Source organism: Scophthalmus maximus, chromosome 21 (assembly GCF_022379125.1).
Source record: "Scophthalmus maximus strain ysfricsl-2021 chromosome 21, ASM2237912v1, whole genome shotgun sequence".
Taxonomy (NCBI): Eukaryota; Metazoa; Chordata; class Actinopteri; order Pleuronectiformes; family Scophthalmidae; genus Scophthalmus; species Scophthalmus maximus.
The window spans coordinates 7577489-7721667 of record NC_061535.1 but is presented as its reverse complement, the minus strand read 5'-3'; the positions used below and the strand labels follow the sequence as shown (position 1 = coordinate 7721667).

At 44.1% G+C, this 144179-nt stretch overlaps 2 protein-coding genes across 14 annotated transcripts; both read left to right on the top strand.

The window, feature by feature from the left end:
• Positions 1-34720: 34720 nt before the first annotated feature.
• On the top strand, positions 34721-37164 carry prmt6 (protein arginine methyltransferase 6). Its single transcript, XM_035619389.2, has 2 exons — positions 34721-34784; positions 34963-37164. The coding sequence occupies exon 2, from the start codon at positions 35031-35033 to the stop codon at positions 36087-36089; it is 1059 nt and encodes a 352-aa protein (XP_035475282.1). The 5' UTR covers positions 34721-34784; positions 34963-35030; the 3' UTR covers positions 36090-37164.
• Positions 37165-44723: 7559 nt separating this feature from the next.
• ntng1a (netrin g1a) lies at positions 44724-128637 on the top strand. Of its 13 annotated transcripts, XM_035619127.2 has the most exons (10): positions 44724-45147; positions 53268-53935; positions 84788-85431; positions 104183-104355; positions 112680-112706; positions 116301-116345; positions 117370-117429; positions 119000-119167; positions 121342-121476; positions 126875-128637. In XM_035619127.2, exons 2-10 carry the CDS (start codon positions 53687-53689, stop codon positions 127144-127146), a joined length of 1773 nt encoding a protein of 590 aa, XP_035475020.2. In that variant the 5' UTR covers positions 44724-45147; positions 53268-53686; the 3' UTR covers positions 127147-128637. The 13 variants fall into 13 exon arrangements, with proteins under 13 accessions (XP_035475020.2, XP_035475006.2, XP_035475010.2 ...); XM_035619117.2 differs by lacking the exon at positions 119000-119167 and having other exon boundaries at positions 44728-45147; positions 117373-117429; XM_035619116.2 differs by lacking the exon at positions 119000-119167 and having other exon boundaries at positions 44728-45147.
• Positions 128638-144179: the final 15542 nt, after the last annotated feature.

Sequence of the window (144179 nt, the reverse complement as noted above, 5' to 3'; positions counted from 1 at the left end):
CAGAGCTCAGCGGCGGGCTGTCCACTGTGTCAGATGAGATCTGTCGATATCTCTCATCAAACAGGAACTGATCAAAGGCCTGCCTGTGCCCATGCAGGCAGAAGGATTAAGCCACATCATGCACAGCCTCCTTGACCAAAAAAAAAAAAGCCTCTCCACACGAATAAAGAGATTAAGTCAACAGTGAAATCAAATTCAAGGGGCCTCGGCTTCACGCTCTACACCTGAAAAGGTCTGTGTATGAGTGTGATGCATTTGAAAGCTTTGTTGCACTTTAATCACGACATGCTGATGTTTCCTCAAATTAATGACTTCACCCGATACATTTGATTTGTTTTTATGTTATTTTCATTGTCTTGATGCTGATGTTGCCTGCACATTTTTCAATTGGAAACACATTTCCTACACAGTAAGCACAGAATAATATGCATTCATTGCCAACAATATTCCTCAGGAATATTCATTCGTGAATTGTTCTCACTCGAACTCAACCACCACCAAAAAAGCTGTGGGTTTACACATATTTACACACTGTTGAATTGACCTTCAAATATCTAAAACAAAACACAAAATGACTATAAATTAGATGCTGATTTGCTTCTTCATATCTAGAAAGGAATTGAACTGTGTGACTCTCTGAGGACCAATCAGAACATTATCATTAGCGGGACAATTGGCGGCGGGACTTAGTGTGGCTTTGATCTGAGGACTGGGCTTTGCTTCTTCTGATCCACTCCTCACAAAGCGTTTACAGGCTTCGAATTGCCAATCGTGTTCCGGCAAAAAAAAAGTTGCCCCCTAATGCTGTAACATTAGCTACTGTAGGTTGCTCCATGTGAGGGCTTCAAGAGACCAACCCAGTGTACTGACCCTGCACCTGGCAGTAGGACTGTTTTCTGCAACATCAAAATAGCGACCGTGAAGTTTGACACGCCTCCATGGAAAAGGCATCTTAAGAAAACCTTCCTGGTGTCCTCACCACAAAATTCAGCCTTGCGAAGTTTGCAAAGAATCATCGAGACAAGACCGATACATAACGGAAACAGGCCCTGTGGACAGATAAAGTCAAAATAGAACTTTTTTTTTGTCTACAATGATCAAAGGTATGTTAGGTAAAAACTGCGTGCAGAAGTTCATGAAAAGAAAGGTGGATTGGTCTTGTGTTGCAGCCAGGGACACAGGGAACATTTCACTGGTAGAGGAAAGGACGAATTAATTAGATAACAGCAATTCAGAATACCTGGGAGCCAACATCACACCCAAAAAATAAATCTGATTGGGATGAAAAGAGAAGGGCACCTACAACAGGATAGTGGTTCTGAACACACCTGAAAATCCAAGGGGACAACTCACAAGAATCACAAGAGATTCCAGCCGAAGGTTTTGCCTTGGCTCTCACTTTCCCCTGTCCCAAAAAATCGGTTATCTGTTGACCGACCTCAAACGAGCAGAGCAGGCACGGCGGCCGAAGAATCTCTGAGAAGAGAAGAGCCTTTTTAGAAAATACCCCAAACAACAACTGAAGGACTCTTAGCTGCTAAAAGGAGTGTTTACAAGCTGTGATACTTGCCCGAGGGGGTGATAAGTACTAACCAATGCAGGGTGCCCCACCTTTAGATTCAGCCCTTTTCCTTCTTGGAACTGTGAAAGATAGTAACTTTTTGCCTTTTGGAAATCAGGTTATCTTTTGCTTTATTTGATTATTCATAGGAACTGAAATTGTCAGCCTGTATTCAGATTCCTCTCTGGTATCTCTTACAGCGGCACTTTACCATTTTTTCCCCCTGATTTTATCTTTTTCACTCATCTTTCTATTTTGGCTTCGCCATGCAATTACAGCGGCCATTAATGTCTCCATTCGCTCCCCTGCCCCCGATAAAATGCCCCAGATCAGTGTCAGATGGGGAGGAGGACTGAAATAGTGTCTGTGAGACATGCATGTAATACACCTGCCTCGAAGGATGATCCAATATTTATTTACAAATGTTGGAACACAGGGGACATAATAATGCTTCTTCTGCAGTTACACACAGGCCAAGGTTTGCTCCAGGAGAACTGTTTTATAAGAATTAGTTTGTTTTTATGTTTTCATTGTGGCAGATCAGTGCATTATTAGAGCATTCAGACGGTTAAAATATCTAACAGACTGGTACACATTTTTGATGAAGGTACAAGTAAACATCTTTTATTCTAGCTTTCATTGGCATCAACACGCACAAATTCAAGTGAAGCTAAAAGGCCCTTTTGTACCTTTATTCTTTGTAATGCAAGATATTGTCTTGAAATCCCTTTTCTCTCAGCATCATCATAAATCATTTTGGTGACCTCGAAAGGCACCTTGGCATAAAGAATCTGTACATGAAGGGGTTCTTACTAGAGGTGAGGTGTTTGCACGATATTGCCATGATATAAAACTGAGTGATCATCCTGTTGTGATGTGTGGGCAACGCCTCACCGGCAGGCAGTTGCCAAAAGAAGTGGAGTCTGTGATCGTGATGCATGACACCAACACTCGACACAGGATATAAAAAGGACTCTCTGTGTGTCAAACTTGCACCAGTAGTCACCGTCTGGGGTTATGATCCTTTCAGACCACATAGGAGACTGGTGTGTCCTCGGCTGAGAGGATTTTACAAATGCTGTCACAAAAAAGTGTGATATAGTTCTTTCATGTCATGCCAAAGAAAGAGGAGCATGAAAGTGAAATTCTAAAGAGCAGACACCTTAAAGAGCCATAAATAACTTTTCTTTTCAAACACAGAAGGAATATTAAATAGTGAAAAAACACGCTCACGCAATACGCTGTCCAGAGAAGCCTGCGTGCATTGAGACAGCAGGCCTGCATGAATACCAAATGAATGATCTTACAGTGCGAGGAAAAACCCCACAGGGAGAGGAAATATCAACCTCTGAATCCACAGGATTAGACATTATTAAACATAAAGACGACTGCAGCCTGACATAAAGACAGCACGAACCTGCTTTACATGCCCACACTGAGCATGCAAGCTCTGTAAGCGACACACCGGCTTGCTGTTATATACACACGTCATTTTAGTGAAAAATGATGAAGCATGTGAAACACGGCAACCGCTGAGATTTAATTGTATGAAGAGGAACATGTTCCCCTCCGCTCATGACTGCTGCGGATGAGGTCATCAACTAGAATCCGGCAGTATAAAGTTCATTGGGCTGTCGTGAGACTCTTTTTGAATGAAAAAGGCTCATCGTGTAAGTCCAACCTACCTGAAGGGCGGCTGACACTAATGAGCAGTCATTCATCACCATAATAAAAGCAGCAGGAAGATTATTCCTGTGAGTCTCGGTGCCGCTGCTGAGTGACTGGTCATCAGCATGAGGTATGGTCGTCGCTCAGGTGGTGTTTGGGCTGCATTGCGTTCTCGTGTCTATACATCAGTCTCTTGGTGCTTTGACCCGGTCTTTCATTTCAGGATGGTTGATTACTGATTCTATTTTTAGACAAGAAGACCACCTCTTCACACTAATGTGTATATATACAGGTGTAATAACATCATTTGTAGTCAGTATATAACTATCATGGAGATAACTAATGGAATATTGAACATAACTGCTAAATGTGGATGCTGTTTGTATATGTGTTCAGCGCACGTCTGTTTAATCTATATTCAAACTGCGTCTCTTTACACCCCCACAAGATATTCTTGTAAAATCCCAAATTTGACCAAATGAAAAGGTTAAGCTTCTCTCTGCCACAGCTCACCTCTGAAACAAGTGGAAATATTATCGCAGAAAATACAAATAAACAGATATTTATAATTCATGACAGGAGTTTTTCAAAGACGGCGTGTTCAAACATGTGCATCCTCGCTCTCGCAAACTCAACATACAAAAAGACTCCGTGGAGTTTCTGCTGCCTCTGAACACTTGCTCAGAGGGGCCAAACGCTTCCTCCTCAAAGTCACTCCTCTCTCCACTTCTGTCAAGGAAACCCAGCGGGATCCTGGGAAAGCTTGATGGCGGCGCCCTCAGGTAAGGCTCAGTCTGCCGCCTGGCTTTTACAGTGAGAAGCAGAGCGTTCAGAGCTTCTGGCCATTGCTTTTCTTGCCGTTTCATGGTGATGCCATTTTGTTTTAAGTTCTTTGTTTTGGATAAACAAAAGGACTAGATGGAAATGAGGGTTCAGATAAATAGTGGAGCCTAGCTGCTGTGCCTCAGGGAGTGTTTTCAAACACAAACCCATTGAAATAAATGTCATTTTCACTTCCTTTATTGGCAAACAAACCGCTCCCTGATGGGCCCATTAGAGCATGTCTTTTCTCATGTAAGGTTGAACTGAATATTTTTTCCCCCTGTTTTGCTGTTGATTAATATAAAACCTCATTGTTGTTAATACCTTTTTATTTTGTTGTCTCTGCTGTCTCCCTTTTGAAGTTCAAAACCCCTCCTGTGAAGTGGGAATTCTTGTCTTGTTCGTTTTCTGTAATAAATCCAGTTGGGAGGAGAGAAAAAAAAAACTTTTTTTTTTCTTAATCAATCTGCTTGCTGATCTTTTTGTGCCGGGGCCAGTGAATCCAATCAGAATGCAACCCTTAAGCCCTCAGATTTCACCAACAAAAGTTGATGGTCTCCCAGCTTGTAAGCTGCCTATCAGATAATAAGGGTGGACTTGGATACCAGCCGTGTGTGCCACACTGACGGTGGTCCTGGCGTTTTCACCCGACGTCCGCCGTGTCTTTGCCGGCCCTGTCTCACTGTTCTCTCTAGGGAAATCTCACTAGAGCAGCTGTCCTTATCAGCGTGCCAGCTCCCTGCTCACTGCATGCCTGGGCCGCATTCTCCATGACAGCAGCACTGAGGTAGCCGTAATCTGCCAAGACTTCAACAAAATTAAACTGCCACCCAGGCGGACGGGAGAGGCAATGGGGAAAGATTTCCTGCTCACCGTGATATGGCAACGGAGGCCACAGACATTAATATGGCTTTGCATCTGCGACAAATAAGCGCTGCTTAGCACCCAAATCTGGAGCCCTTAGTGCTTCTACTGCTGCTATAAAGGGTCAGTTCACCGAAAAATAGAATATGACCCCTTTTTTCCACACGACTGTTATCTGTCCACCCAGACATCTATGATTGGCATTGTCCCCTCAGTAGAATGAAGCTGTGCAAAGTGCAGCGTGCTCTGTTGTGCTCACGAGTAAAACTCAATTTAATACAAGAACTGTGTTCTTGAAAACAGTTTTGCTGAGGACTTGCATGAAGCACATTAAGACATATTGGTAAAATGTTGAAATTAGTTTTACAGATTCCTGAGTTGCTTGAACAATTTAAGTCATCAAGAAGCTGCTAGTACACATTTCTTTGATAGCTATTTAAACCATGAAGGCTACTTGATATTATGTTAGCTAATGATAATCTAATAAGTTCCTATGCATCTGTGAATCTAAACGCAGAGCACTGTCTCATTTCATTATAATCAATATTCAGTCATTTTTTGTTTGTTGGTGCATAGTAGCAGTATTGGCAGTGTGAAATGCATTGCAAACTACTTCTGTGAATGTGCTGTTGAATATATGCGATGATATTTTACAGCAACAAAGCATGACACCGTTTTACCATCACTGATAGTACATTGATAATATATAATATTCATTGCCATATGTGAGAGATAATTTACCAAGTCTGGAACCTTGCGAAGTAATTAACCCAACAATGCACATTGGTTATTGAACGACATTGTTTTTATCGGCCCATGTTTTTTAAAAGTAGGCAATGGGAAATGATTATGAGAAGCAACCGGGATGAGGTGGTGGTGTAGCTGTAAACACCACTAGACTAGTTGAATGTAATGTTTCCATATTCAGAAGACTGATTCAATAGTGGCAGTGAATGCAGAGCCATGAAGTGCTGTGGAATATATCCATGTTGTGGCAGGCTACGTGGTTCGTCATTGCTGAAGAGCTGGTGCCATTTTCAAGCTTTTTTCCGAAGCATTTTGTTCCGCTCTTATGCTGTTGTTAAGCCTCCTCACCATGTCGTCAAAGCCATAAGTGGTTCAGCGTAAAATATAGTCAGTTACTGCATATGAAACAGAATGCAGCACAGCTCAATGAGGGCTAAAACAAGCAGAGGGAAGAGAGGCGTGAGGATTAGATAAAGTCTGGCACATACTGAGATGATAATAAGCAAAGCAAGAAAGTGAGGCGAAAGAGAGAAAGACGGGGAGAAACACAAACAGAGAGGGGGTGGTTATAAAATGATTAAGGGGCATGCTATGGAGAATTCCATGATTTTGAAAAACACAAACAGGTCTGTCAGATGGCTCTGCCTCACCATCTGTTCTCTGCTGCAAAAATGTACAGCGGGGGAAAGATTTCTAATACTTCACTCTTTTTAAGATCTCAACATAAATAGTTTTTTTGATGCAGCATTACTGAAATAACTTTGGCCTTAAACATTTAAGTCATGTGTACACATCTTGGCAACATGTGCATGCATATTTAGTGAATGTAAATGTGTGGGCGTGCAAATGTTGGATTTGGTTCCTTAAAGTATCAACAAAATGCCATATATACATTTTTATTTTGATTCTCATATTTGAGTTTATCATCATGGAGTGTCTTAGTCTAACTCAGGCTAACAGGAGCAACGGGCTTCAGTCCCTCTTGATTCTTTAGGTGTCTGGAAGGGGAGTGAGCTATCGCCATCTTTCCAAAAGATATTCCCTCATCTGTCTTTTTGATGATGATGGTGTAGAACTCTCCCATAGGGGTTCAACTGGGGTTTTTTGAGGGGAGACTTTGTGAGATCATAAAGTCTAAAATCAGCCGCTTACAATACGGCTGCTTTTGCCTCTTTCTTAAGATGTAAATTATCAGAACCTCTTCCAAATCCGGCATGTTTGATGCATTTAGGCCTGTATTGTTCTCCTTGTGTACGTCACACGTGTACTCGTCCATTCGTGGAGAATATGGTGAATTGATCTGACCACCCTTGTGCTTGTAGTTTTTTACACTACTGAACTCTGAACGAGCATTCATCCTTGTAATGAGAGGTTAATGTATGCAGCCCTACTAACATATCCCACTGTACACGATTGTCTGTTGTTGCTGCTGACACAGTCTGATCACGTCCTGCACTGACACCCTCAGTCACCTGAGGAAGAGTCGCTCTTTTGTTTTTGAGCATCACGTTCATCAGCTGTGCGCTGTTGACTGCAGCCTCCGACCCTGTTCACTGAAATCTTTCCCACAGATTTAAATGCAGATGTCACTGACCCCATTCAAACACCAGCCAGCTGAGCATCCTTGCTGCCATCTGTGCCCCAACAATGAAGCCTCATTCAAAATCACTTTGATCTCTTCCTCCATCGTGATACAAAATCATAATCAACTGGGTCTGCCCACTTTTTTTTTATACATGCCACAGAGCATAAGGGGATGTAAACTGTTGCTGAACTGTGCATCTGTGTGGAAGCGTCTGCAATTGTCTTGCTGCTCCACCCACTAATTCAGGTTTTTCCTTCAGTCTGTCACCCGTCTGTACTGCATATTGTATTGATTTTGTAAAAGGTGACTGTCGCCATACATGATAACAACACCTCCGAATGAGGAGTTAACCATGCACATGCCGCAAATACTCCATTGGTATTTTTGCTTCATGAAGCCTCTGGCCCCTACGTGTCCGGAGCCTGTGAGTCTGGACACAGACTGAGGGCCAAAGTGCTCTTGACTCACTAATGCAGCAGCAGCACACACACACACATACACACACATATGCAGATACACACAAACGCTTAAAAAAAAGGGACATTTCTTTTGCAAAGTGCACTTGGCTTTATCACATATACTGTTTATAGAGCAAGGGAGAAACCTGATATCGCCTCACAGTATTATTCAAAACTATTGATTTTTAACTTTTCATAAGAGCAAGGTGCATTATTGTAATGTGATGCCTGCTCATCTCTGTGCTATGATGAATGGTCGTGGATAGCTCCTCAATCATTGGAGCTTTTATTCTTGTATGTGCAAGGCCTCGAAGGTAATTATCCGAAAATATGTTTATTTAAAACTCTGCATGTAGCATTTTAACATGAATGACTTATTACCACAGGTATTGTGATCCATAAGTTTCCAAAAATGGATCATGAATCAGACTCATTACTCATTGTTTGACACTAGGTCAGCTTAAAACACAAAACTGGGGAAGAGGATTCAGAGGGGCTGATGAAGAATATCATATTTTTGGTAAAGTGAAAGTCCTGGTGCACTTTTTTGTAGTACAAGTAGTGAAAATTAGCTTGTTTTATATTTGTATCGTCCGCATTCACGAGGATGCACACGTGTGAGCGTGAGGGTTGACTTAGGGACACATGAATAAATGATTAGGATTTGGACAGGAAATGTTAACAGATATGCTGCAGGCCTGCTGCAAGCTCAACAGACACACATATTTGACTTTTTATTGTTTGGAAACAAAGCTAGGACCCTTGCACCAAGGCAGGAATCTGATGAGCTGAAGCAAAATGGGATCTGTTGTGTCATCAGTTGTCCTCAACATATTTTCTAGAAAAAACTAACATCATGCTCAGTCATTAGCATCTGCACAATCAGACTATGAATGTTAAAGGAACATGCTCCTACTCAGCAGTATTAGTTGATAAGAAAGAAGTTACAATGGCTGATGTAAACATAGAAGGGGAATAACTGTCCCCATCATATTACATGGGCTGTTCCGATGCTGTTTTACCTTCATAGTCCTCCCGGATGATTACACCGGCAGCACAGTGGGAGATGAAATAAAGCTGTACGGCTGGCTATATAGCCAGCATCAGATGACTTAATCAGGCCATAAAGAAGGCCTCACTTACAGATGTGTGTTGCCCCTGTGCTCCGCATTTCATCAGCCCCAGGGAAGGGTGAAATATGCTTCCTCTGAAGGTAATGTGCCCTATCTCTGTCCAAGCGGTGACAAATTTATCGCCCCCTTGACTATTTACAATCCATCCGAGCCGTGATGATCTGGCTTGTGTTATTTAAGCTGCAGAGGTACTGCCATGTTGATAATGCTGCTGTTGTGAGGTGCCAACAAAGGGGCTCAGCAAAAAAAGGGAAAAGTAAAAATACACATGCGTTGGTTTCATGTGTGAGGTTTTGCGTTCCCAACCTGAGCCACCTTAGCTAGTTTACTGTGAACTGATTAAAGAAAACCAAAAGCGACATTCTTTTAAGACCTGAATTCAAAGAAGTACTGCGGCTTGGATCCTAAAACCAAATGTAGTCAGTCTACCTTACATATCAAAGCAGTCATGGTGGGATAATCTCATGTTTCTACCACATTGTCATGGTCGTCAAGAGCCAATTTCTGACGAAGCAACGTGGCACAGGCGTTACTGTGAAAAATCAAGTCACGTAGAAGTCTTTCTTACCGAGTTGTACGCCTTGCAGTATACAAGTCTGCTACAGTTGGTTGAATATAAAGCTGATCATTTTATACACCCCTCTCTGGTATCCACAGTATCTTCTTGGATCTGCAAAAATGAATGATGAATAGAAATGGCTTCACATGCTATCTGTGTGACTACCATGATTAAACAGAGTAGGTTTCCAGACAGCAATGGGATCTGGGTGATATTTATCCCTGAGATAATGAGCTACTTAAATTTAATGAGGCTAATTAGGCCCATTCCAAACTACTATTCAAAACATTATTAACATATTGATTTACCAGTGCACTAAAGTATACATACTTAATCAATAAAATCTAGTTTGCACTTGCTAAATTATGAATGATCTGTGAATAGCCACCAGGATTCTCCTATAATTAAACACTTTGCAAGTGTTCAACCTGCTTGATTTTCAATGTGGGACATGTTCTCTCATTTGACTCAGGATTTGACACAGAATCTCCAATTGGCAAGATCGGCTCCACATAATGAAAACCGGAGGCAACCTAACGGTGAGATTCAACACGTGCACACAGTCCTTCATAAGCACACCCACACAACAAATCCTTTGCAAACCATTAGCACCTTAGCTCTTGTGCAGACTCATCAGTAAGTGTGCGCCGTAGGGCTGAGCCGCTCCAGTTTGCATGTTAACTCGACCCAGCCTTCCGGACAGAGCATGAAAAGCAGCTGCAGGTCGCTGACGGAGCCTGAACGGCTATTTGAGCAATTCTACTGTACATTTAACATGGACACACTGACGTGAGATGGCATAATCACAACACCCCCCTCCCCACACACACACACACACACACACATTCACATGAAGCCATATTCATGTCGTGCCATTTTTAAAGTCATGAATATTTACTTAATTACTTGATAAAAATCCATAACTGTCCATTTAGTAGCTGTTGAGAGATTTGAGTCACCAGCCCCAGCGCCTTGCTAGTGGCTGAAAACCATTAAATTGGAACAAATGTGCAAATATGACTTCAAATGAATGTTTTTCATGCTAATGCCTGACATACACTCTGTGACATTGAGAGAGAACAAAGGCGATGCAGAGTGAGGTCTGACAACAACATGAACGGGGTGACGCCTGCAGCCACTTTAGGAAAACAAGTTGACTTCTTACCGACAGCTCTGATTTTTATCATTGACCCCCTGATCTCCCAATGTGGCCAGCTTCAAGTATCTGCTTTTGGAGAGTGAAGGGGTCAGGGCCTGTACCAGATCCAGCAAATGCGATTTGTTTAATCAGGTGAAAAAATCAGGTACTTTACATGAGCGACTAGAAGAAGAGACTGAAGTCTCGATTAAAGACACCACACACCGAACTTGATCAGGTGGATGAGAACTGTAGACTACAGGGACTGTTTAACTTTCCCTAGATGGCTCTTTACTGGACATCTGCCATGGGGTCAAACTGCTGTGGTTAAGTCACGAGAACACCACTGCTAGTCAACAGCAAATTTGTCAAGCTGGCAGGCGAGTAGTGTGATGCAGGACCTGCGAAGGGATTGGGAAAGAAGATTTGACTAAAATGACAATATATTAACTTACCATCCAGTGAAAAATGAACTTCCATTGCCGTCCATTTCTACAAATTTTTGCCAAGAGAACCACAAGGAGGGACTGTTCTCAAGTGAATAGAAAATAAATATTATAAATATACAAATGCTAGTGCTTTGGATAGTATCTGCCGCTTTATGTGAGCACCTGTTTTTTTTTACTTTCCTTTGAGGGAAGCCCCACAGCCTTTCACAGTGTGTCCCATTAATCTGATGAGCACACCTTCCAACATCTACCCTTCAGGGCCTTGGGGACTGAGCCCACTCAGAGTTGGGATAATTGTATTGTTCCTTTGTCATTATTATCATTATCGGGCCAGCTTAAGAATTAGTTAGGATTAGCTTTCCATTCAAATTCTTTACCCAGATAATGGCAGCAGTGAAGCCACGTAGCCATCATGTTCAGAGTTTTAAAGGTCCAAAAATGGCAGGGCTTAGATAATGTAACAAATTTGTAAAAGCTATAGCTCAACTAAAATCTCAATGAGAATATAAGAATATTCAAATGAGGGATTCATAGCATTTTGCCACACGGAATCGCTGAGTAGTTAGTTTAGTGTAATGAATTCATCTGTTGATTCAGCGCAGTTTTTTTTAAAGAGAAAACATGACAATAATTGAAACTAATCCACTGAAGGGTTATAAAACTTTGACTACTGTATCTCTGCTCTGTGTTTAGCTTTGTAGGCATAGATATCTACTATATTGGATGCATAAACGGTAGAAACCCGGTGTTTGCAGTTGGCCGTGTCTGTGGGTGGGAAACCAGTGCGATAGGTTGCCCTGCACAGTGGAGTTAGAACAAGGGGCAGAGAGTGAGCCCCTCACTGGGCACACTCCGCCAATGACGGCCCTCACTGTCAGGTGAATAAGAGCAGCTCTCAACACCTCACATGATGGAGGTCTACCCCGTCCCCATGCCAAGAGTAGAGTTAGCAGAGGCAACGACTTTGCAGTGCAAAGGGGGAAAGTCAGGTAAAAAACACTCCACTCCACCAGGCTGAGTGACAGTCACGTTCTCTCTTCCTCCACTAACCCGGGGCAAACATGATACACACAAGGATAGCTAACATGTTCCACTGCGCACACACGCCCATCAAACTGGCACAAGAAATAAAATAAATAAATTTAAAAATCAATGATTGGACCTCAGTAGAATCCACCAGTGCTTTAACAGCCCCTGTTGGTTTTCTCAGCCTCTCTCAATGTGGATTCCCAACATCCTTCGCCTCATCTCTGTCAATACGATTCCCTTCCACTTGTCCTGCTCGCCAACTTCTCTCAGCAGTGGCTCGGAAATTATGATTGCTTGTTGTACTGTGACTTTCCCAGCCGCTGCCTCTCAGTCACCTACACACTTTACGTCCTCTGTTGTAGCTCCAGGTCCCTTGCCTCCTTCATTCTCTCCATCTGCACCCTCCCCGCCACACTCACAGTTCTCGGCTTCCTCCTGCTCTTCCTCTCCACCCTCCACTCACTTCAGTGCCTTTGTGATCAGAGTGACAGGCTTTACAATATGTCACTGCAGATCTACCTCACCTTTAATATTTCAATAAAATGCCAATGCAGGGTGAGGTAGGACCCTGGGGATTGACTGGTGTAAGCCTGCCCCCTCTTTCTTTCCTTCTCTGGGTTTCATTCTCCCTCATCTACCCTTTTCATTCAAGACAAAGGGCTAAGCAAACAGCCAGAACCAGTAATTATCGTAGACAATGCAGAGGAGAGATGGAGCCATGTTCAATCATAACTGAGGACAAAAAGTCGTAGAGCTTATACCATAGTGTTGTTGAGAATGCTAATAAAGTGTTAGAAAATTAAAAAAAATATATCTATTTCTTTAGAAAATTAAAAAGCTCCAGGTGTGTGTGTGTGTGTGTGTGTGTGTGTGTGAGGGGAGAGAAATACAGACAGAGAGGGGGGGGCAGAATATATGAGCGAGACAATGCTCCAATCTCCAATATTAGAGCATTGGCCTGGGGGATAATGGTTAGCACTGAATTCTTAATCCAGAAGACAAGAGGCATGGATTAATCATCGAGGAAATCTATTTTAGCGACAGGTCAAGTATGTTTGATAGGCATTATCAGGGGGCAGAATGTTAATACGCAAGGCTACAGACGCCACCCACGGGATCACTTCAGCAGACGAATGCATCCAATGGGCTTTAACAGTTGTGGGGTTAACAAAAGTATCACAGTGTTGACTTGGAATTACAGAACACCCCTCGTGGTAAATATCATTGAAGCCCTAGCCCATTGAAAATTACACAATCATTTGAATGTATAATCTTAGATAATGACGGTTACTCTTTAAGAGTCAGGTTGAAATTTGCAATCATGACATACACATCACTGATCATGTACATAAATATACTGATCCCAGTTACACTGGTTTTCACTGTAAGGGAAACAACCCTTTTTTACAGAGTATTTCAGTTTGAGTGGAATAGCTTCATGTGTTCAAGCTGTAAAAAGCATCCAAACCAAAACTTGGTGAGCAGAGCTCCAGATGAGACAAGGTCAAGGTCAACAAAGTTCAACAAAAATATTGCCAGAAAAAGACATTTTCCAAGATATATCCGCAAATAATAGGGCAAGACAGACAATCTGAAGTTGATACTGATCATATTATATGTGACATCAAGCAGAGTTCAAAAAATTTATTTTTCAAAGTATCTCTGCTACCTGTACGACTATACACATGGCCAACAGCTTATATAGATCGAAAATAGTGTTGTCATTATGATTTCAGAAAATGAAACACTATAATGTAGTACTGCATTACATTTTGCAACCTATATATTAAGAGTTAACAATTATTCGTCATCACATCGTATAAATGACATCATTATGAAATTGGATTATTACGATATTGTCTGATTGGGGTAAATGCAGCACATGCATCGCCCCTCAATGCTTTTCATTTATGAGGAGTTTAAGTTTTTCTCTAACGTCAGCCAAACCAACAGTGTTGAGGCCTCCCTGCTCTAGACATGCAGTGAGTCCAGGGTCTGTGGCTAACTCTGGAGGAGAAAGGCGATACCCCTGTCGCCTCCCCTTCGCTTCATTCAGAAGTGCGCTCGATCAATCCTTTGGCTCTGTGTGGACTGGGACTGGTGTTCCAAGGCGTCACTGTGCTCGTTTGTATAGACTATCGCCCTTCTCCCACCACTGCAATCACACTTCTGAGACCTTTCAAAGGAGAACTATCTAAGTTAAGAGACTCACTGTTTCAGGACAACGATATGTCACCGCTTTCTGGTTAGTTGTTCTCTGTAGCTGCTTGAAGCTGGTCCTTTTAAATCCACTGTCACTCGCAGCATTATTGTTGTCCCTGTTCCACTGTGTGTGACCTCAATGACAAGATAAGCAGCAGCTAGATCACCTGCCACAGCCAGTCAATTGTTCAGTGATCAACATCGCAATGACATCTTTATGCATTATGCATAAATATTAGCAGCGCCCAGCACTATCTGCCCAGTCCATTCCTTTCCACTCCTCCCCGGCCCCTTTTTTGCATATTCATTGACGGTGTAATCTCCTTGGCGTGTACCCAAGGGAGTCAGGGGGATAACCTGAAGAGTTCATCTGTGCCCGTATTTATCTGGGCCGCGGCATGGGGGTGGGTGTTGGGGTGCAAGGTGGGCGAGCCAGGGCTCAACAGGGTGTGTGCATACATGATTTATGCAGCTTATACAGAGAAGGGGGGGTGGACACGACCTTCCTAGGAGTTGGAGCCGAAGGCCTCTCTCTCTCTCTCCATGTTAGATTACTGCCGGCATGATGATACTGTACGATGAAAGTCACGTTACAAAGTGTAAGGTGGGAGACATATTGCTTTGAAGATTCTATCAGGGTTTCTCTTTTATGGCTGCAGTCTCGTGTTTTATGTCCACACCTGAAAGTGATTCTGCAACTTTTCTTTTTTTTCACGTGCAAAACATTTTGCTGCCATTCGTTGCTGATTGACAGAACAATGATTCAACCCCTTTGCCAGTTTATGAAAGGTTTATGCTTTCGCTCTTCTTCACTTCAAACGAAATGAGACTTTCTGCATTGAGAGGAGCGACATCATGAATTCAGACTGAATATTAAAGCTAGAAGGAAGTCTCTTCGTCTTTACAGTAGAGTGGGCCACTGCTGGAGCACTGAGCATTAATTTTTGAAAAAAAGAACTGAATAGATTGATCACATAGTTCAAAAATCATAAGGCGCAGAGCATTTTGTAAAAGAACAGAGCAGTAATTAAATGTCTCCAACATTTTCATGAGAACTCACCTAACCACATCCTTTAAACTACACAAGAGATCGTAATGGGGCCGCTAATGCCTGTTTTTTTTTTTACGGAGTGAACATGTTTACAGCTGCTCCCTTTGCCCTTTGGTTCACTTTGACAATTCAACCCAAAATCAATTGTGCATTTGACCGCGATGAGTTTTTAACCCTCGTCAAAACAAGGGCACGCGCAGTAAATGTTGCATTCAGCCGTGAGTTCAAAGTGCCGTGATTGCAAACAGGACCTTGCATTGATTTGTTTCCAGTTGTGTGTGACATCCAGGCCACGGCAAACCATGTGAAACCTGTCACATAAGCTTTGGATTGATGCATCTGAGCCGTTTGTTTTCAGTGTGTTCGTTTGTGCGTCAGAGGAGGGGGGGACTCCTTGTTTTACTATCTCCTGCTGCTCCATTCAGATCAGCTGCTCATTCATCACATTATGTCCCTTTACTTAATGTTGCATTTGCTTGAATCTCATTAAACATATTGAAACCAAAAGGCGATTTGACATAAACGTGGATGACGGCTTGTAAGTGCGGATTAAAACCCACCTTCTTGTTACATTTTGCGGAGAAATGTGGGAGAGAGAAAAAAAAGAATCAATTCACCTGTTTTTATTGAGGCTGAAGCAATCAACCGTTGCTGATAAAACACGTTGGATATGCTGCATTGCATGTAGTTGTTTATGTGGCAGTTCTGTCACAGCTGTCAAATACGGGCCATGTAAAACCTCGACAAAATGAAAACCCAGCCAGCATGTTTCCTCAGACGAGATTGCGATGGCAGAAGGTGCAGGGCGACATGTTTATCCTTAGTTTATGGGTGAAATGTGAGTCTGTGCGTATTCATTCACTTACAGTATCCTCCTGAGGAGCTGCTGCTGTAAGAAGTGAAACACAGCACACGGACCGTGTTTAGTTTAGGAAGACGACTTGCATTAGATATTCTCATTGTATGTTTTCATTACCTTTAACTATGTTTTAGTAAAATCATACACAACACATAGGCTTGTCTGTGTGAATATGTTAACATTGTGTACTGATATGATATGGATCATAAAAAATCAGTTTGTCATTTATCTTAACCAGGTTACTCATCTCCATCTGCAAAGCAGTGTCTCCCTCTCTGACTTCTTTATCTGCTGGAATTCAGGTGGGGTCATTATCCACTATTTGTGTCCTGATCATATTTTATTATCCATTTATGAAGTTTTCACACTTTTAAAACTAGAATCACAACTGAAAACTTGAACTAGTGAAGCAATGTAGATATTTGAGCTGAATAGCTCTGCATGAGTTATAACCTTCTGTAGTGTCTTCCGCATAAAAAAACTACCGCAGTGATGAAGAACCAGGAGCCTTGTAGAGGTGTGGTCTACCTGTAACGCGTCCCTGAAAGATACGCAAAGCGACTCACATTGCGCACATATGTTGTCATTTCATTATTATTCAGTGAGCTGGTGCTGCTGTTATTCCTGGAGGAAACATCCAGCTTTATAGCCGGTACCAAGGCTATATTTATCACAAGTGCCTGGAGTGGCCCCAGTCCTTGGTTTTAGTTTAACTTCAGGGAGTAAATTACTCTGACTTTCATCATTATAGCTCACGGTGACCTGAGTCCTGCACACACACACACACGTATGGTATCCTGGTTGGGATTTTTTGAAAAGGTTTAATCATATATATCAAAACATAAGTTGCCTGTATTTCATGTCACTGGTTCTAGAAATACATGGTTTTGATCACAAAGCCAGGGAGGGTCCCCCCCCCGAATAGTGTCACAGTCGTATGTAGAGTGCCTGCAGACGGACGTTCACGAGTAGACCGGGTGTCTGAAATTAATTTCAAATCAAAATGACAAATGACAAAAAAGGATGTTTGGACCAGTACAAGGTTAGAGCTGAGGGGTAAGGGCATGGAAATAAATACCCTTCCAAGAACTCCTCTGTGCCTCACGTCCCCCACTGCTGCTGCCTTGTTTAAGATGGAGATTCCTAACAGGGGAATTTAATGTGATGCCAAGTCATGTTTCTGAGATCCTCCTACCATCTCAAATGGCTTCTCATCCCTGCTTATATACCCCCGTCTCTCTGTTACCACCTGCCCATGTCCACAAACCACGTCAGTCTAATAAGACATGCATAAACATCCCGCTATTATTCAGGAGCATGAGTCTGACTGTGTGTAAGCATGTTCCTGATTCATATTCACAGTCACACTCGCAGCCCGCTGGCTTTTTCTATAATTTCGGTCAAACGGGTTGGCAGCGTGGACCCGCGGTAAGGGAGGCCACGGCTCTGATCTGTGCAGCAGCGAGTGTTTCTGCCTGTTGACTGTTCACGGCAGGTCACTGTGTTTGGAAGTGAATGTAAATATTAGAGGTTTCTTCGTCCTAATGTTACATGCCTGAGTAGAAACACATTAACGTCAACAATCAAAGAGTCATTGCTGATGTCTGTGGGGATCATGGACACGGGGGCCCCTAAAGAATCACAACAATAATCCGCTGCATAATGTATCAGTCACCTGTGTTTACATGCGTGCTCAGAGCACTTCGTATTCATAAACGTTCATAACAAAGGGCGAACATAGAAAATTAGATGAGAAACAGCAGCAACAACGAGCAAAGGCTAAAATTGACAAGTTCTGCTCATTTTTCAAATATAAAATCTATCTTCCGCTGGCCCTTCGGGGAGAACTGTGATCATAAGCCAAAACTTAGACTCAGTCTCATGGCTGGATTTCCCAGGCCCAGCTGGACCCATTTCACAATCGCAGCTTTAGGTTCCTCGGACACTCGTTTGACATGTTCCCTGTTGGAGGCAGTTTGGCACCTAATATTTAAGCCTGTCCATTTTAAAGCAACATTAGTGCTTTTCTAAATCCTCTCCCAATGGAATCAGCAGTCTAACGATATTTTGATTATTTGCAGTTATTCAATTTGCATTGTGAAATCTGCGACATGGCAGACAAAGGAAGAGAAAAATTGTCTATGGCAGAGGGAGTTCAGGATGCCAGTCAGTGCAAGTGGGGGAGGGGGGGTGCACTTAGGCGTGTCATGCCAATGAAATATATTTGCTCAGTAGAGAATAATTACAGTCTCGTTGAGGCGTAAGTGCTTCGGATGAGGAAATAAAAGCACATAATTAATAATAATAATAATAATAATTAATACGTAATTATGCAGCTTGTGAAGATGGATACTCTCAACCTGCTGCTCGCGTCACAAGTTCCACATTTTAGAAGTGTGAGCGTCAGAGGAGCGTCTGGCCTACCCGGCTCGAGTAGCCATGTGACCTGAACCAGCTGGATGTGACTCTAACTTTTTGCCTGCGATCGACCGTAGCACTCCCTAAGGCTAATGAGGACATGCATATCCATTTTTTTTTACATAAAGGTCTCCGGTTTCTCCCTGGTAGTTGCAACAGTAAACCATCACATACACACAACTATGCTTCTATTTATTTCACAAGCACCAATCATGAAATGAACTCATCTTCTCCAATATCCCATCATCAATTGAGAAATATTCAAACACTAAACCCACTTTTTTTCACTGCTGGTTCCAACAGAAATCCATCCCCAGAACAGCTGAGTGAATAGGGAACAGGAGCATAAAGAAATGTGAAAGGTCATAGATGTATGCAGGCGAGAGGGGATTATCCATATAGAGCCACTATCCTTAGGCAATATTAAATCACCTGATGTTCTGTAGCCAGTGGTTGGAGCCGCTCACAGCGCCACGGGCGGCTCATAATGGTGTGAGCTCGCTGGCTGAAACCTCCAGTCTGACGGTGCTTTAATAAGCTGCAGGCTGACGCTTAGACTGAGGCAGAGGAACTCCAGCACTCTCCCCGCTCTCTCTGTGATGAGCAAGTGTGCGGCATAGTTATGAAAAGGGCTGCAGGAGCATCATGGCTGATGTGGAATTTTAAAGTTTTTTAAATTAGATGTCAAGATTCATGGCAGTGACAGCTGAGTTTGGAGATGGAGCCGGTGTTCTGCGGTGTGTAGTGTTCAGTAGTTACACATAACACTTGTGAGATACGTGTGAAAAAATCTAGTTCATCTGAATGAAGTAGTGCCTCACCATTTTACATTGGTGTTGACACACAGTGATAATAGCCTAAAGAAAAAGCAATCTCATGATGGGGAGTAAATACAAGTAAATCTACATTCGAGTCATCTGAGAGTATCAAAGAGGTTTTTGGTGCTTGATGCAGGAGAACCATCGGAGTTGTTGTGTCTAACATTAAGAGAAATGGAACAAATAAAAAAGTATTCACATAATTGTATGATCAGGAACAGGGAGTGTGGATCCTGCAGGAGATGACCTGGCTGTGTGCCTCACACGAGCAGGACCTGTTTAGTAACCTCTCCTGAAGAGAGCAGAGCAGCGGAGGTTCATCAACAACTGCTTTTATTCATCATCAGACTTTTATAGCCTATTTCCATTCAGGATTGTGCAAGAGCTTATTACTGAGGCTCTTACCAAAGGCCACCCCTCCGAGCGCTGGAGTGAATCTAGTGCTGCCACATCAAATTTTTAAATATGCTGGTAAGCAGTCTGATATTCTGGGTCTCCAGGCGAGGGGCGTCGTGAGACTTCCTGTCCTGTCTTGCACAGTGACCTAATGGTCCGCAGAACTGTAACTGGAGAACACATATTGTTTCTAGTCCGTCTTTCCTCACCTCTGTGTCTAAAAATGTGCATCTATGCAAACCTTCTGAAAATTGCAACCCTCCCTCCCTGATGAATGGCTGTTGCAACTGTTACCAGTGTAGCTGAGAAATAAATGCCCCCTCCCCCCAAGATTTTTCCTATCAGCTGTCCCGAGTATTGACTGAGCTCAAATCCATGTAAAAGAATGCCACTGCCTGTCCCCGATTAGAGCCCTATCACCTTGTGTTTCCATTGCAGGGCAAAAAAGGTGTAATACACCCAGCTGTCACTCACAGGTTACATCCTGCTCAGAGAAGATGGAGCTGGTAGTTTGAACGCAGAGAGATAAGCTCACAGTAATAATGCAGGTGTGGCCCCTCCGGTGACAGGCATTAATAAAAGTGTGGTAAAACCTAAAGTAATGTTTCATGATCTAAGTGGACTGTTTTTTCTAACAGCTACAGACACAGTAAAACACATCAAGCCTCTGTACTGCCACATTCCAAGCCTGTGTATCTAATTCCAGGAAAGAAAACTTCAAGGCACTGCAAGCACCAAAAAAATGAGAGAAAGGGGATTGATTTCTGTGGTGAAAGCCTGTGTGAAACCTGGGGGACCTATTGCTGCGTATTACAACAATGAAGACATCAAATGTTTTGACTTAATGTTGTCTTCCAGCTTGGTTGTAGTTCAAGTTAGACTCCCTGGCCGTCAGCAGTGGCTTCCACCCAATAATAAGTGGTTTGCCAGCACAACCAGGCTGGTTGTGGATAACGGTAATTAGTTTGGCCAATAGAGTAAGTGAAACGTTTCAAACACCCTGCTGGAGCATCGAATACAAAATGCATTTTACCCCTCTAGTTTGCACAAATCATGCAGAAACATCTGGTCCAGAAAATGATCCACAAAGGCCAGAGACTGTCAAAACAAGCGGCCAGTAAGCTGAGACACACCACCTAATCAGATTTTGACACATAAGACTAAGAAGCCGTTCCTTGCGGAGGATAAGCCGACTGTAAGAATAAAGGTGTATCAGTGAAACAAATGAATTAAACACATTCGGAGGTGGCTCAGCATTCAGAGTGAAATCTGCCAGACATGAGCCTCCCACTGCTTTTCAAATACAAAGATAAAGAATTGCTCGCTTGCCATGCAGGTCGTTGGCACAGACTGGTCCTTTGTTAAAGAGACTCCACCCGTGGGAAGTGCACTATGTACGGCCCGCAGGAGTCTGCCTGTGTGCAGAGGAGTTGGAACAAAGAACCGTGAGATGACTCCATCCTTTGTTATTAACTCTGTTTTGGGAGAAACTGAAGGGAAAAAAAGTCCTACTTTGGGGGATTTAATTTTACATTTTGTGGGTGGTTGTGTGCTCACTATTCTTCTACTTCATCTTAGGCACCTTAATAAATGAAACCATCACAAAAAAGTGTTACCATCTTTAATAGCTGTGTTCAGTGCATGATGTGCTCTGTCGTTGTTGTGAGTGGATTGACTGTGTGTGACACAGTTTCACGCTGAAATCAAACATTATGCCAGTTTGTACCTTCTCTTAAAGACACAAACAGAGAGCAGCAGTGAACAACACATGCACTAACAAATAGGCGACTATAAATCTTGAACTTATAACCATTAAGATTTTCATTAAATCAAGCACCATTTTTGATACAATTTACAGTTGATATTTATTGTTGTGAATGCCATTGTTAGTGGCAAAGTCTGCCACTATATAGCACCAAATCACAACATACATGATCTAAGGGGGGATTTCAGGAGTAAATACTTACAATATTATAGAGAGAAACATTGAGCCAACGCTCTCTTTACACCGCATTACATCTGTGTGTACTGTAGATACAACATTTCCTACCGCTGCCAGTTCACATTAAGAGCGTGCAGCTGACAAAACACAGGTGGCAGACACAGGAAATTCAGTTTATTTGTCACTGATGTTAGCATTAACCGTTGGCCGTTCATCATCTGCAAGGCAAGACAACAGCAGGAAGTCATGATACAAGAAGAGCAGCCAACAGTGACTGTCGGATGGAGAGTTACAAGGGCAGGCTGTGCTGCACTGTAAACACATTACACCTGAATGTAACTTCTGCACCACGGCTAAACACACAAGAATTTCTTCCTGTTGTGACACGTGTGAGGTGCATGACATGAGAATATCAGGAAGCAGCTGTTTTAAAAAACAACCACTTTGAAACCATCCGTCATCGGACACTTAAGATCACGTCAGTGTCTTCGACGGTTTGTCTGTTACATCTCAGTTTGATATCAGAGTCCAACTGCACGATGAATTACATGTTTTCAAGGAGCTTGAAGTTCCATGACTTCACTTTTTTATTGGCTAACAGATGCCTCTGCCCTGTTTTTGTCATTTCTGATAAGAAAGTGCTGGAAATGCACGTTTCACATATGTTACTGTGTAGCCATATTTTAATTTGAGCGAGCACACACTGGTCCAAACCTCGGATCCCAACATTTACTTTACTGTAGATCTTGAAAGAAATCAGGAACGGCCCTTTAATTTAAGCCATAATGTTATTTCAATTTCCAGAGGTCTCCCAAACCCATCAGGTTGTTTCAGTGGGTCAAGTATTTGAGTATATAGTTTCCAAAGCTATTTGACTTCACCTGCTCCTGCATAGTGACCCTCAGTGGCTCTTCACAGGTCGCTTCTCATCTCGTCTGAGTTCCGGGAACATAAACCAGGCCGCTACACTTGCTCTGTTTGCTGCGGCTGCTGAGGCAAAGGGACAGGAAATCATTGCCGTCAAAACACATCTGGCAAAGGTCAGTCAAATCAGGGAAATTAAATTAGTCACCTTGAAGAAAAGCAGAGGGCCAGTAACAGATGTCGGGGAGAAGACAGGAGGAGGAGACAAGCGATGAACATGATGGAATGGATTTTGTTTGTGGTTGAGCGTGTGTGTGTGTTAAGGTGTGTAATTGGGTCATTCCCATTTCCTTATCTACATGACAATAAAAAAGGATTAAACTGATTAAATGCAGCTGTTCGGTTACATTTTGGAAGACGATAAAAAGAAAATTCAGCCCATCTCCTCTTTTGTTGCACTGAGCACTGCACACATTTCTACAGCGTATTTATTAGAGTTAAATGCTCTCATCCAGCCAACGCTTCGTACCATCTCTCTGCGCTGGCTCCAAAGAAACAGGGACGCAAACCAAGCCTGTGGAGCTGAAGGCTGAAAAACTTTAGCGAGGGGATATCTTTTAGTAGCTGTTGCAATTTAATTTTCCAGACAGCAGTGGGAAATCTCATCCCACAGAAAGGTCTTGTTCATGCTATCAGAGGAAAAATATGAGGAAAGGCTGAAAAGGTCGCGACTGGCAAATTTGTTCCTATTGTGGGAAACACAGAGGAGCTGCCAGTTCTTTTCAGAGAGGGGATCCATTAGACGTGCAATTCATTTGGTTGTTAGCAAGGTCTCATTATGTCAGATACACAAAGGCCACGGCTTTATTCATAGAGTCATCAAGCAGTCTTGCACTTGTCACACACTGTGGGAGGTCGGGAATTACGCACAACTGGTGAAGCAATGTTGTGTGGTGATGTACACAGTGAGCATTATGTTGAAGTTTTGTCTACTAAAGAGCCCGGTTCATTTTGTTATTGGTGAAAGAGGAAACATATGATGCAGTCCATGTGTTCCACTGTTAAATGTATCACAATCAAAGTTATGGCTCAGAAAAAGTGTGTGTCTGTGTGTAACAGGCAACGTCACAAATTGTATATAAAGATGGAAGACATGACAGCTCCCCAAAATATCGCCCCCCTGGGGGCTGTCTTCAGTATTGGTCATGAACACCGCCCCCTCTTTGTAAGCAGATGAGACGTGGATCAAATTTTAAATGTACATGTCAAATAATGACGTGATTGCTCAGGTGCTTGTATCAGCAGGACCTCGATACCCCAGCTCGGCACCCGTGTCAAGGATATTATGTACATTGGGAGGAAGTGGAGAGGCGTTGTCTATATTTAAAAACAGTCATGGGCAAAACACATTAAGTGTAATGCATGACAAACAAATGACATATAGTCTGATAGCTTTTCTGTTATTTACTGCTAGATCATTTTTTTCTATTTAGAATGATTTATTTTAACTTGATCGAATAATAATAATAATAGTATGCATATTAGTTCAAAAATGTAAACAAGTTTTAATGTTTTGATGGTTTAAATATGAAATTAGAAGACATTCTAACCCTAACATTGTATTTTCACCTGTCCATTAGCAGCACTTATGAATCACACAAGCCTTTCTTATGTGCTACACCTTAAACTGTAAACAAGGCAACAATAAGCTGCAGTTGATGAAGCTATATTGATTTGATATGGAAATCAAATGGTTGTAAAATAATGCGGTATGTGGATCTGATATTTATCATTTATGGGCGGAATGTGTCCCTCAGTTTTCATCACTGACACAAGAGGACAGTACGATAGCATCATTTGCCAGCTCAGTGTTGCAGATTAAATTCCATTTAATTATTTCACATGAGAGACTACATTTTATTTGGGGTTTTGAACAAATCTGCTGCATCAGAGAGAAGACAGAAGTTTTTCTTATTCAAATGAGTGATTTCTTGACAAAACAGGCCAAAGCTCGAGGTTGCTTAATCATCACTATGTATTTACAAACAGTTGCGGTGCTGGATTTGATGGTGTTTTTTATGCATGCTGGTGCTGACAGCTGCATATGACCCGGAGTATGAAATTAAATCGCTCTGTGGCAATTTTACACAAGTATTTAAACATTTAAAGGTTGTAAGAGCAGCGGTTTGTGTTTCATATGAAGCAACATCACGCTCGCTGATTATGAGCATCACTGCTTAATTTGAAGAGGATTATCAAAAACTCCAACCATCACCTGGTGCTCCAGATTGAATCTTTTTAGAAAAAATATGAGCCAATTTTAGCCTTTGACGGAAGCACATGACAACAGTTATGTAAAGTGAAGCAGCAACTATTTTATCCCATAATGCAATGGACCTTTGCTTTGACAAACCTCTGAAACTACACCTAATAGCTCTAACCCTAACCCACACACTGAGCCACACTGAACTAAAACAGCAGAGCTGTAAGTTGGCTTAATACAGTTGTTCTAGCAATTATATTACGAAGCCATTTTAACTATTGTTTACATAAAAAATATTGATCATTGCAGCTTTAAATGATTAAAGTTTTTGCCAGAAACATCAAGAGAGTCAGAGTCAAAGTCCCTGACATGAGCCACATTCTCAGACAACAAAATATCACATCACAAACAGGTCCGACTCCCCTCGTCCTGTTCACCACCTACAGCTACAATATTTCTGAGAAAGAAAATGCCAGCATGAGTTCACATTGATTTATGCAAAAACAAAGGGTCACAGAGAGTGTGCCGAAGCCCCGTTGTCTGTAATTTACCTCCATGTTATGCCAATGTAATGCCCGAAAAGAAGGGATGCTTCAGGAGGGAGCCATTCCCTGTGCAGTTAGAAAAAGCTCCATCCAACTGAGTGTTTTCTTATTATGCTTGAAAGAACAGAGAAAAAGAGAGGAGTGAAGCCCGGACAATTATTTACAGCTTATTAGCCAGATGCAGTGGGGCATTACTTAGCTCCATGCTGCGCGGCCTGCCACCCGGACTGCATCCGGGGACCACGCAGCAGAATCCTGTCATCTTCAGCACATTGTATGTATTTGCACTTTCTTCCAGGCAATGTGGCCAACTCTTAACCGACTCTCCAGGGACAGAGAATGACCAACTTTAACTAAATGTCCTGTGCAGTGGCCCAGAGTAGCCATTTAGAAATGCAGTGTAATGTTCCCTCCAGGCCAGGCTGCCTCGCCAATTAGAGGTCAGAATGGAGGTATTTCCGCGGAGCAGCGCTCCAGATAGACAGTGTCATTGTTTGGGCATGAACTCGAAGCAAAATGAAGAGTCATGGCTCACTGGATCTCCAAGTGCAACTTTTAAAAAGCTCCAAGTTAAGTAAGAAGCAGCTACTGCCCATCCAAAGTGTTTTTAGAGACAAGTTAAACTCTAAGGGAAGGGATGTTTACATTCCATTTAACATATAGCTTTAAAGTGAACAGACGGCTGCTATGAGGTTACTTTGTTTGTGAATGTGTTGTGGGTCAGACAGTTGCCCTTTGTTTTCTCTGCCCGAGGACACTGTATTTGCCCAGGGCCCACACAGTCGCCATGACGGGTCCAGATAAAGACATTAAAACCTGCTAAGGCAAAACAGTACATTTCCCTTTTGGTCAAACTAAATGTAAAATCTGCCTAAATAATTTGTGGACTGATTACATTTGCAAGAATGCGGAAAGTAGTTGTGTCAAATTTAAGTTAAGGTGAGTTAATATTTCAAATCATACTGTCTCACAACATGGAACGCCCCCCTTCTCAATAAGAATTGGGTTCTTATTGAGAAGTGGTTCCTTTTTAAAGCTTTAAAAGCTGAACCATCTCAGGCAAAACACTACAGGTGAAAAATTTAAAACTTTATTAAGATGTTTTAATTTAAAAATGTATTTATTTTAATTAGTAGATATCAACATGGAACACCCCCCGTTGATTACCTACAAGTTTTCTGAAAACATTTGAATATGCAAACAAGGCATTGTCTAATTGAACATGGACTGATTTGCCTGAATTTCCACAATCTTTTCATCACTCAGAAAATACTGTCAACGGCTATTAAAAAAGTTCATACTCATTTTGTTTTTAGGAATAAAATGTTTTATGAATCAGTCAGTGAGTGATATGTGAACAAGACCTTCAAAATTTGGAAATGAATACAACTAGAGAGTTTGGTGTATGTAAATCATATTGAGATAAAAACACATTTTGAGAAAACACTGTGACTTTCATAATTTTTCTTGCAATAAACTTCTCCATCAGCATTTTTTTCCAACAAGATTTTTAAGATTTCATTAAAAAAAAATTGAATCATTAAAACCCATTTCAAAATATAGTTCTTGAATCCATACCCACGTTCCTGTCCCACCTCAGCTTCATCTGGTCGTTAAGCTGATGCCAAAACGTCAGTTTTCTGGCTCTAAAAGGGAAGGGAAGTTTTCCAAGCTTTAAAATGCACAATGGATGATTTCGTTGACAGGATCCCGTGTTGCAATCAAATCGAGGAAAAGCCCAAGCAGCTCAAATGTAGTCAGCGCAGCAACGGAGAGAATGGATGATCTCTGGACAGTTCTCTGTTGACAGCAGTGGATCAAATAGTCGCAATCCCTCTGTGCTTAATTTCTAAAGTGAAGATGGTCAATGAGAATAAATGAGGTTGGATTAAACTTAGAAATAGTTTAAGAGTATGTTTAAAATAACGTGCATGATGCAGGAGTGATTTGTGCAGAGGGCACGTTCACGCACACTGAATTATTCATCACTCTTATGCTAAAGGGACCCGATGCAATAGTAGAACGAAATCCCCCCCTGCTCTATACGTTCAGGCTCCACCACCACCACCTCCTATTCATCATATCTGATTCATGTGGCTGACTGTGGCATGAAATCCTTTTCTTTTTCCTTTTTCTCCTTGTCCACATAAGTGCTTTAATTTCACAATTGCATTTCGGCTGGAGGAGGTTGTGAACAGATCAATGTGTGCAATTAGACACACAGAGCCTCACAATTAGCAGTTGTGCTAATGTGCTCGCATGGATTTTCTGATTTGGTCGGGGAAAAGCAATACTCTACAGCTAAATCTCCTGCCACCTGTCCTCAGTCAGTGTCTCCAGCTCTGCAGTGGTAAACCTCATTAGATTATTTCTACAAAAGGATTCAAGTTGAATGTGTAATGTATTTTTTGTTCTTTTTCTCTGCTTTGTAAACTGTATACAACACCAGTTGGTATACTGAAATTAACATAAAAAAATGTTGACAGATAATACCATCGGAATGCACACAGCGTACTCTGTTAGTCTCTTCTCAGACAAAAACCACGGCTTAGTTGTATCGTCTCTGCGGGACGTCACAAATCCAAACGGTCAACAGATTTTCATATGAGAAGGGACAATTGCATCAGACTTAGATTTAGGTCTGATATAGTAGATTTTTATCTCAACGCCTTTACACATCTTGAGGGGAGACTGTTAACAAGAATCTCTTGTACTAGTTTCAGTGTCCGCCACAATTTTACAGCACTTCTATAATGGACTCTTTAATTATTACTGCATCCCTATTATCATTGGTTTCAATATATGATATAACCATATGGCTGTAAGGCGCATGCAGGTGTTCCCTTTTGGGGTTTTTTTGTCTTTGGAGTATTATGGGACACTAGGCGTCTCTGTTTAAACTGATTTTCACTCCCCATTAACTGAGCAGTGGAGACAAGTTTGAAACAAGGACAAAAGCGAACATCCACTCCAACGCACTTTCCTCTCCGCTCTCGGTGCTCTACACAACTCCTCAGGGAAATGTCTGGCTCTTTAGCGGCTGGCTAGTCTCTAACTGTGTGTGCAGACCCGTTGCATTTAGACATGACACTGGGAACCAAAAAGTAGCTGGCTACATAAACAGAATGGTGACCTGAAATACAGGACGGCCATTTTCTAGAGGGTTGTCTCTACACAGCTGTTTTCAAGCATGAACTCTGGAAAAAAAACACATTTACCGTGTTTTTGCCATTTAAATATGACAAACGTAGCGGGACATTGTCCGAGTCAGACATTCTGTGGCGTCTGGGTCTGCCCACTCGCTTGCTCGGAATTTCTCCAGGGGGCTGGCCGGAAATTTTCGGACAATGTCCGGAGCCACATTTGCGAATATTTGCATTCTCACATAAAGCAACTCCGGAGAAGCTCAGGGAAATGTCCTGACTTCAGTGCATTTCTGAAGGCAGCTTAAGTGTGAAATATTTCATCTTTTTACACTCAATCAATTCATCCATTCTTAATATGAAAAAAACAAACATATTAACGATGCCATTGAGGTTTCAAGTTTTATTCAAGATAAATGAAGCTGACTGCCTAATACCTGTATTGGTGACCCGATCCTTTGGTGTCTATACGAGTCTCCGTCTGTGTCTGGGTCTCAGTTCAAATAGACTCTCCGCTGACACGCATTCACTAAGACCACAGGTTTTCTCTTCGCCTGTCTCGCCTTCTGTGGAAGATGCACAGTACTTTAACAGAAAGTGAATACAGCCTTCTGTCCCTCTGAAAGAGCATTGATTTTTACTTTGCAGCACCCAAGGTCAGCGCAGAGAACAAGCCGGGAGGATCTTATCACCTCAGAAGTGCAGGCCTCCCTCTCAGTCTATTTACTGAAGGGAAAATAACACAAATGAAGTGGAGAACACAGGCGTCTGACTTATTGTGACCTTGCATAATGACAGATTGACACATAACTGAATGTTGCAAAGTGTTTTGAATTTAAAAGAAAGTTGGATGGTGTGTTACATTGTATCACCTCTTTCCACGCCTTCTGCTGTAAGCAATGCATGTCATTGTTTTCACATTGCTCCATGCATACGTGCCGATAATAAGCGTTCATTTGGCTGTGTGATATCATACTTATGCTGAAAAAGGCAACACACACAGACACGTACACAAAAAAAGGAATGGGCCTAATTACGGCAGGTGACAACTCTTCCAAATGAATAGCTTCCCAGTGAATGGCTTGAACTTGGCCCAAAGTACATGAGCAGAATTAGAACTGGCAGCAGAACACAGGAGGCAACGTTGCATCAAAGAAGGAAAGAAGAGGATGAAAATTGTCCATAACACACACATTACTCATTACTTATTGTGTAGTTGTCATGGAAATTCCCCTGACAGGTATACAGTACCACTATGTGGTATGAATCACACTTAGGAGACCAGTTGCTTTCCTTCGTGTCTTTGGGAGTAAAACTAGCACATGAATAATTGAATAACACGCTTGTGATGGATTTCCAGTCCAACTGTTTTGTTTGCGGGCTGCACGGTGGTGTAGCGGTTAGCGCTGTCGCCTCACACCGAGAAGGTTCTGGGTTCGCATCCCGGTTGGAACCACCCAGGGCCTTTCTGTGTGGAATGTGCATGTTCTCCCCGTATGTGCGTGGGTTCTCTCCGGTTTCTCCAACAGCCCAAAGACATGCAGATAGGGGTTTACTGGAGACTTTAAATTGACCATAGGTGTGAATGTGAGCGTGAGCGGTTGTCTGTCTCTGTATGTGGCCCTGCGATACGTTGTCCAGGGTGAACCCCGCCTCTCGCCCAATGTCAGCTGGGATTGGCTCCAGGCTAGCTGTTTCCCCCTGTTTCCAGTCAATATGCTAAGCTATGCTAACTATCTTCTGGTTGAAGCTTCCTGTTTAGCATAGAGATGTAAATGCGTTGTCAGTCCTCTCATCTGACTCCTGCCAGGAGAGCGAATAATTAGATTTCCTTAAATGTCAAACTATTTCTCTAACGGGCTTAATGTGTCTCACAGACCATTTTACATTATCTTGATCGATAAATGTACATATATTTTATTAATTGGTCATTGTGGGCTGTAGAATATGGAAAACATAATCTTTAAGTGGCATAATTACGGCGGACTCTGGGATTTTTATTTCTGGGATCCCGATAGGACTAATACACTCCTCATTTATGTACTCATTGAATCAAACCTGTATTAACAAACAGAAAATATTTTCATTTTACAAATTGCACAGTCGGTTTGTCGGGGAGTCTGCAAAGAACCCCCCCTGTCGCCGCCATAACGGCTGCCATATGCAGGTTGTACTTAGTAATTAAAAACCTAATTGCAGTGTAATGTAAATGGTACTGGGGGAGTGAGGCTGCAGGGAAAAGGATGTAATTAATGAATTGATCACCAGGTCGCTGGATTGACAGGCCGTGATCCTGTGTGGCGATTGGTTGGAGTGAGTGAGAGGAGATGTGAGTGTTTGTATGTGTGTGGGGAGGGGGGTTAAGGACCCGGCCAGCAAGAGGAATGAAAATGCCAAGGGCAGGAACTCTAACTGTAGCCATTGTTATAACCCCCCCCCCCAATACTTTCTGGCACACACTGCGCCCGTGTAGGGAGATGTGAAAGCATGAAACAAGATGACACACTCTCGGAAAGAAAAGGCAAATCCACATGGATCCGTGTGTGAAAACTTTTGGATGAGATGAATCGAGTTTGTGACGGAACGGATGAATAAAGAGGTGAAGGAGAGATGGACAGTGTGTCATGACATTCACAGACATGGCCTCCTTCTCTGGGAGAGAGATATCAAAGAAGGCGGCTATTGATCCCCGGGACCGATCAATATGAAGCCAGTGCACCTTAGCATTTGTTGCTGCAGACTGCCTGCCTCCCAAATGGGTGATCATGACACCGGAACTCCAACACTGAAGGCAGTGTGTGCACATACACACATGTATAGTCTTTGCGGTATATGTGCATCAGGCCTCTGTGGGCTGAAGTGTCTTGAAGGGGCCTCTGCATCATGTTACATATTCAAGCTATACACACACACACACATATATATATATATATATATATATATATGCGTGGTTGGGTTGTTTTGTGTGCGTGTGCGTTGCTGCAGCTGACGGGTCCAGTAGTACTGACAGGATGCAGGCTGTTCCCATGAGGCCGTGCATGCTGACAGCAGCTGGCCAAGAAGAACAACAGCTGCTGATGGTCTTCCAGTACAAAGAGCCCACACAGTGTCCCTCCTTCATCTCTCTTTAGATATCTCTTCACGTCCTCGCTTATTGTTTATTTCACTTTGTTTGTATTACAACCTCCCAATTACTCACTCTCTCTCTCGCGCACGCTATATCTCTTCTCTACACTCATGATACTCTCACACAGTTCTGTGATTCAGTCCCCACACACAACCTTTGGAGTTTTAGAGAGGGGAAGGGGAGGAACGAGAGAGCTGGTTATCGATTTTTACACGACACCACTCATTGTCCAAAGTGAAAGGGCTTCCACCCGTCCTGCCATGCTTGACCAACCCTCAAGCTTTCTCAAGCATGTTCCAGCCACAAACAGGACACACACACACACACACACACACACACACACACACACACACACACACACACACAGGCGCCCTCTGCCCTGCCTTGGACCTGATAATCAGTTGTATGTGTGTCTATGATTTAGATGTGCAAACATGCACTGGACAAGTTTAATTAAAGAGGATGAGCTTTGTATATCTGTGCAAATATGTGGCATTTTTTTCAAATCCTGCATTCATCTCAGAGTGAGGAAATATGCTGAATGGAATGAACTTACAGGCAGTGTTTGTGACTCCGTGGTTATGTAATTTGTGTGTGTGTGGGGGGGGGGGGGCGCAGTAGTGAATATTGAATGATTCCTCACCTTATGATTTATGTCCACTCTCAAGTTTTTGTGCCCACACAGGAAGCAGTGTGCCCTTTACGATATGTAGTAGATGTATTGTAGACAGGAGACGGACAGTAGGAGTGTGGACATCAAGAAGCCCTGCATGCAGTCTTCACTGTAATCATAATGTTTAACTAACCCTAACTATACCTCAACCATTTTTTTTACCATGATGCAATCTTTCCCTGAACTTAAACATACTCTATTTGCCATGTGCAGATATGTTTTTTTTCTTTTTCTTTTTTTTTTTAAGCTGTCACTGAAAGTAATCCCGGGGTTCATACAGTTGTTTACCCCCCTCGTTTGTTCCAGGGAGGCACAGCAAAACATTGATCATAGCTGAATAATTGTACTGTACTTAATTGTTGTTGTACATCGTCAATAGTGTTAATCTGTACTATTTATTTTGTACTTGCCACAAGAAAGGATGAAGTGATTGTTTCATGTATCATATCCAATTTTAGCATTTGATTAACATTTAAGCTAATAGATCCTCTACTCCAACTGTCCTTCCTGGATCGTGTTTCATTTTCTCTCCGGTACCTGAAATAAACAAAAAGACACCCCTCTACAACCTTGTGTGAGTTAAATTTTTCAGTTTAGAGTTTGGAATTTAGACGTCTTGATCTTGTACCAGTTATGACCCAAACTGAAATAACTGAAGTAACAGACACACTGCGGTTTACTCACGCTACGGATAGAGTTAAATGGTGCGAGCTGGAAGTTATTGGCTGTGTCTGGCCCTGGCGTCAGTTCTTCTTTAAGCTTGAGAGGAGGAGAGGACAACATGGCAAGCAGCTGCTTGTCTTGCCGTCTGCCAGCCACAACGCCTGCAAAGAATCACAATTTCGAATCCCACTGTCTGCGTTTCGACAGTCACGTTCTTTTATCCTATTGTAGATTTCTATTCCTCCTTCACACCGTGTCCAACTTTGCTTGCGACCAAATGCCTGTGGGTGGCCAGCTTTGATATTTGGCTGGATCACACTGCATCTTTAGACAATGTTTGGTTTCATTGTGTTTCTGGTTCAACATAAACAAAACACATCCAAAAGGGAAAAACTGCAGCTTTAAATACAACGTCGGTGTTTACTACAAAGATAAGATATGGCTCATTTTCCCTTGATGGTTGCTGTTTCCATTACTCGAGCTCATGCTGAATTATTTCCCTGCTTTGTTCCTTGTATAGTTGGAAAAGACAGACTTATCAGAGGCACACATTTTCCCAGGAGTAGCGGTGCTTTAAAGGCGGCATCAGATACAAATTTAGAAGAAGCATGTGAATGTGCTCGCATGCACAAACACCCACCAATCTACATACACACCCAATATGTCCTTCTTATTTTACAGTGCTATTATAACACTGGGTTGTCTTCTTGTTTTTAAGGGAAGCACTGAAAACAGCAAACTACCCCTCCATCTTGTTATGTCTCTTCTGAAACCACTGCTTTCTTCTCTCTCTTGTTTTTTTGTCCATCTCCTGCTCATTTGTCCAGTATCTACTGCCAAAGATCTCAGAAACGGAGTGGAGAGGGTCCCACAGGACTGCCTACAAGAGAGGGGGAGCCAAGCCTCAAGCAGCTGTGTTCTTCCCACCGTAAGTTTGGGGACGCTATCAGGTGAACGCTGTGTAGAGGTGCTATTAGATTATTAGATCCTGTGTTAATTATAGAGAGTGAAATTCTCCTGATGATCTATTGCTCTCACAGGTGTACTTGAAATAGAAAAAATCCTGCAAAGGCTGTACGATAAGAAGATGCTGCGCCGATAAACTGTTAATGTTGGTTTCTGTGACGTTAATGATGCATAGTGCTATGAACATGAAATCTGTGTGCACATTTCCAAGCCCAACTGGATGTGGCTGGTTGCAACTAAAACATCTTCTCTTTTAAGCATCTGATGAAGAAGTTCAGGTGACTCCAGCTTTCTGCACAGAGCAGTAATATGTCAGCCATTACAAACAACAAGGTATGTAAGGTCTGCTTTATGACTCCTTCTTGTAGGTGAAATGGTTATGGCAAGAAATTGCCAGAATATATATATATATATATATATATATATATATATATATATATATATATATATATATATATATATATATATATATATATATATATATATACCAGAATGGTACAGTAGAACCAAATATTATTTAAACAAACAATCTAAGGTCTATTACAACCATGTCATCCCAGCCAATTGGTCCAGATAGTTCTTGCCGGAACGAGCTACCCAATGCTGTCGGCGCTGCGGCGTCCATCTTCCTCTTCAAAAACCTCATCTGTTCTGAGACATCTCCTCCAAACACTTCCAACAACCTCACATGCCCGACAATAATAATAATTATAATAATAATAATAATGCTGTCCATTTCTTTGTGTGATCTTGTGTGCTTTGTCTTATTAAACAGACGGAGCTCTTAATTCATACTTCAAACGCTGCTACTGTACTGAAGCCGCAGTGTTGCCCCTCAGTTGTAAGTGTCTTCTGAAGAGTCTGATAGATGAGAAAATGCAATTGAATTAGTAGAAGCTCATATTTACTACCTTCCGCTTGACGTTGAACGCGGCACTCCAGCCGCTGCGTCACTTCCCCCTTGGCCGAGGGGAGTTGTAGTTCTTTCAAACGCGTGTCTCACGGATTATTTGTCTCAGGGAACTACAAGTACCAGACTCTGAGAGCAGAAGTAGCGCGACTTCACAGTACATGTGTTAGCGGGTCCATGGAGAAGATGTCTCATGTTGTGAAGAAGAGAAAATTAGACAAAAGCCGTCAGGAGAGACTGTATTTCGACAGCTACACCGATGTGACGATCCACGAGGACATGATCGCGGACTACGTCCGCACCAACACGTACCGCACGGCGATCATGCGGAACAGCGAGCTGATCCGGGGCAAAGTCGTGCTGGACGTCGGCGCAGGAACCGGCGTTTTGAGCATCTTCTGTGCACAGGCCGGCGCCAAGAAAGTGTACGCCGTCGAGGCCTGCTCCATCGCCGAGGAGGCGGTGAGGATCGTCCGACACAACAACCTGCAGGACCGCGTGGAGGTGATCCGCGGCACCGTGGAGACGGTGGACCTGCCGGAGCCGGTGGAGGTGATCGTGAGCGAGTGGATGGGCTACGCGCTCCTGCACGAGTCCATGCTCAACTCGGTGGTGTACGCGCGCGACAAGTGGCTGAAGCCGGGCGGCCTCATCCTGCCGAGCAAAGCCGAGCTCTACATCGCGCCGGTGTGCGACCCGGTGGTGGAGGACCGCCTGCACTTCTGGTACACCGTCAAGGAGCAGTACGGCGTCGACATGTCCTGCATGTCCGACTTCGCCCGCAGATGCATCATGAACTCGGACATCACGGTGAACTTCGTGTCGATCGAGGACGTGCTCTCGCACCCGGCCCGCTTCGCCGAGCTCGACCTGTACACGGTGACCGCCGAGGAGCTGCGCTCGGTGAAGGGCCAGTTCCGCTGCGAGTCGTTCGGCTCGTCGGCGGCGAGCGGCCTGTGCGTCTACTTCACGGTGACCTTCTCGTGCCCGGACAAGCCGCTCGTGCTCTCCACGTCGCCGTTCAAGGCGGAGACGCACTGGAAGCAGGCGGTGCTGTACTTCGACGCCCCGGTGAGGGTGGTGCAGGACACGGCGGTGGCGGGGGAGGTGTCCATGTACCCGTCGGAGGACAGCGCCCGGCACGTCTGCATCCGCGTGGACTACACCATAGGCGAGCAGAAGGGACAGACCAAGACTTTCTCCATCCCCGACTGGAGCGGCGAGGCGCAGTCGTAACGCGTCACGCCGCAGTGACGGTCGACCAGTGTTGCTGTCATGTGTTAAACTGTTCGAACTCACCAGGTCTCAGTCAGATGTATGAAGGGACTGTAGCCCAGAGTGTATTTTCCGTTAGTCGACCCACAAACACATGCAAGCAGCCACTGTGAACTGCAGCATATGTTTTAATTCTGCCCAATAAATCATTTGACACCTAAACCAAGGAAACATTCTTGACACCTGTTCTATGCATTTTGTACTAACCTCGCCCAGAGAGATGTGCTGGAGCTGAACGTGTCAGCCCATTGTCATGTGAGCAACCCCAGCGGTCGCATTGGGGCGAAGAAGGCGTTTTTTGTATTAGTGTCACAGTGGAAACATCATTTGAAAACCGTATTAAAGTGTCACATTTCAGAATAAAAACCCGCCATGAACGTCAGATGAGTGCAATGGGCGTAGGTGGGTGCAGAGCGCCGGGCAGGTTTACCTACAAAAGCCGTTGAATAAATTCCACGCCACGCTGCAGACATCTGACATTCTGATAAATTCATTCATGCATGCATACCGTGTGGAATCTGATCAAAACGCTGCATTCAGATGAGGATTAGAACAATATATTGACTTGGACCAGCTGCAGTCAGGCAGCAGGACGCGTCGCACGGGAGGTGCTCGACTTTGGCTGCTGTTCACTTTCCTTTTTTAATTGGGAACCAAATTGGCTCATTGTTTTGGTTCAGAACTAGTAGCCACGCTCATCTGCTGACAGAAACCACTGACTAAATAAAAACATACAGTTCCTGCCCTGCTCTGTCCCATTTTAATGGGTAGCAACGATCAATGGGTTTTTTCTTCTTTTTTAAAATAAAAGTTCACATTTTTTATTGGCCACAGTTAATAATTATTTACTGTTAATTTATTGGCCAACTTCATACCTCAGAGTCAATGCACAGTCAGTGGGTTAGCGTGTCTTTGTTGCAGTATATTTGTTTTTCTACAGAAAGTGACACCTGCGTGTGTGAAAGAAATCGTTTGTTTGCCAACTGTGTTCATCACTGAGCAAATGGGAACTTGACTAATAAATAGTTTGATTGTTGCACGTCTCACGGGTCTTGACTTTTTAAGGCAACGACAATCTCTGAATTTTCTCACTTGCGACAGGAGCCCGCAGGTTTAAACAGTCATATATGAATATAAATGTTATTCTTCTCAAGTGTTTAATACTAGCATCATAAAATGGTAATTGTACCGTTAGAAAAGATTCAAAAACTATTCATGATAATAAAAATGAATTATGTTAATTAACATTTTGCATCTTCTACTGACCTGCCTAGTGTTCATAACACTAGATTTAATACCAATAATGAACACTTTCCCAAAAGACCATTTTTGTAGATACACAAAATAGGGTGTCGATGTTTTTTGTGACAATACTCTCAGATCATCCCCAAAGACATTGTGTTGATTTAACCTTTTTTTTACCATACAGTAAGTAGACAACGCGGACTGTGCCGTCTGTTGCACTGACCTCAAACCATACGCTGTGGGTCAGCGTTAAAACATAAAGCATCTTTTTACAGTGTCATTAGAAAGCAGTTAATCAATGGATGCTGAAATATGGTCGTCATTTGTTTCAGTGTCGTCAGTACAAATGTGAACCCGCTCTCTGATGGACACATTCAAAATGAATCATAAGCTGTAGTGTTCATCAGTGGGGGGCGGGCCACCGTCAGTCGGATTTCTAAAGAGTGAATAATGGCCGAGTCACATTTTGATATGCAATTGTGTAACTTTGCTGTGTTCATTGTCAGGGGGGACAAAGGTAAATACAAGCTTCTACTAATTACATTACATTTGCATTGACTCATTTGTCAGACGTTTTTATCCAAAGCGACTAACAATTGAGGGACAACGGTAAAGTATCGGTAAAGTAGAAGAGCTTAATAACTGCATGAGATCAGGTAACCTAGTGCACAGAAAGTGTTAGTTTGGCATGGTTGTTGGAGGGAACATGGCCGACAAAATAAACCAAAGTATGTTAGTTATGATGATGATAAAAAGAGGAACGGCCGGTAAAATCATTGTTTAAATCAAATTAAGGCCCCTGGACATGTCTAAAATTTAAATATGGCCTTAAAGTGTGGTTTTCTGGACCCAGAATTTTTTTATGCAATTAACGTTGACGAGATGACATTGAAACTAAATTTAGGAAGACAGTTTCTAGGAAAATGTAGCCCTTTGCCACGTCTGGCTCCAGTGTCTGTGTTTGATATTTCATACACGTGTGCTAATTCGACACGGTGGACGATGTAAATCCTCCGATCAAACGTCAAATGTGCTATATCGTGTTGACGCATGTTTGAAATCAGGAGGGAGTCGTTGGCTGATCTACATAATGTACTGTAAGCCATGGCCATGCTCTCACTTACTCTGTCAGAATGTCTGACCATGTTCAGGTCATTGACCAACGTCAGACCTCATGGCCTTGTTGCCAAAGGGGAATACGAGGCGATACCTCTCACCGTCTTGTTGTCACTTACTTATTGTCACTTTTGTATCAGATATATTTTTTTTAAACCTACTGTATTAAGTCCTCACGCTTTTCACTCAAAATAAATCCTGCACTCGCAGCCACAGTGGCTGCATCTCTTCACCTCCTGCAGGTGCCTGAGAGTAAAAGGCCCCGCAGGCAGAGCAAAGGACGATGCCTCCAGAGTGGAAATGTTAAATGCAGCGCAGGCGGCCTCTTTTAAACTCAGAATCACACTCTTGCATGCGTGGCCACTCTCGGCTGCTAAATGTTAAACTAATTGTGATCCATTCCTGCCTGGAAGGATTTAGAAACCATTAGAAACAAGTGTTGAAACTTGAAATGGGATTATTTGTCCTGTATTGCACAGCAATTTAGCAGCCAGTCAATAGACAATGTGCTTAATCTAACTGATTTTCAAGACTCATCGTCCAGTGGGGGACGGCTGAACGAGACAGAGAGACAGCACAGTCCGCCGGGACTCTGTGAACTGGTGACACAACATGTGCAATTGTTTTCAACTTAACAATGCAGCTGCTTTCAGACATGCACTGAAATCTGGACATTTTTGGAACTTTTCTGGAGGGGCTGCCTGTGAGAGCGCAAATGTCCGCTAATGTTGCTGCAGACATTTTTTCGGAGCTTTTCCTGCCAGAGTCCATGTGAGAATACAGCAGGACAACTCAGGAAGATTCTACCCCGGCGGGACCCCTCGTCTGAATGTTCAGGAAATGTTCCTGCTGTTGCAAACGCGTCAGACTCAGACAATCCCCTGCTGCATTTGTCCTATGTGAATGGCAAATTACAGAAAGCACCCAATTTCCTGGACATTTCCCGGAGTTCATGTCTTAAATCAGCTTAACAGAGACATTGGTATGAGGTCAAATAAAGAAGTACTGTTTTGCTAATTTGTAAATGTTTTCAATTCAGCTCCTTTAAGATCTCTGGGTTTCAGAGAAGATGTCTAGTTTCTACCACACTGTATTATATGAAAGACTAGAATATTGATTCAAGGCCATTTTACACAAAGCATCCCATTATACAAAGTTCCTCACTGGCTTTTACAAATTAACTGCGAATATAAAAATATGATTTTTACCAATCAGCTGCCTGCAATACAACTTTGTAGACTCGTATCATGAACTGAACTGTATCCAGGCCTCTGCTGGGACATGTTGGCTGGGATGCTGAGAACCTCACATCATGTATGAAGTCCGTTTTTGTGGGGTGTTTCATCCAACTATGTATAACATCAGACAAAAGCATCATTTTTTTCTTACACAAACAGCAAAAAAAAAAAAAGGTTCTGTCAGACTGCTTTATGATGTCTGACATCCAGACCAAAATCCCTCCAGTCCTGTCTCCCAGCTTTTATTGGACCAGAGTGGTCACATGGGAGGGACTTCCAGAACATCACTGGATACAGAAGTGAAAATGTAAAGGACGACAGGACGTGCAGTTGTGTGGGTTTTCATGTGACAGTGGGAGTGAGGTAGTTGTCAGCCTATAAAGATGGGAACTCATCGTCCAGCTGCTCACATCTCTGTAGACCACATCTGTCGCGTTCAGCTTAAAATGTGTGTGTTTGATCAGAACTCTGTTTAAAAAATAAATCCTAAAAATACATAGTATTTTACCATATCAAAAGATATGTAAACCAGGAAACACTGTATTAATCATTCGGCACCTCATTGTCAACTGAGTACGATGAAATAGTGTCACCTGTGACAATCATTATGAATCATGTATTCTAATCAGTGGTGGAAGCCCATTTGAATCCCTGCAATAATTTGTTCCTGTTGCTGTTATTTGTGATCAGGTTAACTTTCATATGTCCCTGGGTCATACAGTATGAATGCTAAATGTCCGTCATCACGTAAAAAACTGGAAAAATCATTGAATGTGTTGCCGCAGAGCTGAAACCGGACTTGACTGTATCTAATCACGGCCGCTCATTCATCCTTCTATGCTAATGACACCAGGAATAAGCCAATAGGATTCAATTCCCACCGTTGGTTACAGTAACCGATATTTCTGTCAGCATATCCTGCGAGGACAAATTAGGAACACTGTATTGACAAAAGCTAATTTGTGGACCAACCCCCCAGAGATGTGGACTTCATTTCTCTGGGGCTCAGCAGGACGGACCATTTGTCATCATTATCACTGGCAACAGGAACTGACCCTTGTGCCCAGTGCAAAAACACCAAAATAACTCCATGTCCCAGTGTTTTGCTCAACAGTAACAAAACTACACTTATTCAAATGAGAAACTGTATTTATTTTAGCCCCGAGCTGCAAATCTCAGCCGAGAGAGCCACTGCCTACCACGGATGCGTCCAGCTGAAAGCGCTGAGGTGTGACTTCGTGGACAGACACGCACGGTACAACAAGGGCAGATCTGGATGCCGCCTGTTAGGAGAGTAAATCCCAAATCACTCGCAGGACCACGTAAATCTGACCAGGACGGCCACGATTCACAATCAGCCGAGGCAGACGGCTCTCAGCTTGTGACCGAAGTATAAATCCACCCAAGTGCGTGGCCACATCCACCCCGCTAATCCCTTTTCAATCATGCACTTTTTGGATTATTCTCCCATGTAATTCTTCTCAGGTATTGTTTCATAACTTAATATGATATTTCAATTTGGGCGAGTTGGGTTATGGGTTCAGGACACCGTGCGGGATTGGATAAGCAGCAGAGGTCTGCATGCGGCGGATTCGAGCGCACGTTAGCGCCAGGCTGAGAGAAGCGCGATAAGACCTTGGGACAGAAAGTCCAAATGGAGCAGATGCATGGAGGTGGTGAGATTGATCTGATTCCGTCCCTCCGAGGCATCCCATAATCCAATGTGAACTCTGTATTTGTCCGCACTTCTTTCTTTCCAAGTGCCTCGACTCCCAGGGGAAGTTCGGAGCCTCTGGGTCGTCAGACACGCAGCATGGAAGAAGTACAGATAGCAAGTCTGACGCCGCCATCTTGATTCACCTTGTCCAAATAGCGCCAGTTCCACCACTTTTTTGACAAGGTGAAGTCTGTAAAGAGGAAAGGAAAGTCCCTAAATATACAAAAGATATTGTGAAATATGAAGATTCACACTTTTTAATGCAATAACTTGGTCTTTTTAGTTTTACTCATCACCTTCAAATCTTGTACCAGCTGATGTACTTGTAAACATCAGTTTATAAAACACTACATTTTTTTTTAAATTAAATTGCCCAGCAGTTACATCATAATATTGACCTGTACAGTATCAAAGTGTAATATTTATCTTTCAGTTGCAATTGCAAACCACGTATAGACTTTTCGCCACAGTGCATTGTGGGGCTTTATTTGCTTTACCAAAGCATGGTTAATGAGATTGTTAAGGTAAGGTGGATGGTTAGGGTATGAGTGACATGGCAGAGCATCAGCACGATGAATTTAGAGAATATAAGCAAATTCATTTAAATACACAACTGCGGTCTTTAACACGACCACATACATGGTGATACGCTGCTCGAACAAACGACATATCTGGTTGCTTTTTGTTGGAGGACTGTCTCGCTTCCCTTAGCGGCTGCAGTCTACCATCTTCTAATGACTACTTCCTGCACGATAATGCTCCATGTCACGAAACCAAAGGCGTCTCAAGCTCATTTCATGAACATGACACGGAGTTCGGCGGACTTCAGTGGCCTCGCCAGTCACCAGATCTGAATCCAGTAAAAAGCCTTTGGGATGTGGTGTGAACAGGAGACTGGCGGCATGGAAGTGCAGCTGGCACGTCTGCAGAAATGATGCGATGAAATCACGAATCTCAAAAGTTTCCAGCATCTGGTGGAATCAATGCCACAACGAACTGACGGCATTTGTAGGAAGTCCCTAATAAAGTGCTCACTGAGTGCACAGTAGTTCCCTCCACTCCATCTAACAAACACACACCTTCGGATGAACACATTACCCCTCCATTGAACGGGCATAAAAATCCAATATCTCTGTGCCTGGCGTCTCCAGACATTGATGTGCAGAATTCAATTTTCCACAAACCATCATAATGTGACACGAAGGAAGAAGAAGAGGAAAAAAAAAGGGAAACTCAACGACACACAAGGGTGGAGGTGAGATATCGGAACATGGGGCCACGTGATTATTGGTCTCCCAAGTAAAGAGCCCTGTATTGAACCCACAGATGGATTTGAAGCCACATGGTCCGTGTGTGTGTGTGTGTGTGTGTGTGTGTGTGTGTGTGTGTGTGTGTGTGTGTGTGTGTGTGTGTGTGTGTGTGTGTGTCCAACACGTCCTCATTTTCTCCCCCCTCACTGACCTCTTGGATTCACTCCTGCCTCATGTTGATGTACACAAGGCGTCTGTTGGTGTCGAAGCGCTTCAGTCTTTTATCTGCGCCTGTTTTCATTTACAGAGTCACTGTGCAAACGCAGTCTGCCCGAGCTTTCAGCGTTCTGTTTTATGCCTTGCAGAAAAGACAGAAAGGGCCTTAACAGTGTGCAGATGAGCTTCAGAAATGTACCCCGCGTGAACATGTTATACGGTGTCATTGCAGTGAGTCAATAAGTGGGAATTAATTGTGCTCTTTGGTAGCTTTCCACTGTGCGCTCCACTTTCTTGCCGCTGAGTGAATTAGAAAAAGAGGTCCATGTCAGCGAAGTCGCCCCTGGGCTCACAGAGAGGAGAGAAAGGGGAGAGGCAGCTGCATTAAGAGCCGTCGACATCGTGTCCTCATCCTCCCCTGCACTGTGTCACAAATAAACTTAACGTAACAAATGATCCGTCCCATGAAGCAAAATGTTTATTTACAGTGCTCTCCACTACACTCCATTTACAAAATAAATCTGAAAATGAATTCATGACCACTCAAACAAAAGGCACATGTTCACAGCAACAAAGCCTCACCTGGTTCTTTCCTCCTCAGGAAGCAGCAACAACAAAAAAAAAACTGCTGAATATATAGAGTGTTCAATTAACACCTCCACTCTTTCAGCACATACCGGTATTTTACTGAGGGATGAAACTTACAGTGACTGTAACACCAGGAATATAAATTATCATTTAGCTCCTTCACCAAGCATATTACATTTCTAAATCACTGTCTGAAAGGTAAAGCATCTCAACAGTTTTTACTAACAAACAATAAACTACCACACTCAGCATTTTGTCTACAAAGAAACCCCCAGCAGTTGGTTTAACCCACGATGTCAGCGATGACATCACCAACACCACAAAAACCGGGAAATTCCGGGCGGCCCTCTCTCAAACAATAGACCCGCATGGTGGCTCTGAACAAAGGAACAAACAATTGTAAGTATGGACATAGAAACAAACAATGAAACCATTTCAAAACCTGCAACTTAATAAATATAACGGACAGTAACTTATGGCTGTGTTTGCTTTGATGGGAACTGTAGCATAATGCTAACACAAACAAACCAGGGATAGTGAGTGAAGCAATGCTACCTTAGCAATGCTAAATTATAGCAAAATGAACACGTGGGCAAATAATATGATGATGTGCAAGATGACTCGGAGAAAGGATTTAACTGACTGATAACAGTGACTCAACTCGGCTGCTCACTTTCCATCTTTGACTGCTATAGGAGTGGGAACAAATATAGCAACAAATACTATTTCACTGATCAAATCATTAGATGCAAAGCCTCTTTGCTGCATGTTTCAGTTGGATTTCTCCACCGATTCGCCTGCTTGGAGCCTCCCATTGTGGACATCCAGACATCTGAGGATGTTCCAGTTCAACTAGACATCACACATTTCTTTGTGTAACTAAGTGCTACGCGCAGCAGGGTTTAACGTCCAAATATTTATGTCAAATCATTTGCCATACTCTCAAATGATGACATCATGATCAAGGGGAATCAGTGTCTACCCTCAGTGTTTTTGAAACCTCCTGCCGTTTTTCACTGATTCCCAACCAACGGCTGCAGCCACTGATCAGACTTGCGTGAGATCTGAGAGATAATTCTACTGTGAAACGTGCGAGCTGAAGGGAAAAAGAAGCTGCCCAGCCCTTTGACTATGGATGAATTAGAGCAGCTGTGTGTGTGTGTGTGTGTGTGTGTGTGCGCGCGCGTGTGTGTGTGCGCGCGCCGTGCGTGTGCGCAGGCTCCGGCTGAGAAATAAACTTGGGGTGAAAGTCAGCTGTCGGAGGCTCTGTGCCTCGGAGTGTGTGAGAGCAGGGAGGTTGGACACTGTGCGTCTCTGAGGCTCTTTTTCAATGAGCCACTTTGGAGCTTTTATTTTCTTCATCGTTCGATCGAATCGTGTTTAACCCTCACCGGTCAAAAACGTTACATTTGGCTCTGAGGGATTTTAGTTGTTTTTTTTCCCGTCGTCTCCACTTGTGTCCGTGGCGCGGGTATATACCGGGAGCCCTCCTCCATTCCCCGGGAGCGGTGGCGACGAGCGGGTCGCTTCTGGACGTGCGAGTCGTCTCCCTTTTCCCAAGATGTCCCGTTTCAAAGCGGATCTATTTGGCTGCTGCGGGCTGCACGACGGCCGCTCCTCGGCGTTGGCATGAAGCACTGGAGACGAAGGTGAGACGCGCTCCTCTGCACATTTCCTCTCATTCCGCCGGTCTGCAAGTGGCTGCGTCGGGGCGCGCAAACTTTTGAAGCTCTGCTGCGACGCGCGCCGAGCGGGTGGTAAAACTGTGCGTCGTGGTTAGACAAAGTGAGCCGACTGTTCTGAGAACAGGCAGGCGTTTCCTAATGTTGATGGGGGTTTTTTTCTTCTTCTTTTGAGGTGATCTTTTTTCTTCTTTTATTCAGAATTCAAGCTCACATTTCCCATGCGCATGGACGTGACACGAGCGAGACGTTTGGTGCGATCACCTGAACCACTGGCACGTAGCGCCCCATGTTGCGTCACACATTCTCTGACTAAAGTGCCTTTTGTACCATTTTATGCAAAACTCACCTGTAAAGAAAAATGAAGGGCAGGTGGTCCAAAGCATTTACACCGCGAGTCTTTTGAGATGAATAATTTATATGTGCAGATACATAAAAAAAACACTCGATTCCTTGTCTGTCAATAACACGGAGCACGGCGCGTCCTTGTCACCTATTCACTGTTATCTTTCTCATTTTCTAAGAGCCGACCTTTTTCTTTCTTCCTCTCTGACGATCTCAGAGACTGTTACAAGGATGGCACGGGTCTGGCTGATGGTCTGGCTGATGGTGCGGGGGTGGCCGGGGCCTCTGGGCCTGGAGACGCCGCTGCTGCAGCACTCGCTCGTTTATAGAGGCTCGTCAACGTGCTGCGGGGTTGACCTGTGCGCCAAGTGCCACGACCTGACTCCTCCACGACCCCCCCCCCCCCCCCTTCCACTGCTTGTGGGAATCAATTAAGGCGTGAGAAGGTGGCGTGGCCTCGTCTCCAAGTCTCGTGAAACATCTTCGAGCCTTTTATTGGGAAATTAAATGCAGGCCTATCGGTGAAGATAAATAAAGGAGATCATTTGTTTCCCTATCGCCAGTCTCTGTCTCACCCTGAGACTTTGGATGTGGAATTGTAACAATTTCAAGACCCCCCCCCCCCCTTCCCTGTGGACATTCCATAATTGCTCAGTTAACCACGGTCAATTTAAAGCTTCATATTTTAGAATGGCACGTGCACTTTACGCACTGAGGAAACGCGTCCCCCTATTAATATTATTAGTTTATCTAAAAGAGGATGTTCACCTTCCCTTCAATTGCGCCGCTATGTTGAGTTTAATTTAGTTTTATGGGGTAGATGTACGAATTTTGAGAGCCAGCAACTGAATTTCGTTCTGATTCGTTCTACCCATCTATCTAATAAGCAATAACCGGAATGAACACTTAACACTCTTCTTCACGTGTTAAGATGTTTTTGTCATAATCGTCAAGAGTCATATATTTTCCTCCTTTTGTTTGACCCGGAGGCAACCACCCATTTGAAACTGTTAACCCTCACAATATTTGTGAACAAATATAACGCGACTCGGTTCAACTCCAGCAACAACAACAAAAAGGGGTTCAACTCCAGGCGATTGTCCTCCCTCCCTCCGGAGCTGCTGACGGGTCCCGAAAGAGGACGGTGTGCGTGTAGTTGTGAATCTGTGTGGGTGGGGTGGTGGAGACGGGCTGCAAGGGTGGGGGGGAGAAACCATAGGTGTGCCTGTGTGGGGTGGGGGGGGAAACGAACGAGCTGAGTGTGCGTCTCATCTAATAGAGCCTCGGAGCGCAAATTCCTCCCCGTCATCTCCATCTGTGCGGTCGGTGCTGCGCCGTGCCCGTGGAGCCGGGAGAAGACGCGTTGGTGCGAGTGGATGTGCTCAGCAGCTGAGGCTAAACTGGTGCGAGTCCTGTCCCTGGTGAGTGACTGGAAACAAATCACAGGAGAGAGAGAGAGAGAGGGGGGGGGGGGGGGGACGAGGCTCCGCGCACGCAGGAGTCTTTGGGGACGGAGGGATTCAATAGACGGGGCGAAAAGAGGAGGGACGCACGGCAGCAGCAGGTCAAAGTTTGTTTTGCAGTAGTGGGTGTTTTCTTTGCTGTGGACGGCAACCGTGCCTTTTAGAGCGGCGCCGTGATGGAATGACACTTTTGGAGAGAGGACGATGGACACTTTGGCACCGGAGCTCCCGCTCAGAGAATCCTCCCGTCCGCAGCAGGCGCGGTGCTGACTGAGCCCTCGGGGCGGCCATCAGTCATTTGTTCTTCAAGTGGCAGGGATATCCTCAGCCCGATCGTCCCCCCCCCCCCCCCCCCCCCCCCCACCCTCCACCCTCCACCCTTCGGTCGCCGGGCCACAGCGAGAGATGGTGCGCACAGCGATTCCTCCCCAGACACCGACGCGCGCACTCGTCACCTCGCCGGCGAGCAGCGCGTCTTGAAGGAGAGCCTCGTCCTGCGTCCACGCTCAGTCCGCCGCTGGGAACTTGTTGAGCGGCGTCCGGGAGCAGAGGGACGCGGCATTCAGGTGATGTAAGTTTGACCCCCTTTTCCCTGCCAAGTTGACTTTTTGCGTGTTGAAGCGTGGACCGCCGGGCTCCGGCCTGGCTTCGCAGTGGACAGACACAGCACTGACAACTTTCCACATTTTCTGAAACAAGAAGAAGAAGACCTTGTCAGAATTGAGACGCGACGCGACCTTGGACGCGTCCATAACTTAACACCCATTTCCCCAGGTCATTCTTTTCGAGGCGCCCCCTTGTGGAACATTTACCTAATATTAGCCTACCTAAATAATGACATTTGACCCACCGTTAATACGTCATGATATGATCAGCCTATGACAGGGACAGTGACAGTTGTTTCACAGCCTCCTGTGAGTCAGACTCTCTTTGCACAGCAGTCGATGGCTGCACCTGCTCTTACCTTGTGATATAATTAATTACAGTTATAATCTGGAAGACACACGCATGATTTCACCTTGGCCTTGTATTGGATAATAACCCAGCAATTATCCTTTTAACGATTTGCTCATATTAACCGCTCTCGTTAAACTCGCCTGCCCCTGGGTTCAGGGGGAATGCGGGGGGCTGAATGGATGAACATACTGTGCATTTGAAGTAGTATTTAGAAAATTGCTACCACAGCTCTTCCTTTCCCAGGACCGACTGCAGATGACTGACTGATCATGTTAGATGGAACACTGCAACCCGCAGTGTCAGTCAATAGTAGTTAGTGCATGTTTGCTTACTGTGATTGCAGCCTGATTTAATTTGTTTTACTCCTCTGGTGGAAGGGTGGCAGCTGTCATATGTCTCCCTTTGTGCGGTTGAAGCAGCTGTGGCTTTAAACGTGGCGGCTCCGACCTCTTCACAGCCTGAGAGAGGGCTACAGTACCTGGCTGAGCACATTCTTCGGGGCTAAAGTGGACATTTTGAGTCGGGCACACGTGTCACCGTGGTTGCAGAATGATGCTCGAGCAGCCTTTTAGGAAAAGTGTCTTTAATAATGCATAAGGTGCTCCCGTGGCGCAAAGAGAGCATGCTCGGTGGCGAGGAGAGGCGGAGGAAGGAAGGGAGGGAGGGTGGCGGAGGCGAGGTCTCGTCTCACTGTCTCATTGGGTGCCCTCTGCGTCGCTGTGTATGTGGCGCTGGAGTAATTGACGCCCGAGGGTGTTCAGCTCGACTCGGGGCAGCGTCGCCACAGTCACCCTGTCAAAAGTGCTGCTCACGCACACACACACACACACACACACACACACACACACACACACACACACACACACACGTGTTTACATGTGGCAGCTTCAGCAGCTCAGGGGGATGGGGATGGGGGGGGTGCGTTGAGTCAGAGTGATAGAGGACCGTGGCAGATGCAGCTGGTGGAGGCAGGTCGAGCACGTCTTGAGCACTCAGGGACACGCTCGCCCTCAGTGGCCTGACCTGTGTGGATGTGAGGCTGCGGACGTGCCCTGGCAAAGGGATGACTACCCCGGCAGGGCTCAAGCATGGCTTCTCTTTTTGATCTATATGACCAAATCTGAATTTTTACTCTAATTTCCAGGATAGAAAAGCCTCAACAGGACAAGAAACAAAAACTCCCGAACTAATGAAAGTCTTTTGAGGGTTTTAAACTTGTTACGGTTTGAGTTTTTCACAGATCACTGATTACTTATCACGTCGCAGGTGGAAAACAAACCACAAAACAAGCCCAGTTGTGGATATTAAAAGGCCTGACACGGGCAAACCATTTGTCTCGCGTCAGAGCAGAGCCAAAGCTTTGATTCCCTCTGAATCTGCCCACCCATCCCCAACGCAGTCGGTTAACCAGCTGTCAGCGCTCCGCACATTCACTACCTGTCATCATTATTAAAAGATCATAAGCCTGCCGATTCAAGGTGGCGACATTTTAAGGAGTGGGAAAGAGCTCTAAGTGATGGGCCGACTCGGAGGCGAGCCCCGGGGATGCATTATAGGCATGCTCGCTCCTCTACAGGAAAAGCTGCCTGTCATGTTTGCAGGACCATGCTCCTCTCTCCATATGTTTATTCATGAGGACAGCGGCCCGATTGGCAGGTTGTTAACAGGCAAGATTAGGGATCATGGGAAGGCAGGCAGAGAAATCTGGTGAATGGAGCACAGAGAGTAGGCAGGAGGCTTATATATATATATATATATATATTTTTTAATTTTTTGAAGCCCGGCCAGATGCTATCTTTATCCATCTTTCATCTGCTTCTGACGGTCTGCGCCCCCTGTCTTTCTGCCCCACTCTCTCCTGCGCTCTTGTTTCTCTTTTAGTAAGGCACTAGTGGGGAATATGAAGTAGGTAGAGTCAGAAAAGATGAAAGTAGGTAGAGACAGGACAGAAGCGGGGTCAGAAACTGCCCTGGAAAGTGCATTAAATGCGTGAAATTAAAAATGAAAAGGGGTAAAAACCCCTGAGATATCAGTGAAAACCGTGTAATTGTGCCACCTTACACTTGGCTGAGCACATCCTTTAAAGCTCAAATGAACTTTTTATTATAATTTTTTTTCATAATTTCAGGTAGTTTTTAATTTGGTGAACCTCTATATAGTCAAAAAGTCAGGTGTGAAAATACTGCCCCCTGTGGGCCGGCCACATTGGATGATTCTTGAGAGATTATGGCTTGAAAATCTGACCGGTGGGAAAAAAAACCTAAAATAAAAATTTGCTCCTTTTGATCAAATAAAAACATCAAAGTGCAGCCTGGAGCCGTGGAAACCGTTGGCAGCACACAGCCAGCAGCAGGCGAAAGTGCTGATCCCCCACAAACCTCTGGTCCAAAAAAAAAAAATAGGAAAGAGAAGAAAAGCAAAATAAAACAATCAATAGGTGCAAGAATTGAAAAGAGGAACGGTGGGAGAAGAATAGGTTGCTGACAGAGGAAGGGAAGCAATTCTAAATTAAGATGTGTTCACCTGCAGAAGTCTTGGAGCTAAATCGAGGAAAAAGAGGAAGAGCAGGGTGTAAAATGAAGTTTGTGTTTATTTGTTCTTTGGATGATATGCATGATTTACAAGTGGCTCCCTCAATAGTAAAGAGCTGCCCCTGGGACACGCGTGTAACATTTCCCCCATGGTTTGGAGAAACACTCAGTCACGCTCGAGTGGCCCTGGGGATGAAATGGAAGTGGACACCAGGGGCTGTTTCTCAGGCTCAGGCCCAGGCAGAGACCGGCGAGAGGTTGGGTGTAATGGGTGGCGGTCTGGTCGGTGGGTGGGTGACCTCACCTGGCAAACAAACCCTCGCAGGCTTTGTGAAAGATTCATGTGTCTGAACATAAAATGGACCTTGCGAGTTGCGGCACCGGCAGGTTGGTACCTGCAGTCCTCCGTCATTTCAGGCAGGATGTGAGTGTCCAGAACTGTATATGGTTTAATGGAATAATAGAATGAGGGTCCATATTAAAATAGTAGCCTTGAAGCTGCAAATTGCTATTTACTTCCCCCCCCCCCCCCCGTCCTAACATTCAAACAGTATTTGGATTAATATCTGTCATTTTTATTCAAAAATGTATTTTGCTTATTGTTAGTGAAGTGAACCTTACGGGACGTTTCCATCAGGTGAAAATATAATAAGAAAAACACCAATATTAAAAACTACAATAACTTATTAGAATCTTTTTGTTTTCTGGCCGCCACCGTCCCTCCCATCCAGCGACCTCCCGCTGTTCCTGTAAGTGTTCATCGCTCTGCCTACGACGCAGTGTGTGTATTCCTGTACACGGCAGAATTTCAGACTTCCTGTGAGCACGCCTCCTCTGATGTCCTCAAACCTTGATCGATGGTTGGAGGAAGCGACCTGCCCTGAAATAAACCCCCCTTTTCTCACTTAAAATGCACATCCACACGTCTCCCATCTGCTCCGCTTTTCCTCTCCCTCACCCCGACTCCAAGGGGCGACGGAGGGTTATAAGCAGGGAGTAATGAGAGGAAGGGGCCGCTGTGTCCAGGGTGGTGAAGTGATAATGACCCCACTTTTGTGATCTCTGTTGCTTGTTATCGAAGCCTCGCCTGTGCTTGTTGTCTCATTACCCATGACTCAAGTCTCTCTTTATCCAGAGGTTGCATGTCAAGCAGGCACGCACGCACGCACACACACACACACACGCCGACACTTTCCGGCCATCCCTTACACTCTTCCTTAACACGGTAATATTATGTCTCTTAATGGGAACAGGGAGCTCAGTGCCAAGAGTTCCTCTGGATAATTGGCTGCTTCCTCACCTGCTGACATCTCCCCCATTGACATTCTTACATTTTACATTTAAGGTGCTTCATCCCCCCCCACCTCATCTTTCTTCCTCCGTCCTCTGACTTGCAATGCTTGGTCTTGTATCTTTTTTTCTTACATATTTTACATTGCTCATTTTGATTCATATGATGGATTTTTCTTTTGCACTAGAATTAATGTAATTAAATCCTGGACCTATGCAACGGTGTATGTATAACTTTTCAACTTGTATACGTTTTTCTGTCATCATCTTGTTTCTTTTTTTTTGGTAAAGTGTGTTCTTTTTCATGAGCATTTGCTGCGTTCTATAGGACATATCAAGACTTTGCTAGCTGATTCTGGCTGTTTCATAAAATGATGATTTACATTTTGCCAGATTGAAATTACTCTGAATGGCACAGGTTGAAAATATCTGACATGGATCTAGCGTATTATGCTTGGTTTAACAATGTGTCAAATTTAGGGTACCTTTTAATGGAGCTGAAATTGTCACTTTTGCACAATCACATAAAGCCATATGATATTACTGGAGAACACGATCAGTTGTTACACACAAATATTTACGTGAAAAATCCTGCTTGATTTTTCCAGTAATGAGAGCGATGGTGAATCAAAAGCGCTCTTCCTCTGTTTCCTTTGTAATAATCCCAAGAACATTAGCAAGGTACATGCTGGCTGTAGACCTTTTTAGGTCAATTAAAAAAACAAAACAGAGGAACAAACGCCTGTAAAAGAAGATGGTTAGTGTTTACGTTTCAGATTAGTGCCATTGAAACGAGGTGTAGGAGAAAATGTTATCGAGCCTCATGTTTCATACTGCCGGTGTTTTCTGTACAAAAACTTTAGACGAAAGGAAAAGTGAGGCCATGGCCCACAACAGCTGGCAGTTATAAATGGATACGTCGTGTCCTCGGAAGTAAATCACTGTATGTGATATATTGCCGTGGCTCCTGCTGTGGACAGATCTACCATCCAAGAGATGAAACTTGAAAACAGTCACCAGATAGTTATATTAACCTGCAAAGTGGGACTGTATAAACTGAGTGGCCACTTAAACTGAAACTCTTGTCTTGAAATTGTCACTTGACACAATTGCTCAGTGTTCTCAAAATATAAAAACATTTGGTATAGATGGCCGTGACCATTTCCTCATGCTCCTGATCATTTCAGCCCATGCGGTGTCGGGTGTTTGCGGTGTGGGGTAGCAAGGAGTGTGAGGGAAACTGTAACACTGTGCCTGTGTGCCACTGTTTGGAATGAGGGTGTGGTGTGAAAGCAGCAAGATCCAATTAACCCTGATGGCATCACTTACTGATTTTTTTTCTTTGTTCTTTGGTGCACAGCAACCATCAACATGGTGCCCCTTCCTAACACCCATCCAGTTTTCTATTCACACACACACCTTTCACCCACATCATGGCACCAGCTTGTGTTGCCACACTGTCAATATTCAACCGCTCCTACTGTTTCTCCTTTCTCTGCAGCCAGATCGACACACAGGACCAGGGCCATGACTGACAGCCAGGCGAGCTGAGGAGACTTGTCACTCATCTACCTATCAGCGTGTCAGGGGGGCTATCTCATTCTCACCTCCCCCTCTTCCTCCACCTTGTCCTCCTCCCTCCCTCAGCCCTCTCCTCTTATCTTCTCAATGGGCTGGTAACCCTCATCGTCTTCGTCGTTGAACCCCCACTCCAGAAACCAAGAGGGCGAGACGTAGTAAAAACGAACTTCTGAAGACACTTCTGCACCGACCATTCCCTCCACCTGAAGGGAGTCTGACATGTCTCCTCACTCCAGCTGAGCGAGCCGTAGAAAGTGGGAGTAGAAGAGGGGTCCTTTTGTCCACACGACTTCAGAAGGAGATACAGCTGCTAGAGGAGGAGCTGAGAGAGGACCAGTCATGCGTTTCCATTTAGCGTTGACCCTGCAGGCGCTGTGGACTGGTGTTTGCCAGGCGGCCATGCAGCACTACCCGGCAGCATGGGGCCACTACGACGTATGTAAGTCCCAGGTGTACACAGACGAAGGCCTGACCTGGGACTACATGGCCTGCCAGCCCGAGGCGGCAGACATGACCCAGTTCCTGAAGGTTACTCTGGATCCCCCCAACATCACCTGCGGAGACCCTCCAGAGACATACTGCGCCCTGGTGAGTACAAGCAAAATTGAAGAAAGCCCAAAATCTTAAACCTCAAAAAGAACAAAGTGATCCTAGTTCCAAAAAAATAATAGGGCCGCATTCTTATCTGTGTCTTTGTATCTTTTACTGTGTCTAGTCGACTTACTCTGACCACATAGCTGTAGCAGATACTCTCCGAGCCTGTGTTGCTCAGATACGTAGCAGCAGATGTAGAACTGGAGGTCTGTGCCCATTGACGTCACGCTCTGCTGTTTAGAGAGCTGACTCTCAATGTGTGTGCAATGCAAACGCTGTCTGATGTGCTGTTGACGCTGCCTACTTCCAGAAAACACTGCATATTGTGACTTAAACAATGAAAACGGCCCGGCGTCTCGCTCGCACAGAAATGCAGCTGCCTCAGTCGCTGCGATTTCAAAGTGAGGAGGCGGAAAAAAATTCAAACTATCGCTGGATGAAATTCTAAAGTTGTGAAGAGTTGGACTAAAAATACATACATCAGTATGCATGAGAACATTAGTGGAGCACTGTTTATGTGCAAATACACACGGTTAGTTTAGCACCTTTCCCGATGCAGTGCTATAAGTGGTCATCGTTTCCATTAGCCCAATATAATATACATATAATAATATTATTCAGTGTCAGCATTCATCAATGATTCTTGCTCTGTAGTTTCGGTTAAAAAATGTCTTAGTGTGGCTCTACATGGATGTCAGCTGCTTGAACCTGCAGGCCATTCATAGTCCTCAGAAGATGAATCGTGTAAGCGTTGGCGCTGGTACGATTTTTTCCCTCTTGAGCGTAACCATGAGTTCAACATTTGTGGTTTTGAGTTCCACATCTCATCATCTAACGGATGGACTTGTCATGAAACATGGTACAAACATCCCTGTGGTGTTTCCTTGGCTTTTTCTGGTGGTGCCAACATTTTAATTAGTCCAATACTCCGATACTACGATGTCATCAGCCTCAACCGTACTTTGTATTAAGGACTAAGTTGTCAGCATAAGTCAGCTTGCTAATTAGCATTTAGCTCAAAGCCCCGTTTTGCTGGAGTACAGCGTCGTACAGCAGCCAACATGGCTTCTGTTTTCTGAACAAACCAGAAGCATGATGTTCTTTCTGTGCAACACGCGTGTGTTTTTCTTTTCATGGATTGGCAGCAGGTTTAATCATTATTGTTCTGTTATGTGATTTTTTTTTTGTATGGTAAAATTGATCCAAATAGCATTTTTTTTTATGTGTTGTGCTTAATGTGTTTTTATGATTAGAACAATTTAATTCTAATGAGGCCTTTTAAAATGATGAACCACTTAGCTCCTTTTCTGTTTAATTGCATATAAAGCTTGTTGAATCACTGAGCAAATTTGCCAGGATTGACTTGTTGATAAAAAAGGCTCCACATTGTTGCACGCTGTTAAAATCCTGATGCCTCAGAAGTGATGTTTTGTTGAATGAGAGAGATTAAAAATTTAAACAGTGCATTAAAAAGCACTGATTGGTTTGAGTGGTTTGCCCTTTGAAGTTTCTCTGATGCTGTTGATTCAGTACATTACATTGCAATCGTGAAAATCACAAATTCCTGCTGGAGCTGAAAAGAAAATGAGCACGAGATGCATATTAGGTCAAGTATTTAATTATCAAACCGCCCTGCTGCTTACTCCGGGTCCCTTTCACTTTGAAACTCTCAGCTGGTCGCCTCAGATTAACGCTAAATGATGAGTCCATTTTGGGCCCACGCGTGTTACCAAGTCTTCAAAGATTCCCTCAGAACAAACGCACGCCTCACTCCGACGGCTTCAAGAGCTCTTCAGATAAACAGTCAGATGTTCCAGGAAAAGTAGTAGCCTGAGGAGTATAAATAGACGGTCGCATCAGCAGAAAGTCAGCTGAGAGCAGAGAGGGATTAACAAAATACAGATGACAAAGACAGCGACTGAATGATCAAGAGAGGAGGGAACGGGAGCGAGCATCGGGGAGACAAGAGACTCAGAGGACTCTGTGAGAAACAAACTGTGACTGAAGAACTAATATCTCCTGCGTGGGGCGGGATGGAGGCTCCGAAATGTGAATTATTCAACATGTTTTGTAGCTAATGTGTTTTATTCATAGGACACATTATTCAGCCCCGACATCTCTCAGGCACTTTTTGAAAAACGCTGACTCCCATGATCGGCCAAGGTTGGCTGTAGGCACATGGAGTCGGGGGGAGAATTGAGGTGCCATCAAACAGGCTGAGTGGCCCCCGTGACCTCTGAGTGAGCCACATTTGAACTCGGACGTGTGAATGGTTTTGGCTTCGTGGCGGCGGTGTCTTGGTTTAAAGTTGGCTGGATCGCGGGTGAACGGCGGTCAGCCGTGTCTGATTTTCCGCTGGAGCTGGTTCTATTTCTGGACGCACATTTGAAACTGAGTTTATTACTATTATTATTGCCAGCCTTTTAACAGTCTGATGATCGCTTATTGAATTAGCGGGAGTTTGTCGCGCACCGCTGCCCTCATCTCTCCGGCAGTGATCGGAGTGCTTCAATTAAAGAGGCGGCGGTTAGATCCCACATAACCATTTCCTCCCTCTACTGTACTCTGCTTATCACCGATCACACCAATAGTGAAATATGACCCCTGCCGCTTACCATAGAGTCTAATTGGTTTATGTTTACCCCTGGCAGTAACATGGCTCCAAATCAACATCGAATAAATATCATTGATATTCCAGCTACTCAGGCTGCCAGTATGCTGCTACAATGCCAATAGTGGTTTGTATCGTAAGTCATATCATTGCAAATTCAGGACAATTATCATTAGGGCCGCGTTATCGGAGAATTTCATCTCTCTGTGTAATTGATTTTACGCTCACAGAGGCCGTTGCATCTCAAAGCCTGTAGTCTGCTTCCTGGAGCGCTGGAGGTAACGGACACCAAAGCCTGACGAGAGGAGACGGAGACAGAGGGAGAGGCAGCAGCTCGAGGGCGTGGTGCTTATATGAGCATGGTTATCTCAGGTTGCGGCCTTCGTCCCAGGGTCACAGATAAAGGAAGAGAGCATCCCTCTCTCTCTCTCTCTCTCTCTCTCTCTCTCCTCTCTCTCTCTCTCACACACACACAGACACCACTGAAGACTTTTCAGTCTGCCTCTGACCTTTTCCATAGCAATAAGCTGGCATTCACTGAACTCTGGCACACGAACCTGCCATCATATGAGATTTCACCGTCCCCTCCAGTTAGACTCGGAATGGCCTTCAAAAAACATGGACAGGTTTGCACACACTCAAAAACGCTGATGAATTGGTGTGTGCAGGCTTCAGGAGAGCAGCTTTCCCTGTGACGAAGCTGATTTTTGTTTCCAAGAATTACTAAATGACAGCTCTGATTGTGAATTCTGAAAACCTCCAGCCTTGAGACCAAAAAAAAGGTTACCTGGGGAATAATGAGGTCAAACGGTTTGATGCACATGGCATTACACATAGGTGTAACTTCATAATTTATAAAACATTTTAAAAGACGCAGGCGCGCGTGTGCGTGTGCGCGTGAGTGTGTGTGTGCGCGTGTGTGTGTGTGTGTGTGTGTGTGTGTGTGTGTGTGTGTGTGTGTGGGGCCTCACACACTCCCATGCAAGTACTGAATGTCTCCATTTGTGCCATCAATTTACAACCAGGAAGTGCTGATGAATGCTGAAACCTGAGTCCCGGCAGGCCGGTGCATTTCATAGCCAATCAAATCTAAATGAGGAAACAAAGCAGATTAATAAAAAGGCCGTGTGGCATGTGTCTCCCCCCCCCCCCCCCCCCCCCCCCCCCCCTTGTTTCGCACCAGTGAGAGGTCAAGAAAGCCTTGCTATGGTAAGAGAAGGTAGATCACCGGTGCATAATTCTTCTGCCTGGCTAATGAGAATAGTAACGCGACGGGCTGGTTTAAGCTGTGAAAAGTGGTCGCTGGGCTCTTCTCTAACCATGTGGTATTTATTGGTCCACTAAAGCTGCAGTGTGGAACGTGTATTCATTTTCCCCTCCGCATTTGTACTCCGTGTGAACCGGTGTTGGGCTGAAACTCTCTGATAAATTATGTCGTCAATGTTTGAGTCATACTATATATCGTTTACTCGTGTAGAAACTACTGTGTAGTATGTTTGGTGGCTGGTGCAGTGTGCTATGCAGTGAGGAAAAGGAAAACACAGAAAGACACATCGAAGATGAATTGACAGACCTCAACAAACAACCGCTTCCTTCCTCTGGTTTTTATTAAGTGAGACATAATTTCAACTCTTCAGCATTAAGGACCCAGACACAGGCTTGTGTACAGTAAGATGAGGACATTTGATTTTTTGTGTGAGCGGTTGTAATCTGAAGATTAGATGTAAGGTGTCACTTCTCTTTGGGGAGGCATCCGCTCAATGTGAAAGTCATGGTCTATGGTTTAATCATTATTAATAAAAACTCCCCCTTTTCACATTAAATCATGTCATTAGATGGATCATTTTTCAATAGCCTTTTCGAATATGTCCAGCACTCGAGCAGCACTCGTCATGGTGCCTGCTGTCTCTGTTAGCAGCCTCCTGTTGGAGAAGTTATTCAGGCCCCAGTAAAGGATAATTTAGGTTTGTTGGTGAAGATGCGGTGGGCTCCTGCTTACATTGTACAAATCTGACCTTTTTCTAAAGCTGATTCTGATTAGAGGTTTCAGACAGACAAAGCGTTTTAACCCCCGTACCCCCCCCCCCCCACACCACCACCACCACCACCACCACCACCACCACCACCACCATCCCGCTGTGCCGCCTCTCAACAGGCTCCATGCTGACATTTCCTTGAGAAACAGTGCGCTGTTAGCAGCAATATGCCTCATCTCAGATTGTAACACTCAGTCAACGTAAGGGTTAGAGGAGATGAAAGGAGGGGGAAAGAGACGGCGGCTTTTTTTTTTCAGGGCTACACTCTCTGTGACATTCTGTCTCATGAACTTCTTTATCCTGCGGTTTTTGCGAGGGGGTGGGGGCGGGGGCAGATTGCAAAAATGAGCAGAAAGACAGCTCTTCCGACCTGCACATTCACATTAGAAAAGGTCACTCTTCAGTTGCATCGTTGCAATTAAGCAGCATTGAAAAAATTAATTACTCATTCGGTAGAACAGTGTAACATCAGAGGACTAAGTCAGCCTGATCCATTTTACGATTTCTGTCATCTTTGCCCCACCAAACCAAATCAATGCTTTATTGAAATTTGTAATTCACGAGTTCTTGCAGCACAACTTATTGTTTTTTTTTTTTTGATTAGTGATAGATGTCTTGCATTATTATTTCTGGATAATTCCCCAACAGGGAGCGTTTGTTAATTTTTCATACATGGCCTCAATCTGTGCTCAAGGGAATAAAGTTTTTCTTTTTTTTAAGTAATTTAATGAATTAGCATAATCAACACTCTACAGACATTTTCAATTTAGTTAAGGTAGCAAACTTGATTGCACTTGACAGAAAACACTACAAATGCTTCAACTTTGAAATTTTAAGATTTCTTTCTTTTCATTGCCAAAAAACTGAATCCCCTTGGGTTTTGGATTCAGTTTGTTGTTGTTCAGTCAGTTGTCACAGTTTTCTGAATTTTTATAGGCAAACTTGACCGTTCAAAATAAATAATTGGCAGAATAATCAATAAAAATAAGAGTTGCTTGACACCCCAGCTGCCAAATTACCCTAAAAATGCTGCTACTCCAACACGCCGTACTTGTCCTGTATAGCCAGGCAGAAGGTAAAGTAGACTCCATGTTTTAAGTTTTAACTCCCCAAGATTTGAAGTTCAAAACATTTTGAGGACCATTGTGAAATAGACACAAAAAGACAAACGGAAATCATATTCTCCTGTGGGTCCTGAAGTTGTCAGCTCCAGTACTGGCCTCTTGGAAAACCTGCAGCCTGCTCACCTTTTCTCAAGTTCCCCTAATCTGAGCCCAGCAGCATAACAAGCTTTCGTTTTGTAGCTTGATACATTCAGCTGAAACACGACCAGTGCAGTGAGAATAGGTCGAATACTGTCTCACGCAGCACAGAGTTGTCGGACAGTCAGACCGCATCTATCCGGCCGGTGTGAAGGTTATACACACTGCAGTCACGGGAGGCTCTCATCATATTCTCTCCGACCAAACCTGTCATAAAGTTTGCATGAGCGTCGGGCACTGTCTGAATTTTTTTTAATTTTCTTATTTCCTCCAACCACTCGCTCTTCCAGGCAAACACAGACTTGTCAGCCAGCCCAGACCGGGCTCAAGAGAAGTCCATTAAACAGGTGTTGGCAGGAAAACCCACACTTCCTGTTAGGGGCATGTTGTGGCTCAGTATGGTTCTCTCTCTCTCTCTCTCTCTCTCTCTCTCCCCCTCTCTCTCTCTGTCTCCCTGTCTCTCTCTCTCTCTCTCTGTGTGTGTGTGGACTAAGTGAGGAAAAATCCAGCCCTTCTTGTTGTTTGTGTGTTTGTGCCAAATTTACTTAATGATTTTCTACATATCCAATTGTATCTTTTGAAAACTTCCAGAACATTATACTGTTAGTGTGATCAGGTGTTATTTATTAATCTTCTGGATCATTAGGTACCGTAGAGACGTTAGTTAGCTGCAATAATAAATCTGGACAACAGATCGAGAAAGCACAATTTTTTGCCAACTGCCTGTTGTCGCAGTTTCGTTAGCAGATGACTACAGACCCGAACTGCGGCCGTACAATGAGCTGAATGGATTGTAATATTGTTGGTGTTGGGTTTTAACAATTCCTTTGACTTGTCTGTGGTTCTTCTCACCAAGTGGGAGATTTCCTCAAGTTGCAGCCCGACGTGAACAGTTGTTTTTTTGGGGGTCTTTTTTGATGCTTGTAATTTCATGACTCATTCACCTTTCATTAAGAAGTTGAAACTGATGGACAGTGTAATGGCGATAGAAAAATGATACCAACCCGTTCTTATATTGGTCCCTTATAAGCCTTGCTTTCACCATGTTATTCTTTTGGCCAGACGGAATGCGATTGTCGTGGAAAAACAACGACTCAATTTCAGTCGTCACAACGTGACCCATCGCGTAATCAAGACAAGGAAGAGAATAGCGTTCTCCCTTTATCTTTCCCCAGTGACAGAAAAAATGTCAGACAGAGACAATTCAACCTTTCATGATAAAAAGAATCCTGTTGACGGAGGAACAAAAGCAGGCGAAGGAGAGAGACAGAGAGAGAAAGAGAAAAAACGAGTGAACCTCGTATGGGCATTCACTCCGTGGAGACAGCTCCGGGACTTGGGAGGCTTCTGAAACGACATGCAGTTTGTCTTCTGTCTACTAGATCAGTAAGTAACACAACCAGATTGTCATTGATTACCATTGATTATTTGTTCAAATTTAGATTTTTATGGCTTTTCTGCTTTTATTAGTACTCCATAATGCTAACGCCGTTTGTTAGTGGTAGGAGCCAGAAAACAAAGTGGGCGCTTCAGCATACTGTACGTACTTCTTTCTTCTCCTCCGTTATCTCCAAAGTGGTAATCATTTCCTCAAGAGCTCTGAGGAAAAGTACCTGCGTCCTTACTGGCGTCTTGCGACTGCAGCGTCTTTACGACAGTGAACAAACCACAATACCACCTGGAACCGCTAGAGGCACGAAAGTTGTCTGTTGCCTTTTGAACCAAAATGACGTGAAAGTGGCACCTGCCCGGACCGTCCAGCTCTCACACTGCAAGCGCTACAAGAGGGATGCTCTTCCTGCCATCTTCAGCAGCAGCGTCACCACAGGATCCGCACAATTCTCAGCCATTACCCTTTCTCATCATTTTCATGTGGTTTTGTTTTGCTGTTTTTCAGTGTGAATGGAAATGAGAGTACTGTTTAAAAAAATAAAACAGCAAACAGGAGGATGTGTTCCTTCCCAGGGAGAAGAGTTTGTGAAAGTAAAAGTTGGTGAAAAGTTGGTATGCAGACAACATCAGGTGCTTCTCTGTGATGTTGTGCCGTGCGAGCGCGTGACTCGTCTATCTGGGCTCCATCAAGGTGCTCAGTGTTGCCTCACCGTTTACACTGCCACAACAAGATAACGGGGGGCCTCCTTGACTCCCGCCACCCACAGGGTTTTGTGTTGACTTTTTATTTTCAAAGTTTGGAGGAAAAACATCTCCTCCTTTGCCATGAAGTGTGGGAGGAGAGCGGGGAGAGGTTGCAGAGAGGAAAACCTCCATGTCCGTTTTAGACTAGGGTTAATGTTTCATTTTGGGAAACGAGAGCATGTTTCACCCTCATTCAGCTGTGGTTGCCAGATACTGAAATGATGAATTCCCAGAAAATTATTATTGAATATACGTCAAGGATGAAATGATCTCTCATGGCTCAGATTTAGCCTCAGAATATCTTAAAGGCTCTCGCTATTGACTACAAGTCATCCAGAAATAAAGCATTGTTGCGTGGTTAAACGCGCACCGCGCTCCCTGAATTGGAGGACTCATGCATAATAGGAACCAACCGTATGGGCCTCGCTATGACACAGGGCTTTTAACAAACCCCCTTTTGTCTTCGATCACTCTTTGGGCGCTAATTCCCCTGTGTGGTAATGGGGGCTTTGGACCTCCCCTCCCTCCTACATTATCCACATCTGTGCATGTGGCTCAGACAATAGATGGAGGCACAGCAATGGGCTGCTGGAGAAATCTGTTGACTTTTAATTGAACTGTGAACCTCTGGCGCAGATTTCCCAGAGCTCACTATGTCGAACTCTGATTTTCACAATATCGCCGTCCCTCTTTGGGACATGGCTAATAAATGGCAAGCAAACCACACACACCATATGCAGGGCACACTTTTTGTGTGTGTGTGTGTGTGTGTGTGTGTGTGTGTGTGTGTGTGTGTGTGTGTGTGTGTGTGTGTGTGTGTGTGTGTGTGTGTGTGTGTGTGTGTGTGTGTGTGTGTGTGTGTGTGTGTGTGTGTGTGTGTGTGTGTGTGTGTGTGTGTGTGTGTGTGTGTGTGTGTGTGTGTGTGTGTGTGTGTGTGTGTGTGTGTGTGTGTTAGGGCCTTCTAGTATCAATTGCAGCAGAGAAGTGGGAATATTCTCAATGGAGTTATCCCATTTGTATCCATGGTGGGTGGGTCAACCGTGGCACGCGCTCTTCTACTCAGCATTTCAAAGAAGCAGCATCTCCCGTCCTCTATCTGCACAATAGAAAAGTTTTTTGTATGTGTGTTCTTCTCTCTACTGTTCCCATTTGTGTCTGTATCTACAACCACACCACAGGCTTTCATGAATTCTGAACTGCAGCTCACATCTTACTGTTTCAGATGACTGTTCACATCTATTTTAGGATGCAAGATACAGTGTAGGCCAAACCAATGTGAACTGCTGTGCAGATGTAAAAAAGAAAAAGAAAAGAAAAAGAAAAACAGGGCTGTGCAAAGTAACTGTTTCTTAACACCACTGAGCCTCTCACAGCCAAATTGCAATCACACCATTGTTCTGATCATTGTCTCAGGTGAGAAACATTGACTCACTGTCATGGCAACACTGACAGATCCACACAGCAGCATTCAAATACAAGTCACATGTAGGCCAGGTACCCCGGGATCAGTTTTGTATGACGTACTCATGTTGTCTTGACAGGTATCGAAAATTGCAGTGCTTTGCCATTCCAGACACATTAGAAACCACCAGAAAAGGAGGAACAAACCTCAGCAAAGTGGCACCTTCAGCTGCAGCCTTTGAAAATGCAGAGCACTTCGCTTGCCATTTTATTTTATTATTTTTCCCTTTTTCTTACTTTCTGATACAAAGTGCCGGAAATTGAGGTGAGTTAACATTAGAAAGCAGTATGGAGGCTATGTTGGAAAGGTTATGGGTTTTGCCTGAAATGGTAAGGAGATTTGTGTTGCCACCAGGATGTCATGTTTCCATCACTGCCAATCGGAGTTGGTGCCTTCAAATGCCTGTGACTACTGCGGAGTCGTGAGCCATCAACGAGCGCTAATCGTACCCTTCCTCACTGAAGCCAGATGTTAGTGGGTCCATTGTTGTCCAGTGTGAATGGAATCAAATGTGTATGTAGATCTTGATGTCAACACAAGACCATTTACAAACGGGAACAGATAATGTGCAGTCATTAATGGTTTTTGAAGGCCAATTGGCAATCACTATAATTGCTGTTGTTGATTCAAAGCACTGAGGGCTTCTTTCAACTCAGAAGGATGAGTTGAAATATTCTAAGTGGAAGCCACTTTGACAGAAGTTGAATGTAGCCTGTTTGGTCTCACCGCCTCTCCTCTGGAGCATTCCTCTCCTCTCCAACAGCTCTTATAGGCCCATTCTGTCATGCTGCTTGTTTGAGGGAAATGTGAGGCCGTCACCCTGACAGGCTTCGAAAACGACTCCTGGATTACGTTGACTGACAGCTCCCAAACCCTAAGATCTGTTGTGTCTGGCCCGCGCTGAGCAGCGGGCAAACTCTGAATCAATATCAACGCTATCACTGATGGAAATTGAATGCTGAATCTGGACATGATTGCCCCCTCATGAACTACCTAAGAGCGTTTTTTTTTTTGCTGCTCATCTCAGGTAGTTTTCTCAGAACAGACAGCAGCTGAGGGTGTAAAGTTTGTTGGGACTTGCACCTTTTTTTAAGATCAAAAATAGAATTCAGGGAGATGAGAGGCCACAGATGCAACTGTCTTTGGAGCGCAGCAATGCTACACTTTTGAAACGATACTTCACTTTCCCGTGAGCTCGGCTTGATCCTCACAGAGAGGTAATTTGACATGTGCTGCCATGTATCATTTTGGTTGACTACTTGTCGACTCTAACAGGCTGGATTACTAGTTCAAAAGAGACAGCTGACTACAACGGAAACACTCAAACACATGCAGGGGTTACACATTCTAAAAAATTGCACAACTTTATGAGCTGTCACTGAGATTTTAAGCCATTTCCACTTTTGGGAGGGCTCCAAAATGGCTGCACGGTGCACTGCCCTGCACATGACAGAGTTGCTTTGTAAGCTAACACCTTGCCCCGCAGAGGGTCAGACTCGCCGCACACGACGGAGGCCTGGAGGATGAGCTGGCTTAATTAAAGAAGGGGAATAACCAGTGCAGCTATTTACACCTAATTCTGACATAAATCTGCCGTTATCGCACTGGAGAGACTGTCCTCTCCCCAATTTAGGAAGTACCCAAGAGCTTTTCCTTAATAAGCAATCTTCCTGATTAAGAAGAGGCAAGAGTTGCAGGCTCCTTCTGCGGGAGAGAAAGGGACAGGAGGAGCTGAATTTAACTAGAGGGGAGGCAGTTAGCAAAGTGCCATCATGGATATTGAGGCGGTTAGCATTTTATTAACCCGAGTCAGGACAGAGGGAGAGCAATTGGTAAATTGGGTGTAGACTTGCAGTGTCTGCAGGACTTTGGCCTGAGGGTGCTGGGATAAGGACACTTAGCATTTCCACCCCTCCATCTCCCGAGCCGTCCGCTCAGGCAATACTGTCTGCCTCAGTCTATTGCTCCGCTAATTAGCAACTTGTTTTATTTCCTCCGGCTGCTAAACTAGTTTCAGTCATTTTGCTCAGGCCTCAGTGTCGGGAGTGAGGATGACGGGCACTGGAAACTGCCCGAACAAGGTGCCAGGCACTTGTCACACCACGCTCCTCTGACAAGGGTGCACGCGGTAATCTGTTCATTATGTTCGCAAGGGCGGCGAGCGATTGAGAGGCTTGGCATGGAAATGCATTTTACATCCCCTCTGTCTGCGCATCGGAGGCTCTAAATGAAATGATTTAGCTTGAGGTGGCAGGCATTAGCTGTTACTCTGGGACACACGTTGTTGTCACGTTGAAGGCTCTCTTTCAACGACATTCAGCATGGCTTCAGACTATTCCCCCCACCATAAACACGAGGGCGAAGCGCCAAGTTGAAGAGAGCTCTGGTGTTTGATACGAGTCTGCTACCCCTTTCCTCGCCTGAATTCCCTTGGATCACATCAAGGGCTTTCTCCCACTCGTATTATTAGCTGGCTTGCTGTCTTGCCATCACCCTCATCGCTGAGAAGCAGACGATCACAGATCCACTGTCAATTACATGAATACCTGATCTTTCTGATACATTCCTGTCTGGTCTGCCTTGTGCAGGTGTGGTGTTTTCATATCTTGCCTATCAGCACATGCAGAGTTTTTCATCCTCGTGTGGCGCTGACATTGTTTGTTGTTGCCGGCATGTGTGCCAACACTGTGGTGGTGTGTCGCAGGGGCATTCTCAGATGACGAGGCAACAGAAACTTTTGCTACTGTTGAATTAGAAAATGACACAGGTTTACGATTAGACATCACATTTTCCACACAGTGTAATCCAGGTGATAATGTGATTGACACATACGTGTTCATGTTGTTGTTTTTCTTAATTCCACGCAGCTCGAGTGAAATTTACTGTATCTTGTCTCGCATCACAGACTGGCTGCACCAAACGGTGCCGGCGCACTTTGGCTCTCGTTAAATCTGACACTCGTTTTCAAGTTTGCTCTGCAGCGATTGAGCAATTTGTTTTAGTCCCGCCTGAATGAAATACATCCTGCTAATAATCCTAATTAGCTCCGCTAATGTACCCCCCACCCCCTTCCCTCCTTCCTCTTTATTCTCCCTCTAGTGTGCAATTGAGATTGGAACCCATTCAGCCCTGACACCACCCTCCTCTGCCTGACTGACAGCGACACTTCTTGCCATTGTGGAGGGCGAAGCTGTTTTTGTTGTTATTACTGTTGGATACTTAAGCCTATACAATAACTCCTTCTAATTTTTCATTAAAAAAATAATTCATTAAGTGGCGGTCAACAGAACATCCTGCTAAACACTAGATTAGAATTTTTCCACCATGTCTCTCAGCTTTCATTCCTGGGATTATTGTTAACAGTTGCTGTATTATTACCTTTTTTTATAAAAGCAGTTGTGAATATTCCAGAAATTAATCATTTTGATGACAGTTGATTCGCTTAGCAATATATATTATCTTTACTTTTAGCTGGCTGTGTTGCTCTAGCAATTGCAGTCTCTGCTTAGGCCATTAGTTAACATACGTCCACTGTTGGGAAATAGTTGTTGAGTGGGGGCAGAGTTTCACCCATTCACTTTAAAGTCCCCCTGATTTTGCCAGCTCTTCTTGGAATTCAAACCACTCCTTAAACCTCCCTTTCTTCCATATAGCCTGCAGGCATCAATAAAAAACAATTTGTCTGTGGGTCACCATGATGCACTTCTCATATGATTCACGAAGAGGAAACACAACCATATTTAGATCAGATGATAAAACCAAGCTAAAACAACTTATGTTTCCAGCCATTACCCTGTTGTTAACGATCTAATGGAGAAAACCTGGCTCGAGCCTACTGGCTCTTTTGGACCTGCGGAAGTGTTTTCGGGGAACAGATCATAAAAGCCTGTGTGTCTATAACTACGTGTGTGTGTGTGTGTGTGTGTGTGTGTGTGTGTGTGTGTGTGTGTGTGTGTGTGTGTGTGTGTGTGTGTGTGTGTGTGTGTGTGTGTGTGTGTGTGTGTGTGTGTGTGTGTGTGTGTGTGTGTGTGTGTGTGTGTGTGTGTGTGTGTGTGTGTGTGTGTGTGTGTGTGTGTGTGTGTGTGAGACAATGTCTCGCTGTGTATCCGGGTGCCATGTGGCACTGAGCGACTCGGCTTTGCTCTGCCAACAGATAAGAACACAGGGTAAACCGCTCGCTGCGCCAGCCCACTGGATTTCACCTCTGAATCGTCTTCGTTGGAAGTTGTAGAGCTGCTCTATTTCTAACGTGAAAGCTCTTGCGCGGCTCCATATTGACTTCATATGCTGTACACGCTCAGCGTGAAGAACCTGAAATAGATTATTAATGACAAAGCACTTGAGAGAGAGGGAGACAAAAAAAGCAGTTAAATCCTGCAAGGGCGGTAGTGTAGGGTTTTAAGCATTGTTCATGGTTGACAGGTTCACACGGTGATTAGGAATATTATCTTGTAATAGGCTGTTTCTAATTGTTTTGAGTATGTAAGTGCTTTAATCTCGAGCACTTTATATTATTGTAACATCACAAAGATTATGTGAGAAATGCTTTTTAATCTAGTGTGCTATTGCAGACCATTGCACAGTGAAATAAAGGGCGACTGGCTCCTGAAGCCGAGGTGTTAGACTGTTGTGCTGACTGGATGCGTGCCTTGCAGAAGACTCCTGCCAGTGAAACGTTGGCAGCAGTCAGCAACCAGGTCCGCAACAAGAGGGCCGTGCCTGCTGGGAAGTGTAGGCGAAGTCTGGCATGTGGTTAGCGGCTCACAAGCCTCTAACTCACCAGTGCTTACCCTTGTTACGCTGCCTTTTTTTGAGCCTGTTTCGATCTTGCAGCAGCGATTTACAGTCTTGTCTCTCTGTCCAACAGTATGTGTCGACCATGTTGGAGCTGTATGAATACCTGCAGGCAGCGCTCAGGGCTGAATCGAAGCTTCTGCCAACTTTGCCCTCTGGTTGATATTTTGAATTAAATTTGATATTCTGCTAAAATGTATATTACTATCTGTCTTGGTCTATATTTTCTTTACCTGTGTTGTTCTGCTAGCATGGATGTTAGCAGAGAGATAACTAATATGAGAGTCCAACTGTTCTCTAGGAGCGTCTCACACACACACACGAACACACACACCTGGTGTGTAATCTTTGTGGATCATTGTCTTTGGTCGAAGTGGCACGTTGTGACACCGGCGGCGAATATGATGTTCACACTTTGGTTCACTGACGCAGCTCATCATTTGATGGCTTTACCTCCCTCGCCCCACCCCTGTTAAAATAAAATAAAAACTTGCTTAGGCTACACATTTTGAAAATTCATCACTTCCCCGCCACGATTTATAGCTTGTGATTTTGCAAAGTGTTCTGTTGTGGTGTGTTAGTGGGAAGCTCAGGCACTGGAAAAGCAAGAGTGGACTGTGGTCGAGCAACGTCCCTGTTGGGATACAAAATCTTTATTATATGCGATTTCCATGATAGTTCATGTTCTGTGGTTGTTTTCCTGACAACAGGGCCGATGACAGCTAGAACCTAAGTACAAAAATATAACATGATTGCACAAGTTTTTTTTCCCGCATGCATTCCGCTTTTCCAAAGTTGCTTTAAAGGATTTCTGCTCCAATATTAAATTATTTAAAATGTTTTAGTAGAGACTATATCCTGTTTATGAATACACACATTAGCCACGGTATCAAAACGGTTCATTTTGTGGCTCCTGAGTGGAGATGATACACTCGCCAACTTTGGCCTTATGGAAATCTACGTTAACGGATGACGTGTCCACTTCTGCTAACTATATGAGTAACTATCTTAAAAACAAAATCTTTGTTCAGTGTGCACCGGGCACATGGAGGAGTCCTGTTTTTTACATTTACACTTTAATGCGTCAAGCTTAAACAATCTGTCTGATCATAACAAACCTAGTTGTTCCTCTCTAACCGCCATGGCTGCTCCCTGAAGCGATTACAGTAGATATGTTTTATATAATTCCTTGTGAAGCGTTTTTTGCCTCTTTTTTGGGACAGTTATAAGTTACCGCTTATGAATATTCAGGGCGGAAACTTCTACATAAAGGCCTGGTAGAAATGCAATATGTGTTTGAGCGACAGCCACTAAACAGCCCCTCTCCTCCCAAACCTTGTCTGTTCAAATCCCTTCTGGACACCGCCTGGCTGCCTCCAGCATAACAGTTTAAATCCCACCTGATAATACCTCTTGTCACGCTGACAGCTGTCATCAAGTCAGCCGTGTTCACTGTTTAGTTTGCTTTTCAAATTAGCAAGTGGATATTCTCACTGTGGTCTTTGTTTTTCCTCTTCTGAAAAAGGAAAGAAGCGCACCCTCGGGGAATGCAACCAGGAACAGAGCGAGTTTTGTTCACGTTGCTGAGAATTGACAGGCAGCTGGATTTGACATTTGCTTTGGTGTGCTGCGGCAATTATTGAAATTCAGTGTTACAGTTTGGATTCGTGTGGTGGGGCGCTCATGGTACCTAATTCACGTTTGTTGTACACCGCGCGCGACGCTGCCTGCAACTGAATTCATCAGGTTTGTCGCGGAAATAATACGTAGTTTTCCATCGTAGTTTTCCATCCCGTTCTGAAACATAACCCAGTGAGGGGGATAGTTTTCATAGATAAAGTTTTAATCTCTGGATAGCTGCACTATGCGCAATTCAATTTGGGCAAATATGTTGAACTTGACGAAATCTGATTCGAAGCTGTGTTTTGATGAGACGGTTGTATTTATGCATTCTAGTCTCTTTAACATAAGTAGCTGGAAATTGTCATGCCTCAGCTATGTGAATTAGCGAACCAATCATTACATTAGATTACACTGCGGGCCATGAAGTACGGCATAAATGGAGCCTGTGGATTAATCAGCTTATGTTCTGAAAGCAACAAACAAAAGCATTTAATCGGAGCTGCAGGGCCGAGGCAGGGCCAACCTTTAATCACCCGCCTCTGCGATTACCCCCCGGCAGCCGTGACCTGTGACTTTGGCTGTTGAGGTATGCAGAGCGTGCGGGTGAAGGTTAAGTGGATGTACAGTGTGTCACATCGCGTGGTGATGGTAGAGTAACCAGCCAGAGCTGATCTTTTGGAAAGTGAGCTGGGTGTGAAGCAGGCCTGCGGTGAGGAGCAGACCCGCCTGAATTATTGAGATGCAGCCTTGGTTGCTGATCACACCCTTCCTCCTCCCCTGGTAGAGAGAGATCCTGCCGTGAGGAGATTCAGGTTGAAGTAAACACACCACACACACACACACACACACACACACACACACACACACACACACACACACACACACACACACACACACACATCCACCGTTCAAAGTCAGAGGTGTTCACAACAGCAGGCACATTTCTGGAACACTTCTGCATCTGGGTAGAGCACGCAAGAGGCAGGGTGTTACCAAAATTCCGCCGAAGAAAGCAGTGTTTAGGTTTACAGTCATCAACATGCCCACTGCAGTGAATTTTCCGACTGTATGCTGACATTTTCCTGAAATTTTACTTCAGAAAAGTTCCGCAAGCCACGTTTGCTTTCTCACACATTGCCCCTTGCTGGAGAACGAAGCCCTGAGAATCCAATCGGGTCGCCTGTGCAGCCTCTTTCAACATTACAAGACAAACTGAGAGAACAGTGAGAAAGGAGCAACTCGTTGACACCGTACTTATTCAATAAGTCTGTCAACCATATGTATATAGACATAATTTTGTTCGGACATACTGGGACTACAAAGGCTATTAAATAAAGACGCAGGATTTGTGTTCCTTGCTCATCGCCCTGGGAAAATGTGACTGGAGGCAGTGGAAGAACACCTCCTCCGCTCCTCTCTGCCAGTTACCACTGTAGGTGTTCTGATCGCATTTGTTCCAGTGCTGCTACAATGGTAGATAAAGCTTTATAACACTCTTTTCATCCTTTCATAATAGACTTACTGTGCTTTAGGTAACTGCCCTTTAGTAGTTTTGCAGAACATACATCAGCTGTGTACAATGGACTCCAAGGCCTTGACAAAATGGAGATGGGTAATGCGCCGTCTGTGCACATCGAACTTTATTCCTCACTCAAGAGGTGCACTTTGTGCTACACGGCTGCTATTATGTCCGTCCGCAGAGCTCACACCCAAGGTCTGAGGTTGACGAGCATGCACCCAGAGATTCTCATGCTCTAAGAACGCTTGGGGCTAACTCTGGGTTTCTGGGTGCAACACCAAATTCCTAAACCTCTCCTGAACTTTACTTCTGCGTCCTGTCACTGAAACGGCACAGTGCCAAAATCAGCTCCACGGCCGTTTAGGTTGCAAAGCTTCGCTGTCTGTAATGGTTCATTTACTGTCCACTCTGCCTTATGTGTTTCAATGTTACAGAAACTAGTGGACAGACAGACTATGATTGGCCAATTTGGAAATCTGGAATGTTTGACTGTCTTGCCAGCACTTGGACACAGCATAATGATTTCAGATCCAAATCAACCAGTCACAAGTCAACCAAATTTATATGAAAAGACAGTGCCATTAGCGCTGACAGCAGAAAACTGTGACACAGCGCCACAGTTTGCTTTCAGGGGTTTATTGATATTTAGGAGGTTTATTAATTCAGGTGAATTGGATGCCGTTCTTCCCGTTAAGAAGTTGAAAGTGCAGGGAGGTTTGGCAAAGCTGTTCTGTCTTGCTGCCAACAGACTCTCTCCAAGGGTTTGAGTCTGGAACTGCACGCACGCACACGAGATGAGACCGCTTCACTCTGTGCATCTGTGCGGGCAGCCTTGTGTGCTCAGCCATAATTCTGTGGATTAGAGCAACATAACAATCCAAATTTATGAATTGCCTATAAATGTCCATTTAGCGATTTTGTCTCACTAATTAGTGGAATTTGCTGGTGTTAACACCTGGAAACGTAGAGAGAGAGAGAGAGAGAGAATATTGAATGTGGTGATGATGTATCTATGTGTCTGGGCTTTTTTATTGTTGACAGCCTCATATTTCCAAAATGCCAATCTGCTCTCCATAGTCAAACCTACAGTATGCAGACAGCCAAACATGTAAACCTACATGTTAATTAAATATGCATATGGCCCAACGAAGTTACAACTGTAGCCTATAAAATGAAAAAAATCTCTCTGTTCTCCACAAGCCCCCTGCTCTAAATCCTGGAGGGCCTGATTCGAAACTGTAAAGTTTAGAAGCATAGATTACGGACATGATGTGGGTGAAAGTCCTGAAAATGACATGAAGAAAAAACGTATCACAGTGGCAACTAAAATCCCAGTCCACTTACAGTTGTACGGCAGCGTTGCAGAGTGGAGCGTCTTCCCTCACAAAAGATCTTTGGCTGCAGAAAGCGCCTAAGTTCAATGTCGGCCTGGATCAACGCTGATTAGACAGTTCACATGACCTTTGTCATCTTTGTGGCCGGTCACATCGTCGTTTGTACTTCGGTGCATTGCAGTCATGAACATTGGAATCTCAAGTGATCTGCACACACACACACACACGTACACACATACGCATCACCGATATTTTTTTCAAATCCAGGCAGTGGGCTGATAATGCCACAGAGATTAGATCTATAAGGAAGGCTGAATTACAGCCGCCTAATGCTGTTGAGTCAGAGGAAAGGGGGAAGTTTGATACTCCGCAGTGGTGTGCATTAACCTTTATTTTTTCCACCACCGCTTCAGTGATGCCTTATTTACGCTGAAATCAAACGCCCATTTGAGCGGTATTGACATTGTTGATCCCTGTTGCATCATGAAAAGCTGCTGCTATTTGCTTGGCGCTGCTCAGTGCTTCGGATAATGTTTCTTGATAGTAGATGTTGTTTTGTTGAAACATGCAATAGGTCTGTTCAGCCAAACAGGGAACTGTGTTTACTTTCTATGCATCATTTAAATCATATGTGGGGGGGGGGGGGGTTCCCTCCAGAACCCAGTGCTCGCCGCTTCCCCACAATCACATTCATTCTCAAAACTAGGCCAGCAGAACAGGGTAGGCACAGAGCGGTGTGCCGGTGTAGTTGGAAACGAGAGATAAAGGCTGAAGTCAAACAGGCGGTGGCGAGGCAGAGCATTGACGGCAATTTCCCAAGCCGCAGCCGAGAGCTGCCGGGGCGTTTCGCTTCCTGCCGCGTTGAGCGTGGTGACAAAGCATTTGTAACACCTCGGTCTGTGGCTTCCACAACTCTGTCACGTCAGATGACCTCAACCTTGGGAGAGGAGAAGTAAAGGGGGAGGTGGTGGAGTTGGAAGCAACGAGGAGAGTAGAAGGATTAGGAGTGATAGTGAGATCGTGAGTGGGCGTTTGAGATGTTGTTGGGGCTGGGGATACAGACGCTGCACCCTGGTTTCTGTTGTTGTTGCCAGTCACGGGTGAGAACCTCTAGCATCAGCTCTGGGTGATTGGATGTGAGGGTGGTAGAGAGCAGCTCAACAGGAAGCCAAGGGTGAGAATAAAGGAGGAGACCCGGACGTATCGCCTTGGATAAGCCTACTTTGTGTCCCAATTCAGGGGCCGGCTCCTTCACAGGCTATATTTGATGATTCAGTTTGGCCTTTGTGGTCTACATGGCAGACGAAGACCACCTGCTTTCGTCGGCTGCCTATACTTCCATTGGGAATGGGACAGCTGAGGAGAGTATTAAATAAAATTCAGCCAAACCAAATTTTTTAAAAGTCTCTTTCTTCCTGATTTTCAAACTTGAATGAAGACAGACACTGTTTGGGCTCAGGTAATAAATGACCTGGTCAAATCAAGAATTGCAGAACTCGAAAACAGATGTCTGGCACAGCACGATTTTGTGCGATTCATAAATTACAAATTAGCTTTTTAATTAAAAGATAATGCTATCAAACAGCAGTTCTTAATTAATGTACTCCAAATCTCCAAATGGAGCCATGTGTGCACAGTGTATTGTTGCTAGAAAAGCAACAGACATAAGAAACAGGCATTGAAGGCATAAGTTGACTCAGAGAGATGGTTCACTCCCCCCCCCCAACAAACATTAAGCAATTTAATGACTGTACAGTCATTATTCATGTTTACATTGGGGTTCACCTGTGACTACAGCTGTGTAAAACCAGGTTCCTGCCTTCAAGATGCTTTAATTCAATAGCATGTGATTACACTAGTGAATGACTCCTGCTACGGTTGCACCGACTGCTCCGTGCGTGTGCATGGCTGTGGATACCAATGTGGCCGCAGTTTCAGTGGCACACATACAGAGTTCCTTCACTGTCGAGCCCCAACATTGGACATTAAAACCCAAAGTTGGCATGGTTCTCTTTTCATTAAAAGAAAAAAACTTACTGCGACAAACACAGAGTGGCAAAGTTCTCAACTGGCACGTTGGCACATAGCCTTTTATTTCATTTTTTTCCAAGATGTAATCTGGTGGCTACTTATGAGCACAGCCATCACAAGATCAACCACTGCCTCTAATCCTGCTTTAATGTGGTGTGCTGCCCAAAACTGGTGTGTTTCTGCAGTACACACACACACACACACACACACACACACACACACACACACTGGGCTCTGTGTGGTCTCATTAGTTTGAATCTCTTGGTTTAATTAATCTCTAACAGAGTGCTTAATTTGTCTTTAATTTCAGCAGAGTGGAGATGATTGTTGCAGTATTTCCCTCTAGCCCTGTTAAAGTTTTTGATTTCCTTATTATTATTATTATTTTTCCCCTCGCTACCCTCCCATCTTCTATGATGGCGGCTCATCAAGAGCTCACAGACAATCAGCTGGCGGTGCACCCTTGACTCTTTTTGAGGGTTGTGATTGCGACGGCGGCTGATGCTTGAGGTTATTGTGGAGAAATCAAGTGGATCTACTCGTGTGTCATTGTTCCTGCGGCTGCAGACTGTTAGAGTTGATTCCTTTTCGTTTTTTATTTTATGGACTGTGGCCTTGACAGGTTTTGAAGAGGAAGAGTGTGACGAGAGTTGCGATGTCTTCAGAAAATCAGTGTATCGCAATGTGTGCATTGTGGTCCATTGCTGCCGGTGGTACAGAAGAGTTACAGCATTTTATATTTCAGTATTTGATTTGTCCTTTTGCCTCTGTATTGGTGTGTTTTGCATAGAATCGAACAAAATGATATTGTTCTTTTGTCACGCTGATCCCACAAAGAATCATCAGCCAAAGTTTGAAGTGGTTTGTGCAAGTGAATAAAATAATTTTCTGTGGTTATAGCTGCTGGTGATACTGGGTCATGAAGCCTTATTAAAGAGAGAGGGGAAAAAAGTCGGTTCTTAGCCATAAGAGTTTCATTAATTTTTGTATATATACTAAGCTGTCACAGGAATAGTGCCGTGTGTGTGTGTGTGTGTGTGTGTGTGTGTGTGTGTGTGTGTGTGTGTGTGTGTGTGTGTGTGTGTGTGTGTGTGTGTGTGTGTGTGTGTGTGTGTGTGTGTGTGTGTGTGTGTGTGTGTGTGTGTGTGTGTGTGTGTGTGTGTGTGTGTGTGTGTGTGTGTGTGTGTGTCCTTGTTTATACTTATTCTTCCGTGTGACTTGCCTTTAAGACATATTGTGTGTGCGGGTGCGTGTCCGTGCACGCGCCTTCTTTGTCTGTCAGTGTGTCTGAGTGTCGTGAGTTCAGAGATAGGAAAAGGCCCGCACTCTTTTTTTCCCCAGGAGTCGTCTGCCAATCATTTTCTCAGATTCAGTGGAAAGAAGAAAAATGTAGGGAGGGAAGGAGACAGAGGAAGAGGAATAAAAGGGGGAAAAGCAAAAGAAGAAGTCTCCCTGTAGAATGACTAAACAGACCTTCAGTGATCTGACAGAGGCCTGGAGCTGAATCCCAACGACGCCGTGCACAGTTAAATATCCACACTGGGAACGCTGAGCTTTAACACACTATTGATTTTAATCATCTCTTAAAAGCTCCAGCTTAAAAAAAAAAAAAGAAACAAAATAAGAGGCCCTAAAGACTGGAGTAAAGAAAATGGAAACCTTCTGAATCCGGATTCTAATTTTTTATTTTTTTTTAAATTTTAATGTCCACCACATCCTGCAGACCCCTTTGAGATAATAATAGGGTGCTAAATTTACCCCCTGCCCCGGCTGCTGCTGACCGAGTCACAGACGCGCTCATTAGCGGGAATAGATTCTCCAAGTACTCGCAGCGCTCTGCAGAGCCACTAATGAGGGGTGAAGCTTGATGAGGGGAGCTTGATTGAAAAGGCTTCACCACAAGAGAAATGTGATGGCACTTAAATGACTGCAAGAGCGTTCAGAGCAAAAGCCATGTGATGGACACTCTTCAGCGTGAGCAGATCCAGAGGAGACATGATTTCAACTTAGTGCTTATTTTCATCAATGCTAAAAAAAATATATATATATATATATTATTTTACGGGAAAACTTTGGCAAATATCCAAAACCACTTATCTCTCAGATGGCTTGGGGTTTGGAGCGGATCAAAAATCTGTGAAAGTTCTTATTTTTTTTACACCAAGCCTAATGATGAAATGTGGTGCTTACATTCACGTGTCCTCTTCCACCCCCTGTCCAAACCTCTTGTGTCTCACAGTGTGGATCTGTGTAACTGCCCTACAGCGATGCTTGTAGCAGACGATGCTCACATGTTGTTAAGCAGGCTTACGGTGTCCACCATTTTAGTGTAAGATGTTGTACAGCTATAAAGCAACCTGATGGACCAATTAAACTAACGGAACTAAATGGAAAATTAAGGGAAAAACCAAAGTCATCTAAATGCACGTTTTATCAATAGTTGTTTTGACGTTTCGTCCAAACTACAAACGTCAGCAGTCAGCGGTGCGCCACGGCCATTGTCACGCATCATCAGGGGACTATGAATGTCTGTATATGTGTTGCACTAGATAGGTGAAAGATTTCACCTGTTGGTGGGGCTAGACGAGAAGTCGGGGGATCACACACACGTGATTAGGATTCATCCTGTAGAGGCATTTCATTTCAGTATGGGCGTGGATATATATCTGCTGCTGCAGCTGGTGTGCCATCGATTAAGTAAATAAAGGTTAAAAATATACATTTGGAAATAAAAATTGCAATGCCTGTGAAAGATAGCAACTATTGTTTGTATCCACCTTTAGGGACGCTTGCAGTGCGAGTGCTAGTTAGGCAAGCAGTGTTAGAAGGAGATGCCCGCGCACAGATTTGTGAGGCGGTCTCATTCTTGCACGAGTTTGAGGTTTGTGTCCGTGGGGCAAAGTGGGGCCGCTCCTTGCGTTGGGGCTAGCCTCTTAGCTTAGTCGATGTGACACTGGTGCATGTCTCTCTGGAGGGCTGCTACACATGATATGTGGCATTATTATGCCATTAAAAATACTAGCGGATGGGGAGATGGTGTCGGGGAGGAACGGGGGGTGGGGGATGGAGCGGCAGTGAGAGTGTGATGTAGCCCCTGTGACATGATGTCAGCTCCTGGGGGGATTTCTCAGATAAAAGATCGGGGGGTGATCATGGCCACAGGCCCGTCTTATTGTACAGTGGAAACTGCCAAAGTCTTGCTGTTATCTGACGGGACACTTTGATTGAGAGATGTAGCACTGCAGCAGCCAGCAGATCGATTGTGCCCCCGGTGTATCGGCTCATTGTACAGTAGGATCACGTCTTCAGAAGAGATGAATGACACTTCCCGTGACTGCGGTGCAAAATAACAGTGATGTGTTCCTGGTGAAGCAGCAGTCCGGAGAATGTTTTAAAAGTACAAAGAACCAAATATACTGTATATGTGGAAGATGAGCAGTTAAGTTCACTGTATGACTCAGTTTTATTTAATAAGCATTATGCATAATCCAAGTGTCTGCGACCAGCTCCAGACACCACTCAACCCAAAAATTATTACTATTTAACTTTTCTGTCGGAGTTACTCATGAATTAATAATGCTTCATTTCTATTTTAGGATTGAATTTGCATGGTAAAAACTTCTTCTTCTTCCATTTCAATGTGCTGCCAACATTTTATTTTCCTCACAGACAATTCATTGCCGCCAGGGGGTGAGAAGAGATTACAGCGTAGTCAAACAACCTTTTGTAAGGAGACAATATTTGAAAACAAAGTAATAATAATAATAGTAGTGTACATGTTTTGGTTGAGAGTGTTTGAAAATATCAAGTGACCAGAGCAGTCTTAACATGAATGGTGCTTATTGGCTTTGTGGTTTTGGCCTATTTATGTTTATACTATTATTCTATTAAGTTCTTAAAGGGGTCATATTATGCTCCAGGCACCTTTTCAGCCTGCCTCCACATATATTTGGTTATCTGGGGTGTCTGCCAGCCCACGGAGAATGAAAAGAAAACAATGAGTCGTTGATTCGTGGTTTGGGTTGATCGTGCAGACGGTCTGTAAACGAGCCATTCACAGCCCGGGCTTCAAGTGACGTAAGTTGACTCTGCTACTAGGGCGACCACGCCCCCAACCTGAGCAGCACCTCCCCCCTTGAAGTGCGGAAAAACAGATCGCGTCGATCCATCATTTTCTTGCGGCTGCCGGCTTGCGGCTCCCGGCTTGCGGCGTTCGGTCGCGGCTGCCAGCTTGCCGGCTTACGCCGTTCGGTCGCGGCTGCCGGCTTGCGGCGGTCAGTCGCGGCTGCCGGCGGTCGGTAGCGGCTCCCGGCTTACGGCGTTCGGTCGCGGCTGCCGGCTTACGGCGTTCGGTCGCGGCTGCCGGCGGTCGGTCGCGGCTGCCGGCTTGCGGCTCCCGGCTTGTGGCGTTCGGTCGCGGCTGCCGGGGGTCGGTAGAGGCTCCCGGCTTACGGCGTTCGGTCGCGGTTGCATAATATGGGCCCTTTAATATCTTTTATCACTACACCTAAACAAGTTTTTTTTAATTTATTTGTTTAACCCCACACACACACACACACACACACACACACAGTACAGGACCTCGCAGAGTGGAATTTTAAATATTGTATCAACGAGTTTGATGCTGCCAGACATCTTTCACCTTTTACCTTGAAAACCATGAGGTCTTTTCGCATTAGAAAACAACTTATTATTTACATTTTTCTCAAACAAAAATGATATGATTACCTAGAATAAGATGCAGTGGACTGCATGTTTTGTGCTGCATTAATGCGTTTCCTTAACACACAACTGTTAACTGTTAGTGCCATTGTACTGTACCATTAACCTGTCAAGTTAACTGCCCGTGCTAAAGGAATACTTACAGCCATCGAACAACTTCGGCTGTAGCTCTCGATGAGTGTACTGGCCCAGCTCTCGCAAATATACCATCTCCTAAGCAGGGGATGTCGTCCTGTCCTCCAGACCATATCACGGCACACGGTGGGGCTTGCCACATAAAAGATAATGGAATATAAAATTGTTTTTATATCCCGCGAATGTGCAGAGGCTGAGTGCTGAAGGCCTTTCTCGCTATTGTTTTAGGGCTCATGAATCTTGGAAATCGCCACCGCTGATCACGCTGAACGCAACACGAGGACATTTACGCCTCGCCTCATAACTTCCCCTCGGTCGACCGGGCGACTCGCACTGTGGTGCTTACGATGGCTGAACGGTGCAGCTCGCTGCCTCAGATCTCTAAGGGATTTCCCCCCCCCCGCGGTGCCACTAATCAGCATCATTCATGCGCTGAACTTTGAGTTGTCAGTCCACAGTCCACAGTCCACGTCAAGCTGATGAGGACTGTTGGAGCATCAATGATACTTGTGTAACTGTGCGTTTCGACGGGAGTGTGAGTCTTCCTCATTATTTTAATTGTATGTGAGAATATTCCGTGACATATAGTGCTTGAGGAGTCATGGTAGATTTTGTCACAGTTAGGAAGAGGCAGGCTAGCAGGCTAAATTATTAATTTATTTAATGCTTTAATTGAAATTAAAATATATGCTTAACCCGGCCTGATCCCAGACAAAACTGGCAGTAGAAACTGGTGTGTGTGTGTGTGTGTGTGTGTGTGTGTGTGTGTGTGTGTGTGTGTGTGTGTGTGTGTGTGTGTGTGTGTGTGTGTGTGTGTGTGTGTGTGTGTGTGTGTGTGTGTGTGTGTGTGTGTGTGTGTGTGTGTGTGTGTGTGTGTGTGTGTGTGTGTGTGGTTTTGAGTCCCCTGTCGCCTTGTTGACCATGGTCCAGGCCGCTCGACCTCCGGCTGACCCTGAGCCATATGAAAATATGATTGTAATCCCTGTGAGTATTTGGCCTGGGTGTCTATTACCACTGTAATCTGTCACACTGGCATCCAATATTCCTTCCACGTCCAGGTTAAGCCCCCCACTCGCTCTGTGTGTGCTCCACCCATCACCATGGGAGAGAGAAAGAGAGAGGGAGAGGGGGTCCAGTGAAGGTGTTGGCATGACTAGAGAGAGAGAGAGAGAGACAGAGGGGTTTTGAAATTGCGAGAGCACTGCTTCAATCAAGCTCGAGGTGAGGAAATCTACCGTGGAACACAAGGTCTCATTAATGCACAAGGGATAGCTTTAACCCACACCTACTTCTTACACACACGCACACCTTGTTGAATAAGGAAAGGTGGAAACGTGGAAGAGAAATGGATGTAAGAGGAGTAGATGGTGCATTTCAGGGGAAATCTGCACTGTTGATGCACTGAAATGTCCCCACACAGCTGTAGCAGGAGTTTTCTATGGCCGAATTGTTAATTTGTTTCATATGTAAACAGTATTTTAACAGTCTGAATCTGGACGAGGTCTTATAACATCTCTTATGGAAGGTCCGTTGAGTGATTTGAAACAGATCATACGTACAAGAACAATACACTGGCAAAACTTGATATTTCAACAAGTATTATCTGCGCCTCACAATATGAGTTGTTCAAGAATTATCCGAAATTTGTTAACGAAGGATAGAACCTTGAGATGCGTCATCTTATTTTCCAGACGGTCCCAAACACTTAAAAATGGAAAACAGAAGAATAGAAGGAACACTAATAAGGAACATCAATTCCTTATAAAATAAGGAACAGGAATTATACATTTTTCAGCCTTTAACAAAGGTATCAAATCACATGTTTTCAACAATTTCTCTCTTCTTACCACTTTTGAAATGAAACGTTTTAGGATCAAGAGGGGAGGGAAAGGTAGAAAGGTGAAAAGATGGAGGGTGGTTCCGTTTACTATCTGGGTTACAAGTCCAAGACATCTGTCACACAAACTGACTGGTTTGATTGGTGGGGGCCCATCTATCTGCACCGCTTGTCAGCGATTGGAAATTTATGTTCCCCCAAGTCTCATCCTCCATCAGTGGTTACGGTGTGATCGGGCCAAGGCTGTCAGGCGCCACGGTCATATCTTATTTTAAAACTAGGCACAGTCATAACATCAGTAATTTATCTCCTCTACACTTCTTCTGTATATGTACAGTATATTTAGCCCAACTGTGAGGAAAGCCCTCCAACTTTTTTTTCTTATTCATCGTTTTTTTTTTTGTGAAACACTCGATAAGATGAAACACGTCTTATCATCTTGTACATAGAGAGACAGAAAGAAAACATGTGAGGGAAAAAGTAATTGATGCAGTGTTGGGGTGTACAGTAGTTATTCACATATTCAAGTGTTGCAATAAATCATAAAAGTGAGAGAATTCCATAGTCGATAAAGTGCAGGAGCCTTCTCCTGTTTCTTACTAAAGAAGCTGCCCAGAGAAGCTTGATTGATCGATCATTGATCGGTAGGATGAGGCAGTTACAGAGGCACAATGAAAGATCTCAGAACTGTTGTTTGCAGCCATAGTAATGCCTCGATTTACACTGACAGTACAATTGCCTCAAAACTTGATATGAAGTTTTGTTTCAGTCAAATTATGTGTTCTACCTGTAACTAAATGCCTTGGTTGTCAAAGCAAGGGAACAACACTTCCCCCGTAACCTAAACACTACAAATAGCGCTGGTCTGTGGAGTGCAGCTGAATGGAATTAGTCAAATTCATTATCCTCCATGTTGCTGCCTTGTTGATTTTTATTCTGCTCACCGGCAGGTAAAATTAGACCGAACAGTTTGACAATAATGGAGACAATGCCAAAGGAATTTAGAGCAGCTTCATGATGATTAGTGAAATCCCACCATACATGCTGGCACACATGAACATCCTCACTTGCCCTCTCACTCCATGGCACTGCGTCACAATGCTGATAATGGGATTAAGCCGGCGTGTTTTGGGTGTGTCGCCTGCACCTCGATTCACGGCAAATTGAGCGCAACCTATCTGCTCCGGCGACCTCAGCACAGGCGCTGTAATCTGCTCCCCCCAACCATCACACTTGGATTAATAGGAACAATATTAATAATGTTGTAATTGCCTTTCCGTGTGCTGTCAGTTATTCTAATGTATGTCAAGCCATCAGCCCTCAGCAGTGCCCCGCAGTAAAACACGAAAATCTCAGCTTCATGAGGCCGTATACTCAACATTTCATCTCCTGCCGCTCCGCCGGGCTGACCTGGGAGGTTATTGATCTTCATAAAGGCAGTATTTTGTCGTTAGGCGAGAAGCGGAGGAGACAGTAATGAAAGCTTTTTAACCTGTGTGTTCGGGGCAGCTCCGGACAACTGGCTAAGGTTGCCAGGTGCTACACACAGCAGATTTTCAGTGGCTCGGCCACAGCGATCGATGGGGATACATCTTTGTCTGATTACAGAGATGTGCTGGAGAGGACAGCAGTTTGTGTGTGCGTGTTGCAGTAATAGCTGATCATCGGATCTGCCTGATTTAGACACAAAGGTACAAAAGGTTTTACCGCAGACATGATAGAGTTTCTCACATAAAGAAGCCCAAAAATCTATTCTCCTACTTTTACTCTTTAAGCCAGACGTATTGTTTGCAGCCTGATGGTGGCATGAATACATTTGTGCTGTGCTTGAACACAACTTGCTACTTCACTAACATACTGAGGTGCAATTTTGAGGTACTTTACTTGAGTAATTTCCATTTTCAGCTATTCTTCAACTCCACTACGTTTGCCTGATAAATATAGTTAATTGTTTCTTTACAAAAAGTATTTAGCATGCAAATATGACAATGAAAAAAGATTAACCTACCCAGCAGTGAAGTCAAAAGGAGCTCTTCCTTGACTGGATATTAACACAGTGCTTACGTATGTATAGATATGTAATAATAATCCAATATCTTTTATAATGAATTATGAATGATGAATAATAATGAATTAACAATTAACAGGTGACGTATTTTTCCGTATTGTATGATACTTGCCATGCTTGGATCAATGACTTTTACTTGTAAGGGAGTATTTTTGCATTCAGGTATTCTTACTTTTACTCAAATAATGATCTGAGGACTTTATGCAGGGAGAATGAAGCAAATATGACACAAGCATCTGAATGTGTTCAGTTAGCATGATACAGTAAAATTAACAATAATTAATGGGACAAGAAGAAGCCCATGCTCTAGGCAGAGCCCTCCACTGTAACTGAGTAACAGGTTGAGGTCTCCCTCGATAAATGCACATTCCCTACATGCCGCAGAAACACTGTCGGCCATCCTGCATGCCAAGTGTGTTTTTTAAGAGAATCTCCACTCCCCCTAAGCAGGCATAACTGTCGCATACGAGATATCACACATCTGTCTGTGGATACACAGTGCACCAGATGCTGCAGTTAATGGCACACCTAACCTCCCGCCACGAGATGGTACACGAAAACCCCAAGTGGAATTTTCCACTGCCTTCTTCCTCCCAGCCACCATTGTCCAGTGCTGGGAGATGCCTGTAGGGGATGGGTCCAGACAGGATAAGAATGGGGCCCTCCAACAGTCAGAAGGCCTGACAGTGGCCTGCTTCAATTTCACGTTGCCTTGGAGGGCGTGGCAAAACTTGCAAAGCTCATGAGCCGAATGGAGCTGTCTCTCCCTCGAACGTACTCACACCACTTCATTAGACCGTCTTACATCGGGGGCCCTGCTCCTCTCCCTGTTTCCTCACTGCCACTTCCACACACACACATGCACACGCAGGGGGTGACATCTCACACCTAATCAAGTAGTGGATTATCTTGTCCTGATAAATTGGAGCTTGTAGCACTTGAAAGGTCCTCTTGTGAGCAGTGCCTCCTCCCCTTGACAGCTAGATCGAGTCCCCGGGGAGCAAGGAGGGAACTTCGCCTGGTAATGATTTGTGGTAAATCAGGCAGAGGTTTTTCGGAAGACTTTTTTTTAAGCAAGGGCAAATTTAAAATTACAAATCAAATGTAGATGTGACGGAAGTATTTGAGAGATTCTATGTTATTGCATTGAGTTCACTTAATAATCAACTTTGAAAAATGGCTTGGTTTGTTATTAATGCTCACCACAACTAAAAGCTTTTCCTAACTTGCTCTTCCTCCTTCTATTGTTTATTTGCTCTCTCTATCTCTATTGTAGGAGAACCCTTACATGTGTAATAATGAATGTGATGCCACCACTGAGGAGCTCGCTCACCCTCCAGAGCTCATGTTCGACACTGAGGGCCGTAACCCCACCACCTTTTGGCAGTCCACATCCTGGAAGAAGTATCCAAAGGCCCTCCTGGTAAATATCACGCTATCTTGGAACAAGACTATCGAGCTTACCGACGACATCGTCCTCACCTTTGAATCAGGCCGGCCTGAACAGATGGTCCTGGAAAAGTCGCTGGATTATGGACGAACCTGGCAGCCCTACCAGTTCTATGCCACTGACTGCCTGGATGCCTTCACCATGGAGCCCAAGACGGTGCAGGACCTGACCCAGCACACCCTGCTGGACATCATCTGCACTGAGGACTACTCGCGAGGTTATGTGTGGAAGTATGACAAAACTGTGCGCTTTGAGATAAAGGACCGCTTTGCGCTGTTCGCCGGACCCCGGCTCCACAACATGGCCTCGCTTTATGGCCAACTGGACACGACCAAGAACCTGAGGGACTTCTTTACCATCACAGACCTGAGAGTTCGCCTCCTCCGGCCTGCGACGGGAGCTACGATGGTGGACGAGAACAACCTTTCCAGATACTTCTACGCCATTTCTGACATCAAAGTGCAGGGCAGGTAAGATCTCAATTCATCTGTCTTGTGATTCAATTTCTCTACTGGGTAGAGTGGACTGCCCACTGCCCCAGGGCCCCAGATGTCCCAAGGGTGCTCGTCAATTGGTTTCTGTCATTAGATTAAAGGAAAATTTGTCAGCGAATATCCACCAATCAACTTAAGTGGGGTCATTAGGGGCCCAACAAGAGATTTTTGGCCCTTGGGTGCCCTAACAGATTAGTCCAGCCATAGGTGTAATGATGACTCCATATACATTATACCTCAGTGGTTTTCTTATTGTTTTACTGCAGCAACAGTCCTGCCACATAGTGAGGAAGAAAAATTCGTTGACTGTTACCATTCTTTCCAATTAGGCAGCGGATCCATAATGATGTGCAGAGTTCATCAGTTGTCAGGGTGTCCTAATTAACGAAACTGCTTACAGCATGCTGAAGCACACTTTTGACGCCAAATTAACTCAGCTGTCTATTAGCCTGTGGAAGACGTTAGACATAGCATTTCAGCCGTCAGGTCACTGCGCGTTGTAATTAGTGTTTGATTTATAAAATCCACACAGGGTCATATAACATAAAAAAACAAGACGCCATTATGCCGTTCGAGGAAAGGCCGTCAAAAGCTTCCCTCCGCCCCTTGACGGTACTACAAGAGTCACTGGGGCATACACTCAAGTGGATCTGATTTACACTGTGTGGTTTTTCAATTTAACAGATGTGAATATGGTTGCGAGGGGTGAAGGAATGAAGATTTAATTACTCTTGTGTTTTTTTTTGCTTTTCACACATGAGTGGGTTGCAGTGCAGGAGTGCGGAGTGGCGGAAAGTCACAACAATTTGAGGATGTGGGTAGAGTGTTGAAGCCGGGATGCCAAGCTGTGGCTCACAGCAGCGGTTGTGTCACTTGGGAAAACGACTGGAAATAGAAACATCACTGGTTGTGTGGAAAAAATAAATCAAAGTTTCCACAGCTGAATTAGAGGATTAACATCAGGTGCTCATCTAAAAAGATGTGACTTCAGTTGTTGTCATTCTCATGCTACACTGGCTAACACACAGTTGTGCTGTAATTACATGTTTGCCACTGCGACCATATGTAGCTATAGTCAAATGCCTTTAAGCTAGTTAATGAGCCTCTGATTTGCTGACTTTCCATTACAATGGAGTAGAGGCTTACGCACATTGCTGAAATGCAGGTACCCTCGAACAAAGGTGCTATAATAATAAATGTCTCGCTCAGAAATTGAATTTTTGACTTTTCTCATGATTGAGAAGGTCATTGAGCAAAAACAACTGGAGGGAATTTACTCAAAACACAAAAGAGCTGGATGGGACATCCATTCAACACTCGCTGAAACGAAGGGGGCTGTCATAAGAGCAGACTATTTATTCTATCTGACTAATCATGACCGAACTCATACATCCCTGTGGGGCTGTAGATTTGAGCAATGGCTGTGCGCCACCATCGGGCTGCGGTCGTTTACCAGCCCGCTGCGTTTAGAGTGACGTTCCCCTGAGAAATGTTCCCCACTGTTTACCAAAGGTAACACACAGTTCAGCCATAATGAGATACACTCTACACAGAGAGGCTTCACCCTCCGCTTCCCCCTCCCATGGCAAATCACTGCTCAGTCCCTTTCTCCATGCATCGTATACAAGACGTAAGCTCCTTAACCCACAGAATACAGTTCTGTGAGACTCGGTGGGAGCGATTTTGCAGGGGCACTGAGGTTGAGTCTGGCATATTTCACTGTGCTGGACTCAGCTGTCATTGGCCTGGATCAGGAGCGGAGAGGGGGTGTGGAGGGAAATACAGTAGGAGGTTCTTGCCACAACAGTTTGAGAAACAAAGAAACGAACATAAGCTCTTTGCCGAAGTAGGTCAACCTAGAAAAGATGAAGAGGGAAGGGGAAGGAGCACAACTCTGCAGAAGTGGCCGTCTTTGCATCTGTTACATGTAGCTGAAGTTGTAACAGGGAAGCCAGAGGTGTCATGCATGACCATTCTATTGTGCCGGATTACAAGGGCGGTCTGGACCAGAGTCGCTGGGGGGTAAAAATCAATGCAAAGAATTTCAAATCAAACCAAGCATGGAGCTTTGTGATGAACAGTGCATAGTGCCTGCCGACTTTAATGAATCTGACACACTCCCTGTTCCATCTTACTGGCAGTGCTAAACGGGTTTGTGGAGAAAGAAAAGCGTGGATAGTTGGTTAGATTTTATAATTATGTCCTGTATGACTTTGGCATAATTGCTCTGCCTCGTTTTTTTCCCATGCTGTACAGTAACCGCAACCTACAGTTTCACCGACTGTCTATCCTCCTTCGCTCCCCCTCCTCTTTCCTCCCTCCCTGTGATCAATACAGTGTAATTAAAGCTGGAGAAGATTCAGGGAACTAAAGGATCTCTTTCTGGCAATCATTTTCTCTCTTTCGAGCTCTGTCACCCATTCCATGTCTTGATCTGTTTCTCTTGTGCAGAGTCGAGTCATCTCTGGGTCCTTGCCTTGAATTCTACGAGAAGACTCTGTCCCACTCCATGCCACAAAACAAAGAATACAAATAATAGCAAGAACTGTGAAAATCTACCTTTTGTTGACCAAAGTTTTAAGTTCGGAAACTGGCAACAGACTTCTATTTGTACTGTTATTTCCAAACTTGTTTGCCTCTGTCAGTGCCTTAATACAAATGTAAGCCCCATACCGTGGAATAGTCTTCCAACTTGTTTGGTTAAAGCAAAAAGAAGATAGGGAAAAGAAAGTTTGTTTCCTCGGTTTACAGCAGCAGGAGTTGTGATTCAATTTCCAAAGCATATATGTGCCGCAGGACATTATCAGGGAGGAACAGAAACAACCTCAAGGGTTCGCAGCCGCTTTGACTGCAGGGTAGATAGGTAATTCACTTTAAAGGGAGAATCGGGTATTAGACCCTTTTTTTTTCTAGTCTTGATTTCCCCTGGCCTCATGGAAAGAAAGTCTTGCTCAGTCACTATACATCCCCACGCCGACAATGAACCCCCACATCTCGAGATAGTACTCTCGGTCTGGTTTTAATTGTCCCAGGGACTGCTACTGTATGCTTGAGCTCACATACAGTATAACTTCACATTTTCAAAATTCATTTGTGTGTTAAACAGGGGAGGAACAGGAGAAAAAGCTCGATACTTGTTGACCTCTTTTCTTTTATGACTTTCAAAGTCGTCGGATCGCTGTGCAGTTCACACTACACGATTTGCTGTCTTGTGGTCGTTGGCATTGTAAATTCCCTCCATTGTGCGACTGAACTGTTGACTGTCAAGTTGCATTGTGGAAAATGGATTCACCAGGTTTTTGGCAAGAAAGAACAATGTGAGAAAATTAAATTCCAATCTAATCTCTTGTTTTCATCGTTTTTGATACTAAAGGAGGGCAAAGCTCAATCGGCGTAATACTAAGTGCTTGCCTTTTCTGTGAATCTGGAGGTTGCATTGAGGAAAATGTTTTCATTAGTGAAGCAATGTATGGATTGAGATCGGCTCTCCAAACTGTATTGAATCCTCTGTTAAAACTGATTGAAGTATCGACTGAAACTGAGGTGAAATCCATCCGTAGCAATCAGATGCGTATTTATTTATTCATTTGGCACATTACATCGCTTAACCGCAATAAGAGGACTGCATATCTGTGAGCATGTGCCAAATACAGTACAGCGTGTTACATTAACGCTGGGGATACTCTTTATGTATTTGGATCAAGTCGGCGCAAGTACAAATCAATAATATTCACAAGTGTGATAAAGGGAAGCTCATATCTGAGGCGCACAAAATATACCATCTGTAGGAGATTAGACACTTCATCTGTCCCACTGTGCAGGGGTCATGCTATCGGTGCATTCTAATTGCTGTGTACTTCGGTGCATGTGTGCTTTGGATACAGCTGTTTCAGCCTACAGATCAGCAGTTTGGTGAGTGATGGCTCTATGGGCTCTCCCCTAAGGGACGAACAAACAAGAAGTCAATCTGCTTTTTTCCCCGCTCCCTCTCCCACCATAGTGCTTGGCTTGCTCTTAGCCCTGCCTGTAGTGGACAGATAATCTATTTGTGCTAATTTCATGTTTCTTGCTGCCCACTTCCCCCCTGAATAAGTCATTCCACTTGTCTACCCTCCTTAGTCTCTCTCCTTCTCTCCCTCTCTCTGTGCCCCCATAACATCTATTCACCTTGCGCTGCGCTTGCAGCCTCTTCTTTTTTTCTTTTTTTCTAATCAGCAGTCTGCATCAGTCATTGCGTGTGAGAACGCCATGTTTGTGGGATAGGCAACGTGATTGGTCCAGATAACTTGGACCATCTGCTAACATCCACGCCACATGTTAGTGTAATGGCTGTGAGCAAATGACCCGCGCCCTTTTGTTAGCCGAGCAAAATTGAGGTAAGTGAGGTTTCTCAAAAGTGAGGCTTCAAGTCAAAGTGTCTAATCTACGTCTGCGTCATATTTACAGTGGACTTAGATATCAACAGAGGATGGTCAAGAGGTGAGTCATCAAAGACGAAACACAGGAAGTAGCGATGCCGCGAGTTGTAGAGTGCAATACCACAGTGCAAAAAATACTCCAGTAGAAGTCCTGTATCGATAATACATGTACTCAGGTACAGGAAAATGTACTTAAAGTGTCAAAGGTTGAGGTGCAGAAAAAATGTCTCCTGTAAAATCTGTAATGTAACTAATAACCACAGCAGTCAGATGAATATAAGAGAATATAATAAAGAGCATCTCCCTCTGAAAAGTAGCAGATAAAAAGTATAAAATAGCTTTAAAGAGATACTCAAATGAAGAATATAATCAACCACATAATTGTTTCTCAACTGGTGACCTGTGAAGTCTGAGAAAACGGTCCTCGTCCCCTGCTAAGATTTAGCATCTTTGTTTCAATATGTATTCCCTGGTTGACGTCACAGAGGAGCTGTTCTGCTTTTGACCAGCTAGGAACCTTCATTCATCTCAGGATGACACCTTTCCTCGGCTGATCTGTTGCTCCGTGCGGCTGTACTTGACATTGACACAACTCTGTCAGCCTGTTCTATTTCCTTCTTCTTCCCTCCTTCTCTCCAGGCCAATTCTCCACCTCTCTGCCTCTGATCCCCCTCCCGTCTCTAGCTGACACCCTCCATGCTTAAGTCTGCCAGGTTGAGGAGATCCAAAAGAAATGTTTATCATTCATGGCAGGAACTTTTTTTGCTCAACCGGTTCTTGTGCTCTGCAAGCGCCGGCTTGACGTGGCTGCCTGGTCTTTGTAGAGTTTTGAACAGTTTCAACTCAAAGCCACCTGTAGCCCCCTGCTTGTCATCAGGCAGCTCCTCCTTTCACCTCCCACTGTTTGATGTCGCTTATGAGAACAGTGATGTAAACCACTGAGAACAGTTTACTGTTCTCAGTGGTTTACATCACTGTTTACATCACTGTTCTCATAAGCGTACATTTTGGGGTGATTTACCCCAAAATGTACCCATCCAGAGCCAGCTGTAGTGGGTGGTGTTTCTTTGTGAGGCCCTATTAATATAGAAGCTGACCCCTTCTATGCAATTAATTGGATATTCCCTGCTGGAAAAATCTCCCCAAGCAATACACATGTGAACCGTGAAGGTAAGACAAAAAAGAGGTGGGGGCGGATTTGAAAACTGCGGTAGTGCATAGGCGGAGGCATAATATGAAGTGCATTGTTTTGGCAGCAGCAGAAGTGCAGTGCACCGTATCCAGAGGCCACAGCTGCCTGTTCACAGTCATCTGCATATGGCTGCTGGCAACATTGGACCGCCGTCATCACGTCTGTGTCCTTTATGGCGACGGACAAACGGGGCATATTCCTGGATGGCAGGACAAAAATATTCTGCCTGGTGATGTTTTTCCTGTCAATCATGCCTCGGTTCAGATGTTTGATTAGCCTTTATTAGGGAGAGTGGCCATATTTGAAGCCATGCTAGCGGCGCGACTCTGTGGGAGGCCGTTAGTCCAGGCCGACATGTCTCAACCACTACTGGATGGACTCCATTACATTTAATACAGATATTCAAGATATATATTAATCATGTGTCATCATCAGGCCAGAAATCTGTTTATGACCAAACATAGATCTGCTAACATCCCTGTAGACTTTGCTGCACAGGCAGTGGCATATTACCACTGTTTTTGCACCATCACTGCACACCAATGATTAAAAAAGATCAAAATGTTGGCAAACTGTAAGTATCTGTATAATTAGCACATTGACCACAGCTGGAGAAGCTGCACAAAAAAATGTATAGTTCATAATAGTTTTTGATCATTAAGCTGTTGACCAGGTTTTTAATTTGTGATATCACTGTTCAGCTGTTACCCACAAGGTTACATCAAAAGGTCTACAGTGATTTAATCTCACACAAACTGCAGCTCATGATTTGGCGCGTGTCCTTGCCAAAGCATCCGTGTTTTGTCTGAAATGAGACACAATATGTTTCAGTCTCTGTCTCAGATGCTGTAAGATACATAATAGAAATGGATCTTAGGAGGGGAATCGTACCTAATCCAAGGACTATGGTTCATCTCAAGAGAAATGGGCATTTCATTATGTTCACTGAGAAATCACCATGCCTCAAAGGAATAAATTATTGTCTCTTTTAAAAAAATTATTTAATTAAATTTGACTAAAGTGCCTGATTTTACTACTCCTTTAACTGCAGTCAGATCAATTTGGAGAATTTAGATTGGCGAATGGTCAGTTGATGATCAGACTCGTTAAAGCAGTAAGATATGATACATATTGTACACTAGGTGCCATCTTAGTGTGTCTTTGTGTTATGCAGCTGGGACTGATACATACAGTATCTCAGAGGAAAACTCATAATAGTGTCACTCAGATGCTGTATAATGAGGATGGAGAAGTGAAAAAAAGAAAAACTCTGTATAGCCAAGGTTCAGAGAATGAAAAGTTCTTTGTGAAGCAAAACAAGGAATATGTCGCTCTGAGAAAGAAAATATCACCTGTGTGAATTTTGATTGAATGCGTTTTGTACAGCAATAGACACAAAATCTATTTTCGAGTTCAAGCACATCTGTCTGAGCTGCAGATTTCATCCACTCTGTCCATCTTCAGGAGTTGAACACAAGTGTGAGAGCCCCCGACTGTTTCCGTGTATAAACCAACTTCCTCCAGGCACAAACTCTTCTCGCTGCCTTTTAAAACCTCCTATCTTTCCCCATGCTGCCGACCACTCTCACATACAAATAGCAGGATGAAAGAAGGGTGGATTTGAACTGCTTAGTCTCTGTTTGCTGAATTGACCCTTTCCATAGACAATCCAGCTTAAAACCTATTGTGCTGTACTTTCAAAAGGCCCCTGGTATTTCCATTTTCTTATTATTCATAACACAAACAGTAGTATGTTTGCTTTTGGTTGTCTCCTGCCTGAATGAAGTTGCTGCAGCTGAGACAGTGTTCCTGAAGAAGGCTGCCTATAGAAACTTCTGTAGGTGCAGGTTGTGTGATGAATAGCACTGAGGTGAGGGAGGCAATCTTTACTTTTCAGGCAGGTAGAACTTTAAAATGACTGGTGATTTTAGAAGCAGATTGCTGAGGTGAAAAGGATTTTTTCTTTCACCAGGGCGGTTAGTTTAAAGATGCATTCACGTTTCAAAACGTATTTAAAGAAAGGGAAAGTACAAAATGACTACCTTTGCTTCACAGAACACGCAGTTAGCAGCTATTTAAAGTAATATATTTTGCTTAGTTTGCTATTGTAAGGAGGAAACTTGACTGTCACTGGGATTTCGTCCATTTGGTGGTGTGCAAGTCTTTTTCTTTGTCTTTGAGAGGACATTACTACACTTCTGTGCACATTATCACCACCAACTGGTGGTCTTAAGCAGAACAGCTTGAAAGTGGCAGCAGGATTGTCCATAAATGAAAAAATAATTACTGTAAAATGCTGCTAGGGGTCACAAATTCCACAGGGTGATTATGGAATTAACACATACAAACTATATTTCCAGCCCCAGTGATGCCTCGTTTGAGGCAAAATCAAATCCTGGGAAACCGTGTCAGAAGGTACCGAACAGCTTGGTTGATAGACATCAAGTCTCTGAAAGCTTTATGTACGAATAAAATCAAATGATAAGCTGCCATGTCACTGACATTGAACCCCACAGAAGGTGCACATGCCAATCCCTCACTATTTATCACAGACCAGAGGAATCGACTGGGTCCAGAGATATGAGGAGCAAAGCTACGAGTGACACGAAGATTTTATCAGCAGAGCGCCGCACAGGAGGCCGCGCCTCAACAAATCCCTGGCCCCTGCTCAGGGATGAGGCAACAAATATTTTTCTTCTCTTCAGAGAATGAATGTTTCACTCTGACTTGATACAATATCGCTTGTTTTCCTATTGAGCACTGCAGTGCTGCATAATGCAGATCTTATATTTTGAGCATTGATTTCTCTCCCAATGGGTTTACCATTATTAGCAGCCAGCACAGGCAACAAATTGGATTTATGTCCTGGACTGGAAGAGAGTACTGCTGATGTGCCCTGCATGACCAGACAACTCACACTTCACTGGTATACAGTACCTTGTGTGGGAGGGGGTCGCAACAGTCTTTGCAGTATTTCCATAGCTAAGGTTGGGTGTGTGTGTGTGTGTGTGTGTGTGTATGCATTGCAATCCCTGTCATGACCCATACATTAACACCACCAGACAAGCCAAACGTTTGAGTGGCATTACTTTAAAATCACGACGGTCTCACTGGGTCCACTGAGCCATCGTCCGATTGGATTTCCCATAAAGCCTTTTTGTCTCCATGCCATAGTTTCCTATATTGTGTAGAAAGGGGGGATCTTGGGGACAGAGACTCTCCATATCCGAGGCATTTTTCTCTTCCTCACTGTCGACAGAGCACATTCAACATTCATGCGGTGACCCATTTTATTAATGGAGAGGCCTTTTTCAACGTCTTCCCCCCCATCTCCGTCGGCTGCATAATGGGCCCTCCTGTCAGGGTCTCATGACTAATCCCCTCATTGACCTCTCCTTCACTTACAGCCGCCACCACCTCACTGAAGATTTGGTATCTATCAGAGGGTTCGGGAAGATGCTGGCAACACATGCACAATCAGTGATATCAGGAAAAATCCTATCTCACTCCTCTAAGAGTATGTTCATACGTCAATTCATCATGTGCTGTAAGCACATATCAGTGGAATTGTTTCATTTCAAAAGGCACCATGATGCTAAATACAGAGATGAATGGAAAATGGAAAAATCAACACAGAAATATGATTATAAATTGGTATGATGAAGATCATAAATAAATAAATATATATATATATTTTCCAGGCCATCAAACACGTTAAATTCAGCAGCTTTTGAGTTTACCCTGCTGATTCCTCAGGTTTGATGCGTCGCCCTGGCCAGCTTTTTGCATTTGGCCTCACTAAAATTGCAGCGGCCATTGTTTGCGTCTACTTTTGGCTCTCCATTGCCCTGACTGACTGATTGACTGACATGCATGTACACGCAAATGTACGCAGACACATACACACACATGGCGACAGCACCGGCGTCGTAAGATGCTGAACCTCCCCGAGCGAGATATTTGATTCTGAAGACGACAGGGATTGATGAATAAAAACTGCTTGATAATGGGATCACTGAGTCATGAAAATCGATTCTGAGTGAGTTATCTTTTTGCGGAGGCCAATGAATGCAGGCGCTCATTATGCGTGGCCATCGGATGGTGCTTTAGCCTTCAAGCAGAACAGGAGCGTACAATAGAGCTGCGGCTGACAAAAGAGAAGAATAATAACAATCAAACAAAGAAAAAAGCTGTATTGAATCCCCCAGACCTTTGCTCCTTTAGCAGGTAATGTAACTTACTGGAGCACGATGACTCAGTGGTGAAGAGGGGTGGTGACTGAGATGAAGGTGATTATGATGTTGGGTGATGGTGATTAGTGGGTCTGGACAGAGTTCAATAGGTATGAGTTTCTAAGCAGCAGGTTGACTGACACTGAATTGAGTTCATCTGGACGTCGTGCTGTTGTAAGTTATAATCCTCGAGAGCTGTGTCCCGGGCCATTCACCACCTGACGCCGGCAGTTATTGGTGTCAACAATGAGCACTTCTTGCTAATTGAATGCCACATTCATCAGTGACTGGTGGCAGGAAACTTTTAAGTGTTTTCTTTTCTGCAGTTTGCTGCAGATTAGTTTCCTATTCAGTGCTTCCTCTTCTTCTTTCCACATTGTGTCATCGTGTAACATTTATAAATCGGGTTTGATGTGATGAAAATTAGAAGATACGGTGTGTGTTGGGCAAATTTGGACAGAAAAAAAAGTTTTCTATTGCTGAAATTAAGATATTGGAAATAAAGATATTTTTGGAATTTCAACCATGCTTCTTAATGCAAGAAGGATCTTGCTTTTTTTTTTAAGGGCCTGTATTTGAACACACGTTTGGCATGTTACTTTTGGGCATTAAGGAGCTGCCCTCATTTATGTCTTCTGTGTTATCACTGACCCATTAAGGACTAATGGGCCGGTTCAACTTCAACATTACTCAAACACTGCGGTCAGCACTCAGCGAAGAGGTCAGTGATTTATTTGAGAGGGCTTCCAGGTACTACAAAAACTGAATATGGAAATCTTTGTAATTTTAAACTTTTCAAATATGGGTAGACTAAATTTATTTGCTGTAGAAATACAGATCAGCCTGCGGCTGACGCTTAGTGGGTCTTTTGGCTCGTGTTGTGGTTTGTGGTGCTGAATGGAAAGCTTCCCTTAAAGTGCACTCTGCATGCATCTTTTACTCTGCAGCAATATTGTTTCTGTCGCTTAGTTTTCATTGTGTTATAGCTGGTTGCAATAAGCTTTGATGACGAGGAAGGCAATAGACATATATATAATTCAAATATAATTCCTTTGCCGCAGTGGCCAATCTGCCAAGATGAATCAGTTTCTGGGACCATTTGAATAAAAGATCCGTCCATTTGCATATATTCTGCAGTTTTACAATGAAACACCTTCTAAAACATTTTACTTCAACCCAAATATGCAATTATTTATATCTCTGCAGTTTTTTTGTCATTTTCTCAGCTCAGCAATTTGATTTGGCAGCCAAATTAAATATAGACAACTGCTATCTCCCTCAGTATAGTCTGAAAAACTGCAGCAATGCCACTATTTTACTATGGATGCCTTGTTTGTGTTGTGGTATTGTGTTGCTGAACAGATATCTTCTTCAAAGTTCACTGTCTGTGCCTTTTTTTAAAATCCCTGCAATATTTGTGTTACTGTCACTTATATATTATATTATATGTATATATATATATATATATATATATATATATATATATATATATATATATATGTATATATATGTATATATATGTATATATATATATATATATATATATATGTATATATATGTATATATATGTATATATATATATATATATATGCACTGACACACTGTTGTGCCGTCCTTTCTCCTTGGTTACAGCGGACTTTGGTCACTGAGTCGGAATCTGGTCGGAATCTCTGAGACAAGTTTAAGATTAAGTTTTGAGTTTGGGTTTGATTAATCCAGTGCTCCAGATAGTAAATATAAAAATGTGGTTTCCTCTGATTAGTGGTTGGAAAGCTGCGCTGGCCAGGAGTTGGAACAGTACTGCATATTTGATCAGGACGTCGCAGCACCAGCTCACAGAAGAGACTCTTTGGGGGCTTCAGTTCCTTGGTTTGGATTGCCTGAATTCTCAGTGGGGTTCAATATGAGATGATGCCAAAGTTTAAGTGTTCTTTTTTAAATGTTAATAACCAGGGAGTGGATAAAGACCTAATACAGCCCTGCAGGCAATGGTTGATGGCTTTTTTTTGTTTTTATGTATATATAGACCTTCAGAATTCTGCATGCAGAGCACAAGATGCTGGGATGTGATCCTGATAACAGACTACACGACCAAGAAGGGCCACTGGTTGGATTATAATATCAAATATTTGAGTTCAAATTCAATTATTATGTTTGGTTTCTCAAATGTTCTTCTAAATGCATTAAATATTACTTGACAAAGTGATTTTTGAACCCCAGGTTATCATAATTTGAAAATTGCTGAAAAGCCTTCGTAACGTCAGTCTGTACTATATAATGAGCTCAAATGAGCTCATAAAAATGTGATCTCGTTTTAAACACACAAACCCAGTTCTCTGTAAATCTCAACCACACACGCATGCACACGCACATACACACACACACACACACACACACACACACACACACACACACACACACACACACACACACACACACACACACACACCAGCACGCCCTCCTTCGAGAAGTTCCTTACGTCCCGTGCTGCTCTCATTAATCAACGGAGGCCTGCAGCCTCTCATTTGGTTCAGATGGAACGTTGCCCTCTGTGGTCTGTCTGCAACACAACAATGAACACCGTAACCACCCCAATGACCCTCAGCCGGTGTTTAGGAGGGAAGGAGATGCTAAAAGGCCTAAGAGTTAACCTCTCTTCTAGCTGGGTAACTGCCAACACTTTCTGTAATTACACCTGCTCACTGGGTCCTACCTCGGTTTCAGATTCTGGCCCCAGGTGAGCGTAGCCATGGGAAATCTCTGCTCCAGACATTGGGATTAAGTAACAAGGGAGGACATTGTCAAACTGACTGTAGCAAGAAGCACCAAGATGACAGAGAATTAGTTTTTTTCCCCACATATCCTGCTTTGGAGTTCATTTCCCGGTGTTTTTGTACTGCTCCACCCTGACATTGCTTGGTTTGGTTTGATGCTGCAGCAGTACACATGCTTTTTCTCTCTCACACACACACACACACACACACACACACACACACACACACACACACACACACACACACACACACACACACACACACACACACACACACACACACACACACACACACACACACACACACACACACACACACAGAGGTCAAATACAGTCTAACCTCTGGCAGTCTGCAGACAAGCTACCAACTCAAACTGATCAATGCTGCAGGATCTTGGGGGAGCTACTTCCTTTAAGGGCTCCAATCAGCAACACCGTTTATGAAATGAAAAGATCAGTTAATGTCACCCCCCCCCCCCCCCCCCCCTGGCAGCGCCGCAGCCTCCTACCCGCGATGGAGCTCCCTCGCTCCTCCGCAGTGCATTTTCTGTCACCAACAGTCTTTAGCTGAGAGCAGTATCAGTGCAGCCCCACATGTCGATTCTATTGAACTGGCGTGGCATGTCAGAGGCAGTAAAGACCTCTTGATTGACTCCTGCTTGGATAGCATGTCCAACTCCATACATTAGTAATGCTGAGGGTTCGATAGATGGATGGCCTGGACGGATTGATGCAGGCAGGCAGCACATTTACCTCCATGCAGAGCAATCGGAGAAGAGCTGAACGCGCAGGGTGATGACAAATTAAAATATAATGGTATCTTGGCAGCGCGAAGAAGATAAATATTCATTGTTGTGGCATGTTAGTTTTGCAAGATCCTATTATATTTTGGATTCCTATTAATTATTTTGAGAGGAACGTACAACTGAAACAAGACCCCCTCATCAGCTTTCCAAAACAATCATTAAAATAATTCCAAGTGCTGGATTTTTTTAGCTAGCTGCCATAGTTCACTTCTACTGTCTGCTACTCTGAACCTTAATTGGCTACTTATCACTTTTTAAGTATGTACTCTTAGCCAGGCAGTGGAGTGGAGCAGTAATGACTGTGGCCCCTGTAAAGACTCAGCTCCCCTGCACGAGGTAGTTTGTTTTCGTGTGATGCATCTTTACGAACTCTGATGAAAACTGTTCTTTGCCAGCGCTTCCATTTCTGGCCTCGAATCATCTCCTGTAGCATCTTTCTCTCCGTTTTGTCTCTGTCTGGTTGCCAGCTGTAAGAATAAATAAGACGGCTCTGACAGTGAGAGGACCGGCTTGACGCTGGTTACAGAATGTAAACAGAAAAAGACATATAGCGTATGCACAGCGTGACTGTTCCTGGTGATTTTATTTCTTTCTCAGGCCGCCCTATGAAATCCAACTGGAGGGTTTTGGATGTTTTCAAGTTCTGCACTAATATCTGACTTTGTTTTTAGTTTAAACTGTAGTTGCACATGTGCACTGAATATGTCTGTGTTGTTTCTCCATGCAGTGTCTTGGTAGCTAAGTGTATTTCCTCATGCCAACTAATTGAACCAAAACCTGACAGTTAAGAGAAGATCAGCCTCCACTTTTCTATAACTGTCTGCTTTGTAGTGAGAGGCGAAGGTGGGATGGGGAAGAAGGATAATTAGTTTTTGTTGGGGGGCGGGGGGTTGGGGTGTCCATCCCAGGAGAGCTGGTGCTGAGGTCTCACTCCTTCCACTTCCCACAATGCACTGCGGCCCGGGAGGAAAGAGGTAGAGGAGGCAATTAGCGGGCACACTTTGGCAGACAAGCCAATCTGTTTTAAACCAATATAGACGGCAGCTGCAAGCAAGTCAGTGGGGAAGAGCCCAGTGGTGTATATCCCTATAGAGTGTGTGTGTGTGTGTGTGTGTGTGTGTGTGTGTGTGTGTGTGTGTGTGTGTGTGTGTGTGTGTGTGTGTGTGTGTGTGTGTGTGTGTGTGTGTGTGTGTGTGTGTGTGTGTGTGTGTGTGTGTGTGTGTGTGTGTGTGTGTGTGTGTGTGTGTGTGTGTGTGTGTGTGTTTTCACGGAGATCAGATGGGACAAATATTTTGTACTTAAAATTTCATTCATTGTGTGTTGTGTAATTATTATCCATTCAGCAAACCAGCTGCACACACACAAACACACACCCCCAGGTCTTTTTCCAAGCCACTCCTGTGTTTCTGTTTCATATAATTAAGCCAGAATGTTCCCTTAACCACCTCCTGCCTGCCCCTTCCAACCCTTGGTGTGTTTTCGCTCATTTAAAGCAGACTCAAGCTTAAAAAAAATGTATTTATTAACCAAGTGTTTGACCCAATTGGCTTGTGTATGAAAACACCTGGGCTTGAGATTGAAATTTAATTGCTTCACTTAGTTAACCCACTTAAGGACCATGTTGAGTTTAGTCTGCTCAATTTGTTGGGATCAGCAGCTTTGTGCGTTGGGGATGTTGCAGGCTTGGATTGCAGATAATTACTATTAATTAGAGGCTGATATGTTTGGCTTTGAAGTCACAACGAGCAAAATGGAAGGATGCTGGGAAATGAACTTGGCTGGATGGAATTATGTCTATAATGGAAGAAATCTGGTAAAAGAAAAAAGCCTTTTCACACAAACCAAGGCGTTATGTTGCCTTTTCTTGTCTCGTGTTGCTGGCATCATCAGCAGGAAGGCGCAATATGTCGTCTGCACCCACACTGTCAGTCAGAATCCCATTACTGCAGAGGTCATAGACACGAGCTCCAGGTAAGCTGAGTCTTGGCAAAGTGCTCCGCTTGCATTTCCACCAGGATAAAGAATAATAATAAATTTACGCCAAACAATATCGTCTGCCTCCCACATTTCAAGGAGAACTTCCATCTCTTGTCAGGTAGAAGAATATGTTTGCTCCTCTCGCTCAGACAAAATAGAATCAAAACTTCAGTCAAGGTTTCTTTTCCTTTTTTTTTTGTCTTTGCCACTCGAGCAATTTAAGCTCAAGGCCTCATGGGTAATTTTATGAATACATATCAGGACATTTAGCTCACAGGCAGTGGCTGGCACACTCAATAATGCCTTGAGCAATATCACTTTGAGAGCACCACACAAAAACAAAGATGCTTTTGCCCCATGAATATTTATGAATTGGAGATACTGGAGCAGAGTTTAAAATGACAGACTAAAAGGTGGATGAAGGAAATAGATATGAAGAGACTGATATACAGACTGCTGGAATGTCAGGGAGACGAGCCACTGAGCAGGCCCCGTAAGACGCAGCACAGTAGGAATGGGGAACCCTTGAGGAAGTTTCCTAATAAGATGCTGTTAAATACACGTTCACTTGGCTCTCTTCTGAAGCTCTTGCTGCTTGTGCAGCGGTGGGGGAGCCCCCCCCCCGGTTTCCACTGCTGATTGGCATCACAACAGCGCTGGTGGGCATGAGACCCTGCGGGCCTCGCTGGCGGTCTCCCTCATTATGCCGACAGTGCTATCATTTCTGGACACTGATTAAAATGTTGGCGATGTTAAAAGAAGCTGAAGGTTAAACCACAAAGGGCTCCCACACACATACACACATACACACTAAAAAGCCAGACTGTATAACACAGACAGTTGGAAAGCCCACGGAACAGAGCCGTGTGGGACTTGATTCTAATCAAGTCTTGATTTTTGCCACTCATGAACTAAACTGGAACTCACTTTTAACTCAATTGTTCCCACAACGTCTCAGTGTTGACTGGACATCACGGTGATGGCTTCTGTATATTTAGTCCAGCGTCTCTTAAGAATGTCAAAGTGGACTCTCTGAGAGCCTCCAAGTTTCTTCTCTTTTTCCTTTGAAAATCTTAAAGTGGTGAACACTCAGGGAGCAGGAGAGGAACCTGACGTGGTCTTCTGCTCTTGTTGTCCATCCACCTCAAGGTGGGACCAGTGCACTCTAAGATGCTTTTCTTGTGAGCAATGTTAGCAGCACTGTGTACGCCTACGGCAGCTTCATCATTCTGGCTTTGGGAATCATGTTGCTCAGCACCAGGGTTGTCACCAGGTTCTGTGATAAGTATCCTTTTCTACCCAAAAGTTGATGAATATTTTGTGCTGAGATTCTAATTACTGCTCACAACCTGTAGCTCGAAGAATTCCCTGGACATAAAACAGATCCGTAATTGGTCGTTATAGGTACACACATTCACTGCTCATTCACAGGCTTTCTCACGCCTGCATCCCTTTCGAACACAGCCACGGTGCCACACACCCCTTTCTCCACTAAACGCGGAGAGCACATTGATATAGACCATTCATCAAGCTCCCTGTGCAACAGCTAAGAAGCCCACCCTAAAAAATGTCAGCGTAATGGAGCTGGAATGGGAGTAGTAAATGTTACGTAATAGGCGTATTTCAAACTGTAACCTGAACAAGTAATCACATAGCTCATTGCTGAGTAATGTGTTGTGAGATCTACGATCAGTGCCAGGTAAAAAAATATGTAGTCTCATAAGAAAAATATCTGTTTTGCGTATTGATTGCGGCGCGGGGAGAAAAAAAGGTTTGAATAAAAGATTTGACGGCCTCTGAGTTTTGTGAATGCAGGTATTTTATCAACGTGGAACTGGAAAATGAAACCAGCAGTTTGACTCTTAACTAACCCAGTCAGCACGCAGCTTTAGAATCTGGGGCAAACAGCGGTTGAGTCGTTTGAGTATCAAGGTCAAGAAGCAGTGAGTGGTTTAAGATTGTGCTTTTGCTCTTCGTGATTATATTAATTTGAGGATCAAGTTAAGCTGTGGTGCAGCAGAATGAACAGGGTGAAAGAAGCCAGCTGTCACCGGAGTTGCTCACAGAGATGATAGCGGACACAAGGGTTGGGCTATCTGTGTCATCTCCCTCTTCAACACCCTCAGTCTCCCTCCGTCTGCATTTAGCAAGAATGCAAGATGCCTTTCAACTGGCTCACAGTTTGAAAAATAAAATAAAAAAACGGCTGCGTGAAAGGGCATTTTCAGACAGGTTATCTTTGAGAATCAAGCATCCTCGTGCTGAGGTTTTGGGAGTTTGTACTAACACATTTCAGTGCGAGATGTCAAGCAGTGAGTCAATTCCAGCTTGGTTATTATAGTAGGACACCAGCAAGACAGGAAATAGGCAGAGTGATGGACGATATAATCAAATACACTGTTTGAATAGGGAATATTTTGCTTTTAGGCCTCCTGCTAACATTGAACAAAGCCTTTAAATTCCAACTGGACTGTCTTGAAATGCATTGTCCCAAAGCCTTGTCCCACAACATGTTTTACTGCACTCAGTCATGTTGTTGTAAAGTTCTTCACAAAGAGGTCTATCAACTCAAAGTTCTCTGTATTCCTCAGAGCACTTTACACTACACGAGGATCATGAATTAATTTAACAGATAGATATCCCCTCAATACTCATCTGGCCACGGCACGAAATGAACTTGCTGAGTTTATTGTCAAACGAAGGTTCTGGTGAGCGAGATGTGAGTGTGAGGATTTAGTGCACCTTCAGGGAGCCCACTCTATCCAGACTGAAAATATGCTTCTGAGCTCTCATCTCGTATTAATTTGTCTTGGAGAACGTGCCGTTTCTCCGTGCCGCCCTCTGGCTAACCGAGATTCTTCACCTTCACAAGCCTCAATGCCTCCATTCTCCCAGTGCATGTTTCACAATTTAACTTGGCTTGTTTTCATCAGCCTCCCCTTGCACCTCTCCCCCCCCCCCCCCGTCCATTGACTGTGACCTTAGTCAATTATGCATCCTCCAGTGGGACAATTAAAACTGCGCTACCTTCCCGAGTGGAGAGGGTAAAAAGAAAAACGGAGAAAATAACGATGCCAGACTTGTTCTTGCAGTCGTCTGCCTCCTTTTGAACCGGCTCCTCTTGAAGTCGAGGAAGCAGCTAGCCCTTCAGACTGTGTTCCATTGCTCAAGGACGCGCCGCCCTTCAGCCGCAATTGTCCAACTAAATAAAAGCTGTCTGTTTTTAGTTTTTTTGTTATCCAGTGCCTGGGAAATTCACTCATGTTCCTGTGGTTGTGCTCTTTTAACTCCTCCCCCCTCCCCCCACCCGACCGCTCCCTCTCCGACAGGTGCAAGTGCAACCTTCATGCCAACAGCTGCGTGTTTGACAAAGAGAAGTTGAGCTGCGAGTGTGAACACAACACCACTGGGCCCGACTGTGGCCGCTGCAAGAGGAATTACCAGGGGCGAGCATGGAGTGCTGGCTCCTACCTGCCCATCCCAAAGGGCACAGCTAATATCTGTGAGTGTTCACACACACACACGCATGCACACACAATTGATTCCCAATTACCAGCAGCCTGTCTGTCATCTTTGAGAGTTCTGACATGCACCACATTAATCGTGAGAATTCGATTTGTGAGATTTCAAAGCAACATGGAGCAATTAGCAGTGTTTCAAAGAAATAAAAGGCAAAGAAGCAAACATGGGAGTCTAACGTTTCTACATTTAACATATGTATTCAAGTCCAAGACCAGATTTTAGAATTATGCTCGATATGAAAAATACGTCAATACAGCAGAGTCAGTAAATCGACAACACTGCACATAATTCTCTGAGGCAGAGGGATTGTGTTACACTTACACTCTAACTTGAAGTGCACAGAATGTGCTAATTTTTTGGAGCTGCGTTCAGACAGTGCAGTAGTGTTGTTCTATTTGTGAGGCCTCCAGTCATCCGCATCAGCATCAGTGAAGTTAACCTGTGTCCGACTTCACTCTTGGTTACCACCTCCCCATTCAATACAAGGGTTTCATTCCACTTTACCTTTCAATTTGAAGTTTTTCATGAACTATATTCAACAGGAGAAGCGACTTGTAGACCTTGTGAAATGAGTCTGTGTTGATGATAAAACTTCAATTTCACTTCTGACTTCTACAAAACTTAGAATGTGAGGACCTGCATTAAAATAACTATAATGGGCAGTGTTGCAGTTTTTATCATTCATGAGGAGGAATGCTGAAGGAGAGTAGTATTGAATACTACATTCATCAAACATTCTTGAGTCTTTTTTTTTTAGTAGGTTCGTATAAATATTGAAAGGACTGTGGATTGAAAGATGGGCATTATTTTAACTGCACGGACTCTGCACGGACTCATCTTCAAGTGGACCTGCTATGTTGGTTCATGTAGGTGCAGCAGCACAAAGACCAAAGGGGTTGGGTGAAGTGGAATATAAATCAGAGGGTGTAGTGATAGACTCGCTCAGGCAAAGGCATCAAAACCCATTTCATCAATCAGCAGGACAATGATCCAGAACATACGACCAAAAGCAACCAAAGACCTTTTCGGAGTCAGGCGTTGGAACATCCTCAACTGTCTGAGTCAGTCAACTGATCTCAGTCCCACTAAGCAACTTTCCACCTGCTGCAGACCAAACTATAGCTTTCTCCCACACAGTTCTTTCTACAGTGATGTAAACCTAGTCAGATCAAAGGTGAATCGTGGCAGTTCAATGTAGTTTCATTATTTTATTTCCCATTGAAACTGAAACTTTGACCCTGAATAGCATAACTCAAGGTCTGGACAGTTTCCTGTTTTTGGTTTTAAGACATAATGGCAGACTCTTTAATCCACAAGTTATTTGGGATTTCAGAAGATTAAGTGACAAAATAAGCATTAGTAGCTCCATGACGCAATTCTTTCACTCCTGCTAGAAAGAAGACATCACGTGGAACACATGTTCTGCACCACCCCCACCACGACCCAAGGGTCTTTCCTGTAAAGGAGGGGAGGCATGTCACAAGATGCACCACGATGGTTCCTAATCACCATCATGGGGAACACTGGTGTACAATGAACCTACTCCATTACATTTATGTGCAGTTGTCATAGTTCCACGTATGATACATTCATTTTTTTAACTGGCTGCAGACTGCACGATCTCGCATCATCATTATTATTCGAGGGTCACAATCTTTGCTTTACACTTACACACTTGATGTGTTGGTGTGCATAAATAATGTTCTCCCGCTGCAGCTGCTATGCTAATGTAGTATTGGACCGATGACTTTCTCCTACTTGAGCTGAAGGAAGTGGGCCAAGTCCTTTTTTGTCTATTGTCTCGTGGTGACATCACAGCATGTGAGGAATTTTTCCTTGTCATCTTGCAGCACTTGGGATGTGGTGGGGATTAATTTGACACGAGGTGTCGTGCAAGAACTAGTCTTAACTAATATGACCACCACTGCTAAATATGCTTTTGTTTTTGTCTGCTGGTCTCAGACAGTAGGACTTGAAGATTTACAGTGAAATGTTCTCAAAAGTTTTTGTGAAGGAAACTAACAGAGCAGAACTGGCAGCCTTGTCTGTTAAAGTGTTGTATGCAGTTGTACCTCCCAGGATGCACTCCCCCTCACATAAGTGTATGGGTACATACAGCTTTCACGTTCGACATAAAAACAATCAACGTCATGTTTGTCTTGTTATTCCGTCTTACGAGTCCATGTTAACACAGCATCCATAGCGGCCGGTGTTCTTACATACATCAGCTGTGTGATAGGCAGCGGGGCCATGAGTCTGAGTGTGCAGCCATTACTTCAAAAGCCCCAGTTTCATCCCGCCCTGTCTCCTTATTGCATCCACTGTGATTTCTGCTCCTCTCAACGGTGCTCGAGGACCCTCGGCCACCGGCTGATGACTTATTCCCCCTCCCGGTGGACCGGCGTTATGAGAGTTAGGGAGGGTTAGTGAAATGGCCATCCCCTGAGCCCAGATTGACAGCACATTATTAAAAAAGGTGACAAACACACACAGACACACACACATACACACACAGGTGCTCACCCTGACCTGCATACACACACTGACATTCATAATGGCGCAAGGACACATACACCCCCTGCAAGCGATGAAAACACTGTCTTAGAATAAACTGCATTATTATACTTTGTCTTTGGGGGGGTGGGAAATCCATAATGTAATAACACTGTGAAAAATCTATAGGAATGCAAGGCTGTCCCTCCTGAATAGAAAACAGAAAAATGCACCTTGTGCTGTTTTGTAATTTTCAAGCGCATTCAATACCAGATCCAAAAGCCTCCTTCCCTCAGTGTTTTTCCCCTGAACCCAGTGAGCATATGGCAGCTCCGCAGAGACAAATTTGTCAAAGATGAAAATTTAATTAAGATTTAATTTCTTTTTAGTATGCCCATCAAGTCGCCTGATGCGATACGGAGATCAATGAATCATCCTCTGGAGGGGGGCATGGAGTTAGGGGGATGATATGTCGTATTACAGTGACGCTGTGTCGGGAGCAAAGAAGAAGAACAGGATTTAAAAAGTGATAAAGAAAGAAAAGGATGGCATAGATAGAGGGAGGAGAAGTGGGCATCACTCTCTGTCACAGCTAACTCAGCCTTCTGGGGTGGCTCTGTCTCTCTCGCTTTCCCTCTCTTACCCCCCCCCCCACCGTCTCACTCATTCTTGCGTCCTCCCCATGTGGAGACAGAAGGAGAAGGATCAGTTTGAGAATTAACCATGGCAGTTCATTTCACTGCAGGACTGAGGGAGACTGAGGGAGAGACACAGGCCGGCGATGGAGGGGGGGAGCTCAGAAAAGTTTATTTCAAATGGTGAAAATATATCCGGAATCTTATATTAAAGGCCAAATCCTGAAATAGTCTTTAAAGTGGATAGCTGGAGAACTTGGCTTTTACAGCCCTGTATGATAAACAAAGACCCGCCTTGCTTTGCCCAGATGCAGGACGTCTGATATCAGGGGAAACTGCTCAAAGGTGGCTAGGTCCAGGTAGCCGCAGTCAACTTCACACTCTAGAGTTGTCTTGGCAATAATAATCTGCTCACGCTAATGTATGATAGCATCACGTTAGACCTTAAAAGTTGCATGTTTCATCAGAGCTCTGACAGAATAATACAAATTTGAATAGAAAAAAAGCTTCAACATAGTTGTGATTAAGTGAATGACATTTGATTTTGATGGTCATCAGTTGTCAGTGACTTTTCTGTACACAGTGACAGGAAGTTATTTGCAGTGGCAAAAAAATTACTTGAATCAATGACCCCCCTTCTTTTCTTTTTTTTTCATTTTTTTTTACATTAATTGGTGTTGAAGTGTGATCTGACCTTCATCCAAGCGCAGACAAACACTATGGGCTGCAGCCGATAACACACAGAGAATATGATCTTTCCTGTTTTTATTGAACACAGCCATTAAACATTCACAGTGCTGTTGGAAAAAGGAAGTGAACCCTCTGATTTAATAACTGGTCGGACCTCCTTTGGCAGCAGTACCCTCAAACAAGCTCTTCCAGTCACTGGATTCCGACCTGCACAATGTTCGTCCTACATCTCCATTCGTCCTATAGGGGGAAAAAGTCCTCATTAGTTCTGTTTGTATCTTGATGAGAGGAATAGATTTCCTTGTCAGGCCAGGATTAGGAAACACTTGCTCAGATTTAGCTGAAGCCCGCCTGGAGTCTATGGATCTGCTTTGATCAAAGCAGTAAAAGGCGTGGACATGCAGTGGATTTCACTGTAATGATTCATCCGCTGCCGGGAAAGGGGATCCGCGTCAGCCCTCCTCCTCCATCCCACTGAAAACTCCCCTACAGTATCTCCTGCAACTCAGACTAAAAGAGGCGCTGTCTCGTCACCAGCTGACAATAACTGAGAAAACCAATTTATGTGATTTACAAATCATATTTTTCTGCTCTTGTTCTTTAATCAATGTGCGTTAATGTGGGACTAGCAGAGGTTTCAGTCCTGCAGTCCAACTGCGAGGTGCTGACCAAACACACGTACACACTCACTCACTTTCATCAACAAAGACACATACAGTAATTTAGAACTTTCTGATTAAGTACTTTATAGACACATTTTAATGGAAAGAACCAAATCCCAAAGGAACTGGTCTCATTCTTCAACCAAACAACCAACCACTACTCTACCACACAAACAAATGTACCACAGCCATGAAATAGTTCAATGAGCCCTGGGTAGCGCGTGGCTAACTAATGCAGAGTGATGACATGTATTGGAAATATCAATACATATTAGAGAGATGGTTTGATTTGATTATCATTACCCTTTAAATCTTAACACATTTTTAGTGCCATGTGTTTATGCGTCTACACATTAACATGATATATGTTTGCACATAGCTTCACTTCCACTTTCACCCACTCATGTCTGCTTGTACTCCTTCTTTTTACAGCTTCCCGGATTTCCTTTTCAACCCAATTATCTTTATTTTGTTCTGTGTAAAACACATCACCCGTTGTTTTGCGTCCTCCCGTTCTGATGCTCCTTCCACACCACCTTTTCAATTCTTTCCCTTCTCCTTCTTCTCAGCCTCCGCCTTTTCTCGCTCCGTCTCTTGGTTTTGTTTCATGCTGGCGTTTTCTCCCTCCCTCACAAACACCCCCAACCACCCAAGGGACCGAGCTTGTTTACTCTGCCTCTCCCACATCTCGGCTCTGTGCAGCTGTGACGGTAATCTTTCTTTCAAATATTTGTTTCTTCCATCTCCAGATTTTCCTTTTCCTTCTCCCCTCCCCCGTTTCTGTCACCTCTGACGTACATGCCTCATTCCATCCCCGAAACCTTCCAACTCAGCTCCTGGGCACTTTAAGACTTGCCACCTTCAATTCAGATCTACACTTTGAGAGTGAGCAAGTTGAGCCGGGCGCTCCGGTAAGGCAAGACGTAATTTTACTCTGGAGGAATTCAATCTGGTTGCATACCACGTGCTTGTGTTTTTTTGCCGCCTTTCCCCAGCTCACCAGTTAGCAGTGCCTGTCACCATCACTGGGCTGCATATGGCCAAAGAGCTCCAGATGATGATGGATTGCTATAAAATGATGGTACCCAGGGAAAGTAATTACCAAGTTTGCCTGCGGTGGGAATTCAGCAGATAAGCCCCTTTTCAGAGTAGTCCAGGTAGCACCAAGGCAAACAGGTGAGACACCATCGAAGGTCAACACTGAATGGATTCTGACCGAAACAATTTAATGACGCCCACAACCTCACACACACACACACACACACACACACACACACAATCTGACTCCCACACCAGCAGCTGAATGTGCTCTTTACAGTAGACACATTTGTCCTTTCCGTCTGTAAATGTGTGGACACACTGAGGGTGAGTAAGTGACAGATTAGCGTGTTCAGAGAGGAAAAGGGATGTAGGCCCAAAGATCCATGGGCGAACATTTCCTTATGGGTCTCTGATAATCCATTAGCAAGGTTACAGTGATGGTCTTGGATGGTTGACAGCATAACTGGAACTGAACCAGCGAAGTATGAGCAACTAGCAGTGGGAATTATAACCACGCTGCTCTGTGAAGTGACATATTGTAAATCAGCTAAAGCCGTGCATGACTCAGGCTGTCCGCTGTATTTTAATGGTCTCATTTGTGTGTGTGCACGTGTGCTGACCCCACTTACACACATATCATGTTCAGGGAATCGCACGCCCCTCAGAGATCATGTTCACCAGCCAGCGGCTCACAAACCATGATCCCTGCACAACTCATAAAAATCAATGGAGCACACCGTCAACATAAGCGGCTCCTAATGCTCTTCCTGTGCGATAGGACAAAATTAGATTGCAGCCGTGCCCCATACTGGCGGGGGCAAGGCAGGTGAAGGGGACTGGAAATGATGGTGATTGAAAATTAATCGAATGACCCTACATGCAATACTGGACAGCTGCTCGAACCCCACAGGTAGTTCATGAAGCGGCGAATAATTACACTGACAGACCGTTGGCGTTCTGTATCATGACTCTGGAATTAAAAAAAAGGTTACCTTTCCTCAAATTCAACAATGATAAAGTGCAATTAAACTTGTTTCACATATCGATATAGTTGAGAGCTCATCACATGAATTCATTGCAATTGCACTTTTAATCAGGGGCATGGCAGATCTCAATTATCAATGATTTATTTCTAATATATTATATTCAATTAAATTGATATGTATTTTATATTAGTAAAAACACAAAAATGACTTCTGAAAATAAATAACCATCATCAACACTGGTATTATTGGGGGAAAAAACAGGCCGTAGGTATTATGTGTTATGTGTATGTATTGTGACACCAATGCTGCCAGATCAAACTGTACTTGGTGATTATGGTGATTGTGATTCAGATTGTTTCTTGTCCTTGTCCTTGTCCTGTCTCCTGGTTAGCATCTGCTCGGCCCCTTGAGGCTTGACATCCATTATGCTCTGCCTCCGCGTGTCAGCGTCACCTCCTGTACTTCGCAGCTCTCAGACAGGTCACAGATTTGGCTCCTAAATACAGCTGGCAGGCAGAGATCAGAGGAAGAGTGATTGAATGACAGGGGTTTGATCAAAGTCCACACTCACACACACACATACACTCACAGGAAATCCTCAGGTTTCCCCCGAGTACTTTGAGATATAGCTCCAGTAGATGAAAGGCCACACGGATGCCTGCGTGCCACGTCGGCTTCCTCCACCGTAGGTTGGTGGTGAGCTGATGACGAGACAGATGTAAGGAAGAGGAAGAGAGGGCCCTTTTTATTTTATTTCTTCTCCTCCAGTTTACATTGACGAATTCCTCCTACTGCCCAGCAGGCTTCCGCTCCCGCAGTAAGGAGGGGGTTGTTTGTTTTTGTGGTTAGACTGCCGTATTGAGGGCAGGAGGTATAGGGAAAATGACCAGGAGGCGTCTATTCAAACAGATGATTAGAAAAAGGTGGGGCTGACATCGATGTCCTGGAAGCAAATTCCTCTGAAAATGAATGCTGACTAAAAAATGACACGCCATGTTTGACGCACATTTGAAAAATACAAATTCAGACTAAAAATGTCAAAGCGCTGAGAAGTGTCGGAAGTTAGGACAAACGTGACCGAGTCGGCCATCCATATTTGCGGACCGACGTGATATCCAAACCAAGGCGTTGGCTGTTGGATCAGATGGCGAAAGGATTGGCGCGAGAAGCCTGTGAACATCTCAATCTCCTCAAACAGCCCGCCAGCGTCCTGGTGTGGCAGAGATCTGGTCACCATGGGGATGAGACAGACTGTATTATCTGCTCAGTGGCTGTCTGGCACAAGGGATTGCTTGATGGAAGGACGGGCAGGCAGCGGGATGAGACATGTCCTCCTTTGGCGTCAGAGGCCGAGTTTGCCATCTATGATGCCATTTGATGTGTGTTTGTCTATGGCAACACATTTCTTTAAAGACCGATGTGCTGAGAGGCATCTTAAAGCAGTATTAAACTTTACTTAAACATTGAAGTCTCTCGGTCGTTGAGCCTGTTGTGAGGCCAAAATCATTTTTTCCTTTTGCTGTGGAAGGGGGGAGGTAGTGACCTTTTCTGGCACAACTAAGAGCAGATACGTCAAAGCAGAAATAATGGAGGAAACCAGAATAGACCAGACCAAGTGCCAAGCTATCATGGCAAACACAAACACGAGCACTAACACTCCGATTATACGTCTTTCCAAGTGTCTCTAGCTCATCATGATGGATCGGGACCAACAGTGGTGCTTCAAGTCCCATGGAGAAATGTTGCAGCGGTATATGCCTCGATTTACGTTGTTCTTTTTCTCTCCCTCTCTTGCAGGTATCCCTAATAACATTGGTCCAGTTAGTAAGTAAACAGTTAGAAAGGAACTATATGCATGCTTGATGCTTTGCTTTGCCTATTGTGCCACCCCTTCACCATACATCCCCGTGAACTTGGTGCCAAGTGTTCATTTCTGATTCCAGGTGTCCTAAAGATTGCTCTGCAGTCGTTGAGCAACTTGTTTTTTGTTGTTGTTGAGGGGGAAGTAGAAGCTATATTGTCATATGATATGGGCATATTCATTTACTTTATCCAGACTCAACTCAACCTGATTTCACTTGCCTGGCTCTGCATGCCGAATGTCATTTGTTATTTTTCCCTCTCTCTCCCATGCATTATAAATAAATGGCATCTGGACTTTATTAAAGTGCCAGGACCTCTCTGGCAGTATAATGTCACAGGAGGTCGTTTTAATATAAGCCGCGAGCGCCTTGGCTGGTATTATCTTCGTCAACCAGTAGCCCCAGAGGAGGAGGAGGAAAAAGAGAGGTGCCATGACTCAGGTTACCGCTGCCTGGAAGGCTGTGTGGTGCAGGAACCACAGGACTGTATTGAACAAGTCAAAGTGCATTCACAGCCTGGCTCAATTCTCCGTAACTGCTCCCACTGAGTCTCCTCGCTTCCCGGGGCACCAGATTGATTAGGCGTGTGCCCCTCCCTGTCCAATCCCCGGATCCACATAGACTGGTTAAAGAGAAGTTTCTGATAAACTTACCCAGTGATGAACTTACCTGTTACGGCTGATAAACACCAAGGCTGCCCATAGTTGCAACTGGATCTAAACATGAAAAAAATACTGCCAGTTTGTCTAAAGCTCACTTCTTCACATCTTATTTATTTAATCTGAAGAGGAACCAAAGTATAAAAAGAGACAAGCTACTTAAACGTGACAGTGGTTTTGAACCTTTCATCTAACCCTCATCATAAAAGTGTATTTCCCAAAACATCAAACTATTGTTTTAAGCTCTGTTATGTGTGCTCATGTTCGTATATTAAAAAATAATGCTAATGGCTTACTTTCACATAATGTGCAGGTTATGGTTGGTGTTTTTGGTCAGGTGTTGTCAAGTTTGACCAGGGGACACGTGCGGATCACACGCACACTTCTTGTTTTTACCAGTTAAGGGCTAAGACGACCGCTGGGCAAGTTTCCCATAGCGTGCTGCAAGATTCGCCGGGTGGAATCAGATTTTTCCCAGGTGGTTTTTAATCAGGCTTTAGAGCGGCGGCTTACACGGGACGTGAAGACTGGTTGTCAAGTCTGATGCTACGTCGTGAATCAGAAATGGACACGTGACCCCACCCTCTGCCTCTGCTCTTCTCCCACCGCTTGCCTCCAAAAGATTCCTCCACCCCATGCATGACCTGAGTTCAGTGTGTGTGCGTGCGTGTGCGTGCGCGCTTGCACGCATGCTCTTCATACATGCTGTTTGTAAATACATACATATCCACATGATTCCTCTTCGTTCCATCCAAATGCCAGGCCAGACCATGTCCGAAGACTGTCCTCAAATCATTTCATGGGGAGAGTGTGCAAGCCGATAAGTGTGTGGTTGCGTGTTGGTGTGTGTGTGTGTGCGTGCGTGTGGTCTGGGTGGGGTGGGGCAGAAAGGACACTCAGACAAACCAACGCCGTCACTTCTCGTCCAGATTGGCCCACGGGGATTAAGAGTTCTCACAGAGTCTGTCTCATCACAGCTGCCTCCCAAAACTAAACAGCCATTCACTGATAAGGGTGAAGATGTTTGCAGTGCGAACACAACCCAAGTTCCTGTCGGCGTTCTTAAAAATGTGAGAATGAAGTGGACAAAAAGAGGGTTAGGATGTCCTTGAGGTTGTAAAACGGATGGTTGCTAAACAGATGAGATATAAAGCAAAAACAAACAAAGCACTGCACTTTCCATGTTGTTGTTTGAAGGTAATTGGATTCCTTATTGACTTTTCTCAATTCCATTTCAAGTTTATTAAACCAGACAGAATTGTCTAATGTGAACCATTAAAGTGAAATTAATATATACATTTTTTTTTTTTAAAACAAAGCAACCCTGGCTCTGTAAGATTGCATTTCATTATGGGTATGGTATTGATTAAATTCCGTCACCACTCATTTAGCTGGCCTTACCTGAATATTTTCCATATCAAAATAATTAATGGAACCCAGATGTGTGCTGCATCCAATCAATCACCAACACAGAATAATTAAATGAATTTACTTTACCAATTAGACTTTATAGATCCAGGCAATGCAGCTCATGGTTTTATTTTCTGATCAAACAATTCACGCGCCGTTGTTCATGTCCTTGCGAGTCAGTTTTGTTTTTTGAGGACACAAAACGCTAAACAGGGCAACGAAAGAAATTCAGTACATGCAGATAAAAAGAAAACTTGACACGTGCTGTAAACCCTGCGTGTGACGCGGTGTGCCCTTTTTTTCTAAGCTCTTTATTTGTTGATGTGTCATTTTCAAAGAGCCTCTCATCAAGCGGCGACTCTGCATTTAACCCACTGGAGATGTCACAGTCGTCACCGGTGCCGGAATCCCCGAGCCGGATCAACTGTGGAACATAATTTTTTTTGGGGGGGGGGGGTAAAGAACGAAAAGAAAAGGATGAGACGGGAGATTCTGTGACAGTCTTTTGTTTGAGCGGTGTTCAAATCAATGACTGGTGGGTTAACAAGTGATAGTGGCAGCGTGTCGACACGCTAAACTCAAAGCTTAAGTGTTATTCAGGTTCAGTGCAGTAGAGAAAAAGGGTTGAAACTATTTTCCATGTATAAAATTGATTATTTCTAAAAAGGATTCAGCCTCATGACGATCAGTCATATTCGCGGCGGTAGGCCTCTGGCCAAGACACACCGCTGGATGTTAATTACCCACGATTGCATGATTAATGAAGTCAGTGGCCAAAGGACAGAAAGATCAAGTGAAGGGATAAAGGGGCAGGATGAGAAAACTTATCCATATTCCTCCCTTTGCTTGAGTCCTCTCCATTTCCAACCGCAGAGTATTTCCCTGACACGGAAATACGGACTTGTATGTAATTATGAGGTTATGCTGCCCACAGCAGTCCTTCATTCCAAGCCCCAACACCTGCCATTATTTATTCATTGTTATTCCTCCACCAGAAATACACAGTAATTAGATATTGATTACATAGTCAATGTGATGAATTAAACAAAATGCCCCCTAATGTCTTAATTTGCCATACATAGTTTAGACTCGCTTGCATAAATCATGACTTAAATACTAAGTTTTAGAGGGTTTTTTTATCTTTCTTTCTTCCGTTTTTCACTCATCATTGTCATCGCCATGAACATGCACATACACAGCAAGCCCATGGACGTCACACAGATTACATACAACGTCTTTCTCCAATGTCCTTATATTGGGTCTTTGGCTGCATTCTCTTTGCCCGTCCATGTCAGCCCTGCCCCCATTGTATTTGATGTTTCCTGATTTACTGACTTGAGCCATGCTGGACATGTCCATGTCTCCGGTTGTGTGTGTCCACTACCACGTAGTCCCCCCCCACCCCCCTCTTTTAGACACCCTCTTTTAGATAACCTGTAAAGTGCATCACACATGAATAACTCCTGGTTTCTCTCAATTGCACGCAGTTCGGCCGAATGTGTCATCCCTAGGTGTCGCTAACCGAAAAGAAGGTAGGCATCTAAGATTATGCAACAACTATGTTTTTTCACAGATTCACTCCAACTTTGTTATGTTTACATAGAAAGAATTAAAAAAAGACTCTTTGGTAGTCGAGAGCATCTTCCCCCTTTCTAGTCTTGGTGGTTGTCCTGTTATCGTCCTGTCTGGCTCACGATAAAGGGTTTTTGGCTCCATCAGTGGAGGCGTGTGTATACATGGGGGCAACCATGTTGCCACATGTTGTGCATTATCCTCCGTGTGCACTTTACATTAATGCATACACACAAGATTTTAGGTGTAGACACCTTCACACCCATCTGAGGTCTCACGGTGGTTTTATTCTGAGCGATGTGAGGTCATCTCTAATCCGTCTTGCGGACGTGATGTACGGCCACCTCGCGACACAACTTGCGAAGAACCACTCGGCTCTGTGTTTCCATGACCGCGGCCGAGCGCACACGGTGTATGTGTGAGGAGCTTATGTCACTCAGTACAGTGGCAGAGGCTGAGCCTATTATTTCTTTTTTTCCCCACTGTTTGTTTTATGACCGGAAAGGAATGGAGGGATTGATGTGTTCACTGCGAGCCGGCCTCCTTGCCCACACTCCTGTGCACAAATTTATAGGTTGAGAATTCTTGGCCGGCCTCCCCTGTGGTGGAGAGTAGCTTGTCAGGGGACAGTTTCTGTCTGCGGAAACACGCAGGGGCTTTTTAAATTATATAAAGCACTTGTTAATGAAAGAAGCATAAAAGAGGGACCATAATATTTGACTTGTTCGTCATCTTAATCATCGGTAACAGATGCTGCTACATGCAGCCAACTTCACTTGGCAATGTCACTCCTTATTTCCCAGTGCCATCATTCATCATTATTGCGTTTCTTTCTTTCTTTTTCCTTTTTTTTTACAGTTACATTGTTTATTAAACATGATGCTCAGTATTCTTAATTCTATAACATTACATGTTTTGGGTTTAATTGCAATATCATGGTTTTTTTTTTGTTGATGTTGTTTTTTTCTTCTTTAATTTGTCTAGTAGCTCCTCAAGTTGCATTGTCCACTGCCCCTTCTGTCCACGTTGCAAACAGCAAGCGAGGTAGGAGCTCTGGAATTAATTTAACACCTTGCCCCCCCCCCTCCCCCAGATGATCCCCAAGCCTTCTCACTGTGTGAACTGATTTTTCTGTTTTACCGTAAGCCCCCTAACCCTGTAGCACTAACCCAACGCAAGAGCCCTCTGCATCCATATCTCCAGCTCAGTGCTTGACTGATGGTTCTGTAGAGGGATCCTTTTGTCTATGGGATCGTCTCTAAACACCATAAAAGTCCTTTGGAATCATATCTTTTTTCAGTGCAAATAAAGTGGGTGTTTGAGTCTACAACTATTTTTGGGAAACGTGTTTCCAAGACTCAAGATTTTTTTTTCCCATGCGTGCATGATTTACAACCTTAGCCTATTTCTGGAAAGGAGAGATTATTTGTCTTGTGAGACTGAGGTATCTAATGTAGATAGCTTACCCTCAGACAAGACTTGCTGCTCTAGGTGAGAGGTAGAGTGGACTAGACGCGCTGCTCCTTCATTTGTTGGGCTGTTAGTGGCCAGACCTGACCTCAATACAGATCCTTAATAACCACAATCCCTTGGACGAAAGCCCCATCTTTTCCGGATCCGTGAGTGGGCTTTGTGTCCAAGCGGCTGCCAGCGAGGCTTAAGGGTCACATCTGTCTGCGCCGTGACACATGGTGTCAGTGGTCACTCAGCGTGGCAGACTGATCCTCAATCGGAAGGAGCCGAGCCGGGCCTGCCCCCCTCCCATCCTGCACCCCTTAGGGCAGGCCTGTCAGTGGCTATCATAGACTGCAGCATGAGGTTTTGCAGTCCAGCTGCAACTCAAATATTTCTAATTTAGCATGACATAGCACTGCATAGCAGGCAATGACACACTCTCCCTCACTGCTCACCACATGCTCACTTCGTACGGACTGCTCTCTCAAGAAGTTGGGTTGCAACAAGCCTGAAAAAAAACAACAGCACCGGCACTTTGAACACATTTGTTTGATGAGGTATGGGTTTGTTGGACTTTGAAATTTATCAGGCATTTCATTCCACTGGGTTGTGACACGAAGCGGCATTAAAGGGTTCATCTCAACATCTCCCATCACTTCAAACCAGACAAACCATGATCAGTGGAATAACACAGAAAAGTCAGGGTTCCCCGAGTTGAAAGATCCATTTCATTCATGGTTTGACCTGCCGTACGCTGTGTGGTGTTCCCGCTGTGACCGTGTCTCTGTGCCATCTCTTCGGAGTCCTCCTCGCCTCGTGTTGTGGTGTGTTTCAAGTGATGTGACCTCTCCGAGTCCTACTAACGCTCTGCTTTTTTTTGCTTTTTGGCTTTTTAAATGTGATGTCTTTTTCTTACTCTGGCTGGGTCCATGCCAGACTGATCACGACCTACCCTCCCTCCCATGCCTTCCCCAACATCTCCTTCTCCTCTCTCACAACGCAGTCTCCATTTTAAACCTTGCATGCCATGGCGCCTCGCTCAAGTTCCTTGCTAACCCCACCGCCGACGCACTCCCAGCAACAGCAGCAGTTTCTGCACTCCCTACCGCGTCTCTCTTTCTCTGTTCCCCTCCCTTCACACTTCCTCTCTCTTTGCAAGACTGCGAATGCTTCGGCCACTCCAACCGATGCAGCTACATCGAGCTGCTAAACACCGTCATTTGCGTGAGCTGTAAGCACAACACTAGGGGCCAGCACTGCCAGCTATGCAAGCTGGGCTACTACCGCAATGCCTCGGCAGAACTGGACGATGAAAATGTGTGCATAGGTTAGTCCCCCCCCACTCGGCCCCCTGTCACTGCCACCCTGCCTTCACAGAAACACTTTCCCCACCTCACCTCTTGTCTATGATTTGTCACCGGAGAAAGTGTCACATTTTCTTCCCCCATCGCTTCATCATCCACGCGTCCTCCCGCCTCCATGTCTTTCAGTGGTCTCCACATCGTCCTCCTTTGCCTCTCCAGCTTTCGCACAATGGTTTCACTCATTAACTTCCCTGTCAGAAAGAGTGTTTTATGGAGGACACTAGCCACTCAGCTTTAGTCAGACACACAGCGACGTCAAGCTCCAGTGATTTTCAGTCTTTTCTCTCAGGTATGGTATCGATATCTGCAGACTAAATTTGGGGTTGATGCCATACACCTTAGTTAGTTTGCATTTACTGAGGCTGTACGCTCCAGTTGGCTTCTAGCTGTTATCTTGTATTTAAAACAGTGAGTCCAGCATTGATATAAAACCAGAATGATCTGATTTGCAGATTGAAATAAAGGATCAAAAATAAAGGATTTGAACAAACTAATGGAAACACACTAATGAACAGGTTAGATGGATTTGTTTAATTCGTACCAGAAACCAGCAGTTTCCTCTTGCTTATAATCTTTATACTAATATTTCCTAAAATGCCACCCTTAAAATAACTGTAATTTGTGAGCAAGGCAGAACTACAGTATATTTGTTGTATAATTTTGAATTATATGATTAAAATGATTATCAAATTTTATTCTTACTCTTTAGCTTGTAATATTACGCCTCTGAAAGACGAATAATTGGTAAGTGGCATGATCAATTCAAGGAATGTGATGGTAGTTGTGATGTCAGTTCGAGGTTAAAAGGCCATTTTCATCGGGTCGTTCTGTTATGTTGACATTTATGCAGGTATTCATACTCTGCATCGTCTGTTTTTCTGTTTTGGGAAAAATTGCATTTCTCACATAGTTCCTGAGGCAATAGTTTGGTTCCCCGTCTTATTTCTTTTTGCTGGCATGTGGAGCGTGAGCTCAGAGCACTCGGTGCCATGTGCATATGTGAGTCCTTGGGGGTGGTCTGACAGGCAACGAGAGTTCTGAGAGAAATGTCGCAGAGAAGTCACACCGCTAGTCCAAGGTGCCGCACAAGTGCATATGTCATATACATGAAGTGGCCTCGGGAGTAGCAGCTGAAACCCGTCACAAGGCGTTAAGAGTCGCCCAGGCGTCACCTCGTGCCGAACTCGCCCGTCACCCTGCCTCTCTGTCACTGCCCCCCCCCCATTTGTCACTTGCCGTTGCCTCTCTCCTCCTGCCTGACCCCCGGATGCCACTCGGGTGCAGCCACGTGCAGCCAGCGCTGCCACAGAAGGTGCAATGTGATGGTCAGGGACTGTCAAAATAGGTGTCGTTTTGCCTGCAGAGTGCTCCAGTCGCTGTGGAGAGCTGGAAGGTCAGTTGAGCGTAGGTATCTAGAGACTTTACAGGGGCTTTTGTTGTTGTTGTTGTTGTTTGGAGTAGCTTTTTTTAAAGGATATTGCAAACTAATCACAGCTAAGGACCATTTTCTACTGTAAATTGGAAATAGGCCTTTGAAGGTTATATCCGATTCTCAGTAACAAGAATAGCCTCCAGGTGAAAAAGAGAGAACTAAAGAACATATTACAACAATGCCCATTTCAATGTTCTGCACTCTCATTCCTCTAACTTCACATTCACTCTTGTCTTTGTTACATTTGCCGTCATCGATCCAACACATGCTCATCACATTCCCCGTCTCTTCGGTTCATCTTTTTCTCTCCGTATCGTTATGAATGACTCAGATTTCAGAAAAGCATGTGCAGATTAGCTCATTATGTCCATCACAATTCAAAGCTACTGATAATGCTTTGCATATTAGCTCATTGCACGATGTTTACCTACAGTATGTAACAGTAAAATGGATTCTGTATAGGCTGTGATGATGATAACGGTGTGTTCATGCATCTAAGAGTCAAATTCATTCCTTTCTCATTCTGTCTCCATAACAGTTGAAATGGTAGCATTTTTTTCTCTAGGAGTCTTTAAAGTTAAGTTAAAAAATTCTAGTCGAGCTCAAGGACTGCGGTCCGTGCTGTGAAAATGTGTGGAGGGGAGTCAAAAGCAACCACCCTGTTTCCAGCCTTTGTGTGTGTGTGTGTTTGTCTTGTTTTTCCAGAGTGTAATTGTAATCCCTTTGGCTCAGTCAGTGATCGCTGTAATGACACAGGATTTTGTATATGTAAGGAGGGCACTACAGGGCCCAAGTGTCAGGAGTGTCTACCCGGCTATTTGTGGGACGATGGCTGCAAATGTAAGTAGAACCGAAACCCTCACCACGCAGCCCCCCCGCCTGTCCTCCCCCTCCGCTCTGTCTCTCCCTGCTCTCCCTCTCATGTCTTATCTCTCTGTGTGATTCCTGAGCTTCACCTGGAGGTGTGTGCTGCACATGCGCAGGACTGCGCAACTTGTCTTCTTCACAAACACAAACTTAACCCAAAACACGAACTAACCCAATATACTGAGCAATCTGATTCACTAAGTGAACCTGCATCGTTATCGATATCAGCATTCGGCACAGAGAACAGAGAGAAACCAACGGCCTGGTGCTGGTGGGATGCATGCTCAGTTATTCAGCCATGTCGCACATGAGCAACACAACAGCTGAGTCAATATTGACCGCTGGACCGGCGGCCTGTGATCTGTTTGAGTTGCCATCGCCCCCCGTGCTACAGTCCACAGCGGGACAATGTCATCCAACACCAACATTGTTTGAAGGGGAATGCAGGTCGTTTTGAGCTCCAGTCCATTTATTAGTCTAACTTCTTTTATTTCCCCTCTAGTCATTGTGCAATGCATGCCTCATCCAGTCGTTTTTCTTCTTTTCTTTTAAATGTCACCAATTTTTCCTTGTTTCCTACAAGTCCGACTTAAGTGACAAACCTACAGGAGGTAGACTAAATAAAAGTGCACACCTCACGACGTGGCACTTCCCTCTGACAAGTCAGAGATAGAATCCTGTGAACTTTGAAGATACAAACACTTCGTTTTAGGACTAATGCACAAGCCGTTCAGGTACAAATTACTAAGCTCCTCTCCCTCGTATTGTGATGGTTTAAAAGACTCTTTGAAATGATTGCCATTTGACCGACCATGATTAGGTAACCTCAGATCTACAGAGCTTTTAAAACAAGGCGGTGACACCTATGTGCCTGCCTCCTGCAGCTGCACATTAATCTCTGTCCTGGCCAACAAGGTCGTCCTGAATAAAGCACCTTAACGCTCTAAAGTGGCATAATGATGTGGGATTCCTCTCTAGCGGAGGCCTCTATTTTCCTCCCGCGGATGTGAGGCGATATCCAGCGGAAGCAGAGAGTAATGTTACCACGAAGAATGTCCGCGAAAAGTTTAGTCAAGTTTATTTATAAAGTTACATTTCATTTTCACACAACCCCCCTCTTCTTTTTCTTGTAATAAATGACTGAAGACAATAAGCGGCAGCTTCTGTTGAAAGAAAATTAGGCCTTATATTTCTAAAGAGATGAACCTCTTGGGCACGAAGTATGGTCTTTTCTTTTATTTACAATTATTCAAATGGGACAATTTTTATTGTACAGTTATGATTACGTTAGAAATCAACATTAAACTTTAGAAATAAATTAGGCAGCTATTTGTGCAACAGGAGTAATTGCGAAGCCGGTTTTGGTGTTTGGTGCATATTTTCCAAGATAAGTGGACAAACGTGGACATGGTTCTCAACATGAGTAATGAGAGTAAAAGAGTTCAGTTTATTCATGCATTTAAAATGCACAAATGTATTCTGCTCGACTGGTGTGAATTCCCTGTCAGCGTGTGCATCAGTGGGTGTGAAGCCACAGGTTTGCAGAGCTCACATCCCGTGTCACCTTCTCACGGAAGGACTGTACTGTATGTACAAACTGTGAGGCATTAGCACGTGAAAAGTGTTTGGCACACGCAACGGCGATAATTAAAAGATTTCACGTAACAAGAAAAAAGATTAAAAACAAACATTTGTTTTCATTCAGGGCTGAGTCAATACATAGACGCGAGAGACAGAGCGTTATGGATCAGTATTTTTGTGTGTGTGCGTGTCAGAGTGTAGCTATGAAGCAGTGACTACAACATTATTGAGTAAAGAATGTGTTCGGAGTCAGCATGCCTCAGACTTTTGAGATCAAAGAAGTTTTAGGTATACTGCAACATCTGAAAAAAAAAATCAATCTTGGGCTTCTCAAATTTGTTTGTACTGAAGGTGTAATTTTTGCTCCTCGCTTTCCCTAATCTACTTTTGTTTAAGTTAGCGTGTTTGACTCCATTTCCCAGAATGGCTCTCAGCCACACCCACACGAGGGGCTTCTCCGTGCCGTACACGTGTAGAGAGAGTGATAAACAGGAGGAGAATAGTGTTGCTGTTATTTTTGGTCCTGGTGCTCTGCGTTTCACACCCATACTCCTGTTCCGCTCTGCTGAGACTACGGTGGAGAGATGAGTGTGTTCGCCGCTAACAATAACTTGAGAGAAAAATAACCCCCTTCTAAAGTTTCCTCTCGCGCCCTAAAATGGGAAACAACCTGGAACAATGTTTTCCCCGGGAAGGTTCCCCTGCTGGGTTGTTCCACGGCTGAAGTAGTTTGAAAACTTTGCGGTCTTGACCTTGGCCTCGCTGCCCTGTGCTCACACCCGTGGACAAGACTCCATCTGCATGCAGACCGAAGGATGCAATTAAACCCTCCGATCTCTCGTCAAACACATCACCTTCGCGACAGGCACACCTAGTTCATCGGCCCCCTCTCTAAATATTATCAGTCATATCAAAAGCAAACGCAACAAAGCCCGTCATTCGCTGCCTGCGGATGACGGGCTCTGTTTACAGGTGGAGGGATGGTTAGTCTGTACTGTACGAGGATCGCTCATTACCCATGATGCATAGGGTTTTCGCTCCCCCTATTCAAAGTGCCACAGAACCTTTGACCTTACTGGTCCGACTTCTTTGACACAACTTGTTCGCGACGCTTCTTTTTAAGTAATCCATGTTTCAGTTTCAGCCTTCGACACAGCGCTCGGCCTGCCAATACCTCAACTGTCCTTTTAAATCGGACGATGCAGTGTCGAGCGTCGTGCAGAATTAATATCTTAAAGGGAAGTTTCATCTTATAAAGAAGTGGCTCTCAGTATCTCTATGTAATCTTACTACATGTCAACAGTGAGCCTGATGCGAGTCAGAAGAAAATGACCCCACGCCTTTAAAAATCCTCTGTCTTTCCAGTTCTTGAGGAAAAATAGTTGTTTCATATGTTAGTGCACTTGGGCTTAGCCTACTTTCCGGAACAAAGTGAACCAGTTCTCAATTCAGGCTGAATGCAACGTGAGGAGAACGTCCACGCCGCTGAAGGTAGCTATTCCTCACAGCTATTGTTAGCCAACAGTGTTATCGTCCAAGTAGGAAATGCCAACCTGAGCGTGGTAGGAAATCACACAAAGTGCAGGTCAGAGTCTCATTGTGTCACATCACTTCATTCTGAGGCGCTGCACAGTTCAAGACTGTATCTCTAATCAGACCAACCCTTCTCTGTCCCTCACATCGGAGCCTGATGCACGTGGTTGACCTTGAACGCCCTCGCAAGCTTTATTTTCTCGGAGAAATGCAAACAACTTTGATAAAGGTGAGGAGGGTTTCCGATGGGTGAGAGGAAAGGTCGCCGTCTAATTAAGGGCGTTTCTGACCCACAGCGAGGTCTTCACGAATGCATTTGATTGTTCCTCCTCTGTCGTCGCGGAGGAGATATTTTACGATCTGTTGCCTCATCAGGCTTTCCACAGAGAGAAGCTGCTGTGTCGCTACTTAAGTTCCCGCTCAGTGGGCGACTTGGTCGCGAAATTGATATGTCGGCTGGAAGGAAAAGCGGATAAAGTTCTAGTGTGTGCATGGTAAATGTGGAGCCGTGGCCGGAAGCGAGAGCCTACTGAGCCAAACAGCAGCCGCCTTTTTTCTCCCCGCCTGAAACAGACATGTCACGAATAGGATTCGCAGAGTCAATGTTTCTTAACAAGCCTCCCATCACAGCCCTGTTTGGCTGCTCCTGGGAGACAGCATGCATCCAATTCAGAGTATTAGGAGAGACGCCTGGCATTTGTTGTTGTGATATTTATGGCCCATGGAGTTCATAGATTGCTCACCACATTGTTTTCCACTCCCATAAAGGACTGAAAATGGGCAGACGTGGCCTCCGTGTTTATCACTGTTTATTTGTCTCTGCTGGTTATTAGTTTGTGCGGCACTGCTTTGTTTGCCTCCAGCTTACTTGACAGCTTGCCTCCGCCGGGAATAGAGTGGCCTCGGTGTCCCGGCTCTAAATATACACCAATTTTCACCTGATGTTCGGTTTGTCTGCAGTCAGTGCTGTTGTTGGGGAAAGCCTCGCAGACTTTGAGGAAACTGGAGATTTCTTGCCAGTGAAATAACTGTTAAAAGGAAATAAATGAAATGTGTTCACTCATACCTCAGAGAGAAGGATTACATGCGAAAAGGAGGAGTTGAAGCAGGTGGAGTCGTTTTGGTCTTGGTGGACGCAGAGAGTCGTACGTTTAGTCTGTGTTGAAAGAAATCAGGACTTCTGATCAGTTGCATGTCATATTGTTGTCAAATTTGCACACTCTGCGCACTTTCACAAAAGTGTGAAAAGGTGGAATTGAATTCAAACGGGTTGTTTTAAAACACAGGGGGCTTTTTACACCACCTTAAACCAGAATACCAGGTGTGTGTGTGTGTGTGTGTGTGTGTGTGTGTGTGTGTGTGTGTGTGTGTGTGTGTGTGTGTGTGTGTGTGTGTGTGTGTGTGTGTGTGTGTGTGTGTGTGTGTGTGTGTGTGTGTGTGTGTGTGTGTGTGTGTGTGTGTGTGTGTGTGTGTGTGTGTGTGTGTGTGTGTGAGAAGAGCCCTAGAGGACACAGAGTGTGTGAACGCTTCACGTAGTTCCATGTCGTCTTTATTCCGACGGAATGAGTTTGTCTTCGTTGACAGTCCCTGGGAAGATGAAATGCCTGTAGGTACAAATTTACACTAACATCACTAACCTGACTTCACCAGGTGTACAGTAATTATGACGCATGACTTTCTCTTAACGATGAATATTTAATCTTAACATTTTGCTCACTTCTGTATTAATCAGGATCTTTCTGCAAATCCAGTGATACTGTACATTGCATTATTAAAGGGTTAAAGGAAACGTTTGACATTTTGTAAGTTGGCTGTTCAGACAGACACCAGGCAACAAACAGCACCTCTGAACCTCTTTTTTTTTTGCATACACTCAACGAACAAATGAAATGTATCTTAATAATCGCTAAGCACTGAGGTGCTGGCACAGTGGAGGTGGAGCCAGGCAGGCTGTTTCCAGTCTTTATGCTAAGCTAAGCTACCGTGCTGCTGGCGCCATTTACAGGTTTGAGGGTGGTGTCAGTCTGAACATCACACTCTCAGGAATAAGGTGAAGAAGCAGATGTTGAACTATTTCTTTCGGAGTTTGGAATAAAAGAGAATAAAGTGTGGTGACACTTTACCTGTGAGTTTTGAGTCAGTTCCACATTGCTTATCTTTAACTGTATAACACACTTCAAGTAGCGTGTCACCTGAAGCTCTTCTGCCTGTGTGACGCTCTGCCCTCTCTCCTGTCTTTACATTGCTCCTGCCGCAGCCCGGGTGTGTGACAACGAGCTCCTGCGCTGCCAAAACGGCGGGGTGTGCGTCAACAATGTCCGCTGCAACTGTCCCCCGGCCTACTCAGGCCTGCTGTGCGAGAAGTCCCGCTGTGAATCGCTGGGGGGCTGCAGGGGCCCCGAATCAGGCCAGCCCCCCCTGGCGTCTCCGTCGTCCCTCAGGCTGCTGCTGCTGCTGCTGCTGCTGCTGGGCTCTGCGCTGCTGAGAGAGGCCTCCTGCTGGCCCGCCATGCTCCAAAGAGACCCATGACCTGGTGGGAGTGATTCAGCCCCCAACCCAACCTCCACCCTAACCCGTCCACCACCCCCCACCACGCCCTTAAAATACTGTAATCAACAACCATCAAACGAGAAAACAACCATGAGCTTTCTGGACTGTACTGTACTGAGCTTCTCTGCCGCCAGACTCAGTAGACACTGACGAAAAGGGAATGTGCCGGACGAATGAGTGGAAAAACTTTTTTTTCATTTAATTTCAAAGATGATATAGAAATGAACTAACATATACTTTTAAAAATGACAGATATTATAAAAAATAAAATATAGAGAGACTGAGCGTTTGCCTAAAAGAGTAAAATGAGCAAAGAACAGTAAGCCCCACCCCCCCACATCCCCCCCTCCTCTAAGCCATACCAGGTACTTGAGCTCCTTCCAGTTAAAGGAGGGGAAGGTGACAGACTTGTTCACTTCCTCTCATATTGCCACGGCAACAACGGCTGCGACCAATCAGCTTTCCGCAGGAGCCCGCGGTGGCCGCCGATCCCCCGCCCCCCAGGGATGCTGCTGCTGAGTTAATGTTGGCTCGACTGATGCCGAAGAATTCTCAGAGAAAGTGTCCCCACTGACCGGCAGAGACCCCTGGCCTCCGACACGCGACCGCGACACTTCGGCACGCCGACAAACTGAGAGAGCAGAAAACACGGGACGCATTCTTTGCTGTCAGTGCATTGTGGATAGAAGGAAATCTGTCCTGACTGCCCCCTCCCCTTCCCGTCCCTCTCTAGCTTCCTGTCTCTCCTTCGAGCTCTGTCTCGTCCTCCCTCCTGTTCATCCTCCTTTTTCCCCCCGAGCCGAGCCCGCTCGCCATGCTGCCACTGACCTGTGCTTTCGTGAACGTTACTCTGTAAAACCCTCGTTGGTTGAAAGATTCTTTTGTCCGATGTTAGTGATGCACATGTGTAAGAAGCGCCCCCCCCCCCCCCCCCCCCCCCCCCCCCCTTTCCCTCTCCAAAAAGATACTCCAGTACAGGTGTCTGATTCTTATCGGCCTTAGAGCCGCCACGCTCCCTGCGATCATGGTCCTGGGATAGTTTTCACCTGAGCAGACGAGAAGTGCATAGAAAACCATCAGTGTATTTGCAAGTTTTTTTTCTCCACAGAGCAAACAAACAAAAAAAGATTCATGTAGTCCTTTTGTATCTTTGCCGAACTGTGACTGAAAAAAAGGCAACCTTTAATGTATCTATTTAAGAAGTCCACATGCAGAAGCAGATGTCTATGGTTTCCCTTTTTTTTCCCACTTTCTCTGCATTTCTTTCATTCACTTATTTTATTTCTTATTATTTCTTTTTCGTTGTGCAGTTGATTTCCCTTTGTATTGGCAAAGTGCTGGCATCAAAGAATATCAGTTTACATATAAAGTATTATTAAAGTGTAATAAAATCCCACCAAAGGACATTATAAATGTTTTTGTTCTTGCTTTAACACGAGAATTTAAGTGAATAAAGGTTTAAAAGCTAAACTGTGTGGATCGTGTGTGGATCACAGGTAGGTATTGGACTGTGATATTCTGTATCTTCCATCACATTTGTCTTTGGTATCACTTTAATTTATGGATCCATTTTTTGAAATGAATATCCTGTTTTATCCCCCGCAGAACAGTTAAGCACATATTGAGGATAAACCTGAACAATAAACGAATAAGGAAAGAATAACTAATATCATTGTATTTTTTACCAAATGAAAGTTCTTTCGAGAATAGTTTTGGGAAATGATTAAAAAGTTATCAAGCAAAATAATGAATTTACTTTGCATGATATAACTTCTCACAGAAATGTAGTGGAATGAACTTCTCTTTTGTCAGTAACTCCATTTAAATATATTAAAACTTTTTATTATTATTTCAAGTAAATTCAGCTCGTTTTGATTTTCAGTTGACAGGTCACTCAGCGAAATTCCTGAAGACACAAAATCTCCATATGAACTAAATAGTTCAACCAAGTTAAATGTTTTTCCTTGGCATTACATCTTCGCTGCACACGAGGCCGCCGTAACATTTCATTAAAGGAAGATGAGTAAAGCGAATTCAATTAAAACTAACTCTGCTCTGTCTTTATACTTTCTTAAAATAAATATTGGCGGTTGTGAAGATAAGGTAACAAACCATTAGGTGTATGTGTATTGATTAATATCATCATGATGAAAAGTTGGCACTGACAAAGTGATGGCATCAAAGTCTGTGGCGATGTTTCCTCGGCATTTATCTTGAATTCAATCTGGCGAAGATTTGTTTCAGTGCCGTGCATTGTCAGAGGCACTGAATTAAATATTTACAACTATCGATGTCTCCCAGAGAGCCTGAACTCAAAGTTTATATAGTGGGTCTTGTCAGACACTCGACAGTTCATCCATAACCTGAAATATTCAGCCCCACACTCGGAGGAACAGACTCTCAAAGTTTGACTCAGAATAAGGAAAAGAAGTTACAGCACCAATAACTGTTCTTTTGGGATAGAAGACTGAAAGAAAATTGAAACCGCTGTATTGTGTTATTATGTGTTATCTCCGATATTCGCCAGAGATGATATAAGTTGTTGTTGTTTTTTCAAATGGGCTCAGTCATCTACGAATTTTGTATGTGTTCATTTTCTCATCAGTCATTTCTGGAGGGAACAAATCTAAAAGGACGACAAGAATGAACGACAGATTTTTCTGTTTCCTCGCCAATTGTCTCTCAGAAACTATTCAGATATTCATTTTCTCGCGCGTATCTGATCCGGAGCCGCTACGTCGCATCCAAATCCAAGCAAGAAATTCAATTCAAACTTTCATATTCTCAGAAATCTTCAGTGCGCTGTAGCATCTTAACTATTAATGAAAATAAAAGACTCTCTATTGTGCTGGGACAAATTTTAAAAATGTATTTTTTTTTATGTAATTTCTTTTATATTATATTTCTTTTGAATGGGATCATTTGTGTGATTTCTGCCTCTATACGAGACTGAAATTTTAAAAAAGGAAAGAGAATGAAAGTTGATATAGTGTCACTATTACCTGATGCTTAGCTTGTTATGAATCATAGAGAAAACAATATTAGAGTAAAATATCAGCGTATCTGTGTACTTTTTTGAAAAAGATGCATAGCAACATTTTTCAGATACAATTTCTTGACAATCAAGTATAACCTAAATGACCAATTTAACACTAAACATCCAAGTGCAACAATGAGTGTGACGTTGAAGTGCAGTGTAAAGCTGGAACAAAACCAAAACTCTGCTGTGTGTGTGAGAAGTGTCTGACTCTGGGGTGCGAACTGATGAATCCAGTCAAAGTCACTTGTTTGTCAAGGTCCCCTACAGTGGCCCTAATTTTAACCGTGTGCTCGGCCCTGGTGTCAACGCACCGTGCCGCGTGGAGAATTAAAATAGAGTGGACGTCGTTTGGGGAGAGGACTTCATCCTAGATACCTCACCTCCAGCAGCTGTTGGCTGACCCGTGAAGCAACACTGCCACTGGATTACCTCCTCCCCGTAATTTGTGCTCTGTGGAGACGACTGATGGAAGGTGTTTAAAGGGGCAGTGTGTGTTATTTCCCCCCCATCATTCCTGTCCTGGAGCAAAACGAGTGTGGACTTCACACGCGGTGGGGGCAATGACTCTTTGCCATAATTAGCTGGAAGTCTCACCTAATATAAAAACTGTCGATGTCACTCACAGGCCACCGTAGCTCAAGGGGAAAGTTCTCTTTGTGTGACATGTAAGAAAAAGAAGTGTGAAGCAGAAATCAACAGCCTCACACTTTCCGGTGGATCGTGTGTTTTCCATTTTACGTGGAGTGAGGAAATGAAACCTACTGCATCACTCTTGAAGGGAATCTTGGGGATTTTCCTGATTGATTAAAGCCAAGTTGCCATCTGATGCATCCTGCAAGTCCATTTTAGGAATCTCTACCCCATTCACATTGTATTCTCTTATGCAACGTTATACTTCCTCGTACCTTACTCTGCGTTTTCTTTTTTTTTTGGGGGGGGGTGGAATTTAATGTCCTAATCTGTCCCAATCAGAATTGAAAGGATGAAACACGTTGAACACTGAGCTCAGGTGTATATTGTGTTTCCACCGATCCTGTGTGGGAGGACGAGTGGAAACAAGCCCGAGCGGACTTGCATTAGGTCGGGTTGAGAGGTATTGACCTTGCCCCAGCACTCTTATTCCCGCCATGGTTGTGATGTGTTTGTTTGTGTGATGATCAATGCACTTATTGAACCGCACACAGCACGTATTGATCAGTGTTTCTTTTTCCTACAGTGGGTGCTTTTTTCCATCGCTCAGTTCTCTCTGCATGGGAGAAACCAGACATGCAGTATAAGTCCATTAATGGATTCTAAAGCTGCTGCTCAACACAGAGCTCGACTGAAACAGTTCAGCCTCCACACTCCTTTACAAATGGTTCTTTTGATAAGGTAAAAAGTATATATATATATATATATATATATATATATATATATATATATATATATATATATATATATATATATATTGTTTCCCTCTGGCCCACATCTTTCCTTTGACATCACACTGGCATTAGCAGGATAATCTTGGTGCTTGGCTAACTAATGAATACTTTCAAGGCTCTATTTTTCAAAGGTTCAGATTCCTTTGGAGACCAGGACACCAGAGAGTTTCCGCAGGAATGTGACCGAGGTAATATGTCTCCCCGCCGCTGATTAAGTGTTTCACATCTAGGATTTTCACACAGCCAGAACATTTTGGGGCTGTATCCTTTTTCTCATTCCTGGTGAAACTCTCTTCATTATCTTATGATTCATGTGATGTTGGTACAGTCTGTGAAGCAGCACATGGGAGACAAAGTGAATGAGAAGTGAGACTTGAGGGGTGACATTTTGTTGAAGGGAAAACAAGCCATCGGGAATCGAACTTCTACCGTCATCCCTTTGTGAACGTACTGGGACTAGTTTTGCCGTAGCAATCATCGCGATGAGCAGCAGGTGAGCTGGTGAAGTGGCGGGAAGAGGAAGTAGGTCAGCCACACCCAGCCGAGGAGCGCACACACACACACACACACACACACACACACACACACACACACACACACAGAAGACAAACGGGGACACTAGGGGACAGGGAAACTAGCCCCTAACTGATGGTTTTCCAGCCGTGTGCAGGGAGACAGAGTTCGGCAGCAGCAAACTTCTCCTGCGCGAACGTGTGGAACTGGAAACCGTAGCCACATGTAGTTGGTAATCCTGTGAATGGATTTAGAATCGGACTGAGGAATAATCACGTTCATAAGGGGAGATGCCAGCTGAGCTGTCTGAAATGCCTTGGTAATGTTATAGCAAAAGCATGACTTGGGTTGAAACAAATAAATATTAATGAAGACCGGAGCATCTGATATTATGATAAATACCTACGGGCCCATCTCTGGAGACGAAGTAAATTAATAAAGGCTGTTTCCATGGGGTGATCATCGTATTGGGTCGATCAATCTTCTTTGTGGACTTTGCCGTACAATGACAGACAGACACCACAATTAGTGCGATTATACAGTGAGACATGATGCGCATTTACTTTCCCATTTCCTGCACTGTTGTTTTAATTGATATCCTGTGATTTATTACAGTGCATCTCAACAGCAGAGTCCAGGCACAACTCTTAATGGGCCTTTTCATTGCAGTTTTGAATTGTCTCAGTAGAAAAAGCCCATGCGTCACTAAATGTGGCTCTGTTCTAGTCCGAGTCTGGGTGTTTTCACACATAACGTTCGTTCGTCTCAATCGATTCCTTCAGAGTTTTCCCCTTGGTCCAGTTTCGTTTCATACAGAGAAAAATGTGAAAATGAACATATGAGGATGTTCACTCCACTTATTGGTCCCGTACGTCTGGGGGCTACAGGAGTGCGCCTGGTACTGTAGTTGGATCCGATCGAGGTCAAACACGTCCTCGCCATCAACAAACCACTGGTTTGCCGCTGTGGAGTGGTCTTGGGACGTCGGGTTGTACACCGAAGTGCGATTACTGTGTTCACATCTTCTCAAACACATGGCACCAAGATGGAAAACAGTTCGATTTAACCAGACCAAAAAAAATGCAGCTTCGAAAACTCCAGGACCCTGGAACTGAAAGCGCTAAATGGAATTCAGCCCCCAATCATTTCATTTTTCTGACTGTTGTGTGTCAACATGTTTAGTGGCCACAGAACACAGATAACGCACCAACCAGATGACGAATAACACTTGTTGTTGTGAAGGCCCGGTCAGTGCCTGTCAGAGTGCGGTTTACGAGTGATCGGTTGTATATATGTATATGTATCTATATATATAGATAAATATCTATATATCTATATATATATAGAGTGCCGCAGAGTTTCTTGTGGCTCAAAGGGTGAAATAAAGGTGACCTCTGACATCCGAAAAGAAAAGACATGCTTGAAATTAGCTGTCATTCTGATTCATATATATTTATATACAGTAAAGGTGCTCATTGTGGGATTTGTTGGGGTTTTCCCTGTAATATTGTAATATTGACCTGACTCTTTGAAGTGCCTTGAGACAATGTATGTTGTGATTTGGCGCTATACAAATCAAATTGAAGTGAATTGAATTGAGTTGTCCAACTGTTACATGTGCAACAGGAGTCCGTCGAGCTAATCAGGCCAGGAGGTAATATGTGTCATGAGTGGAGACACCTGTGTGGGCGGAGCCTTTAAAAAGCCTCCAGAATCACCGAGTCGTGGTGAGAGTGAGTGGAGACAGCCCAGGTCCTTGATGCCACAAGTTCTTTTCTTTTTTTATCTTCAGGTGGATTGTTTCACATTCTCAGTATGTTCAGTGAGAAGTGCATGTGATTGGTGTTTCTGTCTTCAGGAACAGAACAGCTGTCCTGTAAGGAGTTTACACCGTGAAGACGTGTGAGAGCTGATGAAGCAGATCCGACTCGCGCCGAACTTCACTCGGTCCTCGTGTTAAAGTTAAAAATAAAGCAAAGGACCGAATGTGGCAGTGATGGGATATGAAGAAACGTGTGCGTGTGTGTGTGTGCACTGTCAAACACCAACATACCGACTGCCTCAACACAATGGGCCACATTAAGAGAAGTCACAAAAGAGGAAAAACTTTGTCATTTTCTATCTCAGACATGATATAAATTTTCACAAATTTTACAACCGATTCACTCGTCTCTCCTTCTGCCTTTTCGTTAATCATTAACCTCATCATTGCTGTGACCATAAGCAGATGATTAAATAAATCAACGATGTATAAGAGTCACCTCTGTCATATTGCTGTCACTCCGTACTGGGTTTCTGTTGGTGCAACAGGTTCATTCATTCACGCCAAGTCAAGTCACGTGCATGTTTCCGCCGTCCTTGTCGCACCAACAAGACCAGAGACAGCTGTCTCATCAGCGGCAGAACCCATTTCAGTGCCGTGCCTTTGGCAAAACACCTGGCGTGCACGAACTGTGTCGGCCACATGAGGCTCACAGCGTTGGCTGAGTGTCAGCTCCTGGACTGGATGTGGAATCACAAATTGAAAATCACTCACTGAGGCAAACTTGTCATAGTAATATTTTCATATGTAGGGCAGAGTTAGCAAAACAATAATCTGTTTTACTGGGTTGTGGCTTTTTATACTTTCAGAGGAAAATGAGGCCACGCTTTTTCTTTTGAAGTGTCTCTGACAGCAAGGAGCAGGAGACGGAGGTCAGAGAATTAGCATCACTGCAGTGTTCACAGGCTAATTCCTGCGATCTTTGTTTCTGCAGGTACAACTTTGTAGTGCGAGATGGGAGTGAAAGGATGACGCCTAATGTCGCCTGCAAACACAAACAAGGGGCCAAGATGGTCAGCTCTGCCATCGCGAGCCAACATTCCTGCATCTCCCCGTTTGATTCGGAAAACAAAAGAGCTGTAAATAGTTTGCTGGCATCCCCGCAGCTTTAATAAGGATGAGATAATCAGCCGTTTTGTGTTCCAGCTCTACTAATGGGAATATCTCTGCAAAGGCTCTGGCAACAAAATCAAACAAAAACCGTTTATTGGCTGGTCAAGAGACAGAAATGACTAAAAGTTCTTCGGCCTGGCAACTGGACCACTGGGCAACCTCCAGGGTTTGGACGGCACATTGTGTTGGTTGGCAGCTTCGGCAGCTACAACCAGGGAGCGTAAATGAAAACCTCCCTCTTTGCTTCTCATCTACAGGAACTGGAAGTGCCCTTGAGCGAGACACATTCAATCTGCACCGATGCTATAGCATCAGCATTGAACTACAGGGCAGCGGGGTGATGCTGAGAAAGGGCACGAGGACAACACGACATGGATCCAAAGTAAAAAATATGAACGTGATGGGAGAAGCTTGTCTCAGAGACCTGGGGCAGAAAGTGTTTCCACCACAGTGACGTTATCTGTAGACATCTGAAACACATAGTATTTTTTTTATTTTTTTCTGAAAGAATAAAGAGGGAACACATGCAACCTCTTTTGTTTCCTGAAACTCCATCCTTCCGCTTCGTCTGGTTTCCACTGATGAGCGAATGCAGCGGGTAACCTAGATTGTTGCCTAGGAAGAGCTTCATTAAGGAGCAGAAGAAAATACCTGCTTTGCTTTCCCGTGTCCCCAAGGACACAAACAGGTGTGTGAGAGAAAATAATTATGCATGGCATGTTTGCACAGCTTTGGTGTGGTGCGACTGCAGTGATGACATTCTAAATATACCTGAGCCTATACTGTGACAACGGTAATAATTTCCTGTTTTGAAAGCGCTTTCAAAACTACAACCAAGAATGGAAGCTCGTGTATTAGAGACAATAAAAAAGATGAAGGCCTGATCGGACAAAGCCCAACTTCTCATCGACCAGAGCACGATTCAAAAAGCCTCATTACAAAACAGTTTTTGGCCCTGGATTGTGATTGGCTGAGCTGTGCCTGATGCTGTTGTAAAACACTAGCTGTGGGCTTAGTGCTGAAACTGATGAGGGAAACTAAAGAGCTGGAGAAGAAACCGCAAAGAGGAGACGACGCGCACCACGATCGTGTCAAGTCTTTAAGCAAGCTTTCCATTGTGTCTCTGTGTTGCTCGGCAACCATTCCGCTGGATGTCACTGAGGAACTACATTGTTGGAATTATTATTTGTTATCAATAAAGAAAAAATGGTTGGTCATTAATTTATCAATTCTTTCTTGCTGTTTCTTTTATGAAACCTTGCCAGGTATATTTAGTAAATGCATCGTCACTGTGAGATGTGAGACATACTAAGGTTCAAGGTTGCTTTTTGGGGACCGCCAGAGTAGTCAATGTAAACGCCATGCGACACTGTAGGAAGTTGACGTGTGGAGAAATTGTGTTTGAGCCCCTGAGTTCTGGGGACGTCTCAGAAACATGAAAAAGTGTTTGTGTGCAACATTTTACCTCCACGAGGCTCCCAACTGTCACACGGCCAAAACGAACGCGTCGCCTAATGTGCCCAAAATTGTTCCATAAATTCACAACAACCTTGAACGTAGATAGCAATAGGCCGTTAGAAATAAAAAAAAAACCACATTTGTATACTTGCTGCTGATCTCTGGGAACGGCGGAGCAAAACATTACAGCAATGAGCGCTTCGCGGCAAGGTTTTAAAAAAATTTAAAAATAAATCACTCACATTACCACTTGAAAGAAATCAGGACGGTGAGAAATAGGAGCATTTGCATACGACCTTGTGCAATGTTTGTGTGTGAGACAGAAAGGTGCTTCTCCGTGCTCACTTCTAATCAGACAGCTTGATTAAAGCCGTGCAGACCCCCTGTTGCAGGAGGGCTTGTGTGTGTGTGTGTGTGTGTGTGTGTGTGTGTGTGTGTGTGTGTGTGTGTGTGTGTGTGTGTGTGTGTGTGTGTGTGTGTGTGTGTGTGTGTGTGTGTGTGTGTGTGTGTGTGTGTGTGTGTGTGCACTCAATAACAAAGCACTTACAGTATCACGGTGAATACTGTGTGTCAGTCAAGTCCTAGATGCACTACATGCTGCAGGTATCTGTCCGTCAAACCATACAAGCCTTTTCAGTGTCTTGCAGGACATCTGGGCAGGTGTCAAAACAGGTGGTGTTATTTCCACAGGCATGTTTTTCCTTAGCTTAGATCACTGGTCCACCTTGTTCTGAGGATCTGAGACCGATCCAGGGCCCGAGTCAGGTACGGTCTGGTCTTTCACCGCTGTGGGTATCAGTCTTTTTATTGGGGGGGGGACTTCATTTTTCTTTGTTTAGAAATAATAGGATCTGTCAAATGTTGCCCCCCTTATTAAACAGGTGTGTATGGTGACATAAATGTCAGTCCACTTCATCATGTTACTGATGTTTGATTAGCCCACAGTACAATATGAGCTAATTAACTTCCGCTCTCTGTCTCCCGCTCGCTCCTCGCACTCCGTCTTCCTGTTTCACTCACATTTTCCAATCTTTGGTAATTTTGGCCCGAGTTCATCTCGTCACCTGACGGATTCCTCCGCAAAGTGAAAAATGACATTTTGGGTCGGGGACTTCAAGGATGGTCAAGTTAATGAATGGCCACCAGATGGCCCTTATTAGGCTAATGTGTCCCCCCTCTCTGCAGCCCAGCTCTCGCCTGGGGACTCAACTTGCTGGCAGCCTGTGCATGTGTGTGTGTGTGTGTGTGTGTGTGTCTCTGTCTGTTGAGTTAAATCAGGTTAACCTGAGGGGTTGGAAGGACGTAGCGTCTCCCCTTTAACTCCGCCGCTCTGTGTGTTTGATGGGGTCAACTGTCCACTGTGGGAGACCCTGCTGTCCCGGTCACTCCAGAGCCCAGCTGACCCCCCAGCCCTCCCCGCCTGACAGCCGGAAAGCAGCAGCAGCAGCAGCAGCAGCAGCAGCCGCCGCCACAGCACTGAAGTCGGAAGTGTACAGGCAAATGATAGGATTTGGAGAAGGAGCAGCCAGGCTCTTTCCCCTCCGATCTGACAGCGTGTTAATTGCCTCATTTATAATCCCTGCTCATCAAAATGAGTAATTGTTGTAATGCATACATCTACCACAAAGACCTTTGTTAAACTCCAGAATTATGCTACACTTGGTGATTAATTGAGTTTAATTTATTAGATGGTCGTCAGTGTGTGCTGCCGCTGGGCCTTTGTGTTTCTGTCGGTGAGCGTTGTAGCTACGAGGCATGACAGCAGAGCTGTCAGCTCAGTTTCAAATGAGGTTCCCCTGTTAGCCGCTCAACAAGTTACTGGAGGCCTCGTCGTCCCCTCACCAGCTGCTGGGATCCTGCATTATGTAGTCATCTGGTGGAAGTTTTAACTTGACGTGTTTAACTTTTCTTCCATCATAGAAAGGTGAAATGATGACCTATGAATTGAAGATGATTTTTTTTTTTACAGAACTCACTGTGATAGATCATTTTACAGTAATCAAAAGTTGTGTCAACTGCAGCAGCGGGTCTCTCCATCGTCCACAGGCAGCAGGAATCATGAGCCATATCCACAAGCTAACAGGCAGGAGCTGTACTGTCTGACTCCGGGAAGTGTTGAGGCCAGCGAGTCTGTGCGAGGGCTGAAATCCGCATGCAGTTTGACTCCAGTGTACTGGTTTGTTCTTGTTTGCAGGACTGAAAAGTGTCAGCAGTGAGCGCTCTCAGCCCGGAGCGGTCAGTGAGAACATGCAGTGATTTTAAGCTGAACTTGATGTCTGACATTTAGTGACAAATAAAAGCCGAGTAGGCGGGAGAAGGTCAGAGCTTTTGTCACGTCTGACTTAAAGAGTGCACCCTGTGGCTGTTCCGCCGCAGGCAGGACGCACCAGTGTAAACTCGATTTGTGTCAAACTCACAAAAATATCAGTAGTATATTTGCTCGTTCATTTTAATGGTTTGCACTCCCCTCTGCCTTTGCAAAGGTTTGAGTGTGTGGTGGCTGTGTTAAACAGCGGCTGCCTCACTGTCATGGATTCCTGGAACAAATGAATGGAGCCGTTTTGAACAGAATTAGTCAGAAGTCAGATTGTGCATTTGTTTTTAACCCAGTTATGTTTGCATGCACTAGTTATTGGTTTAAAATGGGTAATTCTGTTCTGGGAATTCATGACTAGTATTAAATGCATCTTTGTAAATAACAGGTCTATGACTGAATGAGCAATTGATGCGTGAGCGGGGGCTGCCCCAGCAGACAGAATAGGGCAACAACATCATTATCCGTCATGTGGAAGATATAAAACTGTAATAAGGGAGGAGGGTGACCTCAGGCGCAGCTGAAACCCCTCGTAGTGGTGCCGCGTTGTCATCGGTGCGAGTTGACACACAACTGCTGACGCCACCACATTTCCAGGAATTACAAATGGAAGCTGAATACATCTGGAGGTGCTTCAGGGGACACGGGGGAACGGGAACATTGCAAATGGCACGGTTTCTAGTTGGGGTTAGAAGGGAAAAGGGGGGCAAAGCGAAGACTGAGCTCAACTCAGACCCCAAAATAGAATCTCTGCCTCCCACATCTCCATCTACCCGCTGCCACACAGGAAGAAGAAAAGTCTGCATAAATAAGCCCAGACATAAAGAGCTGTATATACTATCAACTAGACTACTGTACTTCTAGCCATGGTATAGAGGCCAAGCTTGAATGAACATGGACTCAGCCGTGTGGCTAATAAGACACAGCGCCACAATTCACATTTACAGTTAACCTTTTATTGCAATACTTTTTGCTTTCACGATTTTTAGATGATGAACACTGTAACGACATCTTTTTTTCAAAATTGAGTAATTACCAGATTCTGACATTTGGACATTTGTATTATAATAAAATCACTGTCACACAGAAATGTGTCGCTTTCCGGAGAAACGTGAAAAAAATACATGAATATCAAAGCATCCAGCTGATATTTTACTAGTTTATTGTGCCACATGCAGCAGATAAATGTATTAATGCACTAATGCTGTGAAGAAGCTGAATGTAGTCACAGTGGCGGCCTTGTCTGTGGCCTCTGACTCTTGTAGAATTCATGCGATGTGATGCATTTAAGTGATATGTTTAGATGTTTTTAATTAAAGATGTATTTATTTATTTATTATTATTGAAGTTGACGAAACGAGAAATGCCAGCTCATAAACATGTGACGACATTTTTAATGTGTGTAGCTGCAGGCGTTGGATTTACTTGTATTCACTTCGGATGCTAACAAATGTGTAATTGGCCCGAGGGAGGCTCATCTTTTGCACACACACGAACTGTAAACTGCAATTTTTATGCATTGCACAAATGGTCCAAATACATAATGGATGTGATGCAGCACCTAAAATGAACTATATGTCTGGTTAAACAATATGCACTGAGCATTTTTTTAGAGCACACACATTGTATAAATGAATACTACAAAAGTGCAAATACAAGAGCGGACATTGGGGCAGTTAACATGCCGAATTACAAATGTGACAGTCAAGACGATAACTGATGTGTCAGGCTCACGGCCTGTTTACAGCAGTTGTTTGAGCAGTGAGGATCTAGTGACGCAGGTTTATGCTGCTGGAAAATCCTTCCAGTCCCATTCGAATAATACAAGGCACGAAGGGCTAATGCGGTTGGAAGAGAGGGGCAAATGAAATGTAACTGAGTCAGTAGCTCATCACACACTGATGGGTTCCCTCATTTCCTTGGCCAATTTGGAGTGGATCAGTATGAGCTCCAATCTCCCGTACAAACCCACGGGGAGGGAAGAAGTCCAGGATCTCCTGGTTGTGTAGAAATGCTTCTGCTGTGTTGAAATTTCCCCAGGACGCACGTCAGAACGTGGCATGGTTTGAAAACTGCTGGTGTAAAAAAAAAGAAGGGGGGGGGGGGGGGGGGGCAGTTGAAGTTCATTTAACCCATTTGAAGTTGATGTTCCTAATATTTCTTAGCTTTGCCCTCAGGTTGCTACAGTTACATAACACATTTTCAACACTGTTAACTAACATCACATATACTGTATGTATTCTACTGTGCCTTGAAGCAGTATTATATTTACATTCTGGAAATATATTCAAATCTAGTTTTTAAGGCTGCTCTATTACATGAAATGAAAAATTGTACGTGTGGTTTTCAGGTACATTTTCTAATAAAACATGACACGTGTTGTGCTTTGGGAAACTTTGTGATCCTGACTGCACATTTGAATAAAGTTCTGAATAAAGTCATTTCCAATCAAAACCTTCAACTTAAATTGGATTCCAAAATTCCAAAGTTGTGAACTAAACAAGATGTGAAGCAATATGATTCATCTGAAATGGTCAAACTTCCAATTTAATCTTTAAACACAAACAAATTCTAAGCTCCACCTTGTGTTATCATTGTGTATAAAAATAAAACTCATTTCTTTTATATATATTTAAATGTTTTTTTCACATATCTGGGCCATGAAAGAAACTCTTCCATCCTGACGCACATACCAAGACACACAAACGATGTGGAGCACGCTTGTACATTGGTTCCGTTCATCTTCGTTTTTGTCCAAATTTGTGCATTCATTGTTTGCTGTGCATCTCTCTGTGCATTTGAATCTAGTGCTCCTCTTTCACTGCGACTTAGTGTGTCAAGATGTAACTCGTCACAGAATAATTGCTATATTGCTAATGCTATTAATAGAATTTAACACTTGGTTTGATGTGATAAAATCAAAAGTTTTCACAAAAGTTTTTAAAAGAACATGAACAACATGTTTTAAACTGTCAAATGGAACAACAGAATGAAAAAATGTGATCACATTGTGTATTCAAACCCTGTTCTTTGTTCCACTAACGCATTCCTTTACACCGACGTGTAGATGGTGTATAATGTCTCATGTAATGTCAAGAGTATTGTACTGTAACCATGGTTATAGACGTGTCAGTCCACTGGAACCATTTAGCCGACAGTGTGGTCAACAACAATGTACAGTAACAATTTGCATTAACACATCAGGCTGATGTGTCATTATTTGACATTACGTTATTGTAACCTCCAAAAAGATTTTTTTTCCAGGTACAGTAAAAAATATTGTAGATCACACACACACATTTCTTTCTGAATCACTGTTTATCTAAAAAATCTTAATTGATGCACACCCAAGTATTTATTCACAGCACAGACTGAATATAGCTGCTACACATTTTTATTTTTCAAGGACACTGATTGTTTCCGTCCATTTACATTTAAATGTGAGCCCCCTGCTGTGCCACACCCTCGCTGCTGGCTTTTCACCTGACGACCCTGAAGGCCCGTCGGGAGGCACAGGACAGTGAGTCTTTGTGTAGCGTCTCAGAAGCAGAATGTATAAAGTATTGCGAGTATAAAATGTGGATAAATATAATTTTGACTGAGCCTTTTGGCAAAATAAATGATATATTTTCTAATGCGGATTACAACGTTTGTGCCTCCACCTGTTGCGTGTCTGTGGTGCATTCATTCCGTACAGCCTGCATGTGTTTGTACTGTGCGAGTGAATAGAAAGAGGGATACAACAGCAAGCTGCATCTCTGAAAAGTGCACCAGAGTATGCACGAGTGCTATGCACGAGTGCTATGCCTCCATATCATGCCGATGCCAGTTGGAATAAATGCAATCACTCTGCGCACACTTTGCTTTTGAACAATGCCAAGCCATGTCAACATGCACACAGGGCTGTGGAGGACGCTCGTTTCCCTTGAATCAACGCTGCATGAATACATTACAACACTAAAGTCTGGAATGATGTAGTTCCAAGTGGTAGAGAAAGATGCCGGTAACAGCCAACACGTGTGTGTGTGTGTGTGTGTGTGTGTTTTTATGGTGATGAGCTGTCAGATTGTGGTCTGTAGACAGCACCTCAGTGTTTATGCAGCGCTGGTAGTCTCCAGGAAAACAAGGGGAGAGAGTGCTGCTTGATATTTACACACGGCAGCCATACCGTCTGGCGATGACGATGGCTCCCTCATGGCTCCAAAAGACAGAAATAAACCCGGCGAAATCAGCAGTGAGTGAGAAATAAACTGGGATATATGGAGTGCAGTCGAAGGAGTCGGAACATGGCAGATGTGAGGCGAGGCGATTTGGAAAGAAGATGGAGGGGGAAGTAGACAAGCGACCGCAGTATGACGGTGACACCAGAGTTGTTTTGTTTCAACGGTCCTCTCTAGTGGTTTTCCACGTTCTAGACGTCACATACTGTATTTATACATAAATACTGGACATTTTCTGCGGCATGCTATTTAATTTGGATGGATTTCTACTGGCAAAACCTTTTGCTTGTGATGTTCTTGATGCAGTAACTGTGCTGCCATTTGTTTTCTGGATAGGAACCTGAAAAGTGTAGATAGCACACTCTGGGAAAATCTCTCAACAGATAAATGAGCAACTGAACCTTGTTAGAAGCTGTGTATACTAATGTGTACAGATGTGGTTTCCAGCTGAGATAACTGCAGGTACCAGTTTTTCTACCGTTGCCTCTTTTCTTCTGATGTTCTGTTTCACAAGGTTTATTTAGAGTCGTATCCTCATGAACAGACAGCCTTCATTCGGAAGTGCTCTCTCATTCAAGGTCACAAATGTTTGTAGCTCAAGAGCCTGTGATTTGCCTAATGACTGTTGATTTTACAAGTTTTGCTTAACCCTTATCTATATGAACCCTTTGATTTATCATAATACTAAAAATGCGTTTAAAAAAATGTGAAATCTCCTTTGTAGATTCTTTTTAAATAGCTTTATATTTCTCAAATGGTTTGATATCTGAAACGCAAGTCTTGGGTTGGGCTCATTATTAGCTCAGTTTTGGCAGCACTGCTGTGTTGGACAGTCGTGTCCAGGGTGGGTCACAATGCAAGACATGATGACAGACAGTGCCATGGGTAAAGTCTACAACAGGGAAGCAGGTGATCAAACCCCAAAGTCCCTGCCGCCCAAGAGCTTCTGGTTCCATTGGTACGTCTGTGTCGTCTGTGTTGATCTGGCGACACAGATTATTTTCTTCAGAAGCCCCCTCTCACATCAGGCGGAACAGCAGCAGTCCAGAAAGTTGGGCCTAACAATCTCTCAGCGGCGTGAAGAAGAAGGCTGACGTCACCCAGCCAT

Bases quoted from the DNA above. Each gene is read 5' to 3' on its own strand.
- prmt6 (XM_035619389.2), top strand. From the start codon at position 35,031: ATGGAGAAGATGTCTCATGTTGTGAAGAAGAGAAAATTAGACAAAAGC.
- ntng1a (XM_035619127.2), top strand. From the start codon at position 53,687: ATGCGTTTCCATTTAGCGTTGACCCTGCAGGCGCTGTGGACTGGTGTT. The intron at 117,430-118,999 runs GTAGGAGCTCTG...TCTCTTTGCAAG, and splicing joins CGTTGCAAACAGCAAGCGAG to ACTGCGAATGCTTCGGCCAC. The intron at 121,477-126,874 runs GTAAGTAGAACC...CTCCTGCCGCAG, and splicing joins GTGGGACGATGGCTGCAAAT to CCCGGGTGTGTGACAACGAG.